Source organism: Muntiacus reevesi, chromosome 3, assembly GCF_963930625.1.
Source record: "Muntiacus reevesi chromosome 3, mMunRee1.1, whole genome shotgun sequence".
NCBI classification, from domain to species: domain Eukaryota; kingdom Metazoa; phylum Chordata; class Mammalia; order Artiodactyla; family Cervidae; genus Muntiacus; species Muntiacus reevesi.
The window spans coordinates 109770746-109912392 of NC_089251.1; the positions used below are offsets into that span (position 1 = coordinate 109770746).

Genomic DNA, 141647 nt, shown 5'->3' on the forward strand with positions numbered 1-141647 from the left:
CACCCCTCTTTGCACCTCGGTCCCCTCATCCGCACTCTGGGGGAGCTGCTGGCGCTGCCCACCTTGCACCTCTGATGGCTGCCAGGTTGTCAAGTGCTGCAGCAAACAGCTCCCAGCACAGGGCTCTCACCGAGGCCGCTCCACAGTCCACCCGCCTCGGCCCCTCCTAACTCAGGGCCTGGGGTTCGAGCTGGAGGAGGGGCCCTGCTTGTCCTGTGGATTCACCTGTGAGGGGAGGAGGGATGGCGGCTCCTGCAGACGTCAGTTTCCCTGGTGTTCCAGCCACACCAGGAGGAGGCCTCGCCAGCTGCTCTAGCCGAGTGGTCTCTCTGGCCATTCCTGATGGAGCTGCATGCAGGGAGGCCAGGGCGCTGGGGGTGGGAATGGGGGGTCTCCAAAACAGCGAGGTCAGTCCTGGTCCTGCCCCCAGGCCCTGCCCTCTTCCTCCTTGGCCATGGTGGGAGGGCTCCATCCTCTCCCACTGCAACCCCCGATCCCCATGCCCCACCCAATGCACACAGCCCTGGAGGTCTGGCACGAGGGTCCTCTGACACATCTCAGAGTCCTATTATTGTAACAAATCAGTCAAAATCCCATGTTACAGTTAAATAGTATAGAAGACGGTTTACTGTACAAGCAAGTTGTGCATTAAAAACAAACACACCAAGCAAATTATAGTGCAAAGCAAGTTTCCATCTCTCCCCCACCCTCTTCCCAGCCCTGGGACGGTTTTACGGAAGGTATGCGTATAGCGGGTATGAACACCTCGGCATGACAATATGTCACAACCAGCCTGTACCCATCACCAACAGGCTTACAGTAAACGGTACCCATACCCCTTGATTCCTTGTGCCTTCCGAGTCGGTGTGTTTGCCTCGTATGACTTTAAAGCAGCCTTGTAAATAAGGACCCATTTTTACCAGCCCAAGCTGTCTGCACCCACCACGGGCATTAAAAAACAAGAGTCAGCATGGCTGCCATGACTTTTAGTCGGGGACTGGGCAGGGGGCGAGGGGGTCAATTTATTTTCCCGTCCCTGCCCCGACCAGGGCCTGGATATCAGGAAGCGGGTAGTCATCTGGGGGGGTGGGGAGGGCTACAAAGTGCTGGGCCCTGGGGACCCAAGGGTGCCTCCCGCTGGGGCCTGGGGCCCGTGTACAACCACAGGAACAGGAGAGAAGACACCGGGGCAGTGAATCTGTGGCTGCTTCCTGAGGAGTGGGGAGCCTGCCCCCCCAGATCCTGCACGCTGCCTGAGGGAGTCAGTGGAATCCCCCAGCAGCTATTTTAAAGGGATGGAGACGAGCTTTTTATCCAGAAGACAAACTGCAGCAAGAGGGGGGTTGAGTAAGACCACCAGGAGGACTTCCTAACCTGCCTGAGTGTGCACCCCGTGTGCTTCTCCAGCGGTGGCTGCAGGCTGGGGTGACGGGCCGGCCAAGTGCCGTGACAGAGACAGCCGCCAAGGGGCACTTTGTGGAGGAGATTCCCACCTCCACAGAAGATGGGGCCAAAACCAGCGACTAAATCCACATGCTGCCCAATGCTTCTAAGACTTTTCTTGTCCTGTTCCCCTTCTGCCTTTCTAGAATTAAAAAAAAAAAAAAACCCTCAGGCGTGGGTTTCTTATGCCTTTCTAGAACCAGAACACTCGGACGTGCCTAAACTGGGGGCCTAGGACTGTTTTCCCATCTGCAAACTGTAGCACTTCCCATGAACAGAGCCAGGGCTGAGGCTGCCAAGCTCTTAACAGCTCTTGTGATCTGCCCTCACTCAGCCACCCGCCCCAGCTCACACCCTCTCGAACAAGAACAGACGCCTGAAGAGTCACAGACATAAGATTCCAGCCTTTCACCGGCGCTTCCTTTGTTCCACAGCAGGGTTTCCCTATGGTGGCAGCTGGTAGGATGCTGCTGAAGGAATGTGACATCTTGAGGAGGTTTTTGGGGGTGTGGCTAACAATCCCACACCCTCGAAGGGGTGGGGGGCGTATCATTCACTATCACGGGGCCTCTTCCTGTGAAGGACTGGGTGTCTAAAAATGTCTGAGAAACTTCTTTTTCTAAAACCAGCTTTGACAACTTGTTTTTCTTTTTTGTTGTTGTTCATGACTGTTCTGGGAGCAGACTGGTTAAAGATGGAAGGTTGTATGTCAGAGGCTGGGAGGTTTGGCTGGGCCTTCTTAGGAGGCTGGGGGTCAGGGGTGTGTGCAGCTTGGCTGGACCTAGGTAGGAGAGGGAGGCTGACATCTGACCCCATGACCCCTCACCCCAAGGCTTTCTGCTAGGACCTGTCCGGTCCTGGTGCTCTCTCCAAAAACGGCAACATGGGAGACCAGCCTAGGGGAAAGGCGACCCTTCCCAGGCCCCAGCGGGAGGAGAGGGCGACGGCTCGGACTGGTAAAGTGCACAGAGGCCCCGTCTGCAGGCGCCTGCTCTGGTTTTAGGGACCTGCTGTCACAGGCCAGTCTGCTCTGGGGCCCTGGGACCGGGTTGGGGCCTCTTAGCTGCTACGATTTGTGGGGGAGCAGAGCTCAGGTAGGGGGGGCGGGCCTGGGGTGTTCTCTTTCCATCTCTGCTAGCGATTCCCCAGGGCCTCTGGAGGGGTTGCTTCCTCATCCATACCATGAGGAAGTCCCCCTTTCAGGGCTGGGGGAACCTTCCAGTTGTGACTCAACTAGTGTAAATGTGGAGGGAAGGGCTGGGCCCACGGGGTGAGGGGTCTCTGAGGAAGATGGCGGGGGAGGTCTTTCTAGGGCTCTGTGGATAAGAGGGCAAACCTTGTGGGCAAACACCACCTCTCTTTGGGAAAGAGATGGTCTCTGTCCAGGGGGCCTGGGCCCCTGACAGCAGTGGGCGTAGCTGGGGACAGCCGGTCACCCTGGGCAGGGGGCGGGGGCGGGCGGGTGGCAGGAGGGGACTTCTCCCACAGGGACGTGGGATGAGATGATCTGGGCTGGGGGCGGGGTCCTGGGAGAGGTCCCCACCCCTCTGTACAAAGACTTGGCTCTGGGATAAGATGCTCTTAGAGCCATCAGCTCCGGGGCCGGTGGACCTGTCTGGGGCCCACGACTGCCCCAGAGCGTTAAGTCCAGTTGGTGCCCTGAGCCTTGGAGCTGGGCCCGCCGCACTTGTCTGGAAGGTTCTTGAGGGTCCCCCGCTCCACCGCGCGCTGCCGGTGAGAGCCGTCCACCTTGCCGCGGGCGGTCAGTAGGGCCGCCACACGGCCTCGTCCATGCGGCCGGGCGTGCTCAGCGCGGTGGGCGAGTTGCTGTGGCTGCCGTCGGCCTCCACGCCGTCGCTCTGGCCGCCCAGGCTGGGGTTCATGAGGTTGCCGGTGGCGACCGAGGCGGCGCTGCTGGTGCAGGAGGCCAGCATGCGGGTCGGGGAGCGGTCGCCCCCGCTGCTGCCGCCTCCGCTGCCGGCCACCATGGAGAACTGGTAGGAGCCCGAGGACGCGCCGTAGTAGAGGTGATAGGGGGACGGGTTGGCCTGGAAGGGCCCGCTCTGGTTCTGCGGGGCCCCCGGGTAGGGCGGCGGGAGGTAGGTGTGGTGGAAGCGGCCGGTGGCCGGCATGCTGGCCACGCTGAGGCCGCTGATGCTGGTGCCCGAGGGCGTGGCGCTGTAGGGGAAGGCGGCCGACATGGCCCCTGGGTAATGCATCCGGGGGTCGGGGAAGCGGCTCTCCGTGAGGGGCGGCAGGAAGGAGCGGTCGAACTGGCGGGGGTCGGAGAAGGGGTTCAGTTCCGAGGTGCCTGGTGGGAGGGGGTGGACAGCAAGGAGGGACCGGTCAGTCGCAGCCCGACGCCCCCCACCCTCGTCCTGCCCAGGGGCCCTTCTTTAAGAATGACCTTGGGGGACGGTGCTGATTGGTCCAGGGGTTAAGAATCCGCCTGCCAGAGCAGGGGACGTGGGTTCGATCCCTGGTCCAGGAAGATCTCGCACGAGCAAGGCAACTGAGCCGTCGGGCCACGGCCACCGAGCCCGTGCAGAAGCCACCGCCGTAAGAAGCCTGCGCCCCATAAGGAAGAGCAGCCCTCACTCGCCACAACTGGAGAAATCCCACGGGCAGCAACGAAGACCCAGTGCAGCCAAAAATTTAAAAATAGGTTGATTTTTAAAGAAAGAGAAAAAACAAAAAGGACCTCAGGCTCTGGTTCATAGGCCCGTGTGGGGGACCCCCTGGTTCGAGGTCTGGCTCTGCTCTGACCCTTCTGGGCTGCTCTGGGGCTGGAGCCTGCGGACTCCGAATCTGGCCCCCACCTGGGGACAGGTGAGAGCAGGTGTCTGGGGGGTGGGGGGCGCCCACCAGGGCAGGGAGCGGGGTGGGGGGTTGGGGGGTGCTTGTCTCTCTCCTCCTGGAGTCCTCATCACAGCCTGGCTGTGCAGAGGCCCGTCAAGGGGGTGAAGCTGGGCCCCCAGCTGGGCTGTTGGTGTCGGGGACCCCGAAGACGGGGCCAGCACCGGCCACCCAGCACCCTGGCCCGGCAACTCCTGCCTTCCTCTCTCCCTCTGGGTTAAGTAAGAACTGGGAAGACCATGGGTGTGAAGAGGGTCTCTGGTGGTCCTGCGAGATAAGGAGTTAGTCCTGCTTTTTGCAGACAAAGGGAACAGGCAGAGAGAGAAAGATGGCTTCTCCTATGTTGCACAAAGGACTGGAACTCTGCAGAAACGTCAGGGGCTCTCTGCTTTCTGCTCCCACTGGGATGTACCCATGTGCGTGCGCCTGCCTCACCTCTCTGCCCAGTGGGGCTCAGTGAGGCTACGGGAGCTGTCTGGCCTGCATTTGAGGGGGCTGCGTCCACCGCGGCTCTGTGCCTGCCACCCGGCCTCACCCTGGGCCTGTCATCTCCAGGGCTGCCTGCAGCCTGGAGCTGCCTGGTGGCTAGACAAAGGTCAGATGCTGCCCTCACCTGCCTCCACAACAAAGTGAGATGGCAGATCGAGGGGGTCTGGTGGCCTGGGCTCTGCCCACATTGCAGAGAGACCCACTGTACAGCCCAAGCCCTGCCCTGACTCCCCCAGGGGTTTGGGTCCAAGACGTGGGTATCCTAGCCTCTGCCTCGCCTTTTGTAATCACACTCCCAAACCCTCAACTTCCCAAGAGGCTTCAGGAATGAGTCCAAATCCCTTAGTAGGAAACCTGAGACTCAGAGAGGGTGAGGCACTCGCGCAAGGGTCACACAGCACCTGGGACCTGGCGCGGAATCCGGGGGTTCTTGGTCCTGAGCACTTACACGTGCCTGAGGGGTAGCTGTCCCATCTCTGAGGCAGCACATTGGAAGTTAACTATATCGTCTCCAAGCTTAGATACAGACCTTAGTTCTGACGCTGACTAGCTCTGTGTCCCTGGGCAAGTCACTTAACCTCTCTGTGCATCGGGTTGTCCCACATGAAAAACGGAGACGATAACAGGCCCTAGGGATTTAATACATGCAGAGTGCTGACACTGGCCACAGCGCAGGGGCCTGAGGAGGGCTGGTGCTGCCGCTGTGGCTGCGACACCTCCCGCTCTTGGCACCCAGGAAAACCGGCCCATTTGGGGCCCACCAAAGATGAGCCCCTGACCCCAGTCTTTCCTTGTACCCTGGCCACAGGGGTGACTCCGGGCAGCAGTGGGGGGGGGGGGGGTGAGCTCCCAGCAGCAGTTCCACTGGGAAGTCAGTCTGTCCCCAAGCCCTCTGTCCACCAAAGGCTAGGGGCCAGAGAGGACTCGGGAGGTGCCCAGCCCCTCCCCTGGCCAGCTCCAGGCGGGCATGGTCTGCAGGGCCTGAGGCGTGGCTGGGATAAGAGCTGCAGGTGCTCTAGGCTTTGCTTTCCCAGGTCTGCCTGAGGCGCTGTGTGGCCTCAGATAACACCTGCAACCTCTCTGGGCTTTGGGGTCTTTCCGGCTCAGCTGGGGGTTGCTTGCTCAGCAGCAGGCTCTGGTCCTGGACATGGATCAGAACGCAACGTTGCGCCCAGGCTCCAGGTTGGGGAGATGGGGGGCGAGGGTCCAGCAGACTGGGGTCTTCTGGCACACCTGGTACCCTCCCTAACAGATCTCTTGACTGGTCAGTGCTGCCCTGAAGCCTAGGGGGTCAGGAGAGCCTGGCTCCCATCCTCACCTCCACATCCCGGGGAAGAAGCCCTGGGGGAATCGCCTGGCACCTACCGGAAGAGCTGAGCATGAGGCTAACACCTTGCTCTGAGCTCAGAAAAGTGAGTGCTGACCCTATGACAGGGAAGCCTTTTTTCAAAACAAATGGGACCCAAACAGGGACCCCAGGATGCAATGACAGGACTGCAGTCTGCTAAACACAGGGGTTGTGCCGGGTGGGCCTGGGTGTGTGTGGCCCTCGGGGGGTCCCGTGGGCTGCGGGCAGACCTGCCTGGATCTGCCACCATCCCCTCCCATCTCCCTCCCAGGGCAGGGTGGCGGGGGGAGCATCTGCCCTCAGCACCCCTCAGCTCCTGCCGCCCCCCCCCCCGCCCCCAGCCCAGTAGCCCCAGGAAACCTGAGCTGGCCAGGCCGCTGTCGAGCGGCCAATCCCAACACTGGGAGGAAATGTTTATTTTCTTCTCCAAATTGCCCCAGCAGCTGCGTGGTGGCTGAATGAGGCCTTTGAGCTGTGAGAAGCCCCCATTGTGGGCGGCTGCAGCTAGGGGCTGGGGGCTGGGGTATGGGAGGGTTGGGGCCTCAGCGCTGCTTGCCAGTGACCAAAGCTGGGGGGTCAAAGCTGTTAACAGGAACCAAGAGGAGTGGTGGTGGTGGGGGCGCCCTGAGGAGGACCCCCAGGATGGAGTCTGAAGGCAGAGATCTGTCCCACCAGGAGGGGAGGGTCAGAAAGAGGGACTCCCCAAGCCTGGCTCTGCCAACATCCCCTCGGTGACAGATGCCTCCTTCTTCCCACTTTAGAGATGACAAAACCGAGGCTCAGAGAGGGGAAGCGACTTGCGGAAGATCACACAGCCAGTGCCTGGCAGAGCCTACCTGACTGCAAAGGTCAGGCTCCTTCCCTGGTCTTGGATGTCAGAAGCCCTTCCTCTCACTCCAAAGGGGTGGGGTGGGGTCAGCCGGTGTCCCACACAGACCCAACCTCCGCTCCTCCCAGGCCCTGGGGAGGCAGGGCCTCTGCCTGCTGTTGGGCCAGGCCTGGCCCTCTGGGGCTGGACAGGGGTGAGCAGGTCTCTCTCAGACTCCGTCAGGAGCTGATTCCCAAGCCGTGTCCACACAGCTGGAAAGGGGAGGGGGGCTCTCCTTCCATGGGAGCTGCTGGCTGGGACACCACTCTGTGCCCACCTGCTGGGGTCCGGGGGTCCCTGGCTGGGCCCCAGCCTCTCCCATGGCAGAAGACCTGGCATTTTAGACCACTTTACCTGCACAAAGGCTGGCTGGTGGGTGACGGAAACACGGACAGCTTCTGGGTAGAGGTGGGCACGAGCCCAGAAGACCTCTCCCTGCCTCCTGAGCTCAGACCTCTCCACCCTGAGGTGCCCTGGATTCAAGAGTTGCTGAATGTCTCAAAGTGGACAGCCCTTGGCCCAGAGCTGCAGGACAGGGGTGGGGGGCCTCTCCCCACCTTTGGGGCTCAGCAGCGCCAAGGCCCAGCTCCCCAGGCCAGAAGGGAGGAGATTTCTCTTCACGCCAGGGGCTTCATCAGTATGCCATCGTGCCTGGCACACACGGCAGGGCTGAGGGCAGGGCCTCCCGTAATGGAGAGATGAAGTACAGGCCGCCTGGCCTGGGCCCTCAGAACTGCAGGAGGCGCCCAAGGGCAGGTGCTGTGGACGTTTTGAATCTGGCTAGTGATGGTCTGTGTGACCCAAGGGTGGCCCTTCACCTCTGAAGCCTCAGTTCACTCATGTGCCAAATGGGATCTAACCAGGGTCCGGGGGACCGAGAAAGGATGCCCACCCGTGGTGTCTGATGGCAGCTGACCCTCCCACCCCTGTCCAGCGCTGGGGATGAGCGCGCTCCCGCCCCGCCTCGCTTGAGGGTCAGCTGTGCACTCAGCCCCCTGCACCCCACCCTGCTGGCCAAGAGAACCTGGACAGCAATATTCATCCTCCAACCATCCATGGAGCACCTGCTGTGCGCCAGGCCCCGTACACCTGGACGGTCCGCCTGAGACCGGGGCTCCCACGTTCCTGCCGCGTCCATCCGGGCATGGGGGAGAGACTCCATCCCGCGCCTCCGCCCAGAGGCCGCCCTCCTCCTCCTCCCCGTCTGGGGAGTCTCTGGGTCGGTGGGAACCTTTCTTAGGTGAAAGTTCTGTGTCCCTCCAGGGCTACAACTTCACTTTACAAAGTCTGTCTGAGCGCAGTGAGATCATTTGAATGTCACCCCAGGCCTGGGCAGAGGCATCCACCAACCACCTTGCTGAGATGAGAAAGGCGAGGTTTGGGGGCCCACCATGTCCTCGGGAGACAAGTGTCTGTCTCAGGCTCTTGGGGCAGGCCCTGTCCAACTCTAACGGGCATGCTGGGGGACCAACCGCTATTTCCCGCAGGGGACAGGAGCTCCTGGGGCACAGGGGAGGGGCTGTGTCTGTCCATTCACACTGGTCCTTGAGGCCGGGCACGGTGACGGCGCAGGGAGGGTGGCCGTATCTATTTGCTGAGTGAAGGAAGGAAGGGCCGAGCCCAGGACCCCGCAGAGCAGGCCCTCAGAGGGCGACGAGCGTCGGAGCAAGTGGGCAGCCGCGCTCCGTCCTAAGACCAGGGCGGTGCAGCCAAGGACCTTCCCATGAGCTTCCGCTCCGCTCCGAAGTGGAGGGACCACGCCCAGGCCCCCGCCCACCCCCGCCACCCTCCCGCTGGGTGACCTACCTTGGATGGGGGTCTGGGCCTGGCTGCCGAAGTGGCTGGTGGTGCTGAGCGAGCTCCGGGGGCTGGGCGTGCTGGGCGCCACCCGCATACGCAGACGCTCCAGTTCCCCGAAGCGGTCGGGGAAGGCCTTGGTCTGGTCCTCCAGCTTCTGCCGATGCCCTGCAAAGCGTGGAACCCATGAGCAACTAACTCATCCCCGAGAGTCTCGGGGTGGGGGGTGGGTGCGCAGAAACGCCTCGCTCCGCTGGGAAGTTCTCCCTGCGGCCTAACCTTAGGCCTCTGCGGGGAGAACCCACAGGCCGTTACCAACCTCTTTTCTGAACAGAGAACAGTCAGTAAGGGCCACTCTGCTGCTGCCACGATCTTACCCTGACCTTCCGACGCCACAGGTGAGGCTCAGAGAGCTTCCAGGCCACATAGCCAGTAGGTTGTGGAGTCAAGATCTTGGACCTGGGGTTCAAATCAAAGCCCGTGACCTACACCTCTATGTTACACTTTTTAAAAAATATTTACTTTTACTTACTTGTTTGGCTGGGTCGGGTCTTAGCTGGGGCATGTGGGACCTAGTTCCCTGACTAGGATCGAACTCTGGCCCCTGCACTGGACGTGCAGAGTCAGCCACTGGACCACCAGGGAGTCCCTATGTTACACTTTTCGGCAGAAGGGAAATCTGAGGCAACAGGGACGCATAGGGGCTCAGGCAGGCTCCGTGGGAGGCAGAGAGAGAACCCAGGGATGGTACCATTCTCTGCCCCCAGCATTCCCTGCCCGCCCCCCGCATTTCCATCTGCAAGAGGGATGAAAGAAGGCCCAGAATGGGAATGCCGGCTCCTCCAGTCCAGAGCTATCTGGGAACCCCCAGCACATGCCTTCTCCCCTCTGGGCCTCGCACAGGAGGGGAAATTCACCAGGATGCCAGCAAGTGCTGTGGGCACTGTGGGAGGGGCCGGACTCCCGTCTTTATCCAGAAGCTGGGGACAGGGGCATTGAGCCTGGAGAAACTACCAGCGTTTTCCAGGATCCTTCTGCCATTACCACACGAGAAGGGCCCCAGCCTCGTCTCCAAGACCCTGGAGGAGCTGGCAGGGTCAAGATGGCCATGCCCTCCCTGCCTTTAAGCAGCCAGTCAAGGCCACCCTCAAGCCCTCTTGAATGACATCAGGCTCACAGGGACCACCCCTTCACACACACACTCACACACGCACAACTTTTTCAATTACTCATTTTACATTTCACAAGCAACACGTGAATACCTACAAAAAGAAAAGCATTACAGGTAAGGCTAACGGCTCCTCTAACTCACCCTAAATCCTGCCCAGAAATCCCCATGTGATCAATTTGGAGGTCTTGCTTTCCAGGTCTTTTTTAGGGTTTCATGTGCATGGGAAACACACAGCAAGTTTGTCATGGAACTTTCTTGAATGGTCTCAGCCTGGTTGGATCATTCTGTAACTTGCTCTTCCATAGCCCACCTGGGTGGGGGCCCCTCAATTTCCTTATCTGCTAAGTAGAGAGAGTACCTCCGCCTCAGAGAAACCACAGAGTTTCCGCAAAACATCGGGAGCCCACCCTGGGTCATGGTGAGGAGCCATGAGTGGGGGCAGATTGGCCTGGCTGAGCCCATGTGTGTCCCAAGTTCCTGCTGAGACAGGCAGGCTGGCCTGGTCCTCTTTCTGTGAGACAACAGAACTGCGGCTCAGAGAGGTAAAGAGGCTTGCCTGAGGTCACACAGCGAGAAAGTGGGGAGGATTTTCTAGACCTGGGATCTTGGAAAAGAAGCATGGGGAATGGGCTGGAGGAGAGCAGAAGGTTCGCCTGAGTCCTGGGGTCTGCAGTGACATGAGGAATTTTCTAGCTTGACAGAGAGAGAAGACAGTCTCAGAATATGGCATCGGGCGCAGGGGAGAGGGGGTGGCTGGGAAAGTGTGACGGGACCCTTCACTGCTGTTGGGAACGAGGGGACAGAGCTGGAGGCTGCAGAATGGGCCTGATTCCCGATTTTCAAAGGAGGATGCAGTGGATTATGGTACCCACAGGCCCCCAGGCTGGCTCCACACCCCTGCCACCAGCTCACACAGGCATCTGAGAGCCCTGGGGAATGGAGCTGGCTGTCCTGGGGGCCACAGTGGGCTCAGCAAGCCACCAAGAACCAGGGAACCCAATTTCTCCTCCAAGGAGGCCCCAGGCCCGGGCCCATGGGACATGTGGCAGCCAAAATGAGCCCACTTGACACCAGCCAGCCCCCACTATTGCCTCCTAGGACCCCTGGAAACAGGAAAAACGTGGGCTGGAGTGAGTCTGGCTGGAGCTGAGGCTGCAAACTCATGCCTAAGAGGACCAGGCAAGTTTCATAAATGAGGCAGATGGGATGGGTGGGGACTGGGGCAGACTGGGCTCGTAGAAGGGGCAGCTGCCATCCAGCCCAGCTGACTGGTGCCCCGTTGGGGGTGGGCCCAGTGCTGCCAGTTTCCAATTTACCAGAAGCCAAAAGCCTGCTTTCCTGTGAAATCTCCCATATTATGTATGTCGGCGATTAACCCAAATATTGAAACATGAAAGTCACTCCGTCATGTCCGACTCTTTGCGACCCCATGGACTATATACAGTCCATGGAATTCTCCAGGCCAGAATACTGGAGTGAGTAGCTGTTCCCTTCTCTAGGAGATCTTACCACCCCAGGAATCAAACCGGAGTCTCCTGCATTGCAGGCAGATTCTTAACCAGCTGAGCCACAAGGGAAGCCTGGTATGCTGAAAACAACAAAAATAACAACATAATAGCAGAATGTGTCCTGCTCGGGCGTTGCCAGTTTGCAGCCTCCAAGTTTGAGGTTTCATTTGCTGGTTGGCTGTCTAAGGTGCACCACCGAGGACTGACTAATGGATATCCTTGGGGACAGGGTCTCTGGGGGGGGGCCACAGGGCTCAGCCTCGGTCCTGGCAGGCCAACGCTCTCGCCCTGGCTGCTGCGGCCACTGGAGACGGCAGGGTGACGTGGGTGAGTTGGATCATGAATGCATTCAGAACAATCTCAACAGGCAGGAAGCCGGCTGGATAGATGTGGAGACCACAGACTGACCTGACAGCAGCTTCGGGTGCAAAGGATCCGGGTGTCTTAGTCAACCACAAGCTTGAAGTGAGCCAATGGGGCTACACAAAAGCTGCTGCAAAACCTCAGGCCCTGCTGTTATTGTTGCTGGCGGACAGAGTCCCGTTTCTGAGTCACACTGAGTACAGAGTGTTTACAGAGATGCCCACGGGCCGGCGGAAGGAGGGCGGGGTTCACAGCCCGCCTGGGTTCAAGGACCGCCCGCAGCCTGGTGGCCGCGCGCGGGTCACACCCCTTTCCCCCACCCCAAGCCACAGTGGGAGGGCCACACGGTGCCCTTGCAGGTCGTGGTGCTGACCAAACAAGCTCTCTGGACGCTCTCCACCCTCCCCCGCCCCAGGTCACTGTCCTCTGTGTGGTCACTTCTACCCCAGCTCACGCCAAGGGAGGCAGGATTATCATCTCCACGTGGAGACCAGGACACTGAGGCCAGGACGGGGAGTCCTGTCTGGGACACAAAGCCAGGCCAGCAGAGCCAGCGTCGGCACCCAGACCCCTGGCCCCAAGTCCAGTGCTCCTTCTCTGGACACTTCCCTTTTGTCCCCATTATACAGATGGGGCCATCGAGGCTTCAAGATGAACCCTACGCTAAGTGACTGGTCTGGGATATAAAGCAGGTAATGTGGTCCCGGAGCACGCGCTCCAACCACGTGCCACCCTGCCTTCGCCAAGGGCAGACTTCCTGGAGAGGAGTTTTCACAGCACGTGGGGAGCTGCTTCCGCGTTGCTGTGGAGCCCCCGAGTCATGGCCGGGGAGGGGCGAAGGGGAGCCCAGGCGGCTCGATGGGGCCAGGGCGCCAGAGAGTCTCAGAGCCTCGGGGCCCCGGCCTTCACACTGGGCGCCCAACAGAACTCCCTGTGCCCGGGGAAAGAAGATGGGCCTTCAGAATAGACCTCTTTCATTCAGCAGCCCACAGTGAGGGCTGGGGGCGGGGAGCCCTGGCCCAGTTCACCGGGTCACCCGGGGCCCAGTCCTTTCACGCCAGGACTCAGTTTCCAAATATTGAAACATGAAAGTCACTCCGTCATGTCCGACTCAATATCGGGGAGCACATACTGCTCCCCGAGGCCCCTCCAGCTTCGAAAATCCCTGACTTAAGACTCCAAGAACTAGCCACTGGCCAGGAAGCGGCCCCAGAAGGAAGGGAGGCAGGGATTGCTGGCTCAGGGCCCCTCTGTCTGCTCCTTCTCCTATTGTCTGCCGGGTTTCTCTAGTATTCTCTGCCTCAAACACTTCAGGGCAGCAGCTCTGGTACAGCCCCTGTCAGGAGTCTTTGTCCTTTGGGGCTCAGCCCAAGGCCCACCCCAACCAACTTCCCAAGAAGCCCCCTTCTCCCAGCACAGAGCCCCACAGCTCCTCTGCAAGGCTAAGAGCAGTAGCTAGCCTTAAACGGCAGCTGACGCTTCCTGAGCGCTTTCTCCACTGCAGGGTCTCAGCACTTGATGCTCTGCCTTGTTTCACCCGCGTCATCCCCACGGCAGGAAGGAGGGGTGGGGAACGGCGAGGAGGGGTGTCTACCACTGTCCCTAGTACACAGGTGAAGAAACTGAGGCTCGGGGAAGGCCAGTGACATGCTTGAGGTCACAGAGAAGCACTGGCCACGGTGCCTTCCTGCAGCACGCCCTGCATGAAGGAGCCTGGCTTGGCAAAGCTGGGGGGGATCCCAACGGTTGGCTGTCAGGGCCCAGCCTAGGCCCAGGGCCCAGGGCCGCTCTCTGCAGGTGCAGGAAGACAGGCCCTGGAAAAGGAAGATGAGAGGGTCTCAGTGGACCCCAGCAGAAGCCCCGCCCTGCTCTGAAGCCTGGTCCAACCTTCTAAACTCACACCCTGCTCTAACCCCCAAGTCCCTCTCCTCCCTCTGGGCCTCAGTTTCCACACCCGTCGAGTGGTTATCATACTGTCTAAGCCCTGGGCTGAGGTTGAGCCAGAGGATGGGCCCCCAAATGTTTCAGAACAGAGGGAGGATGGGACACTGGGGGAGGGCGCCCCCCACCTTGCCGTCTGGACCTGAAGGCCCGACCCCCTGCAAGCAGCTGGGCTCAACTCACTGAGGGCCCCTCCGACGTCACTTCGATCAGGGCTCGTGGTGGTCACGGATCACGGTGGTCGATCAGGATCGACCTCGTGTGTGAGCCTCCAGGGCCCAGCGACCCGGGGCCTGTCCCGGGCAGCTCTCACCCACTGGTGACTGGGGCAGGTCACTCTCTCTTCTGGGCCTCTGGTGTGTCATCTGTGAAATGGAGCTCACACTCTTAACTCCCGAGGGTGCAGATAGGCTGGGGAGAGTGAAACCCCGGCCTGGCCTCGGCCCTCGAGATTCCCAGCTCCTCCTCAGTGACCTAGTCGGTGACCGGCAGGGGGGAGTGCTGGGGGGAGGTGTGTGCACCCAGCCTCACAGGTCTGCGAGAAGGATCAGAGCTGGGGAACGAACACTGGATCCCAGCCGGACGGGTGACTCACCCGGGGTCACAGCAGCAGAAGCCTGAGGACCAAGGCTGGGTTCCAGTGGGGGCGGGGGAGGGGTGGTCCCTGCTCTCTACTCCCAGGGCACCGCTCGTTCCTGGGCCAGCACTGGGTCCTCCGGGACTGCCAGGGACCTGGTGCTTCCAGGGGGAAGCCTGGGGGCCATCAGGGCCATCCCACTGCCTTCACCCTGGCCCAACACAAGGCCCCCAAGACGAGTATGGCAACCACGTGAGCAGACGTTTTCAATGGGCCATGTGCTGTGCTAGGCAGGCCACACGCATCATCTCCAAGGGCCGTGATGATCCTCTGGGAGGCTGCTACCATCACACCCATTTTCCACATGGGACAGTGGAGGCACGTGGCGAAGGGCAAACCCGGAAGGGTGAGCGCAGTGCGTGGGGCTCAGCTGCTAAGGTCTTGACTTCCTCAGACCTCCGAGAGCGAGGACAGCTGGGCTCCTTGGCAGCAAGGCCAGGCTGGCAGCAGGCCAGCTCAGTGTCCTGCCGTGGAGGGGGCAAGGGGGGCAGCAGGCCAACCGGAGCCGGGAGCCAGAAGCAGCAGCGCTGGGTGGGGCCGCGGGAGAGGCGCGGTCTGCGGGTGACAATGTGGGCCCCAGCCGCGGGGCTCTTCTGCCATCTGAAGCCTCTCGGCCACCTCCTCGGCTGCCCGGCCCGGGCCTGGTGCAGCCACAGCTCAGACACAGCGGCCACTGTCTGCCCGGCCCCGCGGGTGGGGCACCCGGGCCCGAGGCCCGCTCTGTGGCCTGTCAGGAGATTTACACCCGGCTCTTAACAGCCGCGCGGCATCGCAGGCGGGTGCTGGGCCCGGGGTGGTCCGCTGTGAATCGGCCCCCTGTGAGCAGATGAAAGCCGGTCGGCGGCTGGGCAGAGAAGCGGGCGGGCGGGCGAGGGGCCAGCGGGTCCCTCCTGGGGCCACAAACGGGGCTTCCAGCGGCCTGGGCCTGATTAGGGGGGAGCCCCGGAGGTCTGAGGTTAACCCCTTCCTGCCTGCTGGCTGCACTCCCTGGGAGTGGGTGGGGGTGCGTCCTGGGAGCCAGGGGCTGGGAGCAGCTGCCTCTCCTTCAGCCGGGCACCCCTCCAGTGCCCACACCTGGAGCGGAGGATGGAACTGTGGCGACCTGAGGTTGGCGGCCGGCTCAGGGTCACTCGGCCTGCCCACGCTGTCTGCAGCTCCCAGCCGTCCCCGTGGCTGTCTGCTCGCCTCCTTCAGGGCCCTGCTCCAATGTCACCCCTTCAGGAGGTGACGTTTCCCTGTGGGTCCCGGCCCTGCTCGCTCCACCCCTCCCCCAGCTTCAGTTTTCTCCGCCAGACTTCTCACTACCAGAAATCGGAACTAGCTGATCATTTGTTTTACCTCGTTCATTCATTCAACAAGTATCTACTGAACACCTACGACGTGCTCACGTCTGTGTTCCAGGGTATACATCAATGTCTGGCAAAGCAAAGGACCCCCCCACTGCCCGCCCAGGGTCGGGGGGGCGCACAGACAGTTATCAAGGAAGATGAAAAATAGGTGAAATATATGAGTGAGCTGTATAGCATCTTAGATGGTGACAAGTAAAACAAAAGCCAGGGAGTTTAGGGGGACGGGGGTGTCTGTGCGTCCAGGGGGTGTCGGGAGAGGCATGCCCAGGTAGAGGGAACAGCAGCGCAAAGGCCAAGAGGCCGAGCATGAAGCTGCCTCCTTCAACGACGGGTCAGCGGGCCAGCGGCCAGGGTGGGGTAAGCAAAGCGGAAGGTGGAGGAGAGGAGGGTGGAGGGGTCCCGGTCACACATCAGATTGGGAACTCACGGCCGCGGTGAGAGCAGCATGACTTACCATCTCTCCCCACCCCGAGCGTGTGAGACCCAGGAGGGCCAGAACCTGGTCTGTTGGGTTCAGTGCAGCCTCCTCAGTTTCCAGAACAATGCCTGATACATGGTCGGGACCCAGGAAAGTAGTATTTGTTGAAATCATCCCATGTATATTTTGGGGAAGAAAAGACACTCCCTCCCCCCAGGCAAGATGGGCCGGTGCCTCAGGGAACCTGCGCCCCACCCTCCCAAGTATGTGTTAGTCGGTCAGTCGTGTCCACGCTTTGTGACCCCGTGGGCTGTAGCCCGCCAGGCTCCTCTGTCCCTGGGATTTCCCAGGCAAGAATACTGGAGTGGGTAGCCGTTTCCTTCTCCTGGGGATCTTCCTGATCCAGGGATAAAACCCGGGTATCCTGCATCGCAGGCAGATTCTTTACGGCCTGAGCCACCAAGGAAGCCCTCCCAAGTACACCACCGCTGAGCCTGGGAGACGGGGCGAGCGGTTCCCAAACTGTGGTCCAGCCCAGGCCCGCCTGCCACCGTGCTTCTGGATCCTGTTCCACCTGCTTCTTAACCAGCCCCTGGTGACTCTGAGGGACACCAGCCCTGAGAACCTCGGAAACCAAGGCCACACAGGCAGGAAGCCACCAAGCCAGCCTTCAAACCCAGCCGGCCACCTGGCTGCAGACTGGGCACGCTCTGCAGGGCAGCAGAGGGGAACGACCCAGCCACAGAACCCACAGCCGGGCCTCGGGGCGCTGGAGGCGCCCGCTCCCTGGCTCCCGGGACCAACCTCGACTCCCAACACTCCCACAGAAGGCTCAGGCCTCACATGGGGTTGCAGGGGTGGGGGGCGGTCCCGAAGCAGGAGAAAAGCCCAGAAGGAAAACCCGGCGAACATCCACCAGGAGTGTCTTGAGGGCCAGTCAGCGACAGACTCATGGGACACCCACAGCTCCCCACAGCCCAAGCTAATGCCATCCCCGCCTTACAGATGAGCACCATGAGCTCAGAAGGCCCTTCCAAGCGGCCCTGGCTTCCCGGACCCCAGGCTGGAGCCCCCAAGGGGGTACCGAAGCTCGCCCTGGGGCAAGCGGCTTTGTCTGCCGGCCTGTCTCCTCCTGGGGTTGTTGAGGCTCAATTAAGAGACTCTGGGGGCTTCTCTGGCAGTCCACTGCTTAAGGCACTTCCACTGCAGTGGGGCAGCGGGTTGACCCCTGATCTGGGAACTCAGATCCTACGTGGCGCACAGTGCGGCTCTGCCACAAAAAGAGAGAGACTGCAAAGGGCCCGGCACCCCGGGAGTGCTCACTGACCAAACGCAGCTAACTGAGCCACAGGTGGGGAAACGGAAGCCGAGAAAGGAGGCGGCGGCGTCCAAAGGTGGCAGAGTGCAGGCCAGGTTGGGGCTGGAACCAGGGGTGCTGAGGAGACCTGCTCCCAGGGCCAGGCGGAGGGGAGGAGCAAGCAGGTGCTCCGAAGGGAGGGCCACCTCCCACATCCGCCCTTTTCTACAAACGAGCGTTTGCTAAGATCAGAGCGCGGCAGAGGATGAGACGGTTGGATGGCATCACCAACTCAATGGACATGAGTCTGTGCCAACTCCTGGAGACAGTGAAGGACAGGGAAGCCTGGCGTGTGCTGCAATCCATGGGGTTGCAAACAGTCGGATATGACTTAGCGTCTGAACGACAACCAAGATTTTGTTTCAAGAAACTGCTTTAAAAGCGCTGATCTGGCCCACACTGACTTGCTTCTGACTCCAGGGTCTTTGAGAGCCCAGCTTCGTTCCCTTCCTCTTGCTGCCTCCAACTATGCCATCCCTGCCCCAACCAGCTCACCCCAGGAAGGGGCCGTCTCAGGTGTGGGAGAGACGGGCGGACAAGGACTCAACTGGGGGCAGAGAGCTGAACCTCCATCCTCGTCCTCATCCAGTGGCCTCAGCTGGGGACGGTGGGCAGCTCTGGGTTGGGCAGGGCTGAACACATAGGGTCCAGCCATTGGACCCTTCTGGAATCTGAGGGATCCAGGCATTGGCTGGGTCCTGGGAGCCTTCCCACCAAGCTCCAGGTCCCCTGCCTGCCTGCCTCTATGCACGGGAAGCTCGCCGCTTTGTGGAGTGGCTCCTCAATGCTCAGCATCACGCTGAGCCCAGCTGGGGCTCCCATTCATCCTGATTCGGCCCCTGGAGACTTAACAATAAAACAGCACCTCCTTCATCAGAGGCTCAATACCTCCGCTACTGTGACCTGGGTTTCTCAGCAGCCCCCTTGCTGCTGACCAAGGAACGTTCAACCGTCGACCAGTGGGGGTGGTCGGGAGTATGGGGGACGCCAGACAACAAGGATTAACAGAACACCAGGGATCCAGAGACTCACAAGGACCCTGCCTCTGCCACAGTCAGATACCATCCACATGCTATCATCCCACTTCCTGGAGGAGGCAGCTGAGGCACAGAGAAGTCATGGACTGCCCTGAGGTTCCCCGGCCAGGTGAGCCAGGGCAGAATCTGCTCTCTGTACCATGCACCTGTGGGTTACAAGGGCTTCCCAGCCATCACCGCCTTGAGACTCTTGGGGTCACTGACCTGGTTCACAAATGACAAAACCGAGACCAAAAAGGAAACAAGACTTCTCTAGAGTCACAAAGCCCAAGGTCACAGTCGTGGGCCCGTCCACATCTAATCCCTGCAGGAAAGAACCAGCAGGAAGATGCCAGGGCAGGTGCCAGCTGGGAGGTGAATCACTGGGGCCTGATGACCGTGATAGGAGCCACGGGGGCTGTGGAGGAGGTGGCCTTGAGAAGCCTGCAGGGAAACACTCCCAGGGCTGCAAGACCCTGCTCTGAGCCCTTCCCCAGTGGCCAGATGCTAGTGTGGGCTGGACAGATGGGGCGCCAGGCCTGATTCCCCAAAAGAGAGAGGGGCCCAGGGCCAGGCCTGGGTGGGCCTCACTGATGTTGCCCTTGCACAGCCCTAGCCCTTGCCAGCCTCCTTCCTCAGGCCCACTCAGCCCTGGAACTGGGACTGAAAGCTATTTCTGGGAAGATTGGACACCTTCCTACACCTCAGACAGTGTGAGGCCCTGGCCAGGTTCTCAACATCCCCAGGGCTGGATTCCTCCTCCCGGGAACCCAGTGACCCTCTGGTTCAGGATCCCATGAGACAAGAAATGTGAGAGGGTTTTCTAAACTGTAAAGGGCCGTGGCGACAAAGAGAAGGACATGGCAACTCTCAATACATCGATCATGCCACAGCTCGGGGCCAGTCCCCATTAGCACTCTGCTCTGAGTTCAGGAAGCAACCAGAGACGACTGGCTGCTTGTTTCATTCACTTATTCATTCCCTCATTCATTCAGGAAACACAGGTCTCTGGCCCGCAGAGGCAGATGCCCCTCTGGTTTCCCTAATCTGAATCTGAAACTCTGGGTCACTCAGCAGGCAGAAGCAACAAAACAGAAACCCTCTCTGACGCTAAAATGCATGGATGACCTGCTACCTGCACAGAATATGTGCTCAATAAACAGAATCAGGTCTGCATTCCTGATCTCAAGAGGTGGGTCCTGGGGTCGGAGTATCTGGGCTCTGTGAGACTTAAGTCACACTGAGATTCAAAAGAAGGGTTTCCGAGGAGAAGATGTGGCCTCGCACCCCGAGCAGCACCTGCTTTGGGTGCTCTCTCCCTCCCACACTGGCAGAGGAAGCTGGGGTGGAGTCAAGCCAATCTGCCCCATCTCTGCCCAAAACACACACCGCCCTCTCTGCAGTCTTTTCCATCCTTTCCTTTCCATGTTCCCCCGTCGCCCCCTCAGTGGGCAGTCAACCCTCGGCGTGGCAGGGTGGAGGTCAAGTTGATCGTCACTTCCCCTTTGCAGCCTGGCTTCCTCCAGCCCAAGGCTAAGCCCAGGCACAGCGCAGGTAGGCTGCGGTGCAGCGCTCCCCGCGAGGACTGCAGTCCCCACAGCTCCAGGGGCCCAGTGCCCTCTGCCTGACCCTGCTGACCCCACTGGGCCCCCTCCCCCGCCCAGTCAGTCCGGTGGTTTTGGCACTTACGTCTGGGCTCCCGGGGTCCATCCACGGTCACCTTGATGGCGCGGTGGTAGGTGGCCACTTGCGTGGGGTTGGTGAACACGGTGATGGTCAGCGTGAAACTCTTACCTGGGGGGAAATAAAGGCAGGAGGTTGGCACCAGGAAGCTATTCACAACAGTCCAAAGCCCTCATCTTCCAGAAGGGCTGGGTCTCTCTCCTTTCACCCCGGGGCAGAAGAGAGGGCTCTGGGTGAAATTCAGGCTGCCGGGCTTGGCATTCAAGGTCCCCCAGAAGTCTGGTACCCATCTGATCACATTCCCCGACCCTGTGTTCTGGCCACCCTATTTTTCGGCCTTTGTGCTGTTCCTCAGGGACACTCAGGATTTTGGGGTGAGGGCTAGGATCGGTATATATTTTTTCCTGAAAATAACCTTTAGAGAAAATTTTGAGAATACAGAACATATAAAAAAAGAAGAAAAAAATCACCCACAGTTCCACTAGCCAGAGAGAAACACTGTTATTCACATTTGGGGGTTCTCTCCTGCAACCCTTTTCGGGCGAGTGTATGTTTTTACACAGTTGTAAAAATGACAATGAAGTAACTATTTCCATACCCTCTTTTCTTTTTTTTTTTTTGTCCGTTCACTTAACATCACATCATAAGCACTTATGTCATTAAAAATTCTTCATAAACTTCATTTTTAATGGCTGCAAAATATTTCCACTCATGGAAGCCTCATCTTTTATTTATCCATCTCCTTATCTTGGGTATTTATGCTGCTGCTCATTTCTTATTGGTGTGTGCAACCGGAGCTTGAAAACGGACTGATTTGGGAGCTACAGACATTTCATTTGTAGACACAACTGTTATTTCCAGAACTCTGTTCTATTTTTAGATAAACATTTGGCCCCAAAGTCTCCATTCAAAATTCCTGAGGAGGGAAAAAAAAAACTTCAAAAATCATCATTTTTGTGTTACCGTTTAAAATAAAAGGAAAATGACCTTCTGTTTATAAAAATCTTTGTCTACACCTCTGCTTATTTCCTTGGCCTAGGTTCCAGGCAGCAGTGAATGATTTGATTGCGTCAGAGGGCTGAGATGAATTCAGGGGCGCTGATCTCTCCAGTGAGATGACTCTCCAGAGAGAAGCATTGCGATCGGTATGGGGCCGGGTCTACTGTGATGCTGTCAGCATTTTCACGACCAAGTCTATCAAGGTGGAAGATCTCTGAAACTAAGCTTCAACACCTTTCTTCTATTATCAGTGAGAACTGAAACATTTTATGTTTATCATCTGTCCTCATTCAACACAAATGACTGCTTCCTGGTGTTCCAAAGTTTTAAGGTTTTTAATGCCTTAAAAAAAAACACCACTCTCTAGCAAGCTTGTTAACACTTTCCTTGTCCTGTTTGTGGCAATCGGCTTCCCACTTCACTGGCCCTTACATTTCGCTTTCTGACTCCGAGCTGATTTGCATTTTCAGTTCTACCTCTTGATTTGTGACTGCTCCTGTCTTTTCCTGTTTGGGGAAGTTTCCCCGTGGAACAAGCAGATAAAGGGTGCCTTCGATCAACATCATCCTCTCTACCTCCTACGCTGTTCTTTGATTCTTCTAGGGATTTACTGGTTGGCCTGGTAGAAGGTAAAGTTTTTCCTCAAAGGGCAACCCGATTTTCCTGAAGTCGGAGTCTCCTTTCCTGCCCTGCTCTCTATTGTCATCAAAGTCTCCACGATATATGGGGGTGGGGGGTGGGGAGCCAGCGAGCATCACTGATCCCCAAGTCAAACTGGCCTCCTTCTGCTCTGCCTCTGAGCACCCCTACCTCTGGTCCCCAGTTACAGGCCTGGGGACTCCCCAAGGTCAGGGGCCGACGGCTCTGTGCACCCATGTCCCCCAGGGCTGTCCTCGTACTCTCAACACCCATCCAGGACAGGCAGACCCAATTCCATATTCCCACTTCACGGGTGGGAGACAAAAGTTTGAGGGGTGTGTGTTGGGGGGAGGTACCAATAGCTAGCTTAGCATGGCTGGTACTTGATGATCTAGTGATGGGAGTGGAAATTCCAGCCCCAGAAACAGAGCAACCCAGAGCAAAAGAAAACAGCCATAAAAAGGAACAAAACTGGGCCATTTGCAGAGACATGGATGGACCTAGAGACTATCGCACAGACTGAAGTAAGTCAGAGAGAGAAAAACAAACAGCGTATATTAGCACATATATGTGAAATCTAGAAAAATGACACAGGTGAGCCTATTCGCAATGCAGACACAGAGACACAGACGAGGAGAAGAAATGTATGGACACCTCGGGGGAAGAGTGGGTGGGATGCACCAGGAGACTACGACTGGCATGTATACACTATATGTATAAAACAGAGGACAGAATAATGAGAACCTACTGTATAGACAGGGAACTCTACTCAATGCTCTGCAGTGACCTAAATGGAAAGGAAATCCAAAAAAAAAAAAAAAAAGAGGGGATATCTGTAGACATACAGCTGATTCACTTTGCTCTGCCGCAGAAACTAACGCAGGGCCGTAAAGCAATTACATGTGTGTTAGTCGCTCAATCCTGTCTGACTCTTTGTGACGCCATGGACTATAGCCCGCCAGGCTCCCCTCCATGGGATCTTTCAGGCAAGAATACTGGAGTGGGTAGCCATTCTCTTCTCCAGGGGATCTTCCCCACCCAGGGATCGAACCCGCGTCTCCTGCACTGCAGGCAGATTCTTTACTGTCTGAGACACCAGTTCAGTTCAGTCGTTCAGTCGTGTCTGACTTTCTGCAACCCCACGAGTCGCAACCAGGGAAGCCCCTAAAACCAAAGATACTCGGATGAAAATTAAAAAAAAAAAAGAAAATCAGCCAGGCTGCTTGGGGCCACACCAACGGGGGCTTCTGAGCCTGGGAGAGAGTGCGTGCGTGTGTGTGGCAGGGAGCAGGGGAAGGGTAGTGGTTTAAATTGAGGTGTGACTTGAACTGGGGCAGAGTGGGGCCTCGCTGGAGGAATTTTCCAGAGCCGGTAGCTGGAGGCAGGGATGGAAATGCACCTGCATCCGACCTGGTGTTCTGGCCCAGAGAAACCAATCTGGCCCCTCACTCTCAGACCACAGGGGCTCTTTCCATGGCTTCTGGAAACAGAGTGTGCAGAAAGTCTCTTGGCCTCAGGCTCTCTGCCCACTCAGGGACCCTTCTACCCCACTAATGCTTCCTCTCATTCTGAGGTCCGTTCCCTGCTGGACCCTCTCCCCAACCAGTCGGGCACTCTCCGGAGGTCCCTGGGCTTCTGACCCCTCCATCACTCCCTGGCACCGCAGGGTGGTTTAGGTGGCCAGCCCAAAGCCGATGGGCCGCGGGGTCCCTGCACTCGCCAGCTCACTGAAGCCCTCAGGTTTTAGCCTCACTTCCTTCAGGTCATCACTTTAAAGTCACCTTCCCAGGGAGGCCCTCCTGGGTCACTTTATCTAAGAGGCATTTTTATCTTGGCATGCCTCTTAGAATCGAGCGGGCTTGAGAATAGAAAAAAAAAAAAAAACAAGAAAAGGACAACAATTGTATCTTCCCTAGCCTCCACCTGAAATGTAGCATCTCTCTGAAGGATGAACGTATGCAACAAATCACAGAGGCGTGACAGCAGTCTCCGTGACCTTGTCGCCAATAGACGTCACAGATATTAACATATCACGTTACAGATCACGCAGATTTCTTTAAATATCTTTTGTGCCCGTTGCAACGTCAAAGTCACAGTCATCATCAAACTATTGCTAGATCTTGCTATTTAACACACTAACAAAGCAGCATATTTATCACATTTAAAAAAATGTTTTGCTAACTATGTTTTAATATAACTGGCTTTCATTACCATCCTTTGCATTTTATTTCATTCCTATTTTTTTTTCATGGTGGTCCACTTTTTAAAAAACTTATTTTTAATTAGAGGATAATTGCTTTGCACTATTGTGTAAATGTATGCCATACATCAATATGGATCAGCCACAGGTATACATGTGTCCCCTCCCTCTTGAACTTCCCTCCCACCTCCTGCTCCATCCCACCCCTCTAGGTTGAAAAACACTATTCTGAGACTGTTAAAGGGGTTCCTGGAGCGAAGAAAGATTAAGAAGCTCACTCTGAAGCATCATAGACCTTCCCACTTCCACTTGCTAGGCCTGAATTTCCTCCTAAGGCTTATTACTGCTAATAATCCATCTACTTATTTATTTTGTCTCCCTCTACTAGATGAGATGGTCGAAAGGCATCATCAACTCAAAGGACAGGAGCATGAGCAAACTCTGGGAGATAGTGAAGGACAGGGAAGCCTGGAGTGCTGCAGTCCATAGGGTCACAAAGAGCCAGACACAACTGAGTGACTGAACAACTAGATGATATGCTCTGTGGGGGCCAGAATTTTTGTCTTCTTCATTGCTCTGTCCTCAGCCCCTAGGACAGCATCTGGCACATAGCACATGCTCAATAAATGCTTGTGGAATGAATTAAGGGCAAAAGTTACTGCTCCCATTTTACAGATGAGAAAACTGAGGCTCACAGCAGGGCAATGAGTTGGCTAGGTCCCACGATAACCAAGTGGAACCCAGGAAAGTCAGCACTTACTGGAACCTGCCCTGCCACACCGACCCTAAGCATCTACTCCTTGGGTGTGAGAAACTCCACCCCACTAGGCAGCAAACCACAGGCCAGCACTGAGGTCACCAGCCCACCTCAACAGCTTCCTCCCAGTTTCCAAGCCTGACACCACCCCTCCCAGGTAGCCACAGAGAGGAAGGAGGGAGGAGGGACGAAGGGAGGAGCTGGGACCTAGGAGCAGGGGTGGAAGGGAGGGGGCCAGGCATCAGGTGCCACAGGAGGCTGCCCCCCACTCCCAAACCAGAGGTGGGGCAAGCCGTCTCCCAGAGCGCCCCTCGCTTCTCTCTGTGCCTGGCAGCAAACCCATCCAGCCATCTCTTAAGGGCAGGAAGCCGAGAGGACTTTGTGCAGGTTAAAGGTACAATTCCTAGGAGTAGGCAGGCAGCCCTGGAAGGGGGGCGGGGAGGAGTCCTAGTCTGTAAATTGCTGCTCCATGGGGCTGAGAATGGCCCCCAGACTTTGCCGGAGAACCCGGGTTTCGGTCGCTGGATGGGGCAGTGGTGGGGTCTGACAGTGCGGTCCTGGGCAAGTCTCTGTCCCTCTAGGCCTGGGTTCCTGTGGAACAAGTCCCCGCCCCTGGGGCTTCATGGACAGGGGGAGGACTCATCTCTGGGGCCCTCTGGATTTGTTCAGGGTCGACCAAGAAGCCATCTACTCCTGCCCCACCAGTGGTCCCCCTAAACCGGTGCCCATGATTGCATTCCAAATTTTTCTCCACACACTGAGGTTTCCTTTTAACCAATTCATAACGGTTCAGTTCTTTTCATCTTCACCCAGGCCAGTGGCCCCCTCCTCAATTCAGTTCAGTTCAGTCGGTCAGTCGTGTCTGACTCTTTGTGACCCCAGAGACTGCAGCATGCCAGGCTTCCCTGTCCATCACCGACTCCCAGAATGTACTCAAACTCATGCCCATTGAGTCAGTGATGCCATCCAACCATCTCATCCTGTCGTCCCCTTTCTCCTCCTACCTTCAGTCTTTTCTAGCATCAGGGTCTTTTCCAGTGAGTCAGTTCTTCCCATCAGGGGGCCAAAGTACTGGAAGTTTCAGCTTCAGCATCAGTCCTTCCAACGAATATTCAGGACTGATATCCTTTAGGATGGACTGGTTTGATCTCCTTGCAGTCCGAGGGACTCTAAAGAGCCTTCTTCAACATCACAGTTCAAAAGCATCAATTCTTCGGCTCTCAGCTTTCTTTATAGTCCAACCTTCACATTCATACATGACCACTGGAAAAACCACAGCTTTGACTAGCGGCCATTTGGGGAGCTTATGGCGCGTGGTCCTCCAGAGGTGGGATGTGGTGGGTAGGGGAGATACAACTGTCTAGCACTACACAGGACAAGGGATTATTCACTCTTCCTGTGTGTGAAAACCTGCTTACAGAGAGTCTCTAAGCCACGAGCCTAACTCAGTTGTACACAAAACAGAAGTTTTTGCACTCTTTTAACATCTACTGAATTTTCCAGAAGCGAAGACAGTTCTTAACTGTTTCAAAAAAATTTTGCTCAGAGTTTTGCCAAAAATTTCTCACAGCTTCAGCAAATCGTGTCCCTGGCGACGGTGCCACTTTCAGACTTTGAGTCACGTACACCTGGCCTGTCGGCTTGGGGGTCACAGGGCTTCCGCTAGAGGTGCAAACTTCGATCCACCCCACAGTGTCTGTCGGCTTGCCCCAGCATTTACATATTCAAATAGATACATTGTGATAAAGTTACTTTTCCTTTTTCTCTCCATTAGAGTTATGGAATTATATCGATTTTGAGAATGCATGTAGGTGGATAGATCATGACGATATCATGCACATTTCAACCGTAGGATGGTAGAGGGCATGTCGCAAAAACCTTCCGTAAGAAGGGGTGCTGCGTCTGGCAGGGTGGGGACGTCAGCCCTAATCACTGCAGGAGAATGACTCGGTTTCCTTCCCTTTCTTCTCTTGGTTTACACTTTCGGGCTTATCATGAGAGCTCTGTGGTAGTTCTGTGTATACGTCTTGCACAGAAATCTCTTTCTTAGAATTAAGGCAGGATCAAGGGATAAAAAGCAAGGAGACGAACAGAAGTTTCCATCTGGCTTCTTAAGTTCTGGCAGAAGGCAGAGAGCCAGGGAAAGGCTTGGAGTCCCAAACCCCAGGCTGTCCTGACTCCTAAGGTGGCCCAAACTGTCTGTGTCAACCAGCGATGTGTTCCTGGGAGGGAATTTCCCAATGGGCAGGCTGGGCGCAGCAGAGGCGTGGCTGCATGCCACAGGACCCCTGTGTCCTCCTTCCTCACTGCCAGCCGCCTCCACTTCTCCCACTCAACAATTCACACCTTCTGGGTTTCCCCCACCCCCGCCCAAACCACACCATAATCAGAGAATCAGTGACTGTCACCACTCAAAGGGACTTCAAAGGTCTCCTCCAGTCCCAGGCACTTGAAGTAACACAATCTCTAACCTGTATCCCGTTCTCAGCAGGTGCCAACCGATACACTAGTACCAGTTTCCTCAATGCTCACAGAAATCCCACGAGGTAGGTTCGAGTATTGCCCCATCTTATGGATGAGGAAACAACAGAGACACAGAGAGGTTAATAAGCCATTTGCCCAGTGTCACCTGGCGAGTCACCAGCAGAGCTGGTTGCAGAGCCCAGGCTGTCTGCTGGGCCTCCAAGGTCTGAAAGGCTCATCAAGTTCCATGGGCATCGGAACTCCCGCTCAGGCCTCTTCTGCCTCCTAGGACCACTGAGACTGGGGAGAGAATGGAGTTTGTAAACTCCGCCTCCTGCCCCTCCCGGAGCCAGGATCCCAGCCTCCCTCCGCAGTGCCTGCTCCAAGAGCCCTGGGCTGAACGATGCTTTGGAAGCCCAGCTCCTTCTCTGTGGGCCTTGTGGGGTGGGTGCAGGTCTGTGGGTAAAAATACTACCAAGAAACCATTTTCAGTGGCGGGACGGCCAGGTGAGGTCTCAGGAACACACGGAATAACCAACTCGTCGCTTTCCAGGAGAGGGAGTAGGGGAACCCATTCCTGATGGTCGCTGGGCTCCCAGCACAGAATGCCTTTCTGCTGCAGCTCCAGGTGCCCTCCGCTGCCACTGGCGGACCGGCCACCGCCCAAGACCCAGCCGCATCCAACCGCATCCGAGCAAGCCCCCTGCCAGCCAGTGGTGAGCGGCTCTCCACTAGGGGCTGGGATTAAGTTGCAAAAGGCTTGAGAAATTGGGAATGACAAAGGGGGCTTGGAGACTAATTAGGAGCAGCAATGAAAGCTTAATTCATAAAAGCAAACATTTTCCATCCATCAACCTGCAACCAGTTAAGGGCAACGTTTGAAAGAAATCTGTGCGTGGGGAAGGGAGCCAACAGGAACAGGAAATGTTTGAAAGAATGTAAACTATTTCAGTTTCATAAAAAAGTAACAAGTAAACAGTTATTACATGCAAATAATGCCCTGGTTTTAATTAATGCTGAAAAGTCAAAATATGTTTGACATTTGTATGTATACATTGAACGGCTGGAGAGGAAAAAAATGGTGCCCAGATGCCCGTTTCCGAGCTGGGCTGGCGGCTCACAGGGAACTAAAACCTTAAGAAGGTCTTGTTTATTGGTGATGAAAAGTACAATTCTGCCTCAGCCTCTCTGGAGGACTGGAAGCAGAGGGAACCTAGCTAGCTTTCTTAACAAACTGGAGGGGCCGGCTGGTTGCCTGGGAAGGGCACTCCCCACTTTTCGCTTTTTTCAGCAGTCTGGTCTTAAAGGGCCAGCAAGCCCTCAAGTCTCCATTTCGCCCCGGCCGGGGTTCTACGATTTCTCAACTCAGAAGTGGTGATGGGATTTCAGGTCCCAGCCGCTTCCCACTCAATAGCCCCTGGCGGCAGCCACAGCGGCGTCTGGTCCTGCCTTCCCTCAAAATGCCCGAGGAAGATCAGATAGGTAGGCTGGCACACCAGCCTTGATTCTAGAGCGGGAGATGGCAGCCTTCAAGCTCTGCTTTCCAGCACCCAGCATCCTGCACTGAGTTCGGGTTTTTTTCTTTTCTAAACCACCTTAAGGTTCAAAGGGGCTGGCGAAACTGTGGCTTCGGGAGACCACAGCTGGGGAGAGGCAGCCTCAAAGTGTGGGGGAGACTCCACCCCAGTGGAGAGAGTGGTTGGGGTGTTCGGGGCCCAAAGACCAAGGATTCGTCAAAACCAGCTTCTAAGCAACGCGCCGCGCTGTAAAGACCCATGAGGCCCCATTTTGAGCTTGTTGGTCCGAGATCCCCCAGCATCTCCTGTGAGGCTGAGGAGCTTATCGGAAAGAGGTGAGACAGGGAAGGCTTCACAAGTGAGTAAACCCCAGAAACGGAAAGAAAATTGTGTCTTTTCTGGCCAAAGACCCTAACTTTCTCCACCTTCTCAAAAGGGTCTGAAACACCTTAAGGGGTTCCAAACTGCTGTTTTGGACAGAGCTGGGCCTGGAGACCTGTTCCCAGGGCTTCCGCAAGGACCCCAAAGCCTCGTTCTCAGCTCACTTCCCTGCGCCTCGGCCTTCGCCAAAGTCGCCCTTCCGCTCACCTCGCCCACTGCGGCCCACGAAGCGGAGGTCGTTGAATCTGGCCACCTGGTTCTTCATGACAGCCGAGGCGTTGCGCAGCTCAGCGGAGTAGTTCTCGTCGTTGCCCGCCATCACTGTCACCACCGTTCCATCTGGCACGTCCCCCAGCGCCACCACCTGAGGGCATGGGGGTGGGGGGACAGCTTAGGCAGGTGGGGAGGCCAGCGAAAGAAGGGGGGCAGGGGCAGCAGCTCCCCTACGCGGCCCAGGCGCAATGCGGATTTTTCAAATGCGGGGGTGGAGAAGAGGCTTAAAAACAATAGGCACTTGTGCCCCCCCCCCAATACCACAAAAATCAGAAGGCAAAAATCTCTACTTTCCACACCCAAATCCTACATCAACTGATTAAATCACATCATGAAGAATTGATCCTTTCAATGCAACGAAACCTAAGTGAAAGCAGGGAATGAGCACAGACACTGTGTCCTGGGGTGCAGTTCCTCTCTTCCCTTCGGCTTGAGCAAAAGAGGAATCAACACGCTCCTAGCAACCAAGTCTCTAAGTGAAAATAATATCAACAACAACAATAATGGGACTGCTCCCCCACATTCAATTAATGCATGAGCCCTTTGAGGTATGAAATGGGGCGCCAAAATGCGGCCCAGGCCCAGTTTATCTGCCTCTGCAGAGCCTGAATTCGTTATGCAGGGAAAATGCAAAACGCAAAACAAACTGCTGTTTTGAGAGGGACTGCCCAGAAACCCCCTTTAAAGTGAGAGAGGGGCTTCTGATAGCAGGAGGATGCACCTGCTGAGGAATTGCAAAATGAAGGTGGAGATGCCCCCCCAATACAGTCTTCCCCACCCCAGGCCCTAAGGAGCGTGGAAAGACAGATGCCTTTTACAAAGGAAATCAGACTGCAAAGGCAGTCACAGCCATTTAAACGTGGCCACCGCGTGCAGGGACTGGGGATCCAGATGGTAAAAATTTCAAGGAGAAAATGTTTGGGGTCTGATTAAAAAGGCCAGATTTCCTGTCAACATCCTGTCTTCTTTTAATTTCAAAGATTCCTTTTAAGCTCCAAGTGACAGTAAAACCTCCAATCTGAGGATTAAAGTCACACGGGCCTCCCCCTCCCCCTCCTCCCCCGGAGATTTTCCCCACTGGTATTTTAAGATGTCACCCGGGAGACCTCAAAGAGCCACTCATCCCTTTTTCCAATTTGGAGTCGTCTTAATGGGACCGAAGACGGCCTCGGCTGCCAGGAGCCGCTGTTTCCAGTCACCTCGGGCACCCACCACCCCCAGTCGCTGGCCCTTCCTGCGTTGCCCTTTCTCACGGCAGCTGTGAGAGGTTTAGGGGAAAACCAAGGCGTTTTCGTTTCATCTCGCTGCCCCCTTAAAAAAAATGAAAATGAAACAGTCGCCTACTCCCCAGCAAATAGAAAAAAGCTCCTTGGGATGGCTACCAGGGGCTGCCAGGTGTGGGAGCGCCCCCCCCATCTCGGTCTGATATTCGGGATCCCGGCCAGCAATCGCTGAGGGTTCAGGGCCCCCCATCCCAGCCTGGAGCCTCCCGGTGTAAAACTTCAGAAGCCAGGGGTTGACGGTGTGAGCAGGAAGTGTTTTCTGAGAGCCGTGCAGGAGGAGGGGTGCGGGCAGGGGAGGGTAGGCCCTCTCCCACCCTCCGCACCCCGCCTCCGGGGTCCTCGCCCGGGTCCCAGCGCTCCTCTCTGCCCCGCTCGCTGCCCGCAGGGCTGTATCCGAGGGATCCGGGTTGGGGAAGAGCTAAACCCCATCCGCCGTTTCCGCATCAACGGTCTCTCCGCAGGGCCCCCCCTCCCCACCACCCCAAGACCGAAGGTGGCAAGGCCCTTAAAAAGTCATCGGTGCCGGGTGCATTCTAGAGTGTACGCCCAAGTCCCCGGGCGCAGCGCGCAAAAGCTCCGGGGGGCCCGGCGGCCGGGCTCTCACCGCGGGGGTCTCTCGGGCGCCTCCCTTCCCCTCCCTTTTCCGGGGCTTTGGCTCCTGCAGCGGAGACGCCCGGGGCCGCCGGGGCGCTGTCCTCCCGCCCGGGGGTGGGGGGCCTCCCCCGCACTCACCTTGAAGGCGACGGGCAGCGTCTTGTTGCAGCGCCAGTGCGAGGGCAGTACGGAGCAGAGGAAGTTGGGGCTGTCGGTGCGCACGAGCTCGCCCGCGTGGTCCGCCAGCACGTCCACCATCGAGCGCACCTCGGGCCGGGCGCGCCCGCCGGGGCCCACGGCCGCCTGCGCGGTTAGCGCGCCACTGTTCTCGCCCATCTTGCCGCCGCCGCCGCCGCCGCCGCAGGGGAAGGCCGTGGAGGGAGGTGTGAAGCGGCGGCTGGTGCTCGGGTCTACAGGAATACGCATAACAGCGGCCGTCAGGGCGCCGGGCGGGCGGCGGCGGCGGCTCGGCTCCCCCGGGGGCGGCCGGCGCGGGCGCCTCTCCTCCGCCGCCGCTGCTGCTGCCGCTGCGCGAAGCGGGAAAGCAGAAGCGGCCGGGCTGGGGCCTCAGGGCGCCGGGGCGCGGGGTGGGGTGGGGTGGGGTGGCGGGGGGCGGCGCCCGGGGACGCCCGCCGCGAGGCCTCACCGCCCCCCGACGGCGCGCCGCTGGCCCGGCCCGCTAGTCCCGCATCTTGGGCGTGTAGCGCGGCCCGCGTGCGGCCGCTCCTCGCGGCGGTCCCGGCGGCCTTGCTCAGGCTGAGGCGGAGCGCGCCGCCCGCCCGCCGCCCGCCGCCCGCAGCCCGCTCGTGGCCGCCCCACCGACTGGGCGGCCGCAGCCCCAGAACAAAATCCTCGAGAACCGAGCGGCCGCGTCGCCGCCGCCGCCCGCGCGGGGTTAGTACCCCCGGGGGCCCGCGAGGGCGGGGCTGGCCCGAGCGACGCGTCGCGCAGCCAATGGGAGCCCCCATCGCGGGCACCTCGGCTGCGCTCGCCGGGGAGGAACGGGGGCCTCCGAAGGCCGCCCAACGGGGAGGGGCAGAAGGCTCCGCCCGGGGAGGGCGCCCGGGGTCCGAGCTGGGCCACCCCTTCGACTCGCTGCGCGACAGCCCTGGGCTCCTCCAGAGCTCTAGGGAGCTGGAGCCGAGGCTGAGAATTTGTTTAAAACATCTAGTCCTTCCAGCCGCTGCCCCCCCACTCCCAGCCTCTTCGGGCGCCCTTCCCGGCCGCCGGCAGCCAGGCCTCCCCAGTTCCAGCTGCTTTCGGCCTGTGAAGCTTGCACCCCACACCCCCCCAGATGGGGACTGCGGGGGGGGGGCCCTTCAAGGCTGGTAACACCGAGCGGGGAGCGGCCCCAGAATGCCTTCTCCCTGCCCCTACCTGTCCCGCAAATTATTTTGACCCCAGAACCTCCACCGCACACGAGATGACGATCACCAGGCAGAGGCCTCTGCAGCACCGGGCCCTGTGCAACTTTCCTCCCGGCCCGGGGCCAGAGAGAAGGGGGGTCCCCCCGTGCCCGCATCGGCGTGGGGGCGAATAACACCATTTCTCTCCGCTCTCCCCTCCAAAAATGACTTTCAGGATCGCGCAGGCCTCGCTGCGTCGTCGGCCTATGGCTCTTTGAAAACCACGACGCTACCTGAAAAACGCGAGCGTTTCCACTCCCCCCATCTCTCCCCCAACCCCCAAGCCCCAAGCCCCCGCGGGCATCTAAACGCTGTCCTGCTTCGTAGGAGAGGACCAGAGTTCGTGATGAGAAGGAAACCGTGCAGAGAAGGCGCGGGAATGGCTGCAAAAGCTAAGGGCCCCGACTTCCAAAGCAGGGAATTTTCATCCACCCGGTGGATGCAAACTGGCCCACGCGGGTCCACGCCCACGTCTTCCCGGGCAGTGTGCTCTGGCCCTGCGGCAGGAATGCAGACAGCTCTGCCGAGGCACTTTCTGCTCGCCAGCCCGGGGTCCTCGCTCTTTCTCCCCTTCTCCCCTCTCCCCGACCGCGTGGCCCAACCGCTCCCCGAGGCAAAACAGGCAAAGGATCCCCTCTCCAGCCTTTTACGCCGGGATAGCGGGCCTAGGGACAGGCTACACAGAGGAGGAGGACTGGAAAGATCACGCCCCCATTCGCTCTGGATTATCGCCCCAGATGGACCCCCTGGAGCCTGGGAAAGGAACGCGTGCAGAGTCTGCCTGCTGTTTTGGAGATCGGGTTGGATATTCGTTGTTTCCGGCCTTGGACAGGTGCAAAACGACTGATTCGAAGCCTCGGCAGCGAAGAACCATAGGATCCGATGGCGGCAGCAAGATCTTTCCCTGAATCTGACCCATCGCGGGCCACTTAGTCTTTGCCAAACGAAATCAAGCCCTGTATCGGGTCTAGGATGAACCGGCCCTGACCCACCTCGACCCCCTGGAGAGCTGGTCCCCAGAGCTGTCAGAGCCCACACCAGCCCCCCTCAGACCATTTAGAGAGCGGGGACAACGAAGGTCCCTCACTGGACCTTTTTATAGAGCCTGCACGTGGGAGTTGCTGGTTGCCGGGAGGGGCCTGCACACTCTTGGGAGCGCTGATACCGGCTGCAAAACTGGAGGAAAGTGAGGAACAGGGGCGTTGGGGCGACCGACCTCTGGGAGCTTCCCGCTGCAAAGGCCCACCTTGTCTTGTCCAGGTAGGGCCCGGGGCCAGAAAGGGCGGGTGACTCCGTGCTGCCCTGGAGCGGCTTTGGGGTCATCTGGGGTTTGTAAATTCGATTTGTTGAGTGGTTTTGGTTTGCAGCCGTGCCTTTCCTGGTCTCTCCGCCTGATTTCTCCCTCTCGTCCTACAGCCGGTTTACAAATGGGTTTCCTGAGGATAGGACTCCTGTGGGTCCTGGCACCCGGCCACAAGTGCCTGCACGGCTCCCGTCCAAGAGAAAGGCGCTCGCTGCCGGTGGGCGCCAGAACCGGGGAACCTGGGTTTGTGGACGCTTGGGTCCCCAGCCGGAGGTCGCCAGGGCTGCTGGGCAAGGAGCAGTCCCAGGACCCACCGCTAGTTGACGCCTGCACTCTGCCAGCCGCGGAGGTTCTGGGCACAGATGTGCACCAGGCGCCACCGGCCGGCTCCTACAAGCCGCCCTTCCTGGACAGACCTCCCGCACGATTCCTCACCATCTGTGCGGCCATGTATCGGACAAACCAGTGGCTTTGTGGTAGATCGAAGGCTGCCCTCCCCTCCCCCCATTTACGAGGACGCTTTGTGCCTTATCTCAGACCCCCCGAGGGTCCCGGCAGCCTCTGAGCCCCTGCAGAACGTTCTCTCTGGTAGACGTGCACAGTCTTGTCCTGTTCTCGGGGAACCCGGGAGGAGGAGCACACACAGAGGAACAGACCAGCTCGGTCCCAATTTCAACCTAAGACCAACCCATTTTTGTCCCTACCCCAGACTGACAGACCTAACATCACACCTCTCTCTCTCCCCCCACCCCATCTTGCCCCATTTTCAAAAGACAGTTTCAATTGGAAATCTACTCCCCCCCTGGGGCCCACAGATATCTCTCCCTTCCCCATCTTGTGTGGACAGCGGTCCCTTCTTCTTCCCTGGAACCCATCAACAGCCGCTCTCGAATAGCCCCCATCTGAGTGCATGCCAGGTTGTCTGCAACAGGGAGAGGAAGCCAGGAGGTCTGGACCTACCTTGGCCCAGAGCTGGGTAAACAGAAACACAACCTGGGGCCTTGCAGAGTCTAGGTTCTGGGAGACACTCCTTCCGCCAGGGGGAGGGAGTCAGAATGATCCCGTGTTGGGCACCCCCTCCTGCTGCTGGAGGGTGTTTAGGAGGGCGCTTCATCTGCATTCCTGGTAGAGGTGCCTGCACGTGTCTTCCCTCCCTCCAGAGAGCTTCTGAGAGCAAGTCTGATTCCCAGGGAGTCCCCGTGCCTGGGGAGGGGTGAGGACCCCCTGTCTGTGACAGGTAGCGGACATAGATGCTCTGGAAAACCTTCTAAGAGGTCCACTTGCTGTGGAAGGAGCTTGGGTCTGCGGTTCCCCTGCCCAAATTCTTCCACTCCCTACCGTGATCTGGAGTAAATTGCTTAATACTCTCTGAGCCTCATCTGTTTCTTCTGTGAAGTGGGAGTAATAACAGTGGTCTCTTAGAATCATGCATAAAGTGCTTGGCATACGCCTGGCACATAGGTGGTGCTCCATCCATGCGAGCTGGTACTGTTATGCTCAAAAAATAAGTCCTGATCATCCCTTGTCCAGGGCCTTTGGCAAGTCCCTTCCCCTCTCTGAGCCTCACATTTTCCGTTTGTGAAATATCCAGTCCTCACATTTAAAGCTTGCCCGAGTCAGAGCCTGGGCCATGGAGGTCCTGTCCCAGATGGTTCTCCTGGGGCGGCTGGTGGTGGGGGGAGGTCCCTGGGGGAGCTAAGGACTGTCTATGACTTGCCTCCAGGCATAGGCAGCTTGCAGGAGGGCTTTCAGCTGCCACCAGAGGACTGCCCATGCCTTGATCTTGAGGTCTCAGGTTCCCCTGGGCTCTCAGACCCTCCCTCGGGAAACCCACTGGTCCTGCCGCCTGCCTCCCTACAGGCAGACACTTTCCTAACTTGAAACTTGCCTCAGCCCCCTCTCCCTCCCCGGGAGGTGGTTGTTCCCTAAATTCCCGGAGTCTCTCCCAGGAGCCCTAGTCCAGTGAATAGCACAGAGGACCGTCAGCCAGAAGCTAATGATTTCTCCTGGCTTCCACACCCCCACTCCAGAGGGACCCATGGGGAAACCTGTTTCATGCCTCATGCCCTGGAACTCCAGGAGGAACATTCCTGACCCTCACTTTGCCTCAGTTTCCTCTACTGTGAACGGAGTTTGTTCTGATTGTTCCATTTCACAACCTGAAGGGGAGGGGCATTGTGCTTCACCATATCAGATATACCATCAGTTGTTCTATGTGCAAGAATAAGAAAGCAAATGCTACTAATTAAACTAGGGCTTGTCTGCATCCTTATTTCAGATGTAAATGTGAAACTTACATTTATACATATGTAAGTTTTATTATTAATATATATGCTATATGGTGGTGGAGGTAACTCACTCGTGCCCAACTCTTGCAACCTCATGGATTGTAGCCTGCCAGGCTCCTCTGTCCATGGGATTTCGCAGGCAAGAACACTGGAGTGGGTTGCCATTTCCTGTTCCAGGGGATCTTCCCGACCCAAGGATTGAACTCACATCTCTTGCGCTCCAGGCGGATTCTTTACCGCTGAGCCACCAGGGAAGTCCCCATGTATGCTACATATGTATTCTACATTAAAATGTGTGTGTGTTTATCCTTTCCAATTTTTTGCGACCCCATGGACCATAGCCTGTCAGGCTCCTCTGTCTATGGGGATTCTCCTGGCAAGAATACTGGAGTAGGTGGCCATGCCCTCCTCCAGGGGATCTTCCCAACCCAGGGACTGAACCCAGGTCTCCCGCATTGCGGGTAGATTCTTTACTATCTGAGCCACCAGGGAATATTAATATTTATATCATAAAATATGCTTATATAATTATGAGAAAGGGTCATGAAAAACAATAAAGTGACTGAAGGGTTGTCTCCTTCAGGGTAGGGAGCCTTTACCCCAGAGAATCCAGCTCTGAGGCCATCCACCCTGGGCAGCCTTTCAGGAAGACTCCTGCTGAGAGGACTGGAGGAGGAGGACAAGTGGCATCTCAAATTGTAGATTTTTTTTTTTTTGGAAAGGGCCAGACTCTGAGAGGAGGGGGAAGGAGCTGGGGAGAAGATGGTGGGTAGGACAGAGCTACAGGCTCTGCTGTTGACTGGCTGGACTTCTGCCCAGGGCCGGCACCTCTCTGAGCCTTGGTCCGCTGGACAGTGAAGTGGGAAAAGCCGTAACAGCCATGTTGGCTGAGGTGCTCCCGTGTCCAGGCACTGTGTTTGGGCTTGAAGTGGTCTTCCAACCCCCAATTGTATGTGGTAGGTGCCAACGCCCTTTTAAATGAAAAAGAACATTGCCCAAGGTTTTCTGGTCTAAAGAGGACCAGAGCCAGGTTAAAAGCTCAATCTGACTCAAAATTTGGGAAGGAGACACCCCAAATGGTTATGTACATTCCTTGCCTCCCCCCTCCGACCCTACATGAAGAAATGGGAAGAGCCCCGCATACGGATGGATACTAAGGACCTCAATATGGTTAACTGCAAAGGGGTGGGGAAGCTAGAGAGAAGAAATAGCACCCATTAAATAGCTGTGGACTGGGAAATGAGCAGACCCTTCGGACTCGGGGACGGGGCTGCAGGAATTGTCCATCGAGGCCCACCCACTGCCCGTTCTGCTTTTACCTCGGAACCAACCCACCTGCAAGGAGGCTGACTCAGCTGTGGTCCCCAATTTACAGACAGGAACACTGAGGCTCAGAATGGGGAGAGACTTAATCCGTGTCACCGAAGAAGAAGAAGACTCGTCAAGGCCCGGGGCAGCATGGCACAGCCCCCAAAGTGGGGTGGCCTGACTTCCGCCCACTCTGCTGGAGCCCCACAGATGGAGCCCTGGGCCAAGACCACGCTGTACCCCGCCCCAGCCCACCCCCCGGCCGGTCACAACCCCTTGCTCCAGGAGAAATGCCGTGCCCCCCTGCAGGGATGCCCGTGGCATCTGGATGCCCGGATTCCAAACGCGAGAGGGAATGAGGGCAGGGGATTGGTCTCAGCACAAGCCTGGCCAGAGGAGAGTAGGTGGGCCCAGCAGTGGCCGGGGAAGTGGATCCTGGCTTCGGCTCCCACCCCTGCATCTGGTCTTCTAACACCCTCCTTGTTCCTCACTCTGGTCATCTGTTGTTGTTTAGTCGCTCAGTCATGTCTGACTCTTTGTGACCCCCATGGACTGTGGCCCGGCAGGTTCCTCTGTCCGTGGGATTTTCCAGGCAAGAATACTGGAGTGGGTTGCCATTTCCTTCTCCAGGGGATCTTCCCAACCCGGGGATCAAACCCCTGTTTCCTTGCATTGGCAGGCAGATTCTTTAGTGCTGAGCTCCCACCAGGGAAGCCCATGGTCATCTATAAAGCAGAAATAATTCTGGCAGAGCTCTTTGGTCTATGGTGAATAATTACCCTAATTGATTAGACCCCTGCCGTGTGCTGGGGGTGCTACCTCAGTTATCACTAACCCTCGTGATGCTTCTACAGGGTTGAGATTTTGTCCTCTCCATTTTACAGATGGGGAAGTTGAGGTTCAGACAGTAAATAACTTATTTCCTCTGGGTCTCAGAACCTGAGAGGTTCAGATAAGAAGGTCTTGAGGGCCCTTGTTTGTTTCTGTTTTTGTGAGATCTTAGTTCCCTGACCAGGGATGGAACCCAGGGCCACTGCCAAGTCCTAACCACTAGACTGCCAGGGAAGTCCTTCAAAGGCCCTTCTTCTAACATGACTTCTTGATGCAGAGCTGGGCTCTGACTCCGCTCTGCTGGCTGGTCACAGGGCCTCCCTCCATTCACGGCAATGGCTGGGTGCCAAGCGACCCGCTGTCGGACCCATCAAATCAGAGGACTCTTCTGTTGGGGGCAGGGGAGAGGCTGGTATCTTGCAGCCCAAGAGGGCTTCCGGGAAGAGCATGGCCTTCCCCTAGTTCCAGTATAGGGCTTCAGCTCTGGCAATCATGGAAGGAAAGGGCTTTCTGAGTGGCTGTTGCCTCTTGCAGAGTAGAAGAGAGACAGGAGAGATTCAAGGTTCAACATGTCTCCAAACCTTAAGCAGGTGGCAAGAATGAGATTCCAAGAAATTGGTATTCCAAACCAATTTTGGGGATAGGATTGCAACCACACGATTAAATTTCTGAGCATTATTCATCATTACTGACAGCAGTTAAGTTCATCCATGCCTCCCAGTACTTTTATGGGAGAGGTACAGTTATCATCCCCCTTTTACAGGTGAGAAAACCAAAGACAGAGAGGCTAGGTAACTTGCCCAACAACACACAGCTGGGAAGCTGTGGAGCTCAGATTCCAACCAGGCAGACTGGCTGCAGAGCCACGTTCCTGACTACCACACTCTGTTCTCATGGACCAGAATCAGATGCTTGAAGTTACAGTCATGGAATAGAATTAGAATCCTGGCATGAGAATTGTGGGCAGGATTCAGGATTTTATAATGTCAGACTCCACAGGGTTCTGAGATAGCATATCTAAATCTCTAGTTTATCAAGGGGCGGAACCGAGGCCTGGAGAGGGGAAGGGTCTCGCTCAAGGTCACAGCCTAGGCCAAGGGCAGAGCCTTGGACCCCCCTCTCGGTCCCCCACTGACTCTGGTCCAGGGTAGTTTCCTCTCCACGGCAGGCCCTCCTTGCCGCCCCCTGCCCTCCCCCCCGCCCACCCAGTGGCTCCCGGGCCCAGCCAGTCCCATTAGGGATTTTCCACCTCCCCAAAAAGGTTCTAATGACTGTCAGTCCTTGTGAAGCCTTAATTAATCTCAGAGGCATCGGCTCTGAGGAGACTGGGGGCTTTGGCCTTACGCAGATGAAGATTACGGCTCCATTTCATGTGGTGGTGGAGGAACGCCTCAGACATTCCTGCCAGCAATAAAAGCCACATGGCTTTCCAGCGTCGCCCTTGGAAAAGAAAAAAAAAAAGCGCAGCCCTTTGCGGAAAGAAATCAACTATGTGCTCTATGCATGGCATGAGATAAAAACGGGGTAGGACGAGGTGGAGAACAGTCGGTCTTTCATGCTGCCTCCGACGGCCCCCGAGCGTGGCAGGGCCCAGCGGTCGTGATCCCAGCTGCAGCTCCGGGGAAAGGGGGTGGCCCTCCGCGTGCTGGTGGAAGCCGGGGTGTCAGGGCCTCAGCTCCTCAACCTGAAGCAAGTCTGAGCCACACCAGGGGTCCCCACAGACGGGGCCAGCTTCTCGGGCCCGTGACCTGTGTAGTCACACAGAAGGGCCTTGCCCTTGGCTTCCTGCTCTGCCATCCCTGCCTTGACAATTCTTCATTACTTTTTGAACAAGGGGCCTGTATTTTCATTTTGCAATGATACGACTGGTCCTGCCCACAGGTCCTCCCATCAGCCAATTGCCATAGGTCTTCAGGTCCCTGGCACGGGTCCAGGCCTGGGGAGAGTGTTTTCTGAGCACCTACACTGTCTTGAGATGAACTTCAGAACAACTTCCTGAATTCGGCACATGTGGAAAACCGAGGCTCAGAGAGGTTTTCATGCAGCCAGGAAGCCTAGATTGGGAATCGGGTCTCTCTGACGCCAAAGCCAGTGCCTGAACCGCTGCCCATTCTGCAGTCTTTTACCATGCCCAGGGGGGATAGTGTTGTACACGGGCAGGTTTTTTTATTCGCCCAAAACAGAAGGGATAACTGAGGCCAGACCAGTGAAGGGACTCATGGTCATACCCAGTCAAAGGGGAGTGGGGTACTCTCTTCCAGGCTGGTAACAGTGGACCTGGGCCTAGACCCATAGGAACTGGTGGGGGTGGGTGTCCCCGTTTTATAGCTGTTTGTTCCACTTTTAAATTTATTAGGTCTTCTAGGTGGGTCATTGCCTTAAGTCTGGCCCGGGATGTAGTAGGAGTCCTGGCCCCAGATCTCCGTTCTAAACATCTGGAAGTCCTTCTTTGTGACTGACCTCCTCCACTCTTTCATGCTCCAGGATTCCTCTGCTACCCTCATTGGTTGGGGTAGCGGTTGTGTTTTGCACCTTGACAAACTCAAACCTGTCCTCCATGAATCAGAAAGTTGGGGCTGAATGGAGCCTAACTGTGGTCATGACTTATGACTGGCTCTAGCCCCTTACTCCTTGCTGGTGTCTCCAGGCAAGTTCCTTCCCTCTCCGGTCCTCCAACAAACCCCATCAGGGAGAGAAATGCATTGGCCCTCCTTGATCCCCAGGAGGACTGTCCATCTTCAGTGTTCTGGAATTCCATGTTAATCTGCAACTGGGAGCACTGAAGCCCAAGCAAGGTCAGGGACTTGTTCAAGGTCACACAGGCAACTGGACCCAACTCTGAGGCCCTGGGAGGAGTTGAGCCCGGGCTATGGAAGTTTCTATTTGTTCTTAGTCGAGGGGCATTGACTCTTTAGGTGGTTTGTGAGCCCACAGCTTTCAGGCACATCCCCAGGATCTGTTAACCTCCTTCCCTCCCAAAGTTCCATGGAGGTGAGGGGGGCCCTCTTGGTCCAGAAGAAGGAGGCTGTTGTACAAGAGTTGCAGGGAGAGTCACTCAGACCTTGATGTGGGGAAGAGTATTGAAGCCATGTCATTTGACCGACTGTTAAAGCAGCTGGGGACTTTGCCCTGAGAAATGTCCGGTCTGGGGCCTGAGAGCTCTGTTTTCAGGTCTCTGAAGAGTTGATACATGTCAGGGGGCCACATACATGTCGAGAGTGGAACTACAGCCAGTGGTTGTTGAACTCCATATGAAGAAAAGAAGCAGAGACAGAATGAGACATTCCTTGGGAGGTAGAGAGTTCCCCATTGTGGGAGGTATTCAAGTTGAGGTCAGGATATTGTAGTGGGATTACAAGTGTTGGATGGGACTGGAGGCTGGACCAGGCGCCAGTGTCCAGCCTAGGCTGGCTCATAGTAAGCGCTTATTGAACAAATGAGAGAATGAAACCAAAGTTTCATTTGTGACCTGACAGTTAGTGACACAGTGCCTACCAACTCTGAGTTCTCGCCCTGGCATTTTTACCTGCTAATGTGTGACCTGGGGCCTTCTCAAGCCTCAGCCTCCTCATCTGTAAAATGGGGAGAATTGACCATCTTCTCGGGTGGCACAATGGTAAAAAAATCGCCTGCCAGTGCAGAAGACGCAAGAGACACATGCTTGATCCCTGCATCGGGAGGATCCCTAGAGTGGGAAATGGCAATCTGCTCCAGTATTATTGCCTGGAAAATTCCATGGACAGATAAGCCTGGCTGGCTACTGTCCAGCGGGGGTTGCAAAGAGTCAGACATGACTGAGCACACACGCACGGCCATCTTCCGTGGTTTCCCCCCAAGTAAACTTTGGTAGTTCAATGGCTCACATCCTTTATTTCTGCCTTTCAGTTTATTCCAAAGTATCTACTCATAAATGGAAAATGACATTGAAAGCAACAAGCATATGAACAAGATGATGGTTAACATAAAGACCAGGAGAGTGGGTCCTCCCTCTGACCATGGCAGCAGGGAAGGAGAAAGAGGGATGTGATTGGGAAGAGGGTGTTGGTGGGAGCCCTAAGACCCACTTAGTGGGCTTTTTAAAAAGATGGGTGGTAGGTTTATAGGTCTCTATTTTATTATTATAACTTAAATAACATTTATATATACCACCGTTACTATATTCTGCAGTAAAGAAAAGCAAAAGATAAAAAATATTTTAAAAGCCCTTCCTCCCTGAAACTTCTGAAAAAAGAATAGACAAAAATGCTTAAATTTGCATAGAGTTGCAGAATTGCCCATGGTGCATCAAAATTGGGACATGTTTATTCTTGGCGAAATCACTGTTTCAACCAGATTGTCCTGTCCACCAGCTCACTCAGCTGAATCATCTGGTTGACTCGAAGCCATCCTCATCATGACAACCCCTCCATGCTGAGAATTTCCGTGTATCCAGCCCCTGCTAGGCATAGTCCCGACCGAGCTCATTAGACCTTACCAGCAGCCCTCCAAGTACCTGTCACTGGGCATCCTTTACAGGTGAGGGACTGAAGTGCAATGAATAAGTCTCCTGGAGCCAGTTAGGAAGGGGTGGAGCTGGGATTTAAACCAAGGTCTGTTGATGCTGAAATTGTGCATTGCTGTATGCAGCAGCCTCACCCCAGGGGCCAGGCCCCTCATTTACAATAACTAATGCTATTCACACTTTACATGTATCATATAATTTATCCTCACAGCCACCTTATGTGTTGCATGCACGAGTGCTAAGTTGCTTCAGTTGTGTCAGACTGTTAGCAACCCCATGGACTGTGGCCCACCAGGCTCCTCTGTCCATGGGATTCTCCAGGCAACTGGAGTCGGTTGCCATGCTGTCCTCCAGGGGGTCTTTCCCGACCCAGGGGTTGAACCTGGTCTTCTACGTCTCCTGCAATGGCAGGCAGGTTCTTTATCACTAGTGCCACCTAGGAAGCCCACCTTGTCTGTTAGGCAACCTTATTATTACTTCCATCATACCACTCGGAAAACTGAGGCATAGAAAGGTTAATAATTGGCTCCAGTTCATGCCCTGGGTGAATGTCAGAGCTGAGCTTTTGAACCTTGGCAACCTGAGCTGCCCTGCCTGGCCCACAGAGAGCATAGATATCATGGACGCAAGACAGAGCTGTGGCCCGGGTCCCACAGATGACCCCCAGGAACAAAAGGCCCGCAGGGGTAGATGAATGGGCTGATGCCAGAGTGATGCTGTTGTGCGCGCTCAGTCACTGCAGGCCGGTCCAACTCTTTGTGACCCTTTGATGGAGTGTAGCCCGCTAGGCTCCTCTGTCCATGAGATTCTCCAGGCAAGAATACTGGAATGGGTAGCTATTCCCTCCTCCAGGGGATCTTCCCAACCCAGGGATCGAACCCATGTCTCCTGTGTCTCCAGCACTGCAAGCAGATTGTTTACCGCTGAGCCACCTGGGAAGTCCGGAGTGATGCCAGTAATATGCAATGAGCAGTGGTCTGCTCCTCCTCACCTAGCAGGCCTGCGGCCCTTGGGACGGTGCTGAGGTTGAGGGCAGCGCCACATAGAGACTAGAGCAAGCTCATAAATTCCCACCTGGCATGTCCGAGCCACAGGCTCAGATACCAGGCACCCTTTGTCATTTGCTCTTGGCGTGAATTTGTCACTGGCAAGAAGATGATGTTCATCACTTGTGACTTTCGGGGTGCCCCTGGGTGGGCTTCTGGAAGGGGATCCTAGAATGTGCTCAGAACCTGGGTGGGGGCTGGGCCCTCCTCCTGCTCCATCTCTAAACTTCAATCAAACCAAGTTGGGGGGTGTGGGTGGGGGGCTTGATGGTCTGAAAGTCCTCAGCTCACAGAACCTGGTCCCATCCCAGGAGCACGGGAGAGAATGTTCCCAGTCCTACGGGGGAGCCCTGCACTTGATGAGGGGAAGAGCAGGAAAGGAAAAGGAGAAATAAGCAAATGGATGGAGGAGGCGCTAGATTCACTCAGTCAACAAACATTTTTCTGACCACTTACTATGTGCCAGGAGTTATTTTAGGTGCTGAGGATCCAGCAATGGACCTGATGGCTTTGATTCCAGCAGGGAAGACAGAAGATAAACAAGGCGTGAATACATACACACGCCAGCAAAATTAGTGTGTGTGCGCTAAGTCGATTCAGTCTTGTCTGACTCTGTGCAACCCTATGGACTGTAGCCCTCCAGGCTCCTCTGTCCATGGGATTTCTCCAGGCAAGAATACTGGAGTGGGTTGCCATGCCCTCCTCCAGGGGATCTTCCCGACCCAGGGATTGAACCCACGTCTCTTAGGTCTCCTACTTTGGCGATGGGTTCTCTACCAGCAGCACCCCCTGGGAAGCCTAGTGGTGGGTCACTAATTCCCTAGATGGGGCAGGGTGGCTGTCAGTGAAAGTCTCTTGAAGGAGGTGACATCTGAGCCAAGACCTGAGGTTGAAGGACTCAGGAGGAGGAAGGGAGCAGGGAACCGAAGTGAGGGCCCACGGCGAGGCAGGAACCCACTGCTCCCATCTGCCTTCTCCTGCCTTTTCTGCACCGGGAGTGTCCATGACTCTGAATCTTGTTTCTCGATTTCTGCTTCTCCCACAATAGCCCTGAGAAGCACGTGGGGGTGAATCTAAGCAGCCCAACCTGCCTCTGAAGAACCCGAGCTGGAGCTGGGAGGGGCCCGTACAGGACTCCTTCAAGCCCATCGCCAGCCTGGTGCTCCTCGGGCCAGCCCCCACCATCCAGCATGTTCTAAAACCTCCAGGTCCAGGCAGGCAGCAGCCAGAGTGGAGTCCGGCCCTGGGCACAGCTCCCCAGGGGTCATGGGGCTGGAAACGTGGACCGCTAGGCAGGGCCCAGGAGGGGCGGCGCTGGGCCCCCCCACCCGGGCGGGGGTCCCGAGCGGAAGGCGCCCGGCCCTGATTGGAACAAGGTGCCGGGCCCGGGAGCCCAGCCGGGCTCCATTGATCTTGCCCGGTGTTCCAGCCACCGGGCGGGGCCAGCGCCGGGCAGGCTGCCGGCTTTCCCAGGTGTGGGGACTCCCTGGGGGAATGGTGTCTCATGTGGTTGCGGGGTAGGCCTGCCACCCAGCACGTGGGGGAGGCCAGGGCGTTAGGGGCACGCTGGCAGTGTGTGTGTAGGGGGGTGGTCCGGAGACTTGGAATCCCACAGCTGGCCAGTGTCAGGCTCCTGGAGACAGGGTCTCCAACTCCAGGCTCCAAGACTCCAAGAATATCAGAATCTTTGTCATCAGGATGCACAGCTTTTAGGTGCTCACTGTATGCCAGACACAGTGCGGAGCACTTGGTACAGTTTAACTCCTAGCATCATCCCTCTGCCCAGGAGGCTGGGTTCTATGATCACCCCACTTTCAGGCAGTGAGACTGAGGTTCAGCAGGATCAGTGACCTGCCTAAGGTCACACTGTTACAAGGCTTTTGTCCTGGAATATAAGAGACCTAGAATCAGAGGGTCTTAGAGTGTGGGAATCACAGCCGGTCAATGTTGGAAGGAATCCCAGGTGGCGCAAGTGGTCAAGAATCTGCCTGCCAATGCAGGAGATACAGGAGATGAGGGTTTGATCCCTGGGTTGAGAAGATTCCCCTGCAGGAGGAAACGGCAACCCACTCCAGTGTCCTTGCCTGGGAAATCCCATGGACAGAGGAGCCTGGTGGGGTACAGTCGATGGAGTCTCGGAGAGTCAGACGCGACTGAGCACATATGGTGTTGGGAAGACCTTGAGGATCCTTAAGTCTAACTCATTGGAACCCCTTTTCCTTCTCAGCTTGCAGTATCTAGGAGGGCAGTTTGGCCTTTGATATGAGTGGGTGTTAGCAGAACAGGATGGTCTTGGGAGCAGGGGTTGAGGGCAGATGAGGGCAGGGAGTGGAGAGGGGCATCACTGATTCTGCCCTTCCAGTCAGCCCTGTGGGGTTCTTCATGACCACACCCACCTTCTATCTGTCTGTCCTCATCTCTTTCCACTCTCCCCTTCCCTCATTCCCCTCCAGCCATACTGGCCTTTTCGCTAGTCCTCAAACACACAGTTATATCCCCACCACCATGCCTTTGCACATGCTGTTCCCTCTGCCTGGAATGTCTTTACATTCAGTCCACGTGGCTCAATTCCCCACCTCAGTCAGGTTCCTGACACCCCAGTGAAAGGTCTTCTTGAAGCCCCAGCGGCAGGCAGATTAATGGCCCCCAGAGATGCCCATATCCCAGCCCCTGAAACTGAATACATTACTTCATGTGGCAAAAGGAAATTTGTAGATATGGTGAAGGTTTAGGACTTTGACATGAGGAGATTATTCTGGATTATCTGATGGGCCCAGTACATCACACGGGTCCCTACAAGTGGAAGAGGGAGGCAGAAGAGGACAGTCAGAGGGAGGTGTGATCGGGAAAACCAGAGATGATGGCATGAGAGACGTGGCCCAGCATTGCTGGCCGTGAAGACGGGAAAGGGCCACTATCAAGGAAAGCAGACGGCTCTTAGAAGCTGGGCACGATGAGGACGTGGATTCTCCCGTAGCCCCAGAGAGAAGCACAGCTCTGCCAACACCTTACTCTTAGCGAAACTCATGCAGGCTTTCTGACCCCCCCGATTTGTATGATAATAATGTCTGTTGCTTTAAACTACTGCATTGGCGGTGATTTGTTACAGCAAATCTTTTTCCATTTGGTTAGACTTGCCAGTTTTAGCAAATAAAAATACAGAATACTCAGTTAAATTGGATTTCAGATAAACAGAAATACTTTTTCAATCTAAACTTGTCGCAACAAGTGCAATCATTCATTGTTTATCTGAAATTAAACTGGCTTGGGTATCCTGTATTTTGTCTGGTAACTCTATTCCCAGTGATTAAAAAAAGGCTTAGGGTCATACTAGGATCTCAATAAGTATCTGTTGAATGACTGAAATAAATAAATGAATGAATGAATGAACATTAAATTTTAGCTTAAAAATCCTTTTGGCTCCCAGAATGCATGCAGGGTATATAACAACCAATCATGAAAGCAAACATTTTCATGACCCTTGCTATATACCAAATACCATTCTGAGTGCACTACAATTGCTAACTTAGTCAGTTCTTGCAATAACCCAATGAGGTCATTAGCCCATTTTACAGATGAGGAAACTGAGGCCCCGGAGGTTCAGTAACTTTCTCAGTCACACAGCCTGCAGAGCCAAGCAATTCAGGGCCCTTGAATTCCCTCACAGAACATTCTAGCTTTATATCTTAATACGCTTTCCCACACATAGCAGATTCTTTTTCTCTCATAGACCATGGTGCTTTGTGAGGGGTGGCTTCCCGCTTTTCTCTGACTGCAGAACCCTTGCTCATACGTCAAAGCCTGGTCCTAATTCCCCTTCATTGTGAGACTGTCTCCGATGCTCCCAGGAGGACTCGTCCCCTCCTCTGATTGCATTATAAGGACTTGCTTTTGTGTCCTTCACTCTCCCAGACTATGACCACCCTGAGGACAGAACTGAGTACTTTCAGTTCTTCAGCCCAGGAACTTAGAACTGAGCCTTCCTCTAGGGGGCTTTCCGGAAGCATTTAAGGACCAATGAATGAGTGAATGAATGAACAAAGGAATGAATGAACATCTATCTCACTCTGAGCCTCAGTTTTAGAGTCTATGAAAGGGGAAGAACAATCTCTAACCCCTACACCCTCCATCTCTGGAAGCAAAACACATTTTTTCCTAATTAGAAGGATAAAACACACTCATTAAAGAAAAATTGGAAAATAATGAAATTATGCAGAAGAAAATTAAAACCATCCCTAATCCTGCCACCCAGAACAATTGTTAATATTTTGGTTTTCAGCCTTCTGGTATTCTTACTATATGTATAGATTTAATTTCTTCTCTCCCTCCCTCTTTCTTTTCTTTTCTAACGATGGGAACCTATATTCCATGTTTTGAATCTGGTTTTGAAGCTCACCAGCCTGCAGTGGTGCATTTCCCCATGTTATTAATCCTCTCCTCAGCTGTGGGCGATGTGACTGCTGACTGGGCACGTTGGGGGTCAGAGTGTGGACAGACTCCCACCCCTGGCTCCCTTGTGGTCTGCCCTTTGGGGTGTTTCCAGATTTCAGTTATGAAGAAGACACTGCCTGGAATACCCCGGTGTGGAGGCCTTAGGCGCGTTCCTGGGTCCTCCCTTGGGGAACATTCCAGGACTGGGAAGCCTGCATGGACACTGTTGCGCCCTCAGCACTGCCTGCCCGCTGCTCCCCAGCCCCACTCCTACCACTGGCCTTGGCAGGAAACCCTGGGGATCATTTGGAAGAGTGGCCCCGTCTACATCCAAGGCCTCTCTGGTTCCATCCAGGCTGAAGATACTCGTGTACTCAGCCACTTGTCCCTAAGGCTCATGACTTCCATCTCAGACACCAGGTTCCAAATGCAGCAGCCTGAGACATCTCTGAGGGTGCTCACGGCCCCAGGCCTGCGTATACATCACACGTGCTAATAATTCAATGACTCAATTCATCACATAGCAGGCCCTGTGCATTTCTGTGCACCCCTACACCTCTCCTTAGCAGCTGGGATGACTGTGTCCCATCTTACGGATGAGATCCCTGAGGGCCTAAGAACTCAGTGGCTTGTAGAAGTCACAGAGCAAGGGAACAGGGCATCTGGGGTTCAGCTCCGGTTGGCCTGACTCGGTGTAAAGCCGACTCTTCTGCCCTGTCCTCCAGAGGCTGCACCCCTGTGGACCACTGATTCTGCCCTAAAGAGCTGTGAGCCTTGTAATCTGGGGTGCAAAGACCCAGTGCCACTGCCCCTTCTGGCTACTATCTGATGGGGCACTCCCCCAGCATAACTGGGAAGTCAACGGGAGATTTGAGCTACAAGTTGGGCGGGCCAGATCCTGCCCTCTCCTGCGTGTGTGTGCCCTCACCCTCTCCATCTGTGAAATGGGAGAGCAGGGACTCAGAGGACCTCCTGGGCGTGTGGCTTCTCTGAGGCCAGCAGTGGTGATAACTCGGCGCTGAGTCAAAGGGAGAGAGAACTTTGTCAGACAGGCCACGTCATCATAGGCAGCCAAGCCTGGTCCTTGGGGGGTTGGAGTAAGCAAGTCTGTGTCCTAGGCCAGGCTGGGGGGACCTGATAGCCCCAGATGGAACCTCCCCCCTCCAGCCCCAGCAGATGGGAGGCTATTTTTTAACCAACCCCACAGGAAGAAGAGGCCAGAAATGAGCTCGGGCGGGGTTAACCCAGGTCCCTGGGGACCCCTCCTATTTGCATCCTCTTCTCCCGCAGCAGCCAGGGAGCTAAGTGGACTTCACCTGGAGCTTCCTGGAGCCTTCCAGAGCTCCCAGCAGATCAGGCTGCTGGAGCTAGAAGGTCCCTGCATGGTCCCCATGTGATGGGCGGGAAAACCGAAGCCCAGAGGGGTTGGACCGGGCCTGCCTTCCTCACCGCCTCTCTGCCATGTGCTTCCACCTCCTCTGCCTCTACCTTTCTGGGGTGACCCAGGGCGGGACCTTCCTGCATGGCCTCAGTTTCCCCACTTGTAAGGTCCCTTCCGGGCATCTCTGAAGCCGTTCCCAGCTGGAGAACCTCCTTCTGAGCTGGGGCCGCCACTCTGGCCCATCTGTCCTGGGTTTCCCAAAGGCCTCATCCCTCTCGAAGCATCAGCTGCATGCACAGCCCAGTAGCAGGTGTCTGGGGACCCCCCCCCCGACCCAGGAAGAGGATGAACCTCCTGGCCCAAGAAACGGGGACCAGTCTGGGTAGGGGTAAAACTGCTTCCCCTGCGGTCTCCCTCAGACCACACCACCAGATGTCCCCGGGTCCCCGCAGGCAGGGGTTCCTGAAAAGTTGGGTGTCTGTCACGGCGGGTGCAGCCTCTGATGTGTGTTTGCCTCTGTGAGTGGGGGTGGGGGGAGCATGGGGGTTGGTGGGCACACAGCCCGGGGGCCTAACACAGAGGGGTTACCAGACTTTGGCTGCTGAACTGGGGCAGCTTGTGGCGGTGACCCGACCACACCCACAGCTCCTACCCAGAGCCCTGGACTGGGGCTGGGCTAGCCTGAAGGTGGGAGGCATGTGGGGGGGAGTGCCTGAAGGGCAGGCGTACAGGTGGGGAGGGGCACAGGTGAGGGAGGGGGTACATGTGGGGAAGGTGTGCCCGTGGGGGATGGACCTCAGGGAACAGCGGCCTCTGTGGGTGAGGGTTACATGTGAGGGAGGGGTGCATGTGGGTGAAGGCACAGCCCCCAGATGCCATCAGGGCCCCCAGGAGCTGGGACCCCAGTGAATGCTTGCAGGGAGCTGACTCTGACTTACCTCCTTCCTATTGTCTGTTTCAAACAATACCATCAGTAAATAACGTTAATTGTGTTAGTCGTTTGTGTTCAATCACTTAGTTGTGTCCAACTCTTTGCAACCCTGTGGACTGTAGCCCACCAGGCTCCTCTGTCCAAGGGATTCTCCAGGCAAGAATACTGGAGTGGGTTGCCAGGCCCTCCTCCAGGGGATCTTCCCGACCCAGGGATTGAACATTCGTCTCCTGCATCTCCTGCATTAGCAGGCAGAGTCTTTCCCACTGAGCAACTGGGGAAGTCGCTCAGTCGTGTCCAACTGTTTGCAGCCCCATGGACTGCTTAGCCCACCAGGCTCCTCTGTCTGTGGAATTCTCTAGGCAAGAATGCTGGAGTGGGTTGCCATCCCCTTGTCCAGGGGATCTTCCAGACCCAGGAATTGAACCCAAGTCTCCTGCGTGGCAGGCAGATTCTCTACTGTCTGAGCAACATTAATTGAGTTCCTTATATAACACACCCCTGTCCGTATGATACAAGTAATATGAGTGCAATGAAAACCTTGGAAAAATACAGAAAAACCACCTAAAAAATGTTAAAGCTGGAAATCTTAGCACCAGAGTAAATGCCATGCATCTTTGAGGAGGAAGGAGTTGGCAGAGCTTTTTAATCTAATCATCTTAGTTCTCATACCCTGAGCATTTCAATGGGGCTATGGGCAGAGCTAAGCACTTGAAATATTATTTTGGTTAATTCTCTGAACTGTTATTTTCCCCCTTGTCCAGATGAGGAAACTGTGTGAAAGGGAGGTTAAATATATCCCGGGAGTAAGTAGCAGAGCTAAGATTCAGACCCAGACCTGGCTAATTTGAAAGTGCAGATCATCCCAGGGGTGGGATCCAGGGCTTGGCTCCCCTGAGAAAACTGTGTTCCCTTATTCATTCCTCCGGAGGTATTTACTGAGCTCTCCTAGGAATCAAACCTAGCTCACCACTGGGAACCTGGTTGTGAACAAGACAGGCCCTAATCGGAGCCCCAAATGGTCACAGACTGAGCCCCATCCCTGACCACAGCTTGGTCCCCTACCCACTGTCCCTGGCTGAGCTGTGGTCCCGCCTCCCCCGTCAGCAGGGGCCTCTGTGAGCTTATCGCGGAGGGCCACGATGTGTCCGAAGGCAAGGCCAGGTGCCTGCCTCACCGTCCCATTGTTTGCTCAGGCAGGGAGACCCTCAGGAGCCCACCCAACGCCCCCGGCCCAACACTCTGGGCCAAGCCCCCCCAACCTGGGGCCGGGGGCAGAGAAGCCCAGCTTCCATCCTGCCTTGGCTGAATGGCAAGCCTCCTCTCACAGCATGGGGCCACCCTGGAGTCTGAGCTGGCATGTACCCTCCGGCAGCCCCTTTGAGCCAAGGACAAAGTTATTAGGAATGTCGAGAGGCAACCGCGGAGCATGACACACGTGTGGGGCCTTCCGAACTTGGAGCGCTGCACCATCCCGTGGGTTACAGCCCATGAAGCTGGTCCTGCTTGAGGGAGGGACCCAGCTCAGCCATTCAACTTCCACCCCAGCAACAAAGCCCCTGACATGCGGGGGTGCAGGGAGGAGTATGGGGTGTGTATCCAGCGTGTGCACTCAGGAGCTGCCTTTCTTGTCCTGGGCTGTGCCCGCGGAGGACCCTGTGGCAGTGGGGAGCAGAGCCTGGCATCCAACCCCAGCTCCACCCCCTACACATGATGTGAACTTAGGCAAGTGACTTCACTTCTCTGGGCCTTACTTTCCTCCTCTGCAAAATGGGGACAAAAATACCAACCACTCGGGGTCTCAGAGTTAGCAATGACATCAACTGTTGAACCCACAATTTCAGAGGTGACTTGGGGCAGAGGAATATTCCCCTGGACATGCAAGGGGGTCCATGAACTGGGGTAGAAGCATGTCTGTGCTGCTCACCCCGTGTGGGGGACCCAAATAGAAAATTCCAGAGGACTGCTGCAAGATGCCTAGGCAGGAGGCTTGGGGCAGTGCTGGACCATACATAATCTGCACCAGGTGGGAGGGACTCCAGGGAGAGGGACTCCAGCCTGGAGGGAGAGGCCCCCACCGAAGGGCTCAGAGTGCCCTTATGAGAGGGGCAGCAGGGTCTCTCCCTGCCAAATGGGAAAGGAGCCCTTTGCTTGCACAATGTGTGGACCTGGGTCAGCCATCGGACTTTGGCCTGGCTCTTGGAGTGCTCTCTGAGCTCAGCTTTGGCTCAACATCCCCCACCTCGGGGCTCCCACCGCTCCGTGCCTCAGTTTCCCCAACTATGCACTGATGGAGGAGAAGAACACCATCCATCGAGTGCCTTCTCTGTAGACCACATGCTGTGTTTTACAAACCTCCCCATCTTGGTCCTTAAATGACTGCTTGCCCATTTCTCAGATGAGGAAACTGTAACCCAGCAAAGGTAATGACTAACCCAGCAAGAAAGCAGCAGAGCTGATTCTGCTTGGGGAGGCTTGCAGAAGTGCCGCCAGCCTTTCCCAGGAAGGAGGCCAGTGGAAGCTGAGGGATGTTCCTTTATCTGGGGAAACCTCAGTTGTTAATAACTCGGAGCTATGGTGAGGTGCACAGGCTCCAGATGCAGGTTTGAGCCTCAACTCGGTGATCTTGGGCAGGCAGTTTAGTATCTCTGGGTTTCAGTGGTCTCATGCATAAAACAGGCTTAATATTGGTATTTATTTTGTAGGGTTGTAAGGATTAAGACTGGAGAAGGAAATGGCAACCCACTCCAGTACTATTGCCTGGAAATTCCCATGGATGGAGGAGCCTGATAGACTGCAGTCCATGGGGTCACAAAGAGTCGGACACGACTGAGAGACTTCACTTTCACTTCAAGGATTAAGAGGGGCTTCCCTGGTGGCTCAGATGGTAAAGCGTCTGACCGCAATGTGGAGACCCGGGTTCGATTCCTGGGTTGGGAAGATCCCCTGGAGAAGGAAATGGCAACCCACTCCAGTACTCTCACCTGGAAAATTCCATGGACAGAGGAGCCCAGTGGGCTACAGTCCATGGGGTCGCAAAGTGTCAGACACAACTGAGCGACTTCACTTTCACTTTCAAGGATTAAGAGAGCAGAGCACTTAGTGCCTGACATATGGTAAGAGTCATGTAAGTGTTGGATGCTAATAGGACTCCTTAAGAGTTGTCATAGTTTATATTTTCTAGACCATCATGCCTGGAGAAGGGAAAAGCTACCTACTCCAGTACTCTGGCCTGAAGAATGCTAGACAATCATGCATTTATCGATTCCACTTTTGTACTTTCCGTTTTGTATTTAGGATCCAGCAAATTTCCCTTTCAAGTTTCACATAACTTCCTAGGTCCTTGAGAAGGTAACTCTCTGCTCCCACAATGGATTGAATAAATTATCCCGAGAGCAACTTTTCCTTAAGCGGGCTCTCAGCGCACAGGCTCCTTTGAGCAGCCAATGTCTGTTAGCATATCAAAGGCTGAAATGTCCTCCACAAACCCCTCGGTGGAGCGCTGGTTGGTACAATCATTCTCTATCTTGTTTGGTCACAGAGTCCCCTTTATGTCTTTTTCTTTTTAGACTGATTTTTACTGGAGTATAGTTGCTTTACAGTGTTATGCTAGTTTCCGCCGTAGAGCAGAGTGAATCAAATAGATACATATATACCTCCACTCTTTTTTAGATTCCTTCGCTTCCCACTTAGGTCACCACGGAGCACTGAGTAGAATCCCCATGCAGTAGGTTCTCACTAGTTAACCGTTTTATGTATAGCTGTGTATACATGTCAACCTTAATCTTCCCATTCATCCCACCCCCACCGGGACCCCCTCCCCAACTCCCGGTAACCTTAAGTTTGTTTTCTACATCTGTGACTCTACTTCTGCTTTGCAAATAACTTACTGTACTATTTTTCTAGATTCCATGCATGAGTGGTGTGATACGATATTTATCTTTCCTCTGTTTGACTTACTCTACTCCGTATGACAATCTCTGCGCCCATCCATGTTGCTGCAAGTGGCGTTATTTTGCTCCTTTCCATGAGCCTCCTTTGTTTCTGCTCGGCACCTGACGACATCTGCCGAACACACGTCGGGAGATGTCCCACTCATTTCCTGGTTTCTAGGAAATGGCAGAGATGTGAGCAGAGCCCCCCACAGAGATGAGTGAGTGGGTCCACCTCTACGGAAATCATCTCCAGTAACCCGCTTCCACTGCTCAGCTGGTCCCCTGCGTTCTCATCATCACTGTCTGATTCAGTTCCCACAGCATCCTCGTAAGGTCAGTAGCGTCAATATCCCCATCTTACAGATGAGGAAATTGAGGTTCACTGAGGTTAAATGGCCACACAGCCAGTAAGTGGCAGATACAGGAGGCAAACCCACAGCTTCTGATTCTAAACCCCACATTCTTTCTCCTGAACATTGATAGGAAAAATAAAAATAGATCTCATTCTTACAAGATCGATCTTTCCTGGTGATATGCTTTTAAAAATCTAAAGCCTCCTCGCCATAGCACTGAATACACTACAAACTTAAATGTTTAGCAGCTTGCTTCTGCTTATAAAAAGCAGTTCACGATGGTTGGGTATAAGACTTTTCAAACATTCTGAGCTGGAAAATGAAAAACTTCATAACCTCACCTCAAGAGATAATGTGGGTTGACAGCTGGGCACATATTCTGCTAGGTCTGGATGGTCCAACATGTGCTATTTAAATAAAAATAGTTAAGATAAAATAATATTAAAAATTCAGTCCTTTATTAAGACTCATTGTGGACGTGGGCCAGCCCATTTCAAGCATTCAGTATTTACACGCAGTGAGTGGCTACAGCGTCAGACAGTAGAGACAGAACATTTTCATCATCGCAGAAAGTTCTATTGAATAGCATCACTCTAGACTCTTGCAAGACATATCCCAACATATATACATACTGATTATTAATATACTTGGTGAAGTTCCTGGATATGTCATAAGTCTCTGTATGGCCTCACCCACAAAGGGAACAACCCTCTAGAGGCAAAAACCAGACACAGGGGAAAAGAGTCTAGACCGAAATACACTGAATGATAGCGGTTTTCTCTGGGTTTGAGATTACAGAGTTTATTTTTACATTTCCTAGGTCCTTCAGGTGATCGACAACCTAAAATGCAGGAGGGGTGGGCATTTGGTGAATTCATGTTTTCCCTAAAGTTCTTGCTGGTTCTAAAAGCTTCAAGGGATGTGCTTACATAAGGCTTCATTTATCATTATTTTTTAAATTGTGGATGCATGAAGAATGGAAGCCTGCACAAGTCAAAGGAATGAAGCATAAGAAGGAGAAGCAGACAGAGGTTCATTTTCAGCCTAGGGTCCCTCCTGCTCAGGGCTGTTCTAGGCAGGATCGGCTTCACGGACATGCAGGTCAAGCAGTCACACAGGGTCCCTTGTTTAGAAGAGCCCCCACTGGGACTTCCCACTGGGTGGTCCAGTGGTTAAGAATCTGCCTTCCAGTGCGGGGGACTCGGGTTCGATCCCTGGTCGGGGAACTAAGATCCCACATGCCACTGGGCAACTAAGCTGGCTGTGCCCTGCCCACAACCACTGAGCCTGCACACCACATCTGAGACCCAATGCAGCCAAAGATAAATAAATAAATATTTTTTAAAAAGAAAAAGAAGAGCCCCACTCTTGGTTTCATGCTCTGTATTTTGCCGTCCTGAAATTCTGTTTGGTTTTGAACAAGGGGCCCTGCATTCTCCTTTTGCTCTGTGCCCTGCAAGTTGTTCCATGGGCACCGGTCCCGGGATTCTCCCCGGAATGGGTCTCCTTTTGGCTGATCTGAACCATTGACTTGTCCTCGTCAGACCACAGATGAGCCCATCCATGGTGCACTCTACGTGCCTGAGAACAAGTTTGCTTTACTTACTAAGATGTGTGTCTAGAGAGTGATAAAAATAGGACTCGCAAGCGGGTGCAGGAGGGCCCCTGTGGTCTCTGCTCACACACAGGAGCTCAAGGCGCATGTCTACACTGGCCTATTTCAGAGACAGCGGCCTGGTGCATCATGGGATGCATGCCCCACATCACCACTTCGCTTGGATCCTGCCTGGACCCCACTGCCTTGAAGGCCATGCCCAGCCTCTAGGCTTGGCTTACCTTCCTTCTAGCATCTTCTCCCTCCACATCGCTGCAGGACCCACAGACCCTCCCATCTCTAAGCAAGCGTCTTTACAAGGTCCTTCTGCCAAACCTTTGCTGATGCCATTTATTCTGCCTGGAACACCAATGTTCCTCCCTTACAAGATCTGTCTATCCCAGATTCTATCCTTTCTGGGAAGCCTGGAAGTATGTGAGAGGGCCTGAAGGTACTCTAGTGGCATAGAACAGAATATGGATCACCTTGCCTGGAGGAATCAGGGAGGCCTCCATGGAGGTGGTGAGCTGGGACCTTAAAGAACCCTAACCCTAACCTGTCTGCCAGGTAGAAAGGAGACTTTTGTTGGGTTGGCTTTGATATCAGACAGATTCTGACATGAATTTGGGCTTTGCCAGTTACTAGCTGCATGACGTTGGGTTAGTTACTTCCTTTTGCTGAGCCTCAGTTTCTTCATCTGTAAAATGGGGATGACATCGATCACACCACATGGATTAGAGATTAACTGATTAACTAAAATGGGAGTTCCCACAGTGCCTGGCAAGTGGGAATGACACAGTGGGAATGACACAGCAAGTCATTAAAAAACATGGTTCCCTTCTCTTTCCTTAGGGTCTTTCTCCTGTGAGATGTTTGTTTCAGCCCCTCACCTGTCACTCTGGCTCTGTTTATTCATCTCTGCAATAAAGGTAGTGGTGCCCAGCGCATGGACCTGTGATGAGGATTCAATGCGGGTAATGGGAACATTTACAGAAATCCCAGGAGGCTGAGATTCTGTATCGATAGGAAGTATATCAGTCAAAGAGGGGCTGGCCTTTCTCACTGGGGCATTTTCCTGAGCTGGCCTTTCTCACTGGGGCATTTTCCTGAGAAAAACTCTTTCCATACATCACCGGGCTCCAGGAAGGAAGGCAGCTTTGTCTGTTTTGTCCGCTCGTGAATCCTCAATGCCCAGCACAGTGTTTGGCAGGCAGATGGTACTCAGTAAATGACCACTGAACAGCACCAGTTGGCCCACATCGCACCCAGGCCCTGGGCACTGGGAATGGGAGAATCCAGGGAAACCAACCCTTCCCAGCGAACCTGTCTTCAGACGGGGGCCACAGTACAGGTCACTAGCATTTCCCGAGCACCTACAATATGTAAGGCTCCGCCCAGCCCAGGGCAGACCCTGGCTCCGCTGCCAGATGGGAGAGAACCCGGGGGGAAGGTGACAGGCACAGGGGCGTGGGAAGAGGAACAGGCTGCCAGGCGGCCGGCGGGGTCTTGATTGGGCAGGAGCAGACCCACCCCACGCTGGGGGGGGACCCAGTTTACCTGCTACTAGCAGGGCGGGGCTGCCCCTTCTTCTTCTTTGTTTTGAAAAACTAAAGTTCCCCCCCCTAAATTTATAAGTAATACATGTTCAGGGCTTGCAACTTTGGAAAACCAGGCATCCCTGGTGGCTCAGTGGTAATGAATCCTCCTGCCAATGCAGGAGACATGTGTTCGATCCCTGATCCGGGAAGATCTCACCTGCCCCAGAGCAACCAAGCCCAGGCGCCATGATCATTGATCCTGTGTCCTAGAGCCCCGGAGCCACAACTACCGAGCCCACGTGCTGTAGCCACTGAAGCCCACTCGCCCTAGAACCCGTGCTCTGCCATGAGAGAAGCCACCACAGTGAGAAGCCTGCATGCCACAGCTAGAGAATAGCTCCTACTTGCCGCAACTGGAGAAAGCCTACTCACAGCAACGAAGATCCAGCATGGCCAAAGATAGATAAATAAAAATTGAAAAAATTTTGGAAAAGCTACAATCAAAAGAATTAGAAATAAATGCTCCCCACGATCATTGCTTCATGTCGCACAAACGACAGCATTTTTGTGTTTTCCCTCCGGCCTTTTTTCTAAGGTGGACCTGCTTCCACGGGTGGTGTCCTCCGCCCTCTGGGAGGGGACACGGCTGCTCTATAGGGGAGAACCAGGCTCAGTGCCGTGAGCCCTCGCTACCCAGGACATGGGGCTTCTTGCTCCAGCCATCTTGTCTCTGTTGCATCTTGCTAGCCGGAGCTGTGGGTGGGAGGCTACGTCCATGGGGGCAAGGAGGATGGAAAGAAAGTCCTCGGGGGGGGGCACTTCTTGGGGCCGTAGTGGTGTGTTTGTCGTTAGCTACAGGGCAGCTGGGCGAGTTGAGTCTGAGGCAGGGGCATGACCAAAATGGACCTCCCTTCTCCTCCCCATCCCCTTTCTTTTCACCCTTTTCATTTGTGCACCCCACGTTTTCCTTCCCTTATGTCTTCCACTCGCTCTACACCCAGCCACTGTTCTCCTCTTTACAAAGGTGAGCAGATCCCTGAAATTACCCTGCATTCGAAAAAAAGCCCAGTGGGCAACCCTTCACCCCAGAGGGGCCAAACGCTATGGTGGAATTTCAGTCAGATGCTCTGGGGGGCGGCTAACTTCGGTCACCTCAGCAAATCGTAAGTTATGGGCATCCGCCCTCTCCGCCCACACGTAAGTCTGAACCTTTTGCCAAAAACACTTTTCCCAGACGCAAAAGAAAACCCCAAAGAGGAACCTAAACCTTCACACGGCTGTGCCGATTGGACATGAGGGCTCAGACTCCCACCAGCAAGCGTTGTTTCAAAGAACGAGCCAGACGGTGAAGAGGAAGTAAGGGGAGAAGCTGGAACCCTCCCGAGGGTCCGTGTTGGTCCATCCATTCATTGGTCCTTTCACTCCCCCTCTACTTCCTCCTCAAAGCCCATCCTGCGCCGGGAGCACCCCGCTTGCCAGGAGGAGGGTAGGGGGTAGTGCGGGCAGGAGCAGGGCACTCCTGAGGCCTGGAGAGGAAAAGCGGGGGAACCCAGGAAGGCTCCCCAGAAGGGGAGGTCTTAATAGACTGGGCCTTGAGAAGAGAGAGATGAGTTTCTCACCTTCCCCATCCAGTTCAGAGTCAGACTCTTGCCCAGGAGGAACAGGAACACTACATAGTCATAATTTCCATAATTAGGGAGGTCTTGCCTCTGCGCCAAGCCCTGTATTAAGCATGTAATATACATAAGCTCATTAACACACCCAACATGCCTTAAGGTGGCTACCGTTTGTTCTCCCCATTGTACGGATGAGAAAACTGAGTTCAGAGAGGCCACACCTTGCCCGCGGCCACATAGCAAGGAAGTGGCAGGACCTGGCTGCAGCCTGGGCTTGTGACTAACTGCGTTTCACGCTGGCTCTTCTCCATCCCCGTCTCTCAGAGCCATTGACAAGGGGCCTGACGGTCCTCCTTACAGGCTCCCTGCGCTGTCCTCTCCAGGGGATCACCAGGGGGTCGGTGTTAGAGACAGAGCTGTGGGTTTGACACGGGAATGTCCGCCGTTGGTGAACGGGGCAGGGCACAGGGCCGAGAGAACGAGGAGGTGGCCGTGCTGAGCCAGCGCTCACTACAGGCCAAGCGTCATGCAGGCCTTCAGGCCAGGGCTGCCTTCTCTCTTGCAACCTCTCTAGCCCCATCTTACGGAGGAGGAAACCGATTCAAAGAGCTGAAGTCACGTGTTGGGTCACCCAGCTAACCTAACAGCTTCAACCTGGCCTGACTCCTGAGCTATGTGTGAGGTCACGTGTGAGCAAGTGGCTGGGGAAAGTCGGTGTTCCCGCTATGTCCCGGCCTCACACAAGACCACATGCCTCTCTGGACCTCAGTTTCCCCATCTATAAACCAAGGTGGAGGCGCTCTGCCTGCCAGCTCCAACGTTTCTCCTGAATTCACTACTGTTCTTGCCTCTCGCTGTGTCTCCAGGTAGGACAGCCTCGCTCCCAACCCGGCTGTGTTCCTCCAGGAGGTGCCGTTTCAAGGAGGATAGGGAGGAGGACTCGGGCTCCAAATCCTCCCTTCCCACCTCCCCCTGTCCCCCTAACTTCCAGCAGGTAAGGCAGGCTACTGGGCACCAAGGCGGGAGTGACTGAGGCCCAGACCAGCCTGGGTCTGAAGCTCCCGGGAGGCTAGGGGTCCTTGATGGCCACAGGGTCCTGAGGAATACTGCTGGCAAGAGGGGATGTGTGAGCTCAGTCTTGGAGACTGGGTGAGGTTCCTTAGCTGCCAGTAGGGCACCCCCCTGCTTGGTGGGTTGGAGGAAGGGTCTGTAGATGAGGCATCCCCAGGAGACGGCCGGAGGACCAGCATCCTTCTGACCCACTGAACCCTTAGCCCAGACTCCAGTCTCCCCGCCGATGAAGGCATCAAGACTGGCTGCCAGGTGAGGATGGGGTGGGGTGGGTGGGGCGTGCCACTGCCTTCCTGCTTTCAGAGCCTTCTGGAAGGTCAGGCCCTGTTGCTTGGGGGCATCCGACTCCTGGCCCCCATCTCCCCCAAGAGCTCCCCCCCACCCCCCGGGTAGCCGAGGAGGCCTCAGCTTTGATGCGGCCACCTCCAGGCCAGGGTGTCAATGGGCTCTCTATGTGACCAGCGGGGCCGCTGGGGGCCGCCGGCCGCCGTCGTGGGCACGGGTGAGGCCTGGACACACAGTCCCACTGTGTGGGGCCGCCTCATGCCCGCCCAGACCCTGTGGCCAGTGGGGGGACTCCCAGGAATGCCCTTCCTGCCTGGGGGGTACTTTGGACAGGCAGGGTGGTCTGGGGAGACGGGCGTGTGCAGGGCGGCCTCAGGAGCCGCCGTCAAAGGGGCTCCGCAGAGGTGGCGCCAGGCAAGCGCCAGAGTGGGTGTGGGTGGCTGGCGGTCAGTCCCTTCATCTCCTGGGGCTGTGGGAGGAGGGGAAGCTGGCAAGGTCACGCTGCTCGGGGTGACCAACCATCGTGGGGTGCCCGGGACTCGGGAGGGTCCCCTGTTGTTTGCCCACTGCCTAGAGCTGAGCAAAGGACAAAGTGAGTGGCCTCTCTGGTCCGAGCCCCACTGTCTGGTAACCTCTGAGTCAGACTCTGCCCAGGGCCATTCTGTCCACCCCCTGCCTCTGCACAGGCCTGCCTCGCACCTGAGAGGCGGTTTCCCATTCCTTCCAGGTGTCTTCAGGGGCAGAGCTGCTGGCCAGCTGCCCACCACTGCTCAGAGAACCCCAGCCAGACAGGCCCATCCTAGTCCCCTTCCAGCACCTCACCCCACATGGCACCCCCCAGCCACCCCAGGAGGCACCCGGCATCATCACAGCCTTTCCTGCTTCCCCACCTTGCCCCCTGCCTGGGACATCCTTTCCCCGTTGATCACTTCCTCACCTTGCAAGGCCCAGCTCCAGGAGAACTGTCTGGCCAGTCGCCCTCTCTGATCCCCAAGCCCTCGTGTTCTTAGTCCTTTTTAACATTTATCCCAACCCGGTGCAATTTTCGGCTCACCCATCTCTTTCTACACCAGACCGTGACTTCTTCAAGGGTAGAGAGCCTGACCTAGTCACCCTTGCAGCTGAGCTCCCGGCACAAGGCCAGGCTCAAGATAATTCGAAAAATGAAGACGTTTAGCAAGCGCTAACTCTGTGCCAGTACCCTGCTTGTTTAATTCTCTCCAGAGCCCATGAGGTTGGTGTAATCATCGCTCCCATTTTACAGATGGGGAAACAGGCACAGAGAGGTGAAGCAACTTGCCCCGAGCTACAACACTCTGAAGGGCAGAGGCAGGAGTTGAGCCTGGAGCTCTGATTCCAGAAGCCAGCTTGAATCTCATATCTCCTCCTTGATGAGCTTGTGTGGAATTACTGAGTCAGGAAAACCTTCATCTCCCTGCAATTCCTGTACGTGGCCGTTTAGACCCATTTCCTGCAGTTCTCTCCTTGGAGGGGTGCCCTCCCTGAGTGTCCTGGGGAGGGTGCATTTTGGGGGTGCTGTGAGGGGGGCCCTGCTGCAAGAGGACACCCCAGGGGGTGCAGAGATAGGCCTCGTGGGCAGATCCAGAATGAAGGTGCTGGCCCTCCAAGGGCTGTGGACAGGCCCTCGGGCATTCCCAGGCCACAGTCCCGTTTGTCTGGTGGGGACCCCAAGGCCCATAGTCATGCAGTGTATTCTTAGACCTCAGCTTCCCCAATTGTCAAAGAGAGGATCCATGCCTAGGAGATCCTCGGGAGAAGCAATGGGAGAAGGTGGAGAATTGCACCCCAGGAACCCCCTTCACCCTCTCAGTGTCTGGAATGCTGCCATCAGTCTGCCGGCTCAGTGGGATAAGCATCACCCTCTTCTCATCTGCTCCTCACCCTCTAATTCAGGTAGGGATCAAATGCCTCTCCACACTCTCCCCATCCTCCCAGGTGGCTCAGTGGTAAAGAATCTGCCTGCCCCTGCAGGGAACACAGGAGACCCAGGTTAGATCCCTGGGTCAGGAAGATCTCCTGGAGGAGGAAATGGCAACTCACGCCAGTATTCTTGCCTGGAGGATCCCATGGATAGAGCATCTGGCCAGCACACATGCACGCATGCCAGGTTCTCCCCAAACCTCTTCATCACAGAGAACTGAGAGGAGTTCTGGAATCTGGAACCCAATTTGAAAAACCTCTCAAGAGGTGGTGATGCCCTGAGACCCGCTTGCTCTACCACTTCCGGTTAAGGAACCAGGACCATAGGCCTGAATTCAGGGACTCCATGGACTCAGGCAGGAAACACATGACGTCTTTCCTTTCACTGACCTCTAGCTAAAGTTTAGCATCTTTTTTCCATGGTGACTTTATGGACATCCTTCAGTCTCCTTAGGGCTGTCACGATTCTCCTGAAATTCTGTGGACGCCCATTCCTGTCGCAACACGGCCCTTACCATCTCCACTGAGAGGCCCGTGGTCACAGTGTCACACACTGGCTTATTTTATAGTTTGAAGACAGCGTTTCTATAGATTTGAGGGTTTTTTTTTTCCATAGTTCTTTGTATTTTGTTTTATGCATTTAAAAATATGACTCTGAGGAGTCCATAAGCTTTCTGCGAGTCCACAAAGGTCCCCGGCTCCAGGCAGGTTAAGGACCTTGCGTGGATTAGCATGAGGCGAGAGTTGCAGGACCCCGGGGTTGGATCTCTCTCGAAAACCTCCAGAGACAGAATCTGGGAGGCAGATCCGTTCAAGTGAGTGGGAAGTGGGAGGGATAGAACTGGGCAAGAGAGTGGGGCCAGATTGCGTGGACAGGACTCGGAACTTCAGGGAAAGCTTCAGACAGCAGACTGAGCACCCCCCCCCCACCACACACACACACCCTGGCTTACCAGATCACTCCCCAGGGATCAGCGCGCTCTGCCCGGCAGCCTCCCATCTCTGTGCACACAGCCAGCTCAAAGCCCAGCTGTCCCCTCCCTCTCCCTCCGGGTCACCTCTACCATCTCTCAGGAGCCCACCCTGGGTGGGTGGCCCTTTAGTCCCGGCTCCTAAATTTCCTTTGTTTCAAGCTCAACGTTTCTCCATCTTGCTCACGGAGGGAGAAGTACAGATTACAAAGACCCAGCAAATGGTTTTTATAAACTCCTGTTTTCTTGCCACAGCACTGCCTTTAATTAGCTTGGAGGACCACAAAGGGAGCAGCATTATACTAGGAGCTGCTGGAAGGAAGGAGCCCACAGCACTCGGCTCCCAGACCCAGGGCTATTGCTGGTCACCGGCCACCAGCAGGTTTGACGGGAGTGCCCCCGCCACGGGGACGGCAGCCCCCCCACAACCCTCCTCTCCCCCCACTCAGCACCCCGTCTGCAGCCACACAGCCTGCCTCAGACCTCTTCAGGGAGGAGGAGCGGGTCCAGCCCTCAGACAAGCCCGTGCAGAAGCCTTTGAACAATAAGTACCCAAATGTGCCTCGGTCCCTGCACGGAGCTGGCTGCCCAGGGACTGGCTCAGAGTCAGTACACAGCGGGACAGGCAGATGGGCAGATGGACAGTCAGACCGGCTACTGCATCTCAGCTGACCACCTCAGCAAAGCAAAGGCAGTGCCAGGCCCCCAAGCCCTGGAGTTCTGCAGTCCACTCCATCCCTCTGTTCCAGAGGAGAAGTCGGCCCCGTGTACAACCCCGAGGCGCTGCCCTCACACACAGGCCATTCCCAACCTCAGGCAATCAGAATGCACAGCCAGAGGGGCCTTCATTTGAGGCACAGAGAGGTTAAGTAACTTGTCTAAGGCTGCCCAGCAGGGTAGCCTCAGGGTCTCTTGACCCCCGATCTCAGGTGCCACAGCCCCATCTGGGCTCCCGCTACTTGGGGGGAAGGCAAAAAGGTGTTTTCTGAGGCCCGGGCACGTCACCTCGAAGGGCCAGACAGATAGGAACAGTCTCCGCCTGAGTTCTAGCCTCAATCAGAGGTTCCCAGCGGGGGATCTGGGAACTAAATCCTTTTTGAGGGACAAAACTTAGACCTCCGGGTCCCTCTAGGCCATAGACAGAAACAACTGATTTCTCCCCGTGACCAAATTCACAAACCTTCCCGAGGCCTGCTCCCCGCACTCTGATCCAGGCTCAGGGCCACCCAGAGTTGCATGCATTCCAACAAAAGCCTCGACCCCTTCCTCCCTCTGCTTCCCTAGTCCCAGGGGTTCCTCGGAAAATGCAGAGTTAGGGGAAGGTCCTTGGGAAGGTCTCTGAGTCTGCCAATGTAAGCCTTGCCCCCTGCCTGCTCTGTGGCCCTGGGCAGAAGGCGGCAGGGGCCCTGGGGAAAGGGAGGATCTGAGCATCTACCTGAGCACGGGTAGAGGGTCTGAGCACCCCAGGAGGGCCAGGGGCTAGGGGTGCAGGGCCCCGGAGCCCCACAGGGGAGGCAGGAATCACACCCGTGGGGTCACAGGGGCACCCCCGTGGCCTCTCCATCTCAAGACCCTCAGAGCTCTGATCTTTGAGGTTTTGAGGTCTTGTGGTATCCATGACCTCCACCAGGAACGGTCCCCACCAGGAACGGTCCCCACCAGCTGAGGATAAAAGTCCACAAAGATGTCCCACTCCAGGAGACCACGGAGGCCACCAAGCCCAGTTCCCACCTCCGGCTTTCAGAAGCCAGCGGATTTAGGTAACCAATCCTGGGCCCTCGAAGGCAGCCAGGGTGGGCGGTGGAGGGTCGCGGTCCGAGGCCTGGCCCCAGCTCCCCACCCGAAAGGGCGCTCATTACTCACCGCGGATGAAGGTCTGCGAGTAGGTCGGAAAGGAATCGAAGATGCTGTTCGATGCCATGCCCCGCTCTGAGGAAGGCGAGGTTTCAGCCCTTCTGGGGTTGGGTTGGGATGGATTGGTTGGCTGTTGTTTTATTTTTTCCTAGCTACTTTTGAAAATAAAGTGGGGGGGGGGGTTGCTTTTTGTTTGTTTTTTTTTCGTTTTGCCTCTTCCCCCCCCCCACCCCCACCTACTGCTACGAAAAAGAGAAAAGGAAAGAACGCGAGAGTGTGTGTGTGAGCGAGAGAGGAAAAAAATCCCCAAGGAAAGTAAGTTTCTGTTTGTACCCAAGAATTTGGATTCCCGGTCCCACAGGAATGTCTCGCCACAAATTTTCAACAGAAGCGCATGCAGAGTGTATCATTAGATGGCGGGAAGGGGCCTTCAGCAGCCAGGGCAGAAGTCGCGGGCGGTGAGAGCAGAACAGCCCTGCCCCGAGCGCCTCGGGAATGAATGAATGAGGCTCGCCCCCGTCAGAGCTCAGCTCAGTGGGTGCGAGGGCGGCCAGGGGTGGGAGGACCGGGAGCCAACCAGCTCCGGCGCAGGGCCCCCCGAAGGCGGCCGAGGGCCTGGCCTTGTGGTTCTGTGGTTGAGGGACCAGGCCTTCACGGTGTCAACTCAACCTCAGCTCACAGGATGCAAGAAGCTAGCTCGCGGCCTTGGCTCATTGGCTGGGCGGCAGTCACCTGGGCCGTGATGTCAGAGCCTCTTAGAAGATCTTGTGGCTGCCTCGCTCCCTTTTTAGAAAAAAAAAAAAAGAGAGAGAGAGAGAGAAAAGAAAGGGATGGCTTTTATTTGTGGGGCTGGCCTCAGCACGCGGCCCAAAAGCAGAACTGAAAGCGGCTGGAGCGGGAGTGGCCGGGCGGTGGTTTGGATCCTGTGGGAGACTCCTTTTTAATGAAGGCCAGTGTGGGCCCGGGGAAGCAGGGAGCCCCGGGAGCCCAGATCCCTCCAGGGCCCCCCATCTGGGCTGTGGGTGGTTGTCACCCGGCCATCGTCAACCAATTCAGTCCCAGAGAGGTGTCCACACGTGCGGCTGGGTGGCGCTTCAGGGAGATTTTATGAGAGTTGGTATCAGGCACCAAGGGAAACACATGAAGGGGCGTCACCGGAGCCCGTGGGCCTCCAGAAAGGGCTTCCTGGGGAAAGCCGGGGGCACGGCCTTGCCAAGGGGCCTTGTGCAGAGCTTGGGGTCTGAGGCCCGCACCCAGTCATTCAGGGCCCTTTGCTCTCTTTGCCCACCTGAGTGTCTCTATGGGGTTCTCTGTTCCAGCCTCGTGTGCCTGCACTTGCCTGCCTCTGGGCCTTTCCTCTTGCTCTCCGGTCCCCACTGCCTCCAACCCTCCCGGCTCCCAGTGCCCTTCGTCAGCCCTCTTTTTTGAATCCTTCAACTCCCAGAGGGACTCAGAAGTAGAAAAGACGAGGAGGATGATTCAACTTCACACTTCCGTGTTTTCCCAGAAGCCGGTCAGGCTTTGGGGGGAGGGTGGAAACTTCACCATTTCCCTGGAAAGCTGTACTACTGTCCCATTTCGTGGGCCAGACCACTGAGGCCCGAGGCATTGAAGTCAGCTCGTTCAAGGCCACACAGTACTCTGAGTGGAACTGGAATGTCAGCCTCTGGCTCATCAGGCTGGGCCTCAGCCACGACACCCCAGGGTTCTGTAGCATCCTCTAAGCCAAATCCTGAGGCTCCCAAGAGCCCTCTGCAGCCTGGGCCCCACCACCTGGCCTCTCCCAGGGAGCCCAAGCTTGGGCCCAGGCCCTGTCATCTCTGTAGGCTAACACAGGGAAGAAGGGGCATCCGGGGGAGGAGGAGCTTGTCCCAGGTCCCGGGAAGACTTGCTTCTGCTCACCGCCTCACTGGGTCACCTGGGAGTGGGATGCCCTTGGAAACTTGCGGCCTGTGTCTCACCTGAGTCCTCCTGGAGACTCAGTCTTCTGTTCCCTGTGGCAAGTGGATTGGGGTGGGGGTGGGGGTTCTAACTTCTCCAGGGAGGAAGCAGGTTTAAGTGAAAGGCGCAGGGCTCTGAGGTCAGATTCAACTTCTAGTCCAGCTCTGCTGAACCCCAGCTGCAACGCCGTGGGGCCAAGTCACTGCCCTACTCTGGGCCTCAGCTTCCTTTCCTGTAGAATGGGGATAACACATTTCTCCGAGGACAGGCAACTAGGTGAGGACACCGTGACGGCTGGTTTCCTTGCCTGAGTCTGGGTGATGTAATCCGGGCTCTGTTATGAGTAAGTGCAGGAAAAGAGCCATCACGGTCACATAGGAGGATAGACTGCCCCTGCTGGAAACTCATTGGCTGGCCCGGCCTGGGCAGGGCTGGCGGGGTAGGGATGGGGGTGGGTCAGTGGCACAGCCCGCCAAGGGGCATTGGCCCTCCTGGCTAAATTTGGAGTGTTTTGAAGTCTGCCATGTTGTGAAACCAATCAGAGAGGAAAACAACTGGAAAGACCCCCCTTTAACAGAATGGAAACTGAGGCCCCCAGAGGGGCAGAGACACACGCTGAACTCACCAGTGAGTCAGTGGAACCCGGGCCCCTTGCTTCCCAGCCCAGGAGCTGTTTCCACTCTGCCAACGCCGCCTCGAGTTTCTAACGTACCACCCTACGCACTTGGCTGTTTTTTCCATACATAAGAGTGGGCTCCCCCATAACACCTATAATTTGGTCACTCTGAGGGACTCCCCCTCCCTGGGAAGCTGAGTTCAGGCCCGGGGGGGGGGGGCGTGGGGCTACATCTGTGAGGCAGGTGGCTTGTTGCCTTCCTGGGACCACGCAGCATAGGCCTGCTGGGCGACAAACTTGGTGTCTCCCTCAAGAGGCTTATAATCCCCGCGCGCCCTTTCAGAAGCGCGCACCAGACTTTGTACGAACCTCTGAAGGCTGCCAGGGAAGAACCTTCCTGAAGCCTGCCTTTGGTCCTCATGAGCTATGAGATCACGGGCAAAAGGCTTTTTCCTTTGAGCCTGCTTCCTCGCCCGTGAGACGGGACCCACTTACAATTGCAGAGGATTAAATGAAAAACACCGTGAACATGCCCGGCGTGTGGCAGGTGCCCAGTTCCCAGGACTCCTCTTGCTGCCATCTGACCATGCACCCTCTCAGGGTGTAGTGAGTAGTCGAGTATCCTTTTGTTCTCCACTGGAAAAAAAATATCCAATACCATAGACGCCTCTGAACTGTTTAGATCAGGTTAATCCAAAATTTTGGTTGAAGAAGGAAATCATTGGAAAAAAACAGTGATGCTCCTTTTTTATGTTTATCAATGTGTACCAAATGGCCTCCCTCTTGTTCTTCTGTCTTAAATCAACCCAGAAGGAGTCTGCTACGATGTCCAGGTTTGTCCTCTTTAATGTGCGATACAATTGTAAAGATGCTTATGAAGCAATTAGCACCCGGTGGCAGTGCTGACCCTTTTGCCCAATCTTTCACAATGCTTCACCCACACTTAATTCAGTTTATTTTTTAGCAACTTGCCTTCACTGAATCTTTCCAAGGTATTCAACCTTGGCAATTTTTCATAGAAACAGACGCCTCCGCCTTGCCTCACACCACCCGTAACATCACGTCACCGCTAGTGAGGGTCCAATGATGAAAACAGAAGCCACTTAGGGTGACGGAAACTGAGGAAGGACGTTGGCTCAGGGATTATTGGAAACCCAGGCGATGGAAGAGCTGAGAAGACAAACAGAGGTGGGGAGGAGCCCCAGCGGCAAGAAGCCACTGACACCTGAGGGACACAAGGAGGAGTGGGGTCACCAGGGCCCCCCGTGGAAGCAGGAGCATCGTGGGCCCGTCTCGCACTGGAGCCACGGAGGAGACTCAGCCGCCACGGAGAGGCCCCTGAGACAAGGAGGAAAGAAACTTCTCCCTTCCTCCCATCCTTCCATCTCCTCCCGGTGGCTGAATGGAGCTGGGGCAGGCTGACTTAGTGGAACCAGACCTCTGGATTATACAGCCAAACAGGAGCGTGAGTAGATAGAGCTAAAGGCAAAGTGGCCCAAAGCTGGCATGGTAGCCCTTGGAGCTCTGTAACCATGGAAACCCAGCGGGAACCAATGGGTTTGGGAACAAAGCCGGCAGATGTTTTGTACATTGACAGCTCAGTGGGCTGGTGGGGCCAGAAGGTGAGGGTCCCAGTGAGGGACCTGCCAGCCAGTCCTATATCCCCTGGTATATTACCCCAGAGAAGGAAATGGCAACCCACTCCAGTACTCTTGCCTGGAGAATCCCAGGGACGGGGGAGCCCGGTGGGCTGCTGTCTATGGGGTCACACAGAGTCGGACACGACTGAAGCGACTTAGCAGCAGCAGCAGCATGTTACCCCAGAAGTACCCGTGAACCCCATGGGCCATTTACATCAGGGTCAGTTAAGAAAACACCTACTGTGAATGGTGATGAAATTCGTTTTCTCAACCTGTGTGCAGAGCTGATGATTTCACTAGAGCTTTGGGTGACTGACTGGGGAATCACAAGCATTGGCTTCCAGGCCTGTGTGTGAACTTTACAGAGATGGCACCTTCTGAGCCCACGGGACCCTCCCAGCCACCTGTGGAAGAGGTGTGTCTCTTCACTTTTCTGATGAGGAAAAGACTAATCCCAGGGATTAACCCCATGTTTTAGATTCTAGGTGTCAGCAGAGCCAGCTTGGAGCGAATAGCTAGCAGATTTGAGGTGGGCACGGGTCTTCGAGTTCAAATTCCAACTTTCCAGCAGTCAATCACATTGCTGGGCCCAAGGAAGGTGCTGGAATGATGTCTGAGATGTACTGCAGGCTTTCCCAATGGCTCAGCAGGTAAAGACTCCGCCTGCAATGCAGGAGACGCGGGTTTAATCCCTGGGTCAGGAAAATCCCCTGGAAAAAGGAATTGACAACCCACTCCAGCATTCTTGCCTGGAGAATCCCATGGACAGAGGAAACTGGCGGGCTACAGTCTATAGGGTCAAAGAGTCGGACACGGCTGAAGCGACGGAGCACGCTGGCACGCAGGCTGCCCAGCAGGCTCCACCTTCAGAGCTGAGCGCAGAGACATCCAGATAAAGATGTCCCCGGCCCCATCTCCATCTTCTGTCTCCCCACCAGCCAGGTCACCACCCCCTGATCTATCTAAGATCAGGGTAGCAGATGAGTCCTGCAAGCATGCAGCCTACCCAGGGGCCAGGATACATAGACCAAGGATGATTAGCTAAGAACCTACCAGGTGGGATGCACATGATGAGAGGTTTATGCACAGAATCTCCAGTGGTGGGCTCTCAGGACAGCCCACCATGCAAAGTGGTCTTCCGGCCATTTCTCAGGGGCAGTCAGAGAGGCCAGGAGACCCGCCCAAGGGCACCCAGTTTGCAGGTGGAAGAAGCAGGATCAAACCCAACCTGCCCACCATCCGCTTTCTGGGCTTCTCCCCACCCCGCCCCCAGCTTCTCTCTTTCCTGTTGTTTGTTTCAGAAAACTGCTCAGGGTGCCCCCTTCAGAACTCCCCCCTCCTTCTCCTCCACCTTCCGGCCTCAGCCCCCTTCTGCAGGCAGGCCTCCCTTCGCCGGACCCCTCGCTGCCTTCCCATGGAGCTGCCAGAGGCTTGGGGGTACTGAGGACAATCCTGTAACCATCTTTACTCTCAGCATCTGCTTCACCAAGGACCTCCATCGCTCCACGTGGTGGCCTTGCCTTCCACCTGGAATTCCACCACTAGCAACATGTTTGGGCTTGGATATATTTCAGTCACAAGCTCTCTGTCAAGAGACAGACAGAAGTGGATGGAGGAGTCACAGAGCCCCCTGAAGAGGGAATAGCCCGGTTGGGTTGATCAGCTGCCCCCTGGATGGGCTTGCTGCCTCCCTCTCTGGACCGAGTTTCCTCACTGCTTAAAATCATGATCCCTAGGCCCCCTGGCCCACCGCCCCCTGCACGCGAACATCCTGCGCAGACACAGCCGAGATGGTTCGCTCCCTTTTACAGCTGGGGAAACTGAGGCTGGCAGAGGCGAAGGGACTCACCTGCAGTCTCAGGCGTGGTAAGAGGGAGTAAACAGCAGGCCTGCTGCCACCACCTCCAGCCGCCCCTAGGGCCCCCCGACTTCCCTTGTCTCCCTCATGTCCTCCTGCCCCAGGGCGGCCGAGGAGCTGGAGTCTTGGGAGTCAGGAGAGCTGGGCAGGTTCCAGCTCCGGCACTTCCTGACTGTGCGACGCTGGTGTCAGCGGGTCCTTGCCCAACCTCAGTGCCCTCGTCTGTGAGACGGGGAAAATCAAAAGCCTTTCTCTCCTCCCAGGGTGGGCAGGTGAGGAGGGACCACCCCGGAGAAGAGTACAGTAGGCAGTTGGCTGGGGTAAGCTGTTTTGGGGCTGACGGTCTAAGAGCCTGGGCAGCAATGCTCATGGGGGCTGTGTGTGGGGTCTGGGGGAGAGCAGAACTGGGCGGCAGGAGGGGGCGTGTGCCTGACTCACCACTGCCCCAGGGTCCTTGGTGCCCCCCTGGCAGACCCCTGCCTCCCGCCCAGCCTCACCAAGGCCCTGCTTCCAGCAGCCTTGACTCTCCTGGCTTCTGAAGGCCGACTCCAGTCAAGGGCCCCCTGAACCCGGGTTTCCAGGAGATGTTCCTTTGGGAGCTGGAAAACCTTGCCCATAACACGCTTCCTCCCTCAGAGTCCCAGGCCCCTCAGAGGAAGCAAGAAAACCCCAAGCTGTAGCCCCTTTTGGCTCATAAAATGATCTTTTTCTCTGGGTTTTTTTCCGGTGGGATAATCTATTTTTAGCATCAAAGAGTTCTCCGCAGTTCGACCTGCGGAGGGACTGACTTCGTGTGACCACAAACCCTGCCGGAGGTGGGCACCCCTCAGAGGGGTGGTGGCGGGGCAGGAGGGCAGCGAGGAAGGGTGTCTCCCCCCACCCCCGCCCCCAAGGGCTGCAGACTCTGGCTCAGGGCTCCTTCTTCTCCTGTTCAGGGAAGGCTTGCCAGGCCACCTCCCCACACCCAGTGCTTTCTCCCCACAAACCCGAAAATAATAATAACGGTAATCATAAATAGCACCTCCCACAGGCCAAGTCCTCTCCCAAGAGCCTCAGGTAAATGAACTCATCGTCACAAACAAGGAGACTGAATCTCCGAGAGCTTAAGCGACTTGCCCCAGTTTGACTCAGGATGGATGGAGCCGGGATTTGATAGTCTATTTTATCAGCCGCTGGTCTCCTGTTAGTGCTGAGGAAACAGAAGCTCAGGGAAACGAATGAATGCGCTCAAAATCACCTGGAGAGCAGACAGCGAGGGCAGGATCTACCCAAGGCGGCCGACTCAGAGCTTCTGGCTCAGACCCGCACCCCAGCCCCTGAGCTCCCGGGGTGCAGCACCTATGGACTCAGTTCATTCTCCCAATAAGTGGTGTTTGGGGGTGCTGGGCAGCATGGGGGCTGGAGGTACTATAATCTTCCATCTTCCTGAGGAAACTGAGGCTCCAACAAGAAAAGCCCCCCCCCCCCCCCCCGAGTTTGCAGAGTTAGGCTGTGGTGGTGAACCTCATCTGCTGGAATTCCTGAAGGCTTTGCTAAGTTTTGCTGCCAGCTTCCCATCCCCCACCCTCCACTCCCGCCACATACCCACCCCCCAATCCCTGCTGCTTTCTTTGAGGGGTTTGGGCCCCCAGAGGAGTCTGGATAGGGCTGCAAGTTTTAAAAAATGATTTGGTCTTAATGATCCACCCCCTCCCGCATCTCCCTCCCTTTCTCTCTCCTTCAATCGAAATGACCCCGTTTGCAGGGGTGTGCCGGCCAGCAAATTTGCTGACCCAGGCAAAAGGAAGGGGGGGTGGTGTCATTATGCGGTTGGGAAATGGTGAGGCATTTCATATGCCACCGATCTAGTATCCCAGGAATTTCTGCTGCCCTCAAGGAAATTAAAGAATTAGCTACCATCCAGGGCTGTGGCTTCCTCTTCACTGTGCGCGTGCATTTTCTTTACTTTAAATAGGATGCTCTGAGCATCTGCATGTAAGTGGCAGCATTGTAGGAGGAAGGGGGGCTGCCTAGGGTAAGGAGAAAGTCCCGGCCAATGAGGCTACAGGCTCAGAGAGGGGCAGGAACTTGCCCTAGGTCACACAGCCAAAGCCAAAACGCAACACCACCTGACCTGTGGCTGGATTTTCTTTCCATGAGGTGAGGTTCTGTGAATAATTTGTTGTGTGAAATCAAACAAATTCTTTTCCCCTCTCAGAGTCATTCTTCCTTGTATGTAAAAGGTAGGAGTGAGATCACTGTCTTAGTTTGAGTGTGTGTGTGCTAAGTCACTTCAGTCGTGTCTGACTCTGCGACCCTGTGGACTGTAGCCCAGCAGGCTCCTCCGTCCGTGGGATTCTCCAGGCAAGAATACTGGAGTGGGTTGCCATGCCCTCCTCCTCCAGGGGATCTTCCCGACCCAGGGATCAAACCCATGCCTCTTACGTCTCCTGCATTGGCAGGCGGGTTCTTTACCACTAGTGCCACCTCAGAAGCCCTCTCTTAGTTTCGGGGTCCCTCCAAAGACAGACCTTGAACCTAGGGAATAAGTGTAAGCGGTTTACTTGAGGGATGGCAGCAGGAAGCAGGAGTGAGGGATCAGGGAAGAGGCACAGGGAAGGGAAGGCAGCCCATACAGGGTGCAGGAGTGGAGGTTTGCTTCTCCGACCCCTGGAGCTCCTACCCTCTGGGAACCCTCTGAGGAAGTGGGTGGAACCCAGGCAGAAGTGCTTCGCCAGAGGCCAGGAAGCTGCAGTATGTATCTACCTGCTCCCGTCTCTCCTTCATTGAGGGTTATCCTAGGAATGATGACCCTTCAACAATTCTTGTCACTCCTCTGGACAAAGGTCACTCAAGACCAGAAAATGTCCAATCGGTGCTTTAGGGGAACTCTTTGGGGAGGGTGTGTGATTTCTAAAGCGTCTCTTGGCTCTGGGAGATAAGGATTTCGTATTTCAAAGACATCTTCCTCAGTATCCTCTCAACCCTTCTGAGCTGTCATGACCTCAGGGAAGTGATGTATTGGCACAGTAGTTGTTGGTGTTCAGTCGTTCAGTTGTGTCCGACTCTTTGCAACCCCATGTACTGCAGCACACCAGGCTTCCCTGTCCATCACCAACTCCCAGTGTTTGCTCAAACTCATGTCCATTGAGTCGATGATGCCATCCAATCATCTCATTCTCTGTCCTCCCCTTCTCATTCTGCCTTCAATCTTTCCCAGCATCAGGGTCTTTACCAATGAGTCGGCTCTTCTCATCAGGTGACCAAAGTATCAAAGTTTCAGCTTCAGCATCAGTCTTTCCAATGAATATTCAGGACTGATTTCTTCCAGGATGGAGTGGTTTGATCTCCTTGCAGTCCAAGGGACTCTCAAGACTCTTCTCCAACACCACAGTTCAAAAGCATCAGTTTTTTGAGAGTCTTCTTTATGGTCCAACTCTCACATCCATACATGACTATTGGAAAAACCATAGTTTTGACTAGACAGATCTTTGTTGGCAAAGTAATGTCTCTGCCTTTTAATATACTGTCTAGGTTAGTCATAGCTTTTCTTCCAAAGAGCAAGCATCTTTTGAGATGTAATTTAACTGACACAGTAGATGCGGCACAAAATCACTCCCTGCCTATCCCAGAGCTTGAATATCCCCTATCCATGCTTCAGCATTTTGGACATTTAAAAAAAATATGTTATTTATTTGGCTGTGCCAGATCTTAGTTGTGGCATGTGGGATCTAGTTCCCTGACCAGGGATTAAACCTGCATGCCCTACATTGGGAGTGCGGAGTCTTAGCCACTGAACCACCAGAGCAATCCCCTTGGATTCTGATTTTTAAAAATTGTTAAAAGCCATGAGGATCAGGGCCTCAGGGTGCCCTTGAGGAGGGTGGTGCCAGGGAGTAGGCTGATGGAAGGAGAGCCTGTTCTCCATCACTTTGGCTGAAGAAGTCTGCCTTGTTTATTAGTTTTTATCTCAACTTTTTTCCCCTCAAAGTTACTTAAACAGTCAAGTACTTCTATAAGGCACTCTTCACCAATCCTCACAGAAAAGTACATTCAACTTTTAGTACTTACTCTATTTCTTTAGGGACTTCTCCAGTGGCTCAGACAGGTAAGAGTCTGCCTACAATGTGGGAGACCTGGGTTCAGTCCCTGGCTTGGGAGGATTCCCTGAAGAGTGGAATGACTCCCCACTCCAGCACTGTTGCCTGGAGAATCCCATGGACAGAGGAGCCTGGAGGGCTACAGTCCATGGGGTTGCAAGGAGTCGAACACGACTGAGTGGCTAACACTTTCACTTTTTTTCTGTTTCTCTAAATGACATATTCACCAAGCTCATCGTGATTCTTCAGTTTTAGACATTACCTACTGACTTTCCCCATGGAAGAGGATTTAGCTCCTTTTACTTGAACTTCTTACCATGCACCACTTCTATCCTTAAGGACAGTAGTTATTTTGGTTAGATGACCTGTTAATATTTCCTTTTTTCAGCTGGGTACATGCTTTCCCAGCTGGGTCATACAATATGCTCTGATCACATTTCCTTGATTGCATTGCCTTTTGTTTTCCCTGGAGTTATAATTTGTTTAGCTTTTCATTTGCATAATTTTCTGTGTGCTTACCACAAATGTATTCCTAAACTCTCCACTAATCGTCCACATCTCCTATTATGAAATTCAATAGCATCTATTCATTTAAGGAGTCCTCTCTTCTGGAATCTTCTAACCTGCTCCAGTCTGGACTGGTTGCTCTCCAGGTCTGCTACTCAATTATCAACCAGAGATCTTTCTACACTGTTATCCTAGAGTTCTCTTTGCCCCCTCTTCCACCAGAGGCTCTGTTTTCTGGATCCTCCCTCTATCTCTTGGTTCACTTCCTTGTTTTGATGGAGCACATCCAATAGTAGCTTCCTAAGAAAGGGTGCCTAAGAGGTAGATTTATTTATGAGCACTTGATTATGTCATTAGTCATACTTCATGGGTAGTTTGGCTGGCATAGAAATCATAGTTAAAATAATTTTCTCTCTTCAAAGTTATCTCTCCATTGTCTTCTTGCTTCTTATGTTGCTGTTGATGCGTCTAAAGACGTTTTGATTCTTAATCTCTGAAAATAGCTAATTTTTTTTTCTCCCTGAAAGTTCTGAGGATATTCTTTGTCCCAAATGTCCTAAGATGCCACAATTACATGCCTTTGTATGGTTCTATTTTCATCCATTATTCTAGACATTCCATTGATTCTATGATTGACTTTTATTGTGATCAGTCCTGGGCAGTTTTCAAGATTATTTCTTTGATCATTTTTTCTTTCTCACTGGTCTCTCTTTCTCTTGAGGCTTCCAAATTTATAAATAATTTAAGAATTTCATAAATTCTAAAGTTCTATCCTCTCTTATTTTCTGTTGTGTTTTGGTAGTCTTTCAGGGGAGGATATCTTCATCTTTCTCTTTCCATGTCTCTATTCTCATTTTTGTTATAGTAATTTGAATTTGTACTTTTCCATTTTCTAATTATTACATTTCCTGTCTATTCTTATTGCATAGATGCAGTACCTTCTCTTACCCTCTGAAGATATTAATGATGGACTTAAAAATATATTTCATCTCCCTGTCTAGTGTGTTTCTTTTGAGTTGCTTTATTTTTCCATTAAATTTTGTCTTATCTTTCTTGGTAGAGGTTTTCTTCATATGGCTGATAACCCTCGGCTGTCTGCCCTATTTATAATAGCAAGTACTAAACTCTGATTGGAAGTTCTGTGTAATTGTGTGAGACGGCCCAACTCTGGACTTCATAGAGGGATCAGACTAGATCATTCTCTTGGGCAGTACCTTTAAATCTTTCACCTTGATCTGTTCAGATTCCTTGGGGTAGACTCTCCTAACGTGCTTAGAAGGTACTGGACTGACTGCCAGTGTTTGGGGGCAAGAGGGTTGTGAATGCATATACATAGCATTCTCTTAATCCTTCATTTTTTATGCCATAGCTTCTGCCTTTTATGTGGTTGGTCCCTGCCTGTCTAGAGACCCTCTGCTTTTTTTCTCTCCAAAAAATAAACCTCAAGTATCCTACTGAGATAGGAGAGAGAATATGGAGGTCTAACTGCTTCCTATAGACTTTCCTTATCTATGTATTTACTATCTATTTATTTGGCCACATCGGAGTTAACTGTGGGACTCGGGATCTTCACTGCAGTACACGGACCCCAGTTGTGGCACATGGGCCCCAGAGTGCTTGGACTTCACAGTTGGCAGTACGTGGGCTTAGCTGCTCCATGGCCTGTGGGATCTTAGTTTCCCGACCAGGGATCGAACCCATGTGACCAGGGATCGAACCCATGTCCCCCGCATTGCAAGGGGGATTCCTAACCACTCTTTCAAACATTCCTTCTGTTCTCAGCCCCTTCCCCACCCGCATCTCTGGATGTCTCTCCTGTGCCCAGACCCCGAGTCTTTGGCGGGCGGTGGCTTGCCCCACAGATGCTTTCCAGGCTCCTACACTTTGCTACTATTAATCTTTTCTCTTTCTCTCTGACCTTGTAGTCAGATAACCTAAAATAACCCTTCAAACCAAAAAACACACCAGCACCAATCACCTAGACAACAATAGCACCCCACACCTGGGAAGAAGAGGTAAACACAGGCCTTCAACCCACTCCTCTGTTTTCTAGGTTGTGGCGAAGATTTTGATTGAAATAAGGATTCCAGATCTATCTTGTTTGTGTTTGGGAGGACACAGCTTTAAAACACGTGAGTTCTTCATGTTGAGGTTTGACAGAAAACAATAAAATTCTGTAAAGCAATTGTCCTCCAATTAAAAATAAATATTTTTAAAAAGGGAGTTCTTCCCGAAATTCATTTATAAATTATATTAGCAATTCTAGGATTTTTCCATAAAACTTTACGAACTGTTTCTAAAGCTCTGCAGAAAAATAAGTGACAAGGAAAAGACAAGACAGTTCTGTAAGAGGGAAGCAAGAAGGCTTATCATGCTTGATATCAGGATCTAGGATACGTTAAAGTCATGAAGTCAGAGAGGTACTAGCACGAGGCGATTAGGCCAATGAAGCAGAATGAAGAGCCCAGAAACAGATGTCTCTGCAAGGGTCCATCAGTCAGGATCCTGCAGGAAACACGTGGCACCCCCCAAAGACTTGACTGAAGAGTGTTTCAGGCAGCAGGGCTTTGTGGAGGTGGGGCAGGACGAAGGCAGCCAGGAAGGTATGCTGATGCTTCCAGTTGCTAGCAGCAATGGGAAGCAATGGGAAGTCATTGGGCCATTGGGATGAGGGGACGGGGCGGGGAGATGGCTCAGGAGTCCAATAGCTCTGGGAAAGGAGGTGCCTCACAGAAGGAATGCAGGCCAGGTGAGGAGGGAGCCCCTCCAGCAGCGCCTCCCTCTGGCTGAACCCAGCAGGGAGGTCAGAGAGCACACAGACCAAGCAAGGAGGTCACGGACGGCCGCCTCCAGGTGCGTGGAGCAGGGGTGGAGAAAGGTAACAAGCAGATCTGAGTTGGGGGAATGGAGAAAAACCAATACATGTGGAACTAGCCAAGCATCTCCCAGGTAGTCCACTCAAAGGTTCCACAGATGGTGCAAACGCCACAGCTCCCAAAGTGACTTCTTCAGAACCTACTTGTCCTTCTTCTGTGAGTGGCACAGTCATCCACCCTGTCCCCAGGCTAGGTCCTGGATCACTCTTCTCTCTGACTGTTGGATTTCAGTTCAGTCGCTCAGCTGTGTCCGACTCTGCAACCCCATGGACTGCAGCATGCCAGGTCTCCCAGTCCATTACCAACTCCCAGAGCTTGCTCAAACTCATGTCCATTGAGCCGGTGATGTCATCCAATCATCTTATCCTCTGTCGTCCCCTTCTCCTCCTGCCTTCAATCTTTCCCAGCATCCATGTCTTTTCCAATGAGTCAGTTCTTCGAATCAGGTGGCCAAAGTATTCGAGTTTCAGCTTCAGCATTAGTCCTTCCAATGAATATTCAGGACTGACTTCCTTTAGGATTGACTGGTTTGATCTCCTTGCCATCCAAGGGACTCACAAGAGTCTTCTCCAACACCACAGTTCAAAAGCATCAATTCTTTGTCGCTCAGACTTTATAGTCCAACTCTCACATCTCTACATGACTACTGGAAAAACCATAGCTTTGACTAGACGGACCTTTGTTGGCAAACAACGTCTCTGCTTGTTAATATGCTATTCACCTTCAAAACAATCCCCGTGCTCCTCCTTGTCTGGTGGGATGGCAGCTCATTCTCCATCTATCAGCCAGGCAGATGGAGAATCAGCTAGCACTCCACCTATGCTTTCAACAACTCATTTTCTGCAGGAAACCCCCTGCTCTGTCCCCCCATCTTCCTTCCAGGCTAGGTGTGGTGTCCTCACATCTCCATGACTCTGCCCCTCCTATAATCTCTCCCGAGAGGCCTGCCTGCCCCCAGCCCTTGCTTCTTGTCTGTAGAAAGCTCACGCCTCCACGAAACTGCTCCGTCATCCAGCCTCCTTGCTCGCTCCGTATTTCTAGCTGCTGTCATTCCTATGTCTGGCCCTCTCCACCCTCTGTGAGTTTGCAAAAACAGGAAGTGTGTCTCCAGATCCCAGAAGCAAGCACACATGATGTTTGACGAACGAATCCATGATCGCGTGACCTCTCCTTTTCTGAAATACTGAAGAAGAGAAGGCTTGGGCTGTGGGGCTCGACGTTCGTGTCATTTACTCAAGAGTTGCGCGTCGTGCACTTACCATGTGTCACATTCTATGCCTAGTGCTGAGCGTCCAGGGTTAACACAACAGGCGGGATCTCTCCACTCAAGGGACTCAGAGGCTGAAGGGGGAAATCGACATTCGACAAGTAACTTCACAAATAATTAGTTCATTTTAGCCATGGGTGAAGTGACATTTTACAGAGTCAGGAGCCGTGGTGACCCGAGGGGAGGGGTGAGGTCTGTGAGGAGCGGGCTAGGTAGAGGGCAGAACATGGGCCAGGGACCAGAGGGGGGCAAGGGGCCAACCTGACCCGGGAGCTGCAGATAAAGGCTGTAGGCCCAGGGAGAGGGGAGGCTGAACAGGTGGGGACAGCTCTGGAAAGCTGCAAAGGCACCCAGAGGTGAAGAGAGTGTTGGTAAGTCTTGGGGCAGGGGTGTAACACGGTCAGATGTGCACGCTTTAGGTTTTCTCCAGAGAATTAGTTGAAGGGGTCTGTGTGTACACACACGTGTGCAGGCTGGAGCCCCTGTCACCAAGGACAGAAGGACAGGGTGACCCTTCACCCTCCCTCCCTCCCCACACCCCATGTGGGGGCTTCCTGTTAAGGTTAGCCCTGGGGCCCCATCCCTACCTCCCTGAGATGAGGCTGTCTCCTCTGAACCTGTCCCCTGACTAATACCCTCCATGAGGGGTCTCCCTGGACAGCCCCACATTTTTGGAGAAGGGGACAGCCTGTCCCAACACCACACCCTAGACCTGCCTGCCTGTCATGGGTTGAGTGGTGACTCCCCAGCAGAGTCTCCAGAAAATGTGAAGGTTACTTTACCTGGCAAAAAGAGGACATGACCTTGTATGGTAATGATCATGCATGCTCAGTTGTGGCCGGCTGTTTGTGAACACATGGACTGTAGCCCGCCAGGCTCCTCTGCCCATGGTATTTTCCAGGCAAGAATATTGTGAAATGGGTTGCCATTTCCAAATCTAGGGGATCTTCCCAACCCAGGGATCATCTCTTGAAGCTCCTGCTTTGGCAAGAAAATTTCTTTATCACTGAGCCACCTGGGAAGCTCGATACGGTAACCCAGGACTGAACCCAGGTCTCCCACATTGCAGGCAGATTCTTTACCAGCTGAGCCCAAGAATACTGGAGTGGGTAGTCTATCCCTTCTCCAGCGGATCTTCCCAACCCAGGAATCGACTGGGGTTTCCAGCATTGCAGGCAAATTCTTTACTTTACTTTACAAATTCTTTACTGAGCTACCAGGGAAGCCCGCATCTATATGGTAACAGGTGTGGTTAAGTTACAGCTCTTGAGCTGAGGTTACTTGGGTTTATCCAGTGGGCCCTAGATGCCATCTCATGTGTCTCTGAGGCAAAGGAAGGCCCCTTGGAAAAGAGGAGGCGGGGACCGGAGGGATGCGGCCGCAAGTCAAGGAATGCTGGCCCCACAGGAAGCTGGACGAGGCCAAATAGAGACTGTCCTCGAGAGCCTCGGGAGGGAGCACTGCCCTGCCCACACCCCGACTTGGAACCCCTGGCCCTCAGAACTGTGAGAGAACAGGTTTCTGCTGTTTCAAGCTGTCCAACTTGTGGTGGTTTGTTTTGGCAGGCCTAGGAAACTAACGTGCAGCTGAGATCCCTCCTCGCTGGAATCCTGGACTGGCGGCTTGGTGCTCCGTCCAGGGCCTGACAGCATGGACCTCGTGTGTGAAACACGACTGGGCCCCTGCTTCCAGAATGCCTCCCTGGGGCTGGCCACCCGGCGTGTGTTGCTCAGCGCACAGCGCTCAGCCGAACTGAAGTGAGCTTTGCATGTGGAAAGGCACGGACTTGCCAGCCAGATCACCCACACTGCGTTCACACCCCTTCTGCCATTTGCTCCACGGCACAAGAGACGACTCGTGTCTATAAATGGGGGTGACGACAGCACCCGTCCAGGCGGTGGGTGGAAAGGACTTGGATTAAATTTGCCCCTCTGCCATCTGTTGCTGTGCATCCAAGGCGAACACCTCAACCTCTCTGAACTTGTACTCCCAGCTGAGGGTCAGGAGGGCATCAGGGAACTGGATCTGGGGCAACCAGTTGGCAGGTGGTTTCAGCAAGTCCCCGTGGCCCCAGGGATCAGCCCCACAGGCTCAGCTTTGCCCATCAGCCCACCCCAGGAGGCCCCTCCCTTGACCCATGGCCCCTCATAGGGCCAAGGACCCTCAGAAAATGGTCTTGTCCCTGGCGTGGGGGAAGGGGCCCTCCAAGAACCTGGAGGGGCTGAGGGGAAGTTGCCCGCCCCCAACCCTAGCTCCTACCCACTCTGCCCCTACGCCTGGAGGTTCGAGTTCCCTCTTTCGAGGAAATAGATAAAAGAGCTTGAAGTTGCCTCCGGGTAGGGGGAGGGCGGGAGGGGAGCTCAGCTCTGTTCGCTGGTTGCTCCGTAAGTCGCCTTTGACACGCTCCCCACCCCTACCGCTCCATCGTCACCCTCACCTGCTGGCCAAGGTCAGCCTTGTCCCCATTTAATGGATGGGAAACTGAGGCTCAAGCCAGGCAAGTCACTGACCCTGCAGGTGAGGGGCTGCTCCACAGCCCCGAGTGGAGCCGGGCTCTGCCCCTTGGAGCCCCCTCCAGGCCCCCCACCCTGGGGTCAACCCCCCACTCCTGACTTCCTCCTCTCCCTGTAGTCAGTCATCTCCCTCCCTAATTACAAAAGCCACACATGTACAATGCTGAACCCTTGGGAAGACCAAAGAGAAGGAAAAAATGTAATAATCAGCTTACTTAGAATTAAACACTGTCAATACTTTGGTGTGTCTCTCTCTCTTGAGTCAGGGTCTGTCTATTTCTCTCTCCATTTTTCTTTCTTCTTCCCAGATGTCATCACCATAGCTGAATTTTCATGAATCCACAGCAGGCAATCTTCCCCTGAGTACACAAGCTTTGGGGGATCTGGGGACTCCTGAAAACTACACACAAAATCATGTCAGATATGTAGTTACCAGCCCCTCATTTTCATAAAATTCCCAAAGGAGCCCAGGGCCCAAATTAAGGTTAAGAATCCCCCTCTCTTCTGCCCGCTGGCCCAGGTCACAGACGGAGCTGTGACTGGGGGAGGCTCGCCCTTTGGGTGTCCTGGAGGACGGCTGCCCTTCAAGGTGGGCTCCGCAGTACCAGGGGGGTGCCTGCGGGAAGGAGCTCGATGACGTGGGTCTTTGTGGGTCTGGGGGTTGTCACAGCACAGATTCCCAGGTCTGCAGCCACTTCCCCCCACTCCCATGTGACAGCTCTCCAAAGAGCCCTCCACCAATGTTTGAGGAGTCCCCTCTGGTTTCCGAGGTGCCCTTCACTTGGGGAGCCAGGCCAGTGTGTTCAGCCACCTCATGTGTGGCTCCCCGGGGCAGAGAGCTGAAATGGCAGGAGGCCGCATTGCTTTGCTCAACTCACAGGTGTTCATTTAGCACCTACTGTGTGCCAGGCATGAGTCTCAATTCTAAGATTCACAGTGAACAGAATAAGGTCTCTGTCCTCCTGAAGTTGGGTCCTCGGCGAGGACACAGATGGTCAAGAACAGCAAACAGGTAAGTGGGCGTCATGCTGGGTGGAGCCCGTGAGATGAAGAAAGTGAACCAGGAACAGGGAAAAAGAGAGAGGGAGGGGCAAGTCCAGGTAGGTTGTTGGGGGATCCCTCAGCAGGTGACATATTAGCAGAGACCCCTACCCCCAGGAAACGAGGGGATAAGTCACGGGCATTTAGTCCAGAGAAGTGTATTCTACCTGATGTGAAGAGCCTATTCATTGGAAAAGTCCCCGATGCTAGGAAAGGCTGAGGGCAGGAGAAGGTGGGGACAGAGGATGAGATGGTTGGATGGCATCACCGACTCAATAGACATGAGTTGGAGCAAACTCCAGGAGATGGTGAAGGACAGGGAAGACTGGCGTGCTGCAGTCCATGGTCTCAAAGGGTCGGACACAACTCAGCGGATGAACAACCACAGTGTATTCCAGGCCACAGCAGTAGCCAAAATGGGCTTGTGCAGAGGAATGGTAAGAAGGCGCCTGGCTCCCCGCCTTCCGACCGCACGAGGTCAGCTCCACATGCCAAGGGTCAACTGAGTCAGTCCGTGGTCAAGACCACTGGTGGCCAGTGGTCAGTGGACACAGAATGAGGTGGCTCTGGACCTCAGGTCGCCAGACTTGGCAAATACAGGAGGCAAAATATCGCCTGAGATACACTAAAAAATGATTGCTGTTTATCTTAACTGGGAACTCTGTATTTGATCATCAGTCCTACCTGGGTCTGGACTGTGGACAGGTGGACCTCAAAACAGCAAAGGAGATTCAGAAGGAACAGCTGGTGTGTCTTGCTGGAGCATTTGCCCTGAGTCCTGGGCAGGCCACGGGGAGCCATTCGGGAAACAGTGGGAGCAGAGAGGCTGATTTGCATTTGGGAAGAGTTACTTGGGTGGGAAAAGGGGTTTGAACGGAGATAGGTAAGGTATCTTACCTATCTTACCTATACCTAAGGTATCTACCTGGAGGCAGGGAGGTATCCGGGCTTTGGTGATGTCCCGGTTTGAATGCCAAGGCCTGAAACAGGATAGTAGCTGGAAGTGACAGGAAAGCGGGGAGATGGGTTCGAGAGGCACTTAGGATGCTGGCTAGAATGAGCCAAGTGTGGCTCTGGCATTGTAGTCTGGAGGCTGGGTGGATGGTGGTGAGAACACCGGGGTGGAGCCTGTCTGGTGGGGGGCATAGGGTGGAACACGGGGCAGAACCTGGGAGGTCCTGAGGTGCGAGGGGTCCAGGTTGGTCCTGCCATGTCTGAGCAGGTCTCCTGGAGGAGGTGTCCAGCAGGCAGGTAGAGGTATCGGTCTGGAGCCCAAAAGCAATGGGGGCCTCACCTGCCTACACAGGGCCACGGAAGGATGGGTATGAAGAGATCCAGATGGAGGGCAGGAAGCTGGGACGCACAAGCCGGAGGGATGGGGAGGGGCAGGTGAGCTCAGGAAGGTGACTGGGAAGGAAGAGGGGGTCCAGGCCAGGGTTTGGAAGGGAGGTGTCATGGATGGGAGGGAATGGGGCAGAGAGAACCTGAGATGTGACCGTGGATTTGGTTAGGAGGATGGCGTTGGTAATTAATGGGGTGCAATTCAGGTGAGTGGGGTTCAGTGGAGGCAGCAGAAGCCAGATCATCTTCATTGATTCACTCATCCATTCATCAATTCATTCACGTTTCAGACTTGGAGCAAAGAAGAAAATGGCCTTTGGGGGCCCAGGGCTGGAAGGGCGGGAGGGGTGTGGCCAGGGGACCGTGGCAAGGGTGCAGATGAAGAGGTGAGCAGCCCAGAGGAGCAGAAGGTTCCATGGGAGACAAGGCGGGGACTCTTCGGGGCAGTGTTCGGAAGCAGCCTGGACGCTGGGGAAACGAGGGAGGGGCAGGTTCTCCTGGAGGGCTGCAGAGAGGTGGCGTACTCTGGGAAGAGTCAAGTTCTGAGCAGGTGGGAGGTGGAAAGAAAGTCCCTAAGGTGAACCATGGCCTGGGGGACCGTGGCAAGGTCTGGAGTGGTGGGGACAGGATGCGGAAGAATAGGAGGCGTGAGTGACCGCACGGGAGCTCTGGGCCAAAGGTGACAGAAATGGGCTTCAGAAGCTCCAGGGTCCCCATCTGTCCCTTACCCTGACTGATCCGTCCTGTCCCCCAACCTTTAGCATCTCCATGCTTTCCATCCTTCCTCCATCAGAATCCACTCCCAGAAAACAACCCCAAAATGCCTTCCCTCTGAGGCCTGGACCACAGAGCCACCTTCCTCCCCCGCGTTCTGGTGAGTAGACAGAGCAGGCTTTCGGCCATTGGGGTCGCAGCTAAGACGGTGGGATTTCAGGTGCAGGGGAGGGAGAGAGAGAGAGAGAGAGAGAGAGGAAGCTCATCCCAGCCTCGCAGGGCCCGTGGTACACTGGCATCAGGGGCCTGGCCTCGGTGCAATTCTGGGCCCTGCCACTCCGGGTGGCCCGACAATGACGGTCCAGGACTCACACCTGCCCCCACTCCAATCTGCAGCTCCAGCCCCTACGGTAACATTTCCAAAGCAGAGCAACCAGAAGCAAGAGAGAAATCAAGACACTTCCCTTGTCTGCTCTGTCAACTCTGTACATTAAGGCACATCAGATAAGCCTCTTGTCTTGTATGTGGTCGAGGTGTCAGACGAGCCGGCTGCTGTCTGCTTCCCTCAGTGGTTCTAACTGTTCAGCTGGGCCTCTGGGAAACCTGGGGAGGGCGTGGGAAGAGGCCACTCGCTCCTGGAGCTCGGGCTGGGGTGGATTCCTCAGCTCCACTGCAGCCCCAGGGGAGGCAAAATGCCTGGTCCTCTCCTGCTCTACAATCTCCCATGGCTCCCTAGGGCCCACCATAACATCTCCCCACTCCGCAGCCTGGAGTTTGAGGCCTTCCAGGTAACCTTCCTGCTGCATTTAATTATACATCTTGCACTGGCCAGGATAGGGTATGCTTTGCACCTAAAAAATTCAGATCATTGTTCACAGGGATTTTTCCTCCTGGAAGTCCCTCCCTTCCTTCTGCCACTGTCTAAATGCTACTCACCATTCATGACCCGGCTTTAGTTCCCCTCCCCCAGGAAGCTTCCAGCTGCCAACCTGATGCTTCTATTCTTCTGTGCTTCTTGTAGCCAAGATGTTAGCTTCTGCTTCTGTCGCCCCCGAAGTGTCTGGCACAGTGTGGCGTATGGCATGGGCATCAGTGAAGGCATTCATTGTATTTTCTACCCTTTCAGGTTTTGCTCACATATATTAGGCACCTACTACATGCAGCCTGACAATGCACAAAATCAACCTCCTGAAAGTTACATAATGGTGTGGTGATGTCAGTGCTACTGCCACCATTTCCATGTTAGGAAACTGTGGTTCACAGAAGCTAAGGAACACCCCATAGTCACATGGCCAGGAAGTACCAGCGTCGAGACTGTGCTGAGGCCTTCCTGAGTTCACAATCTGGGTGTTTCTACTCCACACTTGATCTTTCCAGCTGAAACATCTTCCATCAAATAGAGTTTTGTAGGAAGCAGAGAGGAGTAATCAGATGTTTTCACAGTGACTTTTATTTCAACCTACTCTTTCTTCTTTCTTATGTCTTTTCTTACAACGAAAGATATTTGTGCTCAGCTCTGACACTTAATCCAGGGCTCTTTCTAAAACACTCTATTGCCTCTGTTTCAGGTGGAATCCCTGAGCCAAAAAAGACAGAAAGGTCACTTGGTCCATTCCCCTGCTTCTAGTCAGAACACCTTTGGTTATTACAAGTGAAAGTGAAAGTCACTCAGTCAAGTCCGACTCTTTACGACCCCATGGACTATACAGTCCATGGAATTCTCCAGACCAGAATACTGGAGTGGGTAGCCTTTCTCTTCTCCAGGGGATCTTCCCAACCCAGGGATCGAAGCCAGGGTCTCCCACATTGCAGGCAGATTCTTTACCAGCTATGCTACTAGGGAAGCCATGTTACAAGTGACAGGAATCCAACTATGATTGTTAATATTTTGTGTTAACTTGGCTAGGTGCTAGTATCCAGATATTTGATCAAATACCACTCTAAATATTGCTGGAAGGTATTTTTAGATAAGGTTAACATCCAGATCTTTGAGTAAAGCCGACTGTCCTCCCTAATGTGGGTGGGCCTCATCCAATCAGTGAGTGGCCCTAAGAGAGAAAAAGACTGACCTCCTCGGAGGAGGAGGAGGTTAGCAGATAGACCTCCAGACTGGAGCTGCCACATCAACCCTCCCACAGGTCTCCCTCTGCAAACTGTGGGCCTTCCAGGCTCAACAGAGCAGACCTCGTCCTTAGAATTTCTCTCTCTGTTCTACTTTCCTCTGTGTTGACTTCATTCTTGAGCAGGCTCTCCTCATGAGGCACAAGGAAAGCTGCCTTATGTTCTAAGTTATTGTCTAAGCTTAGCAAACCATAGAAAGGGAAGCCTGCTTCTCAAATAATTCCAGCAAAAGTTCTGGGGTTGCCACTCATTGGCCTGTTTGGGTCACGTGACTTGTCCTGAGCCAACTGCTGAGACTCCAGCCAGGGGACCAGGTAACCTTCCTTTCTGTGGTCTGACGTTGACTGGTACATGTTTATTCCCTGCCTTGAGGTATATCCAGGGGATGGAATCGCTCTGAACTGGAAACTGCTGATTTGAAGAAAAAGCACACGGATGTGACAAAGCATAGGGTTTCATTTGAACAGCTTTGGGGGTGGAGTCAGGCTTTGAATATTCCCCTGGGAAGCAGTTTGGCTGAAACTGAAATCTCCAGGGAACTGGCTCATGATGCCTCCCTACCCTCCATGAAATCCAGGAGACTTTAGTGCCTGCCCCTGCTCAACGCTTGAGCCAGTTCTACCCCATTTGCAAATGGTTACATGCCTCCAGTGACAGGGAATTCATTACCTATTAAGGCAGCCCGTGCCGTTTTTGGCTAGCTCTGACTAGGTGAAACTTCCCCTTTATGTTGAGCTGGAGTCTGCTCACTCAATAGTTACAGTTCTGCCCTCTCCCACTCTCTCCCACCCCCTTGTCCCTTTCTGCCCAGTCCTGCACTATGCTAACCCCTCACCCACACCAAAGTCCCCAGGCCTCTAAGCCAGCTCTCCTATCAGCTGTTCTGCAGATGCTGAGCCATACATACTACTCATGTTATCTCATGCCCTTGTCCCTGAGGTGGGCCCTCCCATTGTGAGCCTTGAGATATGAAGAGGTTTCTTAAGGTCACCCAACCAATACAGGACAGAGTAGGAAGCCTGCTCTGACTCTAAATCCTGTGGGTTTTTTGCCACCAGGCTACAATGACTTCAACAGTTCCTCAAATGATATGGTTTCAAGAAACCCCTGCTATCCTTGAAGCTTTCTTCTCATTGTGGTTCAGTAGATAAAAGCTTCTCACAGTGGGATGGCCAGGACTGAGCTGAATTGGTAAGGACTTCTATGGTTCCATATTATGGAAATTTCTCTCAGACCGTTCTAATGATTGGCTCATACAACTGAAAATTCCAAGTGGCTATGGCTTCAGGCACGACTGGATCCAGAAGCTCAAACAGCATTATCATGATAGGGTCTCCCTCCTTCTTCTTCTACAGCTCCCCCTAATGCTATCCTCGGTCTTGGACTAATTCTCAGGCACCCATTTCCTCTCAGTTTCTGTGCCCTTCAGCAACCAAAATTTTACATTTTATCAGTTTATCAGTCCCAGGAAAAGAGTTCTCCTTTCCATAGATCTGGGCAAATCCCAGGACGGGTTCTCATTGGCCTGCTTTGGATCATGTGCTCACCTTTAAACCAAGGGCTAGATGCACTTGGATTCAGTACTCTCACTGGCCAAGCATAATAAACCACAAAGCACAAACAAAGATGGAATATGTCAGACCCGCAAAGAGCACTAAGAAAGAAACAATATGCAAGATAAGAGGACTGAAAGTTACATGGGTGTCAGGAAAGGCCTCTCTGACAAGGGGATATTTGAGGACAGGCCTAAATGAAATGAATGAGTGAGCCATCCCGTGACCTGGAGGAAGAACATTCCAGGCAGAGGAACAGCACATTCAAAGGTCCTGAGGTGAAAGCAGGCTTGGAGTGCTCCCGAGAAAAGTGACAAGACCAGCGTGAACCTAGCCGGTGAGCGAGGGGAGAGGAGGAATCTGAAAGTAACACAGGCCAGGCTCGTAGGGCCTGAAGCCCACTAGTAGGATTTTATCTCATCTTTCCAGGGTGGCGGGAGCCATTGGAGCATCTTGAGCAGAGAAGCGGCCTGATCTCACTTGTGATCAGATGATGCAGAACCCCAAGGAGGGAGCAGGGAGGGTGGGTGGTGCCTCACAAGAAAATCCAGACAGCGTTTTCAGAGGAAGACAGGACAGATGCTGGGAGCGCCCCAAACACGGGGTCCACTGCAGCCGCCCAGCTCTGCAGAGGAAGGCTGCTCATGAAACAGGGCTGTCTGGAAGGCAGTGCTGGTGTTAGGGAGCGTGGTCTCTGGGGACCCTCCTCCCAGCTCCTCCTCGCTTTAGGCTGCCAGTCCTTGGAAACGGTCCTACCCTGAGGCAAAAAGGTCCTGTCTCAGGCATTCAAAGGCCTGACTTCTCTTTCCTGCTCTCCTGCCCGTCTCGCCTCTCCAGCCACTCAGGCTCCTCACTGCTTCTGAGCATGTTCCACCAGTCGCTGGGCCTTTGCTCATGCCATTTCCTCTTCCGGAAATGACCTCCTGACCATCTGCACGTGTCGTGATCCAGCCAGCCTGCAAAGGGGACCACGACTCACTGAAATGGGCCACTTGTGGGCCTATCTCCCCGACTTGCCCAGAAGTTCCGGGGCAGGGGGGGGGACATGTTGTTCTCCCGCATCCTCATCACCTCAGTTGGGCGGGTGGGCAGGAAATGCTGGCTGAATAATGAATGATGAACAAATAAATTATAATCAAATGATGAAAGGGGGAATGAGGAATGGAGGGAGGAAGGGAGGACAGCCCCATTCAAATATGACCTTCCTCGGGAGCCTCCCCTGATTTCCAAGTTTCAAAGTCACATGTCATGTATTTCTGAGCATCAGTCATTTTGGGATATGCCACTTCATCTCTCCTTTCTGTGATTCTAGGAAATACATCTTCATCTCCATCTTTTCCTCTAGCCTCCCCATTCCCTTCCCACACCCTTCCTGGCATGTGGCTTAATACCTACTGAATTAAAATGACTAAAGGCCTGAGAAATATACCAATGTTCTCCCCTACCAGGAAGAGGAGTACTTGTCTGCTGAATGACGGGAAGGCTTGAATCCATCTTCCTCTAGCAGGGGAACCTCAGACGTAAAGGGGAAGTGAAGAGGGTGAAGAGAAACAGGGCTCCAAGTTCTCCAAGGGAAGAAGACACATGCTAGGTGTCTGCCATGTGCAGGTGCTTCACACAGACTCTTAGCTTATTATCCCCACAGCCCTGGGAGGGGGTATCAGTCTTCTAACTGCACAGGAAGAGAAAGAGGATTAGAGAGTGACAAGACCACAGTCACACAGCTGGTAAGAGACATGGATGGAACTGGACTCCAGGCAGTGGTGTTCTGGCTTTCAAAAAAAAAAGAAAGCAAGCAAGCAAGCCTTGATCTGTAGCACTGGCCAACTTCTATGGTGTAACTACTCCTACCAAGGTCAATTTCAAGTTACCACCAACTGACCTACAAAATTCCCAAGGGTTTCCCAGTTGCCTCCTGCAAGTTCATAGCAACCAGCACCAGCTGGCTTCAGTGCACGTCTAAAGGTCTGTCTTACCCCCAGACGAGACCCCCTGCCACTGCCCTGAATGCATGGGTGGTGGGAGCTCAGGCTGCTGGAGCTGAGATGCGCGTGAGGGTGGCCCTGGAGGTGGGGGTAGGGATCGTCCCCACGCTCAGACTCCCCCCGTGTCTCCCTCAGTCCCACTGGCCCCTTCGCCTACTGTTTCTCTCCATCACCTGCTGCTGCCATCTCATGCTTTTCTCCTCCCAGAAGCCCCCTCTGCTCCATCTCTCTTCCTTTCTGATTCTTGGTCCTGCTGACACATTTCCCCTCCCATTTCTACCTGCAGGTTTCTCTCTCTCTCCTTCTTTTGACTCTCCCTCCCTCTCAGGAAACTTTTCAAAGTCGGCTTAAAAAACAACACAGCGACTCACTTTACAGGTTTTTTTCCCCTGCTCTTGAGAACAGGACGTGAGAAGGCCAGGTTGAATTTCCTGTGTGAAATGATGTGTGGGCTTTCTGAGCAAAACAAGGGTCAGGCTGTGGTCCTGGAGGAGCCGATGCCAAGGTCACCGGGAATCAGGCCTCAAACAGCAGCCCATGGGGTACCCAGGCCACTCCCACATTTTTGGAAGGTAGATTTATGGGACATGTGCTGGGAGAGAGCTGGGATGGGCAGGGAATATTCCACTGCACACCGATGTTGCGCCCCATTTATCCAGGTCCTCACCACAGAGCAAGAAGGGGCCCTGGCCAATCCAGATTCTATTCAGCTCTTTCTGGTGTGGGTGTGACCTGGGGGCACACAACACTCTGCCTCTCCACACCTCAGTGTCCTCATCTGTAAAATGGGGATAATGAGCCCAATTTTGGGGTCTTGCCAGTGAGAGGCTAAATGGAGGTCATAATACCCAGAAAAATGCCTGGCAAGTAGGTGGTGCTGAGGTAACATTAGTTGTTTTGTCCAGTGGGGAGGAAGCGGAAGGGAGGTGTTCTCTATAGATACTAACTGAAATCTCCACCCTGTATATGGCAAAACCATGGTTAATTGAAATTCTCTTGAAACGTCTAATAATTGGCTATAGGACCTTAGGCAGGTTACTTAACCTACTCACACCTCAATTTCCTAATCTGTAAAGTGGAGTTTATGAGAGGACCTACCACAAAGGAATAGTACATAGGTTAAACGAGTTGATTGATACATGAAAAATGCTTAAAGCCATGCCCGGCATATAGTAAGTGCTTAATTAATGTAAGCTATTATTGTTGTTGATTTTTACATTCCTAACAGCCATGTGACAGGAGAACATTGTGACACTTCTCAGTTAAATTCGAGGAGGCCCCAGACAGAGACAAGCTCCATACATCTTCCTCCCAGGCATCAGCCTTCAGAGGCTCTTAAAGACCCAGTGCTGCCCCAGCGTCCTCACTTGCTACCTGGGGTGATGATAGTCCCCACCTGACAAGCTGGGTGTGCGCACCCCCGTGGGCAGTGCTTGGAAATGATGGCGGTATTACCCTTTCTCTTCCTGGTTGCTCAGATTCCACGAGCTCCAGACGTGAAGGGGTTACCTCGCTCTGCCTTATCACCACTTGGGGTCCAGTTCCTGCTGTTCTGGTGGCCACACCCTCATCTCTGGAGCCAACACGTGACCCAGACCTGGCCACCCAGAGATTTTCTGATTGGTTTGTGCCTGGGCATGTGACCGAAGATGGGCCAATGAGAGCCCAACCCTGAATTCAGGCCGAGGAATGGCTCTTGTCATGTGACCGGCACTGTCCCAAGCAAGTTTGGGCATGCTCTCCTTGCCTTTTCTCAGCATTTTTCTAACTCGTTTTACAGATGTCTGGTGCTGGTTTTGTAGCTGACTCACTCTGTGATCTCGGAGAAGGTCCTCATGTATTTACTAAACCATTAATTGTCAAGTGCTGGGAAATAAAACTGCTAACATTTACTGAGCCCTGGCTATGCTCCTGGTGCTGCTCTGAATGCTTCACAGCTGAGAAAAATGCTATTATTTCCATTTTACAGGTAGGAAAACTGAGTCACCAAAAGCTCACACAGCCCATTTGTGGAGAGCTGCTATATGAGCCCGTGTGTCTGATTCATGGTCGATGTGCTTAAACTACTTACTGTAGCACCTGTGCTGAGCCAGGGGGAGTTTGTCTGTCTTCGTGGAGCAAGGGTAATGGCTCTTGGGCCCTCTGTCTAGTTTCCTGATTGGTTCTGGTTTCGAGAAGGCAGAATGGGCAATGTCCCAGATCTGGGAATCCCAGCTCTGACCTCACTCACCTGTGACCTGGGTTCTTGGCTCCTCTCTGAGCCTCGCTTTTCCTCTGTCAGTGAGATGCATTCTCAAAGGAGTTGCTTCACACACTTTCCACCTTCTGGGCTCTTAGCACCTCTCTGCCTCCTGCCCCAAGTGGTCCATTCTTAACATCCCCAAACCCTGTTCCCTCCTCTGGGAACTCACTCTGAGAAACAGTGGGTTGTGTATGTATACATTTCCTGACCTCTCTCCCTTAATATCCCTGGCCTCTCCCCAGACAGCCGGGGCAGGCAGGATTCCAAGGTCTTGGGTTGGTATAGATCCACTGCCCCTCCGGCCATGCAAGCCTGTCTGGCCTAGCGAGGACAGGGATATTTCTATTGATCCATGCTATCAGCACAGGGAAAACAACTGTTATTCTCCATATCTGAAATCGATCAGACTCAGCCTAGCAGATGAGGGCAGAGGGTTTGGAGCCAGGAAATAGTTCGCCTTGACTTTCGGAAACGCTTTGCTTGGAGGTCAGTTGGCGTGGCCAGGCCTCAGAGCATGCTGGGAAGCCCCAGCCTATGAGGAGGAAGAGATTTAGCCCAGGAGACCCCTTCCAGGTTGAGGGATAACCTTGATACTTTTTTGGTGCTTCAACTCATTGCTGTTCCGATCTAGCCCTGGACTTTGAACCTGAAGAATATAGCCTGGTGGTGTGTGTTTGACAGCGCTGGCTTGGGATCATCAATCTGGTTCTAGCCCTTGCTCTGACACTGACCTACTGTGTAGCCTTGGGCAAGTTTCTGCCCCTCTCTGGTCCTCAGTTTCCCAGGAGCCAAAGGAGAAGGTCAGACCAATGATCAGTAAGAATGGTCAGCTCTGTTCTCCCTGATGGTGGTGACAACATTCCCTAGTGTCTGGACAAGCTGCACTAGCCAGGGAAGGGGCTCATGGAGTGGGCATGGTCCTTGTCGCTGCATAAGCGGTCTGTTTCACAGCCAGACCCCTGCCATCCCAGTGTCAATTACTGTTCCCCTTCCCCCACTCCTACTTTCTCCTGGCAAGTTCCCTTCAAAAGGCCTCATGATGCTTACCCCCACCTCCCACCCCACCCCATCCCCAGGGCCTGTACTTGTCTCCCAGGTATAGCTTCCCCTGTGGTCAGAGAGTGGGCCCTGGGTCTTTGCTTCTCTATGGGGGTGGGGCTGACCCCCCGGCAGGGGACCTCAGGAGTTGAGCCTGCAGACAGGGTCCTTATGATAGCTTCCAGAGCTGGGCTCCTGTATTTGCTGGTCAGGGGACACTGGGCTGAGGGTCTAAGCCTGGACACGCCCTGGTTTCTGGCTTGCAGTGCCCACATCTGCAGAAGCTGCCGTCTGAGCTGGGGGCAGCGCTGAGGCCCCTCCAGGCTGATCTCACGTGCGACTCTCTGTTCTGTCCGCATTTTCTTGACTCTCCTCCCTTCCTTCCCTCCTTTCTCCCTTCCCTGCTGCTGCTCCACTCCTCCTGGATCCCACCTGCAGCATCTTCATGGCTTCCTGACCCAGACTAGCCCTTCTGTCCCCCTGTTCCACTCTTTCCTTTAAGGTGAATCTTCAAAAACATGTGTCTGATCAGACCTTATCCTGCTCGCTGGCTCCTTGTTGCCCAAGACATAGAAGTCCAATCAGGGGCTCTATGCTCTCTTCCCAGCCCTCCCTTCTATTCTCATCCATTCCCCCCCATCCCACTCCCCACCGTGTCCCCAGCTCTCTAGCCATAGTGCACTGATCCTGCTTGTCAAGTAGGGCTTTTCCACCTCTGGGCATTTGCTCTTGCCCTTCCCTCCCTTCTCCTTCTGTCCAGGCTACAGGTTCTTCGGAACCTGTACGGAGGTCATGTCAGCTGTGGTACCCGGTGTTCAGAACCCCTGAGGCTCTGGCTACAGCCTCTCCTATGTTGCAGGTCTGCATCAAATTTGAGGTGGCCTTCACACCAGGGGCTTTTGAACTGTGGTGTTGGAGAAGACTCTTGAGAGTCCCTTGGACTGCAGGGAGATCCAACCAGTCCATCCTAAAGGAAATCAGGCCTGAATATTCATTGGAAGGACTGATGCTGAAGCTCCAATACTTTGGTCACCTGATGCGAAGAACTGACTGATTGGAAATAACCCTGATGCTGGGAAAGATTGAGGGCAGGAGGAGAAGGGGACGACAGAGGATGAAATGGTTAGATGGCATCACCAACTCGATGGACATGAGTTTGAGCAAGCTCTAGGTGTTGGAGATGGACAGAAAGCCTGGCATGCTGCAGTCCATGGGGTTGCAAAGAGTTGGACACGACTGAGCGACTGAACTGAACTCACAACAGGGGATTCCCTCCATGCCGTGGAGGCTGCCTGCCAAATTCTGGGAGGCCGTGAGGGCCCTGAGGATGGGACCTAGTCTCTTCTCATCCTATCATCAGAGACTTGTTTAATTCTGAAGAAAAGTAGCTTCTTATTTTTAAAAAAAGAATAATTTTATGTGTTTATTTTTGACTGTGCTGGGTCTTCATTGCTATGCAGGCTTTTCTCTAATTGTGGTGAGTGGGGCTATACTGTAGTTGTGGCGAGCAGGCTTCACTTGTGGAGCACGGGCTCTAGGGTGCACAGGCTTCAGTAGTTGCAGCACGTGGGCACAGTTGTTGTGACTTTGGGCTTTAGAGCACAGGCTCAATAGTTGTGGTGCACAGACTTAGCTGCTCCGCAGCACATGGGATCCTCCCAGATCAGGGATCGAACCCATGTCTCCTGCATTGGCAAGTGGATTATTTACCACTGAGCTATCAGAGAAGCCTGAAGAGTAGCTTCTTAATAGCAACATGTTGGATAAAACTGGGCTGGGGTACCCTTTGGAGGAAAAGCATGGGTAGTCTTTTTGGACTTGGACTGATTAAACAGGAATGAGGCGGATTGGGAGGATTTATCCGAAACTGGTTGAATCAAGTTGAGTTAGGTGTACTAGTCAGGCTGGGTGAGTCTGGGTTATATGGGCTTAGCTGGAATAAACTGAGTTAATTGGATGGGGCCAGTTAATAGAGTGGGGCTGGTTTCATTGGACTGGACTGTTTGGTGAAATAGCCATTTAGTGGAATTGTGTTGGATTACTTGGGATTGAGGGACCTGGGGTGGCTTGGCATGGGTAAATTGAGCTGGTTTAAGCTACTTGAGCTGGGCTATTAGGTGGGTTTCGCTGGGGTTAGTTCATTTGGGTTGGGTAAGTTGGGTTGGTTTGGGCTGGTTCAGTTGGATTTGGCTGGTTAGTTGGATTCAGCTAGGTTAGCTATATTGGGCTACTGAGTTGAATCTTACTCAGTTGTGTTTGCTAAAACAGAATGCCTTAGACTGGATGGTTTAAATAACAAACATTTATTTCTTATAGGTCTGAGGCTGAAGCCTAAGATCAAGGTGCCGGCATGGTTAGGTTCTTGGTAAAGGCCCTCTTCCTGGTTTACAATTGGCCATTTCCTTTTTATATCCTCACAAGGTAGAGAGAAAGCTCTGCTCTCTTCATCCCTTTATAAGGGCACTATTTCCATCATGAGGGCACCACATTCATGACATAATTACCTCCAAAGGCCCCACCTCTAAATACCACCCTGTTGGTGATTTAGGCTTTGACATATGAATTTAGAGGGGACACAAACATTCAGTCCATAACAAGTTGAATTGGTTGACTTGGGATGGGTGGGTTAAGTTGGGCTAACTCATTGAATAAACTGGATTATGCGGGTGGGGCAGGACTACTTGAGTTGGTCTGGTTGGCAAAATTAGGCTTGACTTCCCTGGTGGCTCAGACAGGTAAAGAATCTGTCTACAATGCAGGAGACCTGGATTCGATCCCTGGGTTGGGAAGATCTCCTGGAGAAGGAAATGGCAACCCACTCTGGTATTCTTGCCTGGAAAATCCCATGGACGGAGGAGCCTGGTAGGCTACAGTCCATGGGGTCGCAAAGAGTCGGACACAACTGAGTGACTTCACTTTTCACTTTCACGTGGGTTGAACTCATTACTTGGCTTGGGTTAGTCGGTTGGGTGATTGGTTTGGGTTGGTGCAGGCAAGGTTAGTTGGGTAAAGCTAGTGGGATGGGATGGGTCACTTGGGTTTCTAGAACTGGGCTGGCTTAGATAGGTTGGGTTGCTTGGCTTGTCTGGCTTGGGCTAGACTGGCGAGGTGGGCTGGGCTGTAGGCTGACCTGGTCTGGCTGGGGTCCCAGCCGGCGGGGTCTAGCCACAGTGCGCTGAGTTCTGCTCAGTCTCCAGCTCTGAGCCAGCACGGCTGGGGTGGGGGGTGGGGGTGGGGGGGCGCCTTGGCCACAAATAGCTGTGGGGAACACAAACAGTTTGGTCTTCAAAGACCTCAGTGGTGGCGGCTGTAACTTTCCACACGGCCCCGACAAGCACGCCTCTAGGCCTCGTGTTCAGGCCCAGCTGCTGCTTCCTCTGTGAGCAAACCGCAGCGTGGGGGGCAGGAGAGGTGGGGAGCAGGGGGGCTCCGAGCCCCTCCTTGCCAGGCGTCCCCCAGCTTACAGGCTAGGTACTCTCTACCAGGGAGCTGGAGATTGACCCCATGGCAGGGAGCAGCTCCTCCCTATATGGGGCGCGCACAGTGTGTGCCAGGCCCTGGCAGAGGAGGGTGAAACCAAGAAGGACTGCAGGGAGGCAGGAGCCTTGGTTGACGATGATTAACTCTCCAGGCAGGGTGATGGTTGAACTACAGGCCTGGGAGGGCTCAGGGTGCTGGAACTGATTCCTACACGGCTGTGGTGGGAATTGGGCTGGAGTTCATTCATTCATTCATTCATTCATTAAAAAAAAAAAACAAAACCAACTATTTCTTGAGCACTAAGTGCAAAGCCCTGGCAGGGAGGAGTGTTGGTGATAGCTATGAAGACAAACTTAGCCTTCCCGAAGGGCTGAGCGACCCTGTGGACCACTGTTTTCTCACTCCCCGTGCTCCATCCCCTCTGCTCTCCTTTGAACACACCCACCATGAGCAGCTCAGAGCCCTCCCACGTCCCAGTGAGATATGCCTGTGGGCAGACAGAAGCACGAGGGTGACCAAGCCCAGACAACAGGGCCTGACGTTCAGCGCCCGCTAACCGCCATGCCTCCTCCACTGCTTCTCCACCTCTGGCCGTTCACCCCACTTCCCACCCACGCCAGGCAGCCGAGCTGACCCTCCCCTGGTCCCTTGGGAAGGCTGAGCATCTAAACCTCAGAGCATCTAGGGGCCTCAGAGGTTGTCAGATTGAGAGAGGAGGAAGCCGGGGCCCAGAGTCGGGGAGTGCGTTGCCTGAAACACACAGCTCATGAGACGCAAAACGAGGGCCCTGTCCAGACGTCCTGATTCCCCACGCCAGGAGCAGCCACATGGCCAGTGGAAAGTCCATGTGTTTGCGATTCAAGCAGCCCTAGACTTGCTATTTACTGCTGTGTGGCCTTGGAGAAGTGCCTTCACCTCTCTTTTCCTCAAAAGGTGATGGTTCTCAGGCCCCGGGCGACTCTGCTCCTCGGGGGGAAACGTTTGGAAATGTCTAGAAATGTTTTCGGTTGTCACAGCCAGGGGGTCACAAGGAGTGGGCAGGAGCCAGGGATGCTTATAAACATCCCTCAGGGCACAGGACAGCCCCTCCCAGTGAAAAGAGCTGGTCCCAAAGATTGGCAGTGCTGACACCGAGCAACTCTGCTTCAGGGTTACCAACTGCCTCAGTTTGCTTCCCAGGCTCCTTCCTCCTGCAGCCTTCGCTCCATCATTTCTGGGCTCTGCGCCTGGCACGTCCTCCCAAGGTGCCCAGGTCCCGCTCCCCCATGAAGCCTCTCTGACGGGTCCCTCCCGAGAGAACCGTCTCTCCTCGGCTCACCACCCCATCGTCTGGCCCGCACGGCAGAGCGCTGCCCCTCAGGTTAGTTGTCAGATGCTCTGAGGGCTCCGGGTCTCTCTTCTTTGCAGGCAGCTCAACTCATTGCCCTGGACTTAACTGGCTCCCTGCTCATGACCCGACCAGAGAGAGCGCCCCAAATTCAGGGCCTTGTTGGGTGTGTGTCTGCACCCCCTGTCCAGCTCAGGGCCTGGCACAGAGGGGACAAATGTCCGCTGAGACATTCCACCAGCTGCCAGGCTTCACTGTCTGCACGTCCTGGGGGCTTGTTTGTCTTCTTGCCCTGTCATCCCCTTCCTCAATCATGCCCAGCACGGGACTGGGACCAACCAGTCCAGACCGAGGTTTTTTCAGCCTTGAGAAATGTCAGGATGGAGGTTATAAGGAGTCAAGAGGTTCTCAGCACACCGAGGGAAAAGTCTGATTACAGAACAGTTATGTGCGTGTGAGCTCATCTCGGTCAGTTATGTTGTTCATATGAAGGACATGTTTTCTCGATGTAAAAATGCACTTTGGCTCTTGAGGGTGACAGCGGCAGGGCCTGGCCACTTCCCTGCTTCCCCAGGTGTAAACTTGGGCAAGTTTTTCCACTTCTCTGGGCCTCAGTTTCCACATCTGTAAAGTGGGTATGAGAGCGTCTCCCTCCCTGGGGAGTCAGGAGGCGCCTGTGAGCTAATGCCGTGAAGGGCCTGTATGCAGTCAGTACCCAGTGGGTGTCCCCACTCTGTTATTACAGCTCCGAGGACGTGCTTGAGCTACAAACTCCCCCCACTTTCCTTTTCCATCCTGCCCTTCCCCACAAGCGCTCCCCAACAACAGACAGAGGCCAGTACATCCCAGCAGAGACCCGGCTCTGAGCCCTCGTGGTCTCCGGATTGGGACGGGGCTGTGGGCTCGTCCTCCGGCCCCTTGAAGAGGCCACACAAGATCCCAGAGCAACCACCCTGGTTCTCTCTCCCTGCACCCGGCGATGGCCGCTGCCTGCCGTACCCACGCGGAGACAAGGCCAGCCTCTCCGCAAAGGCTCGGACCGGACAGGGTGGGTTTATTTACTCCTCACTGATGCTGGTTTGTCTGTCCCCAAGGTGAAGTCCTGCTGGTTGACTGTGCTTCCTGCCTGGGTTTTCCCTGCCCGGCCCATCTTCCATCCGCCCCACCCTGGACCCCCGCCACCCCGGCCACAAGCTCCCCCTCCAGGTCCCCTCCCTGGCCACCGGAAAACAGACTCAGGAGCCCTCAGGTTCTTCCTCAGCAGGAAGTTGGCACCCACGGGCAGCGGCCTCAGCCCAGGTCACCCTTTGGTCCGGGTTAGAACGGCCACAGACTACACACCGGTTAGCCTGACGGGACATAGCAGAGCCACCCACCCTCCTGCCGGGTCCAGCCAGGCAACTCCATCTACAAAGAGATGCTCTCCGCCATTCTGTGCCTCTGCCATTGTGAGAGAAGGGCATCCTGAGCTTGGCCTGGTGGCAGGGACCCGACTTCAACTCCCTGACTTTTGGCTTGATGACTCAGGAAGAAACAGAGCCACACCCCGCCCTGTGGTGAGCTGTCCTCCCAAACAGGCTTTTTTTTTTTTTTTTTTTCCAAATTTTAGTCATTCCAGTAACAACTTCAAGACGTTTGTTACTCTAAACTCATATTGCACATAATATTCCTTACTTCATGTGTTTTAAAAAACATATTCATTGTTTTTACTTTAATAGATTTAACCTCGTCCCAAGAAATCTTGTCTGTGGAATCGCAGGTTTGATTAAGTAGAGACTTTGCCTACCATGCAGGAGACCCAGGTTTGATCCCTGGGTTGGGGAGATGTCCTGGAGAAGGGAATGGCTACCCACTCCAATATTCTGGCCTGGAGAATTCCATAGACAGAGGAGCCTGGCGGGCTATAGTCCATGGGGTTGCAAAGAGTTAGACATGACTGAGCACCTAACACTTACACTTTCCGCCCTAAAATACATGAAATAACCGTGAAAATAGCAAATACTGGTCAGCGTACCTCTATAACACAGGCCTTGGAGAGCAATTAGGATGATTATCCCTAGGGAGGATCCCCAAGTGCATCTCTTGTCAGACCCCTAAGATGGCACAGCCCGGCCCCTTCCAAGCCACCCCCAGCACCAGGAACACTGAAAGCTATTTAATGCCATGAGAACAGATTGGAAGCCCAACTCCAGGCTGCTCAACCCATGTGGGTACCCAGAGGAGTTACAAAGTCCAGCTTGCTTAGCTCAGGCGACAGGATGAAGAGTAACAACCCCATGTACTAGCCCAGCATTTGACAGTTGGCAGAGCCCATTCTCAAATCCTAGGCTCACCGTGACCAGCCCAAGGTCATGTCGCCACAAAGGACAGAGCGGAGATTGATGGTCAAGGTCCCAGAATTTTTTTAAAATTATTTTTTAGCTTTGTTTTTGGCTGTGCTGGGTCTTTGTTGCTGCGTGGGCTTTTCTCTAGCTGCAGCGAGCGGGGGCTGCTCTTCACTGCATTGCGCAGACTTCTTATTTGCCGTGGCTGCTTTTCTTGCAGAGCACAGGCCCTCGGGCACCGAGCTTCAGTAGTTGCAGCTTGTGGGCTCAAGAGTTACGGTTCCCGGGCTCCAGAGTGGAGACTCAATAGCTGTGGCACACGGGCTGAGTTGCCCTGCAGCATGTGAGATCCTCCTGGATCAGGGATCAAATTTGAGCCTCCTGCGCTCGTGGGCAGATTCTTTACCTTGAGCCACCAGGGAAGCCCCAAAGTCACAGAATTTAGTCGCTGGAAAGGCCCAAGTGCTGTCTGGTTGTTTCTCGTGCTTGTTGATGGGCACTGACTCCAGAGTGAGCCAGGAGTGCCCTTTTCTATTCTCACTGGCGCCTCTGATTCCCATCAGTCGGGTGCTGGGGGTCCTTAACACTCTTGTTCTTCCCAGTCTCCCATCCAGACAGAGGGTCTCATAGTGAGAGGCCTCCACACACCGTAGTATCCAGATGGAGTTTCAGAACATTTGTCGTAGACCGCTTTCTCAGAGGGCTCCCAAGATTCCTACCCATGCTGTGTGTACTCCTATCTCCACGAGTGTGGGCAGAATCTATGAATGTGAGCTCATCAAAGGAAGTTTATCTTGGGTGGGCCTGGCCTAATCAGAGGTGAGTTTCAAAGAAGATGAAGTGCCAAGAAGTGACTTCTGCTCACCTGGGTGACAGCAAGCAGCCACTGGTGAACTGTATATGGGAGGCCACATGGCAGGGAACTGCGGGTGGCCTCCAGGAACTGAGGGCTGTCTTGGCTGACCACTAGCAAGAAAGCGGACAGTCCCACAGCTACGATGAACTGAATTCTGCCACCACCAGTGTGTTTGAAAGGGGAGCCTGGGCCCCACTTCTGCCAACACCTTGAGCAGGGGAATCCAACTAACCTGCGCCTGGGCTGTGACCTACAGGAACTGGGAGATAATAAGTTTTGGTGGAGTTAAGCTTATATATTTATTAAACAGCAATAGGAAAGCAATGTCTTTACTTTCGTTATATTTATGTTTGCAATTACTTTTGCAGTTGCAGTTTCCTTATATTTATTTTTGATGTTGGTTTTCTGTTTAGTGTGGGGATACAAGCTTTTTCTAAATTTTTTAACAATTAAATTAAATTTAAAAAATTCAGTGTGGCAGATTAGAAAGTAACCTAAATTCTTTGACACGCGTATCATCAAGAGGTGGGCTTTATGCCCCTCTCCCCTTGAATCTGGGTGGACTTGTGTCTGCTTCCATCAGTAGAATCTGATGAAAGTGACATGGTGCGAATTCAGTGTTAGGTTGCATGCAGTTTCTTCCTGCTTCTCTTGGGACCCTGCTGCTTAACAAGTCAGCTTTGGTGGAACACATCTGACTATCTTGAGGTCACCATGCTAAACCACATGTAGGTGTTCTAGTTGCCAGCATGGCTGAGCCCGCAGTCGAGACCCAGCATGGGTAGCCAGCTGTGGGAGGGAGCCCGCTTGGATGTCCAGCTCCGTCAAGCCCTCAGATGAATACAGCCCAGCTGACACCTGATTGCAGCTGCATCAGAGACCCCAAGCCAGAGATGCCCAGCCAAGCACTTCCTGACCACAACCTCATTAGCGGGGAAAAAAAAAAATTCGCTGCTTTAAGCCATTGCATTTTAGGGTAATTTGTTATGCAGCAGCAGCAACTGGGGCAATTAGTGACACTCACATGGTTCCAAAATCAAAAAGTACAAGATTGTCTGGGATCAGCTGTGGATGAGGCTGGCCAAGGGACTGGGGCTTTGATGAGATGCTGCCCAGCCCTTCCACCACCCTCCCACCCGCAGCCTCACCAGTGATAGACATTTGCTGAGAACCTGCTGCCTGCTGAGTAGTCAGCCAAGGCAGGCTGTCAGCGGGGCATTTATGAACCTTATCATTTTTTAATAGCTAACGACTTAAACACTTAACACATACCAGACCCCCTTCTAAGTATTTGAGAGTGTTGAAATCTCAAACCCGGTGGATGCTATTACTATTTCTTCCCCTTTCAGATAGGGAATTAGGCTCAGAGAGGTGAGATCGCTTGTAGGAAAGTGGCAGAAGAAGGGCTGGAACCTAATCTTTTTGGAGCCCAGAGCCTGAATCTCTCAGCCTGTCCTGCATCTCCAAGAAACAGCAAGGCTGAGCCAGTAGGGAGGACGCGCTAGGTGGAGAAACCACAGGAGCAAAGGGTCTGAGGCTGGAGTCTGCTTTCTGGAGCCTAGGGAAAGAGTGAGGAGGAGGAGTGGGAGGTGAAGCAGGGCTTGAATACCTAGTAAGGACGCCTGCGTGTAGCTCTGAAGTGTATGGAGATGCCCCAGTCATTACAGCCTGGTTCTCCTCTCCCCTCCCCCGACCCCTCCCTCTGCTTTCTCCCTCTCTCTTTCTCCTGGAGTCTCCCTTTCTTTGCAGAAATGTATTTTTTCAATGTAAATTAGTGTATATATATATACACACACACACGCATACACTTACATATATATAATTTATAAAAATTATATGTATACAACTTAAAAAAAAACCAAAAAATTAAGGTTGTTGTCTCTAATCAAAGTCACACCTCCCTAACCTCTCCACCTCATCCCCACCTCCCAGCAAATAAAGTATCTGTTTGCCAAATGTATAGAGAAAGAGGAGCTGTCTTCCGATTTCCAGCTCACCATCACTTTGGCCCAAGAAGGTCTTTGGGACAGTCGGGCTCGTGAGCCACAGCCTGGCAGTCTGAGTCACAGGGCGCTGGAGAAGGGGGCTCAATCACTGGGCCAGACCCTCAGGACAAGGCAGAGTGGGGTCCCTTCTCCACCCCATAGTCCCAGTCCCCCCGCTCTGCTGAGAGGCCCGAATGAGCCTCATCTGTTAGAGCTGGTTTTGTGGTTTAGTCGCTCAGTCGTGTCCAACTCTTTGCGACCCCATGGATGATAGTCCGCCAGGGATTTTCCAGGCAAGAATACTGGAATGGCTTGCCACGCCCTCCTTCAGGGGATCTTCCTGGCCCAGGGATGGAACTCGCATCTCCTGCAGTGGCAGGCACTGGCAGGGAGATTCTTGACCGCTGAGCCACCAGGAAGCACGGGAGAGTTGGAGGGCTCCCTTGATTTCCTGCGTAGGTGAGGCCCAGGAAGGGGAAGGGACTTGTCCAAGGTCGGGCAGTCAGAGCGTATGACTCAGCCCCTCCAATCAGGGCTCTTTCTCTGCACTGGGCTCCTTCACGCTTAGGGATAACGGGTCATCAGAGGAGAGAGACAGGCTGAACCCAGGGGCTGGGGAGATGATGGAGTTTCAGGTTGGGCCTCCAGGCTTTCTACATCTGGTGGTGGTGGGGAGGGGCGGTTGTCACATTTCTAGGCATTAGTCTAGATCAGGCCAGCCTTGAATGGGGTCCTCCTGATACCTTTAAGGAGGATGGATGGGTGAGTGGGAGGGAGCAAGGGCGGGAAAAAAAAGAGGCTTATCTGGCCTGGGGAAGCCAAGAGAAAGCTGACATAGGAAAGCTAGATTTCCACAGGAACTCTGAGCCAGGAGTCAGGGGCCCAGTGTCCAATGTAAGGAGGCCACTGTCTCCTGCGGCGAGGTTAGCCATTCATTTCATTTACTCACTGAGTATTTGCTGAGGATCTCTGTGCCTGGCCCTGTGCGAGGAAAGGGGAGAGGAAAAAATTATAGCCAACCTGCTCGGTTTCAGGAGCTCACAACTCAGCCACGAAGAGAACAGATAGGAATATCGGTAAAATACAAAGTTTGACCAGGACCGGGAGGGAAAATAGAGAGGGAGGGCTGTGAGGGTTGGGGTAGGAGAGAGAACTGATTGGGTGGGACTTGGGAAGGGCATTATAGGCACGGGCCCACAGGGACAAAGCCCGGGCGGTGGGTAAGACGGGGTCCTGCAGGGTCTTGCTCGGCTGGAACACAGTCCTAGGGAGGGACATAACATTTGGAAAGTGTGCTTGGGAGCAGCTCAGAGCGTGTCACTTTATTCTTTAGGCAGCAGGAGTCACCGAAGATTTTTGAGTGACCACGCAATAAGCCTGGGAAGCCAGAAGAGTCGCCTTTTGAAACGCCCCTTTGCTTCTTTAGAGTTCAGCTTCTTTATCAGGAAATTGAGGGAGCTGGGCTAGATTAGAGAAGGCGAATCCCCAACACACATAATATTGCTTCCCCATCCGCATCCGTAACAGGCATCAACAGTCAATCCCTGCACTCTCTCACTGAACTCACTTTCAACTCTGAATCACCCTAGCCAGTCACCATGGAGCTGACCTAAAGGATGGCCCTGGTTAACCATCTCTCAACACAGTTACGATGGGGATGCTAATTGCAATGAAGACAGCCACACTTTACACCTTCCAGAGAGCTTTTGTCCTATCTTGCCTTCTGATTATTGTTACTGGCTGCAGGGAGACAAGAAGACTTGTACAGGCCACTGGGCTTTCTGCAAAAGCCTCTCTCAGGCTTCCATCCCAGCACCAGGGGCTTGACCCCACTTCTCAGCTCAAGCCCACTGTCCTCCCAGCCCAGATGAAGGGGACTGATTTAGGGGCACCGCCAGCATTGCCACTGTCCCCAGAGCCGCTGGGGCCTCTCTCCCAACCCCGGCCGCAGTCCTGGTGGTCCTAGACGCAGAGTTGAGGAGCTTCTGGAATTGCTGGCACAGGACAGACGCCCAGTTAGTTAGAAAAACATGTGGCTTACTCTTCCCTCTCCAGACCCCTCCAGCAGCCACCACCTTCTAATTCAATTTCCCTTGAAAAACAATGGTTTCAATGAAGGGGGAAACAAGATTTTCCGAAACTTCGTAAAGTTTTGCAAAATAATTACCCCCTAAACTGGCAGCCTCCCTCCCTTTCTTCCTTGCATAAACGCCTCTAGGACAGTTTCACAGACCTCAAATCCCAGCTGGATTTGCCTCTCACCTCCCCCAGAAGTTGCCCACCCCCGACCAGATCCTGGGCATCAGCTGGCCATGGGGCCCCTGGGAATCACTGTCCTCCTTCCTGTTTGCCCACCTCCTCTTTCAGTGAGGACTGGCCTGGGAAGAGAGGAAGGAGGAGGCCTGGCAGCCCCCCAGCCCTGGCCAGGGAAGAGGCCAACCCTTGGGGTAGCCCCCTGAGCTGGCTCCACCATCATGGTGCCCCAGCCTTTCCCACAGAAGGGAACTGAGTACCAGACTGGGGGGGAAGGAGTCTGCCGGAGGTCTCAGCTCGATGCAGCAGAGGACAGGGCCAAGACTGGACCCTGGACTCGGGGCTCTTCATCCAAGCTCCCTAGCTGGGAAGCTTTGGGTGGGCCTCTGTTGATGGGCTGATGCCTGGGAGGCCTGGAAATGCAGCCTTTTGGTTGGTCACCATCCCCTGGGTCCCTGCCAGCCCACTGTGCAAAGTATAGATTCTTCTTCCTGCTCCACTTACGCAAGGGAGCTTTCCGAGGGGCATGGGGTGGCCCAACTGCAGGTCACTAGGGTGCTGTAGACCATCCCTCAACCAGACACGTCGGCGGGCAGCCAGTCCACCACGTCCTGATTGCCAGCCAGTGTCCACTCACCAGGGCAGAAGTTTCTCTTTGCTGTGCCCTTTCCCCCTACATGCCTCCTGCCCTCTCCTGATGCCCTCACCTGGACACTGAGTGACCCCCAGATGACCCTGAACCCTGGGCCCCAGCTCCCATCCCAAGTTCCCCAATCACTGACCCACTTAAGCGTCCCATGCTTGTCCTGCCCAAGGTGTCCCCTTTCTAATGCTCCCCCCAAGATGGTCCCCTCTGGTCCTCCCCGGAAAGGTTGTTCCCTGCTGGGGAATCCCACCAAGTGCCCTGCTTGGCTTACTTTCCCTTGACTCTGCTTCCCATCCATTCCCATCCCAAATCTCTTTTTTCTGCTTCTACTAATTCATACTGAGGTGTGACTGGTTGATCAGCCTAGTTCTTTCAGACTGAGGCTTGGTTCTGGGCTGAGATTCTGGGATGGGAAGAGCAGTTTTTGTTCTGAAGATGCAACCAGGTGCTGCAATGACAGACTTTGGTGCAGACTCACCTACCCCAGGACCTTTGCTGGGTAGCAGCTTTAAGGAGCCAAATAGGAAGTGTCAAGGGCAGTGGGACAGCTGAAGGTCACTTCCGCTTGCTACCTACACTAACCTCAGCCTCCAGCTGAAATAACCCTAAAGGCATCCAGCTGTGGATACGGTTTCCAAGATGGCCCCAGTGATCCTCACCTTCTGATATTCACCCCCTTGTGAAATCTCCAGCCACACTGGGCAGGGATGACTTGTGTAGCCAATAGCCTATTGGAGAAATGATGGAGTATGACTTCTGAGCCTCGGTCATAAAAGACATTGCTGCCAAAGAATTGATGCTTTTGAACTGTGGTGTTGGAAAGGACTCTTGAGAGTCCCTTGGACTGCAAGGAGATCCAACCAGTCCATCCTAAAGGAAATCAGTCCTGAATGTTCATTGGAAGGACTGATGCTGAAGCTGAAACTCCAATACTTTGTCACCTAATATGAAGAAGTGACTCACTGGAAAAGACCCTGATGCTGGGAAAGATTGAAGGTGGGAGGAGAAGGGGACGACAGAAGATGAGATGGTTGGATGGCATCACTGACTCAATGGACATGAGTTTGAGTAAACTCCAGGAGTTGGTGATGGACAAGGAGGCTTAGCATGCTGCAGTCCATGGGGCTGCAAAGAGTCGTGAACTGAACTGAACTGAACTGAACTTCTGTTTTAATTCTCTGGGGTCACTAAGCAAAACTGGCCGCCATATTGTGAGGATACTCGAGCAACCATGGAGAGACCAAAATGAGAAGCCCTGCCAAAAGCCTGCACGAATTTGCCAGTCATGTGATTGAGTCATCTTGGGAGCAAATCCTCCAGCCCCGGTCAAGCCTTCAGGTCAATGCAGCCCAATTAGACATATGATTGCAACCTCATGAGAGACCCTGAACCAGAAATGCCAGCTGATCTGCTCTCCCATTCCTGACCCATAGAAATTGCAACATAATAAAAGTTGATTGTTTTAAGTCACAAAGTTTCAGGTAATATTTTATATCACAAAAAAGAATATACCAACCAACCCTCTGCCCCCAGAACTCCCCTGCAGCCTTTCACTGGAGCCATTTGCACATCTTTGTAAGAAAAATTATCCGAAACTTGGAAATGCACAAACAGAGGGCAACGTGTCTTTTCAATGACATATTGGAGTGCTTCATAACTGGCCCAACCAAGGGTATTTAATTATCTGGAGGATCTAACTTTGACCAGTTGGCACATGCTATTAAAAGGCATGACTTTAGAAGTTATATGTTAACTGACAAATTTCTCTCTAGTAGAAAACACCCAAGGGTTACAGATTTTGGGTCTTTTAAGACATTAACCAGTTTTGTATTTAACTGGAGCTATTTTATTCCAATGTTCTTTCTCCGGTATCCTGTAATTGTCTTCCTCTTGTTCTCTCTTGAATTAGCATGACCGTCTTACTGGTTTTCTCATTCATGAGTTAAACAAACTTTTGATGTATGTTCAATCTGTATTTGAATAAGACTCATACTTCTTTTTTAAAACTTATACTCTGACAGCTTACGTACTACCAGGAATGAGGAACTCACTACTCATCCAGGAACCCAGAAATCTTAGCAGCTTAACAGCTCCTAGAACAGGTGGAGGAATTCTCCTTTATCCTTATGGGCTTCCTATGTGGCTCAGTGGTAAAGAATCCAATCCAAAAAAAAAAAAAAAGAATCCAGTCCAAGATGCAAGAGATGTGGGTTCAATCCCTGGGTTGAGAAGATCCCCTGGAGGAGGACATGGCAACTCACTCCAGCGTTCTTGCCTGGAAAATTCCATGAACAGAGGAGCCTGGCGGGCTACGGTCCATGGGGTTGCAAAGAGTCAGACACGACTGAGTGAGCACACACTCTTATAGCTGCATCCCATAACAGCTGGTTCTCCGTGTGATGAGAAACTCAGGGAGTAAGCTAAGCCCCTAATTCCCATGGCAGCCCTTTATATTTGGTCATTCCCCATGATTCTGCACTATAGAGTACATATTATGTATTCAGGAAAAGAAGTTATTAAATAAAAAAAAGACATCTAAATTTTGCCTCTGTGAGTTGATGAAGAAGTTTATGGAGGAAGAGCCATTTACCGATGCTGCTCTGTGCCATGACTATGCAGCTAGAGGAAGGGGTCCACCCTGACCCTGTACCTAATCTCTTCTCCCCAGGCTTTGGGGGAATCTCAGTAGGTAAGACCTTCATGACTCTTCCCTGGGTTCTTTTCATGGCCTGTGGCTTTGGGGGGTGAAGGCCAGATTCCCACCCTGACCTCCTGTACGGCCTGGTTTTGCCTCCATTCCATCTTATCTCATACCAAGCTCCCCTTTGCCCTCTTCGCTCTAGGCACATTTTCCCTCGCTGATGCTCACTGTGTTCCTTTCCGCTACCTGGACTCTGCTTATGCTGTCCTCTCTCCCTGCAACGTATCCTTCGTCTCCTCCCCACTTGACCATTCCCAGCCCCCATCGCGGCTCTCAGAGCTCCTCTCCCCCGCCTCTCCCCCAGCACACATTAGAGGGCCACTAAACATTTGCTGGTGGGGTGATCTGATAGCGCTGGCCTCCCCTCATGGACTGCTGGTCACAGAAGTCTGAGGACAACCTCTGCCTTGTGCTATATTTTGTCCCCCAGGTCTCATGACAGGACTGGCAAGCAGTGGACCCTCGGAGCCCAAGGGGCCCTGGGCCTGGCACTGAGGAGGCACTGGGGGGAATATACTGAGCAAAGAAATAAAGGCTTCATCACAAGTGATGGCAGAATGTCAGGCTAATCCTAGATCTCGGTGCTCTTGGTCCAGTGTTCCTCCTGCAGCCCTGAGCATGCGGTGGGGGGTGAGACTGCTTCTTGTTCGAGCTGATGGAAATGCCTTGGCCTCTCGCACACCCACGAGCCGTGACTCAGCTTCTATGAAGTACAATCAAATGCTCCCCTCTTCTATTTCTCTAAAGAGAGCAATTTGCCGCAAGAGACCTCTTGACGCCTACTCACACCTCAGCTCAGCCCAAGGTTTTCTTTATTTAAAAAAGGGTGTATATCACAATAGAGGTTAAATGCTCATTGAGAAAAAAAAGCAAAATGCTACTGAAGTGTGGTGAGTACGAGGTGGAAATCCTGCCAGCCCACTCCCAGAGTAACCACTGCTCGCAACTGGGTGCATCCCATCAGCACAGGTAAGATAGTCATAATGATCACAGCTTACATGGGGCTGACTCCGCACCGTGCTGCCGTACAAATGAAGTGTCACCAGCAACCCCCATAAGCCCCACGTGTTCGGTTTCCATTTCCATTTCATTGACGGGGAAATGGAAACGCACAGAGAGGTTGAGTAAGTCGCCCTAGGTCACACAGCCAGTAAGGGACAGAGCCAGGGTTAGAGTCCAGGCGGCCAGCGGGAAAGTCCGGGTGCTTAATCCAGAGCCGTCTTGAATTTATGTGGGCCCCTTACCCTGAGGCCTTAAGGCACAGCTGTTCGAGTGTGCAGTCTGGACTTGAAACTTGACTCTGCTCCTTCTTAGCTCTGTGACCTGGGAAACCTACTCCACCTCTCTGTGTCTCAGCTTCTTCTCTGTGGAAAGGGGACCACAGGAGTTCTACTTTGGGGATGGTTGTGGAGTAGTGGGTGGGTAATGTCAGAGCCCGAGGGCCCCACACACAACCCGGCGGTGGGATCTCAACTCTGCCGGCCCAGCTGAATCACCTGGGGTGGGTTTAAACGGTGCCCACCCCAGAACCTTAATTAAGTCTATGTTTTAAAGGACCCTGAGTGCAGCCGGAGTTGAGCCTCACTGATGAATTCAAGCTTCTCATTTTAGAGGTGGGGTAGTGAAGACAGAGAAGCTTGTCCAAGGTCACACAGCAAAGCAGTGGCACCAGAACTGGGTCTTGGCATCCCTCAACCCAGCAGGATTCTGACTCTGCTGAAGGTTATCTTCTAAAACTGTTATCTATTTTTGGCTGTGCTGGGTCTTCGCTGCTGCATGGGCTTTTCCCCAGCTGCGGCGGGCAGGGACTACTCTCTAGTTGCGGCGCGCCAGCTTCTCATTGCTATGGCTCCTGTTGTTGTGGAGCGTGGGTTCTGCGCACCCAAGACTTACTAGTTGCAGCTGCGGGCTCAGCAGTTCCGGCTCCCAGGCTCTAGAGCGCGGGCTCAGTAGTTGTGGCTCATGGGCTTAGTTGCTCCACGACATGTGGGGTCTTCCCGGACCAGGGATCGAACCCGTGTCTCTTGCATTAGCAGGTTCTTTACCACTGAGCCAGCGGGGAAGCCCACTGTTCAAGGCTGATGCTAAATGAACTGACTGCAGTTGGTTGGTGGTGTACTGCCCACCCCTATCTCCCCCACCCGCCCCTGGCCACAGCTGCTTCACCCCCCGCCTAGTTTCTTCTCCCGTTTGGCGGGTTCCTCTGAATTCAGAGGCAGAGGAAAAATCCACCAGGGGAAATGGTGGCAGGTGTGGGGTCACTTCGCCTGCGTCTGTGGTTTTGTCTTCCTCTTACCTCTCGTGAGACGGGCTGGAGGGTAAAGGGAACAGTGTTCCTTGTGGAACCAAGAGGGGCCGGACTTCTGCAAAGATGTGGGGACGAGGGGGGCTGGGCATGAAGCTGCCACCCCCTGGGGGTCCCCTGGCCTGGACCGCTGGGAGTGAGGCTGGCAGCACCGTGGGGACACATGACTTGGTGCCTGGCTGCCAGGCTTGAGTCTCATCTCTTTCATTCTTTTTTTTAAATTAATTAATTTGTTTTAATTGGAGGCTCATTACTTTACAATATTGTAGTGGTTTTTGCCATACATTGACATGAATCCACCATGGGTGTATGTGTGTTCCCCATCCTGAATCCCCCTCCCACCTCCCTCCCCATCCCATCCCTCAGGGTCATCCCGGTGCACCGGCCCTGAGCGCCCTGTCTTATGCATTGAACCTGGACTGCGATCTCTTTCATTTGCTAGAAAAGTGAGTGTAGCCTTAAACTGACCTCCACCAGTGGCACCCCCAACAAGATGAGGCTGGTGGTCAGACGGCCCTGACAGAATTAGATGAGACCCCGGGGGGTCTTGGCGGGGGCTTTACTCAGGCCAAGGTAGCCCCTGTTGTTATCATGAGCACCTCTCGGGCCAGGCACATGCTTGCACCTCACTGGACGATGCTGGCCAAGTCCCTTCCTAGCCTGAAGCCTCAATTTCCTGCTCTGTAAAATGGGGAGAGGGTGGTTCCTACTCAGTTCTTAGGGATTGTTTTCTCACTGTCTTCAGAGGGTGTGGTCGTCATGAGCAGACAAAGGTCAGGAGCGACACCTGGATCTGATTTTGATCCTTTTGGCAAAGTCAAGGCCAGCGCTGCCAACTGTCCCCATGCAGGACTGGAGGGGGCACCTTCTCATGGGACGCTGTTTGGAGGCTCAGGCTGGCTTCTCCTGCCCCGGCTGTGTGCCATCGCCTGGATCTGCAGCCTGGTGCTGAGACTCTAAGGCTCCTGTTTGTTGACTGACCCTACATGTCAGCCCCCGTGATGTGAGGTGGCTTGCTCAGAGTCCCAACGGCAGGATACAGCCTGACACTCAGGCCATGGGGTCCCAAGTCTCCGCACTTTGCCCCACTCTGTCCTGCTTTGCTAAAATCACGGGATCACTACTCACTAGGCTCTTGGAAGTTTATGGCAACTGGTTGTGAGACAGGCTGGGATCTGGGACCCTTGGCTGCAGCCTGTACCTGGCCGCATCTCTCCTGGGGCAATAAAATACAAAGAAATTGCATGGGACTAAAAATAACGGGGTGCATGTACTGTGGGGCCAATTCCCAGATCCAAAAGATACAAAGAGACCAAAAACTCCAACTGCCACACTTTTTGAGGAGCCTGGAGCAAAAACAGGGTGTTGGGAGAAAAAACATGCCCCCTGCACACACCACCACCTACTGGGTGAGCAAACCACCTAAGCCACCCCTCCAGTTTGACCCCTGGACACACCTCAACCCTTACCCTGTATAAGGAACAAGCTTGGGAAGTGAGCGGACAAGGGGACTTGTTGTTTGTTCTCGATCCCCCGCTGGGGCAGTGGCCCCCATAAAGCCTTGCCTGAATTTCTTGTCGGGCCTCTAGTCAATTTCTTTTGATTGGAGAAGGCCAGGAACTCTGGTCGGTACAATTGGAAGCATTGGGATCAGGAGCCAAACTACAAGGGTTCAAATCTTGGCTCTGCCCTTTGCTGTGTGACATGGGGCAAGTTACTTACCCTCTCTGGGCCCATTTTTGCACCTGCAAAATAGGTTAATGACTTCCTTCCAAGGGGAGCGGTACGGAAAGGCAAAGGTTTAAGAGTGGGGAGAATAAGTTTACTTATTCTCTACTTATTCTTTACTTACGTAGAGAAACCCGACAAATGCTACCCTAGCTAGTGATCAACGTCAACATCCACAGTGGTAAGCCATATGGATACTATGAGCACTTTACATGATGTGATGAAAATGGCACTTTACCCTCCTGGCCTTCCTTCCCAGATTCCATAACGCCAGTCCAATCATGAGAAAAACATTAGACAAATTTCAACAGAGGGACAATCTACAAAATACCTGACCAGAACTTCTTGAAACTGTCAGGAACATTTAAAAAACCAAAAAAGAGGAAAGTCTGAAAATCTGTCAGAACCAAGAGAAGCCTCGGGAAACATTACAGCTAGGGGGGAATCCTGCAAAAGAAAAGGGACAGCAGGCAAAAATGACAGAAATCTGAATAAAGTATGGACATTAATTAATAATATCAATTTGTTAGTTGTAACAAAGGCACCAGATGAATGCCAGATGTTAATAACAGGGAAACAGACTGTATGTGTAGGGTACATGGGAACTCTGCACTAGCCTCTCAGTTTTTCTGTAAATCAGAAACTCTTCTAAAAACCAAAACTGACTTTTAAAAATAGGATTAATAATAGTTCCTACCTCATGGGGTTGTCAGAAAGATAAAATAAATGAATGCTTGGAATTTCTTTGACTAGTACCCCATACATAAGAAGCCCTCAAGAAGTGCCAGTCATTATTACTATTATCATCATTGCCTTGGTATTGGGGACACCAGACACCAAAACCCAAGGGGGATAGATCAGCAAATCGTATCAGTCGAGGTTTGCTCCGCACTTCCAGGGAAAGCCATTTCTCCTGTGATCCTGAGAAGGCAGGTCTGGTGTTGCTTCATCCTACCTGTTCAGCTGGGGGACCCCCCCGGGGCCCAGGATGAGCCAAGGAGCTGCTGAGGCCACGTGCAGAGTGGGTATGGCCCAGGCTCAGAGTTGGCCGGCCTGGTGAACCCAGCTCCATCCCTGCCAGCTGATGACCTTGAGCACTCCACTTACCCATCCATGAAATGGGGGTATTTGGCTCACCCTCATATGGCTTGAGTGCCCAGTAACAGGAACAGTTCAGGAGCATCCTGAATTGGATCAACGCCCTTGACAATCCATTGCTCAGCATCTCTACACCTAGTCCAGCAGAACTGCCCTCCTTCCAGTCTCCAGATGGTTCTTGTCCCCATCAATGGGGCCAAGGCTGGGCTCTGAGCCCAGGTAACCCCAGAATTGAGGGGCAGTGGTTCTTCTGGTCTGATAGGAGGCAAGTCAGGAGAGGAAACGGACTGATTGCCTGCTGCATCTTCTCCAAGGAAAAGGGTGGAGGGGGATTGCGCGGTGCTCCCAGCGTCTTCGCACACCTGGGGCCAGGCCGCGGTGGGTGTGAAGGGAAACTTCATGGGATGGAGGGCCCCCATCCCCTGCCCCCAGAGACTCCAGAGCCCAGCCTCCTGCCTCTATTGCAGTGCATCACAGCTCCTGCAAATGTGCCATTAGTAACCCTGTGTTTTAGGGCTTGAAGTCCTTTTGGTCTTCTGTAGTTTGGTCTTCATGGGTTTCCCTGGCGGCTCAGCTGGTAAAGAATCTGCCTGCAATGTGGGAGACCTGGGTTCAATCCCTGCGTTGGGAAGATCCCTTGGAGAAGGGAACAGCTACCCACTCCAGTAGTCATTGCCTAGGACTCCTCAGCTTTGACCCCAGCCACAGACCAAGCCCGGATTACTGACACACCAGGGCTGGCCACACACCATGCTCTGACCCTGGTCTCAGCTGGACCCATAACCACAGCCACAGCATCCTGACCCCAAGCAGCCATGTCAGAGACATAGATGTGCGTTCTGGAAGAACACAGGCCACGCCCTCCCTAAGACTGGCCTGCTGGGCCAGGGGTGTCATCCCCAGAGGTGAAGGCCATCCACACGTCTCCAAGACAGCTTGGACACACACCACAAAGCCACCGGCTGGCCCTCGGGAGACGTGGTTGTACCTGGGCCCTGCCCCAACCCCCGTGTGACCCTGGACGTGTCCCACCTTCCTTGGCCTCAATTTCCGCTCTGCCCTACTATTCCCCAGGGAGGCATAGATAATCTTTGAGGCCTTCCCAGTTCTAAAGGTTGGTGATTCAGGAGACGCAAAATGCTCTTGTGGGCCTGCTTCCAGACTTTTCCCAGCTCTCACTTCCCTAGTCTGACTCGCTTCCACTCTTAACTTCCTGGCCTCAGTCTCACAGCCCAGTGGTTAGAAACAGCCCTCAGGGCCACAAAGACCTGGCCTCAAGACACAATCACCACATCCTAGCTGGGGGATGCCGGGGTGGGGGGGGGGAACCTCAGCCAATTTCTTAGCCTCTCAGAGCCTCAGTCTGTTCATCTGTGAAATGGGGGTTTTGGGGTCCTGGGAAGACTCATGCAGCAGATGTGTGAGAAGCTTTTGGCGCAGAGTCTGGCAAGTGGAGAGGGTCAGAGGGTCAGAGCCGAACAGGCTGCCTTCGTGTGGGCTTCCTGGGCTTTACTCAGTTCCAGTGGTGATTAAGTTACTGTAATGCTCTTTTCTTCCCTTTCTCGGGGGGAAGAGGGCCTAAAGAGGGCGAGCTCCTTGCCTACACAATGGGCACACCAGAGTCCTGTGTCCCCCCACTTTTATTCTTCTCTGCATAGAACCCACCAGAATCCATTGTCACCCTCTCCGAGCCTCAGTTTCTTCCCCTGTAAGAGGAGAGACGGGGGCCAGGGGGACACCCCCCACACGTACACATACACACAGCGTTGCCCACCCAGCTACTGAAGGGGCAGGTGTGTGCTGGCGTGGGAGGTCACGGCTGGATGGCAGGCTTTGAGAAACCTCTGGAATGAGGGTTTAAAAGTTTGGGGCTCATTTTTGCTACAAGGACCCCGCTTCTGCCCTCCTTTCTTTTCATGACTTTTCACCAACTGTTTCTTCCCTTAATCCAAACCATTGTTTTTCCAGGGTGAGATTTAAATCAAAGCCACATGGCTCCCCCAATACACACCCCTTTGCCAAATGGAAGCGTAATCTGGAGGAACAATAATCACCCTGTTGAAGGGGATTCTGATCTCTCCGTGGGGACCACCAGGCAATGGGAAGACTTGGGGGGCTTCGAGTTGGCCTGACTGGGGTGAGCTCAGAAGTTTCTAGGCCCAGGGTGGCTCAGACCCAGAGCCCAGGATGGACCACAGTTCTGCAATTGAGAAGATGAGCCCTTTCCTGAGTCCGAGGCTTCCATCTCTTTAGCTGTGGGCGTATAAGATGGCGCCCAGCCCCTGAGGCCCCTTTCGGAAGGTGGGAGGTTCACAAGGTCAGCCCCGCAAGGCTTGGCCATTTATAGGTGACTTGAAGCGTTACAGCAGTGTGGCCTAGTGGGCAAGACATCTGGATATGGAATCTGGTTCATGTCTGATGCTCAGTTGCTTGCTGTGCAACTCTGGACAAGTTCCTTAACTTCTCTGAGCTTCCGTTTCCTCATCAGTAAGATGGGGCGCTCGCCAGACCTCTCTGTTGGTAAAGTGCCAAATACCTGGTGCATGGTACAGCTTGCAATAGCAGCTCAGGGAGGTGCAGAAGTGAAAGGGAGTCTCACAGAGGAAGGAGCGAGGTGCCAGGCATGGTATCAAGGCAGGGGGCAGAGAACAGGCAGGGTGGGGCTGGGGAGGCAGGGGAATCTAGGTACCTGGCTCCTGACAGTGTGAAGGCCCGGGAGGGGAGCCTCACAGGACTCTGGAAGGGGCAGGCTGTTTGTTCTTTGCGGGTGGTGGGGGGGGAGCATGGCAGGGGGGCTGTGAGGGGGGCTGGGGGGTGGCAGAGGCCTAGCCAGTCCCCTGGGGCCGTTCTCCAGGGGCTTCCCCAGGCCTGGCCTCTGTTTTGCATAGTCTGGCTCTCCCAGGTGGGCCCATTACTTGGAGTCTCAGGGGAAGGGCGAGGTCAGGAGAGTAAGGGGCACCCACCCACCCCACCCCCCACACAAAGAACTAACCGCATACGGCCTGCACACCTGGGGGCTGAGCACACTTGTACACATGGGCCCATGCATCCAGACACACAGACTAAGACATACATGCAAATATACACACGCTAGACCCGTATGCAAAACCTAGACCCAGACAGGCCCATGCACAGACCCACAGTTCCACAATGGCTCAAACCCATATACGGGAGTGAGCGTGCAAGCCCACAGACGCAGACACACGCATGTGCACGCACACTCGTGCTGAGAGGAGGCGGCTCTCTCTCTGACCCGTTATTCCCTCCACCAACACAAGCGGGTCACCCACCATGCAGCAGGTGTGACGGGCCCTGGACGCAGAGAGCAGCCCCACTCCTGGAACTCACAGGCTAGTGAGAAACAAGTCAATAGAAACAAGGATCGCCCTTCACACGGTCAGGTGATTGCGTTCATTTAATCGTCACAGTGGCCTTTTGGAGTTGGGGCATCTGCCCGAAGGAAATGGAGGTCTGGAGGGGGTGTGGCCTGCCCGAGGAAGGCCTTGGGGAGGTTGAAGGGGCCCTCTGCTTCCTCACCGTGACCTCCATACAGACCAGAGAGGCACGCGGGACACGCCCCACCTTGGGGGGGCATCTGGGCCTGCAAGGGGCGCCCCCCCAGCCACTGCTATTAGCCAAACTGTGGGCTTTCAACCAGCCACTCTCTCCCCACTCCGTCTGCTCCTGCTGGAAGAAATGATTTGCCCATTGTACAGAAGAGGACGCAGAGTCTCTGAGAGGACTGGTGGCCTTGGAAAGTGGACACTGTGTACCAGACCAAAACAATTCCTGCTCACCTGAGGGCTCCAGCTGCCTCAGAACCCCCGGTCGGTCAAGGGCTCCTCCCTGACCCTGGCTGGACATAGTGCAGGCACAGGAGTGGATGGGTTGGCAGGCCAGCCCCTAACCACTAGGCGGCCCAGCTTCTGGTTACTTTCCAAATTCCCTAGAGAGATGTCACCAGGTCAGAGAAAACCAAGCTTCCTGAGTGTTAGGACAAGAGCGAGCAGACATTTGGTGCTCAGGTACTGGCCCCCACTTTTTCCTGCAAGAGGAAGGTGTGGGGGATATCCTTTCATTCAGCCCCTGCCTCAGTGATGCATCATTTCTGGGATCCCTTGGGGCTGGACCCCGTGTGCAGGCCGAGGCTGGTGCAGGAGGGGAAGGCCATAGCCTCACCTGAGCCTCCCATTAGAAGCCCTTGCAAATCACCCTCCAGGGCACACCTGCCCTGGAGCCACTCACAGTCTGTCCCAGAGCCTCGCCGCCATCTGATCAATTAGAGGAATCTTATAAAATACAGATTCCTGAGCGCGTTCCCAATCCGCTGAATCGTAGTTTCAGACTAGAATTGGTATTTTTGCAAAACCTAGAGCTCGGGCTGAGAAGCCAGCACTGAGAACCCCTGGCCCTGGGCCCCGATACTTCTAGTTGTTATGTTTGTGATTCTAGCTGGATGTCATCTTATCTCATCCTGGGTTCCTCCAAAGGATGCTCAATAAATGTGTGATGGTGCTATCGGGGGCTGTCCAGGGTTGTGGGCCCCTGGAGGGGTGTAGCTGAGGGCTCCACTGGCCTGCTGTGTGACCATGGCTGAGTCACCGCCCTCTCTGGGCCTTGGTTCTGCTGGTCTCTAAGGGCTGAATCTTCCTGAGCCACTGCTGGCCCATAAGGGCTGTCTGAACACCAGGAGATGTTCCCCCAGCCTGGGAGGGACTCAGACGGATTGCCCAGGCCTCTCTGGATATTCCCCCTTTATCTTCTGAAAAATGAGCCCAAGCCAAGGGGGCGCCCTGAGCTAACCTGATCTCTGCGGTCTTCCTAACCTAAGTTGGGGAGAAAGCTTTGTCAGCCCCTGAGCCCCCAGCCCGGGCCTGAGCGCTGAGCCGGAGAGGAAGAAGGACCCCCGCCTCTCCTCCCCCCCCCCCGCTGTGGGGAGGCCGAGATGGTGGGCGAGGAGCAGGTGCAGAGGTTTCCACTTCTTAGAATTCCTCAAGGCCTGGGGGGGTGAGCTCACTTACGGGAAAGGGGGATGGGGGGCTCTCTCTTCTCACCCGGCCCGGCTCGGGGGGGCGGCAAGTGCGTCAGCAGCCGGGCTCCTGGCCTGCCTCCGGAAACGCCGCCCGGGGCTCAGTCACGAACCGGGCGGGCGGCGGGGGGGGGGGGGGGGGGCAGCTGGAGCGCAGGGGGGGGGGGGGGGGGGAGTCAGGTGACCTGCAAGGAAGCTTGACTGGGGGCCGGGAGGCTGCACCGGGGTGCAGGGGGAGGTCAACTTCCCCCTTCCCGGGCCTGTACCCCCACACCCGTTGCCTGGCGGGATATCTCTCCAGCTGTCTGTCTGTCCACTGTTCCCCCACCACCAACACCCCCGTCCCACCACGAGCTCTGGGCCTCTGCTGGGCTCCCCTGCTGCCGTGAAGCCTTGCGTTCCCAGCAAACACCAGTCTCGGGGTGCGGGGTGGGAGGGGGCGCTTCAGGCCGGGGTCCCGCAGGGTGGAGGGGTGAAGACCCCAGCCCAGGGCCCGAGGGCAGGAGAACCCTGCCTCCCGACCTCCCTTCCCCCACTCCTCCGCAGCTATTTAAAGCAAGCGGTGGCCGTGGGAAACTTCTTCAGATGTGTGGTTTCGTCTTCTTCAGCACAGGGACCGGGCGTCTGCTCTCTCGGTCTGGTGACTCATCCTGAGTGAGAAAAGCCTTTTTGTTGTTTGGCGCTCGCTCGAGGCTCTCTGGTCTGAGAACCTGGCCCGATGGGGCCTTCCCTCGCTGGGACTCCTGGAAGGTCCTGGAAGTGCCCTGAGCTGCCCCTCTGTCCCGTTGTCACCAGACTCAGGAAGCCCAAGGGCTGAAATGCTCAGCTGCGCTTGGGGGGCTGCCTGGCTGGGAGGGTGCCCATCCTCAAGGCTCATCACAGCCACCACCTCCTCCAAGAAGCTGCCCCCACGCCCTCTGAAACCTCAGCCCGTCTCCCCCTGGTGACTCGGTCCTCTGCCCTCAGACTTCTCATCTCTGAAATGGGGCAGTGAGTCCAAGCTTGCAACCTGCGGGAAGATGAGCTGCAGAACGTGTAGCACGCAGTCTGACACGCAGCAGGTCCTCCATGGACGGGGTTTATGGTTAAGAAGAGTTGCTAATGTTTTTTGGGTGCTTCGGTTACCTGAGTGAGTGCATTTAATTTTCCCAACAACTCCAGGAAGTCCTTTACTGTCAAGACTATTATCTCGTTTTACAGAGGAGGAAACCAGGCACAGGGAGTTGAGTTACTTCCGCGTTGTCTCACATCTAATAAGTGCAAAGTGAGATTCAAACCTGCATGAGGTGGCCCCAGAACCCGCGCGGTTAATGCTCTGCCAGCCTGTCTCAGGAGCTTGGCACCTGGTGGCTGCTGAAGAGTTGGATTCCAGGGACTTCCCCGGTGGTCCACTAGTTAAGAATCTGCCTTTCAATGCAGGGGATGTGGGTTCGATCCCCGGTCGGGGAACTAAGATCTCACACACTGCAGAGCAACGACTGAGCAACCCGTACGCTCTGGAGCCCGTGAGCCACAACTAAGACCCGACACAGCCAAATAAATCAATAGATACTAGAAAAAAAAAAGGATTTGGACTCAGGAGCTATGAAGAGCATGCCCCTTCTGCTCAGAACTTTTGCATATACTGCTTTCCTCTGCCTGAGCACTTTTCCCCCACTTGCCTGACCATATCCTCCTCAAACGTGAGACCTGAGCTTGATGGTCACTTCCTCCTGAAGCCTTCCAGAATCGGCCTGTTACATGCCCTCACAATGCCCTCACACTGTGCATGTTCATCATAATTGCTTAAATCATGGTTTGCACAATTTTCTGCCTGGGTCCACGTCTAGACCGAGACTGTCCCCAGGGCAGGGACGAGTCTGGCCCCTCATGGCTGCAACCACAGGCAAGCACAGTACCTGGCACACGGTACGTTTCCAAGGCTGTGGACCGAATAAATGCCACCAAGGCAGCCAGAGGCTGGGAGCAGTGCGGAGCAGCGGTCACTCGGGAAGTTTTCCAGGAACTTCCCCTGTCGCCTATGGTGACCTCTGGGAAAGGCAGGCCCTGGGACCTGCTGCTCAGGGAGGGTTTAGGGGTGACAGGAGGGTCCTCAAGGGGTCAGGCAGAGGATCACTTTCCACGGACAGCAGGTGGCCAGCCCTGCGTAGTTGTGGAACCCCTGCCTATTTGCTTACGACCCCGGAGCTTCGTGGAGAGTAGGAGGGAAGGAAGGTGTCCTGTATGCCCACTCTGGCAGCAGCTGAGGTCCCATGAGAGAGGAGCTCTCAGCTCTATCCTTGGGGGCCCAGAGGTTGCCTGGGCTGATGGTGCTCAACACAGGTGGGGTTGGGGACAGAGAGAAGTTCCAGGGCGGAGGGGAGCACATGGTTCTTGGATCCTCGGGAAATGGAGGGGGCAGGGGACCCCTGAGAGATGGATCTGAAGGTGAGGCTGGACTGCCCTGGAGGAAGGGGCAGCAGTTCCTGTCTGGTGATGTCTGGCAGGTGCCCTGGGTACTGCCACGAACACAGAAATCTGGGGCCTCAGACCCAGACCCAGCAGCCATGCCAGGGCTGGGGGGCAGCTTATCTGACCACAGGAGTGGCTGTGCCAGCAAAGGGGCCCTCTCTCTGCGTGTGGAAAGGGGCATCGTCACAGCAGTCACGCCAGCAGGGGCAAGGCTGTGATCATCGGGTGTAGCCACACAAGCAGGGCGCAGGGGAGGAACGGAAGACGACTGTGGAAGAAGCCACGACCACCACCCACCAGGTAGGAATGGTGCGGAGGACCAGCAAGAGCCGCAGGGCTGAGCCCTTTGGTATCAAAGGACATTCCCTTTGGCATCAAAGGCTGTGGATACCCCCGCGGGGGCCTGGGCCCTGGGGACCCACCGCCCAGCATCTCCACCATCTCCTTCCCGGGCTCTCCTGACTGCCTCGCTGGCCTCGTGAGAGGCCCGTGGAGGCCCCAGGAGCACTCCCAGGAGGGACGCCGCAGGCAGGGCCTGGGAGGACAGCAGGAGAGAGGCCGGGGCCCCTGGACAGGCCGGGGCGGGGGCAGGGAGGAGAGCAAGGCCATCCTGGACATTGGGGTCTGCCTTCTCCCCGCTCACCCTCATCCTGCCCAGAGCACAGATGGGAACATTGGGGGTGTGGGGGGGGGCGGCGGGCAGGGCAGCCTGGAAACTTGAAAAGCTGAGGCACAGGACTCAAAGCCCCAGACCCAGGCCTCTTCACTTGGGTGAGATCCACGCCATCTCTCCGCTGCTCCTGGAAGGAGAGAGAGGGAAGATGGGGAGGAGGGGAATGAAACAGGGCCTGAGGGCTGGGGAACGCTGGCCTCGCTCGCTTGGGCCTCGGTTTCCTGCACCTGTGAAGCCGCTTGGCCTCCACCACCCCCTGGGGCTCTCCTAGCTGGTGGGTCTCACGGGGAGCGGGGCGGGGAGGGGATGGCACGTGGCGGGGACAGGCTGCCGCTCACCGAGGTCTTCGCAGCTCTGTTACTCCAGATGGAGACCGAGCTTGACCGGGAAGGTGAGCGCTGGGTGTTCAGGCTCGGCGGAGCCGGGACTCTGCCTGCCGCCCGCCCCCGCCTGCCCAGCTGCTGAAACACAGAGAAAGCTGTCTTCCCTGAGGCCACAGCGGCCCACCTCACTTGGGAAGTCCAAACTGACTCACACTCAGGCCCCTGCTCCGTCCACTCCCAACTCCCCACCTCGGCTTCAGAATCATGGGGGTCTCCCCATGGCACAGAGAAAAAGGCTGCAGCCCATCAAGGGCAAGGGACACATCGCAGGAGCCCACCCCTCCCCTCCCCTCAAGGAGGCCAGTCCAGAGCAGAGTCCTGAATCCAGGTGTCCGAACTCGTGGTTCCCTCACTACCACCAGGGGGAGAAAAAAGGATTTATTGAGGACCCCAGATGTCCGCTCTGGTCTGTCTGGGGCTGCTCAGGTCTGGGTCCAGCTTCAACCACACCCTTGCCTTAAGGTTCAGTCCTGCCAACGCCAGGGGCCCTGGGCACTGCCCGCTGGACCCAAGCGGCCCGTAGGAGAGGCCTGAAGAAGCCGAGCCAGAGCCTGGTGTCAGGGCTCCATTATGCCACAGCAGGGCCAAGAGCTGCCCCCTGGACCCACCTAAGGAGGAGCCACCTGCAGTTCTTTCCCAGCCCTTTGCAGTTTGTAGAGCCAAGATTTCTCCTTGGAGGTCTCACTACCTCACACCAGCCCAGAGGGTGAACAGAAGAGAAGCCAGAAGCACCTGCTCGGTGGAGAAGCCACAGTTAACCTCAGCTCTTCTCTCTGTGTTGGGTTCGGGAGGCTGGGTCTTTTAGAGGCAGAAGAAAGTTCCCTGTGAATTCCTGAACGGTAGTTCAGGGAGGATTTGAGACAGTGGATTTGGGGTCAGTGGGGACAAGGGACCCAGCCAGGATCACACAGAAAGTTTGGGCTGAGTCAGCAGGGGGGATCCGTCTGCTCTGCCCAGCTCTGCCTCTGATCTGAGGCTGGAGTTGAGTTGACCGAGGCCTGGCTTGGGCATGACCTCCAGATTGTCCGCGCAGGTGAGGTCGGGGCCTCTGTCCACAGCTCGGAAGCCTGCCTGATTCAGAGCCACCAGGCGCGGGGAAGCCCAAGGTCAGAGAGGAGTGGAAGTGTAATGCCCCCTCCACCCGCTTACACACCCCCCGCCCTTTGCATATGACTGGGAACGTCTGAGCTGGGGCTCTGGCCGGATTCTAGTCCAGCCCAGACATAAAATTTCCCCTGTGGTTTGGAATGGATCGTGGCCATCATTTCCTGTGCCCCAAGGGAGGTGAGGGCAGGGCAGGGCAGGGCAGGGCAGGGGTCCAGAAAGGGAGCAACCCCACCATCAGCTGCTGCAGAGCCGAGGGTGGAAGTGCTGGCGTGAGAGTCTGCCTCCAAGGGTCCAGTCCTGGGCAGACTGCAGGCTCACTGTGTGACTTCCAGCAATTTCCTTTCCTCTCCCCTGTAAAATATTTGTCATTTGAATATTTCATTATCCTGAAGAAACAGAAGAGACACAGGAGGGACTGAGGCAGGGGATTTCAGGAAGGAGTGCGGCGTTGAGTCACAGAGATCTGAGATCAAATTCTGCTCGGCCACTTCTTTGCTGTGTGGCCTTGGGCAAGTGACTTGGCCTCTCTGAGCCTCCACCTCTGCATTCATAGAACTAATGAATGAGTTGGGAACTAGCATGAGTTGAGCCTCCCCTTTCTGCCCCGGGGCCAACTGATCACTCAGAGACATGTCCAACTACCCGGAAGGTAGGGGCTCTTTTCAAATCTTGTGGGCAATGAGGGAACGAGGCTTGGTAGCCCAGAATCTGAACCCCAGCTATCTGACTCCAGATTCTTGATGCCCGTCATACAAGAGGGATCACCGGGAAGATCGGAGGAGATAAGCTGAGCAAAGTTCCTCACTTGTCCTTAACACATGAAAATTATCGCCATCATCATTATTTCGGTTTTCCTCTTGCTTCCCTTTCCCTGGTTAATGCCAGCACCACTTCCCACTGCTTGTCTCTGGGGGGCCCCCTGCCTTGATCTGGGACCCTCCCTCTGCCCTCTCTGTACCCCCAGCCCTCATGGCTGTGCCCGTCACTGGGTGAGGGGCTGGGGAGGCGGGGGCTCCTGCAGGCCTTCGGCTCAGTCACCTGTCCAGGACCGCACAGCGCTCTTAGCACATGGGGCCCCCAGCCCCATTCCTACTGCACGTTCTGTGTCAGCCGCCTCCGGACCCTGGGGTGCTGGGGACGGCTGAGTAGACGGGCTGCCCTGACACCCCCCTGAGGCGGGTTCTATCTGCGGGTGGAACTGTTGGTTGCCTACAACAGAATATCTAGCACAGGGGTGCCCAGCCTCCAGGATCAAATGCCTGATGATCTGAGTTTGAGCTGACAGAATAAAAAAACACAAATAAAGTGCACAGTAAATGCAATGTGCTTGAATCATTCCGAAACCGTCCCCTGTTCCCCCCTCCCCACACCCCGTCCGTGGAAAAATTGTCTTCCAGGAAACTGGTCCCTGGTGCCAAAAGGGTTGGGGCTCACCGCTCTAGAATATCTTGCCCTGATGCCAAAATTTCTATCACTAGCCAGCCACCCTTCGGGGTCGGAGCACATTCAGGGATGCCCTGGTAAACTGTCCCAGGAAACAGCAGCTGGTATACTTGAGAGGGAATGCGCCCGGGGAGGGGTCACAGAGGGGGGCTCTGAGCAGAGGGGTCAGGTGGTCTGCAGCCGCTGGATCCTGCAGGCACCCCTAGGCTCTAGGATGAGCACTTGGGGTGGAAGTGTGGGTAGAAAGGATAAAATTTCCCCCCAATTCTTCCCAGCACACACCCCCTCAGCCGACCGCTTTGCTCATTGAATGAGCATCTGCCAGCTGCCATGTGCTGTGGGCACCTGTAGGCCCACCTGAACCCCGCCGTGTCACCCACAGAAGCATGCCCCACCTGAGTCTGGGGTGTGGGGAGGGGTGAAACCCAGAGGGGTCGCGGTTGTCACCAAGAGGGAGACTGACGGGTGGTCTTCAGTGTGAAGTCAGCTTTGGTTTTTCGGTTGAGAATCACACCCACATTCACAACCCACGGGAAGGAAGATGCTTGGGGCCAGATTCTGTGTTTTCTGGAAACACCACAGGGCGGTGAAAAGGTTTTCCAGGCCCTGACCTCAAGCCCAACAGGCAAGATTGTAATCGCTGAACTCTCTAGGTGTCTCCCACGATCTGGATCCAGCTTTGCGACCTCAGGACGTCAGGAAGAGAGACACCCCCCGCCCAGAGGCCCCGCCACCCACACAGAACACGACAGAACCTTCGTCAAGCTCTGACTTGGCGCCAAACACTTCCCATGCATTTGCCTGCTTAGTTCTCACACCTGTGCCATGACAGATGCTGTGGTGATCGCTTCCGGGGAAGCCAAGGCTCAGAGACGTCAAGTGACAGCCAGAGACCAAGACTGAAGCTCAAGCTCAGAACCGCTCAGCTACAGAGCCCCACGCCCCCGGGGCCCTCCTTCTCCCACACCCGCAACGCCGCGGGAGCACTGCCGTGCCCGGCAGGACCCCGTGTAGAGACAAAAAGAGGAGACGGAAGAGGACCAGCAGACTGCACAGCTCTTGCCTTCAGTGGGGGTTCAGGAAATATCTGTTGACCACTGATCCTGTTCGCATAAAAACAAAACCGTGGGTGCATGTGCATAAAATGAATACTGGAATAACATGTACCCAAATGTTAATATTGAAGAGCATAAAGCATGGACTGCCTTTCTCTTTTCTGTGTAAATGTGCATTCTACAAATTTGCTACAGGAGATTAGAAGAGAAACAATAAAAGGGAAATCAGATGCCTAAGCCAGAGCTGTCTAACCTACTTGGGGCTTGAGGGTTTCGAGGAGAGGTGATCTGGGCGGCTGCAGACGACCAGAGGGCTCCCCAGTGAGGTGGCCACTTGGCTTCACACACAAGAGGGGACAAGGACCGGTGGCCAGCCTCCCAAGTCTGAGCATCTTGGGGTGGGATAGTTGGGTGGAGGGGGATATGGGGTGGGTAGTAGGCAAGGAGGAGAACGTTGGATCAGCAGATCCTGGGTCCAGCTCCCCCTTTAGTTCAGGGTACCACGTGAGTCACGTCATTGCCTATGTGAGCCTCAGTCTCCTCATCTGCAAAATGGGCCTCCAGGGCTGGCATGAGGACTCGGTGAGGTCTGTAAACAGATGATCTTCCAGCCCCCAGCACATAGTCAGCGCTCAGACTTTGGAAGCTCTTGGTTGTGGGTCTTTTCTCACAGGCCCCAGCAGCCTTTGGGGAAAGCTCTGGCCCCCAGCTGGGAGCTGGCTGGAGGAGCCCAGGGTCTAACTCTCTGGCTGAAGGTGAAGGATCTGAGGTTCAGGGAGGGGAAGAGATAAAGACAGGACCGACTCCTCCCTCTACCACACCCAGCTGCCTCTTCCAAGTCTCAGTTCCAGGGGCAGCCAAGTGTGGGGCTCTGGTGCTTCCAAGGAGATCGGAGGTCCACTCCGTGTATCCTGACATCTTCCCGGGCCAGGCCTCTCCCCTCCTCCCAGCCAGCGGGGCCCAGACCCGTGGACACCAGGACTGACAAAGTTCTCCTTCTCACTCTCCTTCTGAGTCAGCCCCACGGCACCGCGGAGGTGACTCAGAGAACACAAAGCCCCACAGCACACCCCGTCCATCCCAGAAGAGAAGAGCTCGGCCCCCGGGCTGGGTTTCCCAGCGTCCGCCTCACCGCACCTATGTCTCTCGGGATGCCCTGGGAAGAGGAGTCTGGAGGGATGGAGGAGGAGAAAAAGGAGCTGGAGGGGAGCAGACCGGGGCCATGCCTTCCAGGTCTCTGCTACTGCCCGAGCCAGGAAGTCTAGTGTGGAGACAGCGGGAGATCTGGGGTGCCCTGTTAGTTAACTTCTGTTCAGTTGCTCGTTTGTTCAGCAGACATCTGTAAAGTGGCCCCTTGGTGCCAGGCACTGGGCTGGGCTCGGGGGTTAGAGATGAATCAGAGCTGGTGCCTTCTCCCTGGGGACTCCCAGGCTGCTGGAGGAGACAGCCGTGGAGACAAATAATTAAAGACATGAATGAAACTCTTTGAGATAAAAATACACAGGATCTGTGAAGGAACACAGAGGGGCCACTGAGATGATAAACTTAGCAATTAACATAAATGTAACTAGAGGGAGAACTCCTGTCTCCCCCGGAGTGGGGTGGGTGGTGGGAGGTCAGGGTGGGGGGCCTGCTCTTGAGAGGTGCCCAAGGCCCCACCCTCTGTCTGGGCTCTTCCTGCCCGCTGCTGCCTGCCCTCCACTCTTCCTCTGGAAAGCGTTAGCCCTCTGAGATTCAGGACTGGGGAGAGACCCCAGGGAATTCAGGAATCAGATTGGGATTCAAGGATCCATTTGTAGGCTTTGATCTGCATGCACCTCCCTTACTTTGTGACCGTGTGCAAGTTACATGTCCCCTGAACCTCAGTTTTCTCATCTGCCAAGTGGAGGCCTGGATTTGAAGATAACTATAATAGCTGATATTTGCAGAACATTTCTGTGTACCAGGCATTGCACCAAATGCTTTGCATATGTTACCCCGTTCAGTCCTTACATCCGCACCATGAGGTAAGTACTATTAATAGAAGAAATCTCCTATCCAATGAGAGCAAAACTAGTGGTCTATTACTAGAAAAAAAGAATACTTAAAGCAGGACATCTTACAATACGTAAATAGACATTATATTAAACATAACATGTGGGCATGTTATATTTATTAGATGATCTTTTGCAGGAGGGCCAAGGCTTTTTGAGACCAAGGCCTCCGGCTAGAGTCCTACCTTGTTTTTCTTGCATAAAACAAACCTGTGCAGAAGGTTTGATGGTCTCCATGTGGGTTTCTTTCAAACGGAGAGAGATATCTAAGAGATGCTTGTCAAGCAATCTGTAAGCAGAATTCTTCTGGATTTTTAATAACACCCCCCCAAGTTGTAACCTACACCTATTTCAACATAAGTTTCTGGTGGATTTTAACAATTGTTTTCACTGATCTTTTATAATTGTCTTGTGAAGTCGCTCAGTCGTGTCCAACTCTTTGCAACCCCACAGACTGTAGCCTACCAGGCTCCTCTGTTCATGGGATTTTCCAGGCCAGAGTACTGGACTGGGTTGCCATTTCCTTCTCCAGGGGATCTTCCCAACCCAGGGATTGAACCCAGGTCTCCTGCACTGCAGGCAAACGCTTAACCATCTGAGCCACCAGGGAAGCCCTAATTTAGACTTCAGCATTTCTCTTCTTTTTTGGACAGCTCTCCTCTGTTGGATCTTTCTGAGGCCCTTTCTTAGTTTTCAGAGACACATCAACTCATTGTCCCGCTCTCACTCACGTTGCGTTGGTTTAACAGTTACAACTGGCAGCTACAGATTCAAGGACAGGCCTCCCTGAGCCAGCCAGAGGAGTTGATGCCATTGGAAAGTGGCCGCCAGCCCAGAACACTCAGAATGCTGCGACACCCACTAGTCTGCCTTTCAGAGGAAGGGAGAATGTTTATAAACCCAGAGAATCCATCGGCTGGTTAAGGCCATCTCTGCTGCTTTGTATCCATTTTGCAGGTGAGGAAACTGGTATGTGAAGTCATTTCCCCAAGGCTACCCTCAGCTGGGAAGTGCTGGGGTTTGAAGGGGGCCCGGTCTGGCTCCACGCTCTGTATCCCTGCTGTCAGCTGCCTCCTTAACACTCTGAGACTCTATGAGCCTCTGGCTTCCCTGCCAGAAGGACTACGTATATAGGGTGTTGTGATCTCCTACATGGGACTTGAGGCGTATTTAAAAATCTTCAGGGACTTCGCAAGCAGTGCAGCGGTTGAGACTCTGTGCTTCCACTGTGAGGGGCCTGGGTTCGATCCCTGGTTGGGGAACTAGGATTCTGCATGCCATGAGGCACAGCCAAAAAATAAATAAAACTTAAAAAACAAAACATGTGGAGCACTGCGCCTATATAAGGATGATGGGGTAAGGGGTAAGGGACCACGTCTTTCTCGGGTCCGTGTCCCCAAACCCAGGGCTCTCACGCATCTGTGGAGTTGGGTGGGAGCAGGTGGCGGGGTGCCTTTCGTCTTTCCATATGTCCCCGGGGTCCTGCTCCAGAGCAGGCACGCGGGTCGGGTTCTAGGACAGAACAGGGAGGAGAAGCAGCCGCCCTCGCGGCCCTCAGGGCTCAGGGCCGGTGGGATCCTTCCAATGCCTTTCACGTCCAAGCCCCTTCGGGCTCAGACTTATGTCTGGGGGCACCTGGGGAACGTTAAGCGTACAAAGGATGGAGATTTTGGAGGCAGGCCCACCTGAGTTCTAACTCTGGTTCTGCTGCTTACTCGCGGTGTGACCCGGGGGTCGCCAACCCCCTCTCTGAGACTCAGTGGGTAGTGAGGTGGCCTCTCGGCAGACCCTCCATGGGCAGCACCCCCGAGGGCCCGGCACACACGCAGGGCCGGGGACAGGGGACGGGGCAAGGCCGCCCTGCACAACTTCCGACCGTTGGTGGCTGTGGAGAGGGACGCGGCGAGCGGGGGAAATGAAAAGAGGCCAGACGCCGTCCAGGCCGCAGCACGCAAGGGGCGCCTCGCTGGGCCGCCCGTCCCCTCCCAGGCTCAGAAAGGGGAAGGCGGCCCAGACCGGGAAGTGGTCGGCCCCTGATGACCACCTCATGGGGACCGCGCCAGCCCGAGCAGGAAGTGGTCGCCCCTTCCCACCCCCCAACCCCCAGCGAGCCGGCCCTGCCCGAGCGCACACTTGGGAAACAGCTGGGCCCAAAAGTCCCTGCTCTCTGGTCTGTTCTGGGAGCCGGCTTTATTCTTAGAAGCTCAGCTCGGCCTGGGGCCCCGGGCTCTGTGGCTGGGGGTCTGCAGACCCGATTTCTCATCCCACCTCGGCCACTTCCTCCGCCTGGGCCAAGTGGCTTCCCCGTCTGGACCTGTTCCCCATCTGTGAAATGGGGCGATAATCCCCCCCACCTGCTGCCTCAGAGAATGAAAACGGACAGTCCTAAAAGGTCAGGGCTGGAAAGGCTCCCAGGGCTCCCTGGGTCCAATATCTGGAGAGGAAGGGCGGTTGCTCCCATTTCCACAGTCTGGTATAGCAAGGGTTCCGAGGTTTTGGAAAGAGCCCTGGACTGGGAGCCAGGACTGGGTTCAAGGCCTCCGGTGTGATGGGACCTTGGTCAAGTCGATCAGCCTTTCTGAGCCTTTTTCTGCAGTGAGGGAGCAAGATGTACTTCCCAGGGTTCCGGTGGGGCTCACCGATGATGATTCACGCTGGGGATGTGTTGCAAGCTATAATAGGCTGTGACCATGAACGGCTTTTTAGCTAAGGTGGAATCAGACTGGAACCCGGATCTCGTGGTTCACTATTCTCTTTGCTGCCCCCTACCCGAGGCTCTATGTATAACGAATGTTCTGGGCCCCAGCAAGCTGCCTGGTGGTTGTTCAGTCTAAGTCATATCTGACTCTTGCGACCCCATGGACTGTAGCCCAGCAGGTTCCTACATCCATGGGATTTCCCAGGCAAGAATACTGGAGTGGGTTGCTATTTCTTTCTCCAGGGTACCTTCCGGACCCCGGGATCAAGCCCACGTCTCCTGCATTGGCAGGAAGACTTTACCACTGAGCCATCAGGGAAGCCCACTCAAGCTGCACTGGCCAGGAATCGAACACGGTGAACTGCGTGAGAGGCAGCTATGCTCACCACTGTGCCAGCAACAGCAGCAAATGCAAATCTTTTCCCCTGAGTCCATGGAGTCACCACCGGAGGCCATGTTCCTGGTGGGGCCGAGTGTGAAAAACTCACTTTGCCCACATCAGTAGCCAGAGATGCTATCACCACTGACACCCACCCCTCAGCTCGTGGCTCCTACCCACCAACTCCTCCTCTCCTATAGGCCAAGAGGACACGCCTAGGACCACAAGCGCAAGCTGCCTTTCTGGTGGGGGCCAGAGGAATGGGCAGGCTGGATCAGACGGGGCAGCCTGTCCACCCCAGGCCTCCCTGGTGCCAGCTGGCACAGGCCACCCAGGCCTGGCTTGGGCTTCAGGAGAGAGGGCCTCGGACCAGGGAGTCACAGATAACAGGACTGACAGACAGAGATCAGCCCATCCAGGGGATAGAGCCGGGGTCTGTGGACCTGAAGAAGAGCTGGAAACTCCCAGATCGCACAGACTTGTGGTCATGTGCATGCGGTTGAACATATGTATGGTTCTTTGTGTGTGTGTGTGATTGTGTGTCAGTGTGTGTGGAGCTTTGGTTGCATGTGTGTGTCTGCATTTCCTGAGAGGAGGGTCCTGATTTCATCAAGTCTTCCAGCGAAATTTTAAACTTCAGAATCAGTGTGCATCCCTCCCCTTTCCCATTTCACAGGAGAAGAAACTGAAGCCGAGATACACGAGTTGTCTCCCAGCCCTTATAGGGAGGCTGAGGAAGGCAACTTAGGGCTTCGATTACGACTGCCATTTTCAGACTCAAAAATAGCCCCTGGGAGTTCAGAGGGGATCTGTATCCCATCTCCTTGTCCCAGGACTTTGAGGGTGGCTGAGGCTTGAGATTTGGAGAAAGGAAAGTTAGGTCAGGTCCCCTGTACCAAGCCCCAGAGCTCCTGCCAGCATCGCCAGTATCACCTGTCACCATCAGCACCAGCACCGTCAGAACCATCATCCCCATCGTCAGTGTGACTAACAGCACTGCTATCGGTGTCACCATCAGCAGCACCACCAGGATCTCGAGCATCACCACCAGCACGGGATCGCCCTTACAGACTGCGTCAGCCACCCTGCTTCCGCCTTCACCCTGCCTCTGCTGGTGGCAGTCGGGGTGCCCAGCTCAGGCCTCGTGTAGAGCCCCGTGGGGCCAGCCCAAGGGTGGGATGAAAACAAATATCCCTGCTCTAAGGTGAGCGGGGCCATTCTGGACTGAAAATGCCCACTGCAAAATGCACTCAACTGCCCTGACCCTCATAAATAAAAGACCTGCTTAGAGATAGCCCATGCAGGCAAGCTCTGATCCAATTGAGACTGAACGCTGTTCCTTTCATCGTTCCACAGATATGTTTTCATTATTATTGTAGCTGACACCTGTCCAGCACTGAGTGGGCACTCTCCTCAGGACTTTAGAGGTATGACTACTTCAACCCTCTCAGCAACTCTATGAAATGAGTAGTACTTTTATTTTACTTCGTAGTCGGGGAAACAAAGGCACTGAGGAAGTCCAAGGTCAGACACCTAGTAAATGACAAAGCCAAGATTTGAACCCAGGCATCATTGCACCAGATGTGAATCCATGTTCTTAGCCTCTACACTGGTGTCAGATCAGAGGAGCATGGAGCAGGCGGAAGAACCCCTCTCCCCACCCCCAGATGTGCAAACCCTGCAACGACTGTGATCTCTTTGAAGGCACAGGCTGTGCTGTTTTCATTGCCGTGTTCTCAGGGTCTAGCATGAGGCCTGGTATGCAGAAGGAACTCAATAAATGCTGGTTAAGGGGATCACTGGCCTGATAGTACTGGCCTCCAACACTTCCCCGGCTCTGACTTCTTCCCCGGAACCACACTTGAGGGCTGTCCCTGAAGCTGCAGTTCTCTTGCCAGCCAACAGAGGGCAGCATGTATAATAAGGCAACGCTCCAGGCATCAGGAAGAAGGAATTAGGAGGAAAAGGAGGAAATACTTTGTGGCCGGCACGAACACAGTTTTTGACTAAAAGCAACTTGAGACAAACTCTGGGTCCCACAACGTAATAGGATACCATGGCTGGTGTTCTTAATTTGACAGCTGAGGAAACTGAGGTCTGAAGAGGGAGAGGTTTTTCCCGCAAGATCACACAGCATGTAAACAGCAAAGCCAGGCTGGGCATCCGAGTCTCCTGGTCTCTTTCTCCACCAGAATGGCAGAGATAGCTGACAGGTCGGGGCAGGGACCAATGTCTGCGAAGGGAATAGCAGAAGTTAAAAGTCACCAACCCCGTGGCCCCCTTTTGTGCACATGGCCAGGGCGCCCCCTGGTGGCTGTAACTGTCAGGCACCAGAAGCACAGTCAGGATCGTGTCAATCCATCAGCCAGTGGGATGCACCTCCACATTACAGGTGCAAGCCAGTAGTTAAGTCGTGCCTGACTCTTTGACACCACTCTTCATGGACTGCAGCTCGCAAGCCTTCCCTTTCACTATCTCTTGGAGTTTGCTCAAACTCATGTCCATTGAGTCAGTGATACTATCTGATCATCTCATTCTTTGTTGCCCACTTCTCCTCCTGCCCTCAATCTTTCCTAGCATCAGGGTCTTTTCCAATGTGCTGGCTCTTTGCGTCAGGTAGCCAAAGTACTGGAGCTTCAACTTCAACCTCAGGTTATTGGGAAGACAAGGTACCAAGAGGATCAGGTTCCAGTCCCTCCAGGGGCTTACAGTCCAACAAATGTAGCAGGCTGGTCCACGGAACAGAGCAGAGAGCATGTGTGCCTAAGTCCCAGGGGTCACAGCCATGGCCAGCTGTGCACTCAGTACCATGGATGGCCCATCACTTTGAGGCCCACATCATCTTGTGGGATAGCCACTCATATTCTCCCCATTGACTGTTAGGAAACTGAGACTCAGAGACAGGACATAATTATGTACATAGCCACCCAGTCAAGAATAGAGGAGCTGGGAAGTGAAGCCCAAACTGGCAGATTCCAGGTCTAGGGCTTATTCAACTTCCCCGCATGATAACCACTGCAGATCTGAGCAAGTGCAGTCAGCTTAGATTAGAGTGGACTTGAAGGCTCCTGTGAAGAGGCAGGCGTCCCACCAGCCCAAAGACCAGACCCAATCCCTTTTGGCTACATCACCCATCGATGATGACAACAATCACCATGACAGAAAATATCATCAATTAAGTATTTAGCACTGGGTGCTGTGGTTTAAGTACTTGCCATGAGTCAGTTATTATTCATTCATTCCTTCACTTAACAAATATTTACCAAGCATCTTCTATGCTCCTATGTTTTAGGTATCAGGATCATAGCAGCAAACAAAACAGAGAAAAATCCCTGTCCTCGTGAAACTTGTATTCCAGACAAGGGGGAAAGCACTGAGCAAAATAAGTCACTATAACATCCAATTAAAATATATAGTGTGCTAGGTGGTGACAACTTCTGGAGAAAAGCTAAGTAGGGAGGAAGGATGGGGAGCTTTTTGGGAGGGAGGTGGAATCCCCTGGATGACTTTTGAGCAGAAAGCTGAAGGAGAGGAGGAATATCCTTCTTGAATAGTTCTTCTGTGCAAAAAAGATCTTAATGACCCAGATAACCACGACGGTGTGATCACTCACGTACAGCCAGACATCTTTGACTTCTCACTCCAGGATGAAAGAGGTACAATGGTGGTTTACAACTCAAAGTTGAGCGAGATGGGTCAATGAGATTGTTGCCTCAGAGCCTTTGCACTCTCTGTTCCCTCTGCTTAAACACTCTTCCCTCAGACATCCCCATGGTTTACTTCCTCCTCTCCTTCAAATTTCTGCTCAAAAGTCACCTCGAGGGATTCCACTACGCTCCCCAAGAGCTTTCCATCCTTCCTCTCTACTTAATTTTTCTCCAGAAGTTGTCACCAAATTCTTAAAGAGATTGGAATACCAGACCACCTTACTTGCCTCCTGAGGAATCTGTATGCAGGTCAAGAAGCAACGGTTAGAATCGGACATGGAAAAACAGACTGTTTCCAAATTGGGAAAGGAATATGTCAAGGCTGTATACTGTCACCTTGCTTATTTAACTTATATGCAGAGTACATCATGCGAAATACCAGGCTGGATGAAACACAAGCTGGGATCAAGATTACAGGGAGAAATATCAATAACCTCAGATATGCAGATGACACCACCCTTATGGCAGAAATTGAAGAGGAACTAAAAAGCCTCTTGATGAAAGTGAAAAAGGAGAGTGAAGAAGCTGGCTTAAAGCTTAACATTCAGAAAACTAAGATCATGGCATCTGGTCCCTACAGTTCAGTTCAGTCGCTCAGTTGTGTCTGACTCCTTGCGACCCCATGGACTGCAGCACGCTAGGCTTGCCTGTCCATCACCAGCTCCCAGAATTTACTCAAACTCATGTCCATCGCATCAGTGATGCCATCCAACTATCTCATCCTCTGTCGTCCCCTTCTCCTCCCGCCCTCAATCTTCCCCAGCATCAGGGTCTTTTCCAGTGAGTCAGTTCTTTGCATCAGGTGGCCAAAGTATTGGAGCTTCAGCTTCAGCATCAGTCCTTCCAATGAACATTCAGAACTGATTTCCTTTAGGAATTACTAGTGGGATCTCCTTGCAGTCCAAGAGACTCTCAAGAGTCTTCTCCAACACCACAGTTCGAAAGCATCAATTCTTCAGTGCTCAGTTTTCTTTATAGTCCAACTCTCATATCCACACATGACCACTGGAAAAACCGTAGCTTTGGTGAAATGGATCTTTGTTGGTAAAGTAATGTCTCTGCTTTTTAATGTGGTATCTGGGTTGGTCATAGCTTTTCTTTCAAGGAGCAAGCATCTTTTAATTTCATGGCTGCAGTCACCATCTGTAGTGATTTTGGAGCCCAAGAAAATAAAGTCTATCACTGCTTCCATTGTTTCCCCATCTAATTTGCCATGAAGTGATAGGACCAGATGCCGTGATCTTCGTGTTTTAAATGTTGAATTTTAAGCCAACGTTTTCACTCTCCTCTTTCACTTTCAAGAGGCTCTTTAGTTCTTCTTCTCTTTCTGCCATAACGGTGGTGTCATCTGCATATCTGAGGTTATTGATATTTCTCTTTCGGCAATCTTGATTCCAGCTTGTGCTTCATTCAGCCTGGCATTTCGCATGATATACTCTGCATATAAGTTAAATAAGCACTGGTCCCATCACTTCATGGCAAATAGATGGGGAAATAATGGAAACAGTGACAGATTTTATTTTCTTGGACTCCAAAATCACTGCAGATGGTGACTGCAATCATGAAATTAAAAGACACTTGCACCTTGGAAGAAAAGCTATGACCAACCTAGACAGCATATTAAAAAGCAGAGACATTACTTTGCCAACAAAGGTCTGTCTAGTCAAGGCTATGGTTTTCCCAGTAGTCATGTATGGATGTGAGAGTTGGACCATAAAGAAAGCTGGGTGCCGAAGAACTGATGCTTTTGAACTGTGGTGTTGGAGAAGACTCTGAGAGTCCCTTGGACTGCAAGGAGATCCAACCAGTCCATCCTAAAGGAAATCAGTCCTGGATGTTCATTGGAAGGACTGATGCTGAAGCTGAAACTCCAATACTTTGGCCTGATATACTGATGCGAAGAACTGACTCATTGGAAAAGACCCTGAAGCTGGGAAAGATTGAAGGCAGGAGGAGAAGGGGATGACAGAGGATGAGATGGTTGGATGGCATCACCAACATGATGGACATAAGTTTGAGTAAATTCTGGGAGTTGGTGATAGACAGGCAGGCCTGATGTGCTGTGGTCCATGGAGTCTCAAAGAGTCGGACTTGACTGAGCAACTGAACTGAACCAAACCTCTTTCAAACATACCCCAGTTTAAGGAGCAGTTTCCAAGTCTGGCAGGGGAGAGGCAGGACAGATGGAGCAACTGAAGCCAGGAAGGTCACGGTGAAGTTCACACAGTGAGTCAGCAGCAGAGCTGAGGTCCAAACCCTGTATTCTGTCTCCCTTACCAGGGCTCTTCAGAGGGTGTTTAGTATCCAAAGGAATATATCACATCCAGCACCCCAGAGGTCAGAGCCCCCAGAGAATTAGGGCAGGATGCAGACTCCAGAAGGGCTAATCAACCAAGGGTAGGAGCTGGATCCCAGCCTGATGAATGCAGAGCTGGAGTTGGAGGCTGTGATCAGCTGTGGTGGGACCTCAGAGTCAGACAGCCCAGCCTCCCTTCCACCCTGCCCAGGGTTTCTCCAGCTCAATGAGGGGCTCTTCTACTTGGAGGGGTGATACCGCAAACCCACTTGGTAGGGTGAGTAGTTGAGGAGCATTGGTGACTAATCTTGGCCTGACAAGCACTGCCCAGAAAGCCAAGGTCAGCCTGTGGTTGGGGTCAGAGGTCAGCCCATGGCTGGGATTAGAGATCAGCCTGTGGTTGGGATCAGAGGTCAGCCTGGGTCTGAGGTTTGTGGTTAGATCAGGGGTCAGTCTGTAGCTGGGCTCAATCTGTAGCTGGGATCAAAAGTCAGTTAGTGGCCAGGTCAAGAGTCAGTACACGGTTTGGGGTCAGTCTGAGACAGGGATAGAGTCAGTCTGTGTTCAGATCAGGACTCCATTCATCACCAAGGTCAAACGCCAGATGGGCCAAGGTTGAGGGCTCAATCATGGCCAGAGCTGGGAGGGCAGGCCTGTGAAACAGAAGCTGCCAGCTGAGCCGCATTGAGCCAAGGCTGACCTAAGAGCCAGGCAGGGACAAATAACTGGGTGCTTTGACCACTGAGCCTTAGCCACGCCAAGTGGGGTACTGAACAGAGGGAATGAATCAGTCTCCTCCGGCTCCCATGACAGCCTCAGCGAGTCTGGGCAGTCCAGCCTCAAGCCTCCCCCTCGTCCCGACAGCTTGAGGGACTTGGCTGATCTTACACACCTACCCCCATCCAACAAACGAAGAAGTGGAGCCCAGAGGCGGCCAGCATCTGTCCAAAGTCGTCCTGAGCAGAAAGGTACAGCAAGGCCAGAACCCGACCCTCCTGCCGCCCCTGGGCTTTCCTTGCCCGAGCCTGGAGATGGGTCACCTCCTGCCCAGTCGCTGCCTGGGGCGGGGTGGAGACAGATTCAAGTCACTGCACAGGTTCCATGGGGAGACTTCTGGGCAGAGAGGGGGAAAAGCAAAAGCCACAGTGAGGAATCAGGGGGGTCTTGGCATCTGTCTTTAAAGAGTAACTCAATCTGTGACTGCAGAGAGGCCTGTTTATTTGCTTGTTCTCGATTGGCTTCTTCAACAAATTAAAAACTGCAGAGAATTTTGCTGGACTTCAGTTTCCTCATCTGTAAAATGGGCAGGATGCCCTTTCTGGGACCGTTGTGGGAATCACATGAGAAAACAGTTACTGAGCACACAGTGTGGAGGTTGCCCTCTCCGCCTCCCCGCTCTGAGCGTGCCATCCTGACAGCTTCCCCTAATCACAGGTGGGGGCAGGCCAGAGTGCCTGGCAGTTAGCACTCCCCTGGGCGTGGCTCCTATTGGCAGAATCAAGTCCTGCCTCCCCGGCAGGGTGAATCCAAGGCTTGCTCTGACTGTCCCCAAACTCCCTGGCAGGCTCCGCCCTGCCGCCTCCAGCAGTAACTTGCTGGGTGATGCCCTCCTTGGTGACGGTCCCTCGCTCTTACTTCCTAACTCCCCTACAAGGGCTGCCTGGGGCCCTGGCTCATGGGAACCACCTGCACCTCAAGTCCTAGTTTCAGAGCCCGCCTCTGGATCAGCCCAGCCGAGGAGAAAGAGGACATCACACACAATGAGAGGTCCGTCTCGCTGCCCCATCCTACAGAAACCAAGGCTCTGAAAGTTTAAGCAAGTACAAGGCAGATCTGGGACTCCTTCCCAGGACTGTCTGTCTCCAGAGCCAACACTCAATCACTGTGATGCAGAGGCTTCCCTAATAGTGGAAGGACTCAGTTTAGATGGAGGGAAGTGACAATGTTGTCATACGGAGGTAATGGTCCCTCAGCAAGCTGAGGGACATGAGATTTGAGCTGGGTATTGAAGGATACATAGCAGTTGTCCAGGGAATGATAAAAGAGGATACACTCCAGGCAGGAGGAAGGGTATGTGCAAAGGGGGAGGACGTCATGCTTAGAGAATGCCAAAAAGCTATGGTGCTGTGTACAAGGTGATGCATTCAGGGGAGTGGTAGAAACCTTCGTTGCAGGATGGGGACCTGCACAACAGGTGGTGTGCCCAGAAGGCACCAGAGGGCCAGCAGAGGCTTGCATCAGGAGAAGGATGTGGTCGCATAAGTGGCTCCAGTGGCCGGAGGAGGAAACAGCAACCCACTCCAGTCTTCTTGCCTGGAGAATTCCATGGACAGAGGAACTGCTGGGCTATCCATGGGATCGCAAAGAGTTTGACAAAACTGTGCAACTAACTTGCCTTGCCTTGAGCTCTTATATATTGTTATG

The 141647-nt window shown here is 54.2% G+C and overlaps 1 protein-coding gene across 1 annotated transcript; it reads right to left on the reverse strand.

Moving 5' to 3' along the window:
- Nucleotides 1-649: 649 nt before the first annotated feature.
- RUNX3 (RUNX family transcription factor 3) lies at nucleotides 650-66064 on the reverse strand. Its single transcript, XM_065927533.1, has 6 exons — nucleotides 65944-66064; nucleotides 31489-31760; nucleotides 29408-29564; nucleotides 20251-20355; nucleotides 8811-8969; nucleotides 650-3754 (listed from the first exon to the last, which is right to left on the reverse strand). The coding sequence occupies exons 1-6, from the start codon at nucleotides 65999-66001 to the stop codon at nucleotides 3207-3209; spliced, it is 1299 nt and encodes a 432-aa protein (XP_065783605.1). The 5' UTR covers nucleotides 66002-66064; the 3' UTR covers nucleotides 650-3206.
- Nucleotides 66065-141647: the final 75583 nt, after the last annotated feature.

Bases quoted from the DNA above. Each gene is read 5' to 3' on its own strand.
- RUNX3 (XM_065927533.1), bottom strand. From the start codon at position 66,001: ATGGCATCGAACAGCATCTTCGATTCCTTTCCGACCTACTCGCAGACC. The intron at 31,761-65,943 runs GTGAGTAATGAG...GTATTCCTGTAG, and splicing joins CTCGCAGACCTTCATCCGCG to ACCCGAGCACCAGCCGCCGC. The intron at 29,565-31,488 runs GTGAGTGCGGGG...CCATGCCCTCAG, and splicing joins CGCTGCCCGTCGCCTTCAAG to GTGGTGGCGCTGGGGGACGT.